Source organism: Coregonus lavaretus (genome assembly GCF_964263955.1).
Source record: "Coregonus lavaretus genome assembly, chromosome: 13".
NCBI classification, from domain to species: domain Eukaryota; kingdom Metazoa; phylum Chordata; class Actinopteri; order Salmoniformes; family Salmonidae; genus Coregonus; species Coregonus lavaretus.
Genome location: NC_140000.1, coordinates 28,070,919 through 28,212,168, shown reverse-complemented (window position 1 = coordinate 28,212,168; position 141,250 = coordinate 28,070,919). Strand labels below are relative to the sequence as shown.

General features: G+C 44.4%; 4 protein-coding genes across 7 annotated transcripts; 1 reads left to right on the top strand and 3 right to left on the bottom strand.

The window, feature by feature from the left end:
* The first annotated feature begins 56,033 nt into the window (after positions 1 to 56,033).
* LOC311139395 (protein eva-1 homolog B-like) lies at positions 56,034 to 69,707 on the top strand. Its single transcript, XM_084174265.1, has 4 exons — positions 56,034 to 56,338; positions 65,643 to 65,794; positions 67,640 to 67,739; positions 67,985 to 69,707. Exons 3-4 carry the CDS (start codon positions 67,673 to 67,675, stop codon positions 68,413 to 68,415), a joined length of 498 nt encoding a protein of 165 aa, XP_084030391.1. The 5' UTR covers positions 56,034 to 56,338; positions 65,643 to 65,794; positions 67,640 to 67,672; the 3' UTR covers positions 68,416 to 69,707.
* Positions 69,708 to 74,209: 4,502 nt separating this feature from the next.
* LOC311140009 (uncharacterized protein) lies at positions 74,210 to 76,405 on the bottom strand (the record flags this gene model as incomplete). Its single annotated transcript, XM_084174983.1, has 2 exons — positions 74,210 to 74,544; positions 76,390 to 76,405. The coding sequence occupies 2 exons, from the start codon at positions 76,403 to 76,405 to the stop codon at positions 74,210 to 74,212; spliced, it is 351 nt and encodes a 116-aa protein (XP_084031109.1).
* A 634-nt stretch (positions 76,406 to 77,039) lies between these two features.
* LOC311139777 (CD2-associated protein-like) lies at positions 77,040 to 101,112 on the bottom strand. 2 transcript variants are annotated; one of them, XM_084174724.1, is made up of 17 exons: positions 101,007 to 101,112; positions 99,340 to 99,497; positions 99,008 to 99,065; positions 98,394 to 98,503; positions 97,814 to 97,904; positions 97,637 to 97,698; positions 97,479 to 97,521; positions 96,273 to 96,367; positions 95,079 to 95,180; positions 94,474 to 94,525; positions 88,068 to 88,118; positions 87,738 to 87,861; positions 86,462 to 86,627; positions 85,562 to 85,615; positions 80,676 to 80,866; positions 78,570 to 78,633; positions 77,040 to 78,256 (listed from the first exon to the last, which is right to left on the bottom strand). In XM_084174724.1, the coding sequence occupies exons 1-17, from the start codon at positions 101,008 to 101,010 to the stop codon at positions 78,218 to 78,220; spliced, it is 1,464 nt and encodes a 487-aa protein (XP_084030850.1). In that variant the 5' UTR covers positions 101,011 to 101,112; the 3' UTR covers positions 77,040 to 78,217. The 2 variants fall into 2 exon arrangements, with proteins under 2 accessions (XP_084030850.1, XP_084030851.1); XM_084174725.1 differs by lacking the exon at positions 85,562 to 85,615.
* Positions 101,113 to 102,682: 1,570 nt separating this feature from the next.
* LOC311140524 (thyroid hormone receptor-associated protein 3-like) lies at positions 102,683 to 132,847 on the bottom strand. 3 transcript variants are annotated; one of them, XM_084175608.1, is made up of 11 exons: positions 132,407 to 132,847; positions 123,305 to 123,456; positions 114,521 to 115,459; positions 113,034 to 113,774; positions 112,495 to 112,667; positions 111,822 to 111,933; positions 111,342 to 111,426; positions 105,747 to 105,928; positions 105,189 to 105,354; positions 104,751 to 104,903; positions 102,683 to 104,543 (listed from the first exon to the last, which is right to left on the bottom strand). In XM_084175608.1, exons 2-11 carry the CDS (start codon positions 123,424 to 123,426, stop codon positions 104,286 to 104,288), a joined length of 2,931 nt encoding a protein of 976 aa, XP_084031734.1. In that variant the 5' UTR covers positions 123,427 to 123,456; positions 132,407 to 132,847; the 3' UTR covers positions 102,683 to 104,285. The 3 variants fall into 3 exon arrangements, with proteins under 3 accessions (XP_084031734.1, XP_084031733.1, XP_084031735.1); XM_084175607.1 differs by lacking the exons at positions 123,305 to 123,456; positions 132,407 to 132,847 and adding an exon at positions 116,537 to 117,071; XM_084175609.1 differs by lacking the exons at positions 123,305 to 123,456; positions 132,407 to 132,847 and adding an exon at positions 116,537 to 117,079 and having other exon boundaries at positions 104,462 to 104,543; positions 104,747 to 104,903.
* Between the last annotated feature and the right edge of the window lie 8,403 nt (positions 132,848 to 141,250).

Below are 141,250 nucleotides of genomic sequence, written 5' to 3'. Positions count from 1 at the left end.
GGTTTGTAGGGCAGTAGGAAGACCCGACATAGGGAGAAGACGACAGGCCTTAGAGAACCGGTCCACAACGACCAGGATGGTGGTATTCCCCTGAGAGAGGGGAAGGTCTGTCACAAAATCCACCGAGAGGTGGGACCATGGTCGTTGTGGAACGGGCAGGGGTTGTAACTTACCCCTGGGCAGGTGTCTGGGCGCCTTACACTGGGCGCACACCGAGCAGGAGGAGACATAAACCCTCACATCCCTGGCTAACGTGGGCCACCAGTATTTAATGCTAAGACAATGCACTGTCCGGCCAATACCCGGATGTCCAGAGGAGGGTGACGTGTGAGCCCAGTAAATGAGTCGATCCCGAATCTCGAGCGGAACGTACTTCCGACCCACAGGACACTGTGGAGGGCTGGGGTCGGAACGCAACGCTCGCTCGATTTCAGCATCGACCTCCCACACCACCGGTGCCACAAGACAAGACTCCGGTAGTATGGGAGTAGGCTCAACGGACCTCTCCTCCGTGTCATACCGCCGGGACAGCGCATCTGCCTTACCATTCTGGGACCCAGGGATGTACGTGATTTTAAATACGAACCTGGCGAGAAACATACTCCATCGAGCCTGGCGAGGGTTCAGTCTCCTCGCTGCCCGGATGTACTCCAGGTTCCGATGGTCAGTCAAAATGAGGAAAGGGTGTTGAGCCCCCTCAAGCCAATGCCTCCACACCTTAAGGGCCTGAACTACAGCTAACAGCTCCCTGTCCCCGACGTCATAATTTCGCTCCGCCGGGCTGAGCTTTTTAGAGTAAAAAGCACAGGGGCGGAGTTTAGGTGGCGTGCCGGACCGTTGAGAGAGTACGGCCCCTATACCGGCCTCAGACGCGTCCACCTCGACCTGAAAGGGTAATGCGGGGTCCGGATGCGCCAGCACCGGAGCCGACGTAAACAGGTCCTTCAGTCTCCTAAAGGCCCTGTCCGCATCAGCTGACCACTGCAGGCGCGCCGGACCCCCTTTCAGAAGGGACGTGATGGGAGCTGCCACCTATCCAAAACCCCGGATAAACCTCCGGTAGTAATTCACAAAGCCCAAGAACTGCTGCACCTCTTTGACAGTGGTTGGGGTTTGCCAATTACGCACAGCTGACACACGATCCACCTCCATTCTCACCCCTGACGCGGACAACCGATAACCCAAAAAGGAGACCGACTCCTGGAAAAACAGACATTTCTCTGCCTTGACATATAGGTCGTGCTCCAACAGCCTCCTCAATACACGACGCACCAGGGCTATATGCTCGGCTCGGGTAGACGAGTACACTAGAATGTCATCAATGTACACGACCACCCCTTGCCCCTGCATATCCCGGAAAATCTCATCTACGAAGGTTTGGAAGACTGATGGAGCATTCATCAACCCATATGGCATGACGAGATACTCGAAATGACCTGACGTGGTACTAAACGCTGTTTTCCATTCGTCGCCCTCCCTAATGCGCACCAAGTTATACGCGCTCCTGAGATCCAGTTTTGTGAAAAACCGCGCTCCATGCAATGACTCCGTCATGGTCGCAATCAGAGGGAGTGGATAACTGTATTTCACAGTAATCTGATTGAGACCACGGTAATCGATGCACGGGCGCAACCCTCCATCTTTTTTCTTCACAAAAAAGAAGCTCGAGGAGGCGGGAGAAGTGGAGGGCCGTATGTATCCCTGTCTCAAAGATTCGGCTATGTAAGTTTCCATAGCTTTTCTCTCCTCTTGAGACAAAGGATACACGTGGCTCCGTGGGAGTGCTGCTCCTGCCTGGAGATCAATCGCACCATCCCCCTGTCTATGAGGAGGCAACTGCGTCGCCCTAGCTTTACTAAACACGAGAGCTAAATCCCCATATTCAGGCGGAATGTGCAGTGCGGGCACTTGGTTTGGACTTTCCACCGAAGTCGCCCCTACGGAAACACCCAGACATCGCCCCTCACACTGAGCAGACCACCCATTGAGAGCCCTCTGTTGCCACGAAATAGCAGGGTTATGGGTGCTTAACCAGGGAATTCCCAGCACCACCGGGTACGCAGGAGAGTCGATCAGATACAACTGTATAGTTTCCTCATGACCCCCCTGCGCACACATCCTAAGTGGCGCTGTGACTTCCCTATTCAACCCCGACCCCAACGGGCAGCTATCTAAAGCATGAACGGGAAAAGGCTTGTCAACAGGCAGGAGAGGGATCCCTAAATCTAAACAAAACTTCCGATCAACAAAATTCCCAGCTGCGCCTGAATCTACTAGCGCCTTATGCTGGGAATGAGGTGCAACCTGTGGAAAACAAACAGGTATACAAAAGTGCGCAACAGAGAGCTCTGGGTAAGTGGGGCGTCTACTCACCTGGGAAGGCTCCCCAGTGTGTGGCCTGTTGTCTCCTCCCCCGGGGAACCCTCCCCAGCACCTGGCCGCAGTGTGCCCTCCACGACCGCACTTGGTGCAGGGGACAGGCCCCCTCGGGCTCCTCCTCCTCCTTTCTCTAGCGCCAGCACCCCCGAGCTCCATAGGGCTCGGCTCGGAGGTGCAGGAGGGTGGAATGGACGGACCCCACTCGGGACGTCCACGGGTGGCCAGCAGGGTGTCCAGACGGATGGACATATCGACCAACTGGTCGAAGGTGAAATTGGTGTCCCTGCAGGCCAACTCACGTTGAACGTCCTCCCGTAGGCTACATCGAAAATGGTCGATGAGGGCCCGTTCATTCCACCCTGCGTCTGCCGCTAGAGTCCGGAACTCCAGCGCGAACGCCTGTGCGCTCCTCCTCCCCTGTCTCAGGTGGAATAGACGCCCACCCGCCGCTTTGCCCTCAGGTGGATGGTCGAACACGGCCTTGAAGCGACGGGAGAACTCGGCGTAGGAGATGGTGGTTGCGTCCATCCTCCTCCACTCGGCGTTGGCCCATTCCAACGCCTTGCCCGTGAGACAGGAGATGAGGACGGAAACGCTCTCGTGTCCCGAGGGCACCGGGTGTACAGTGGCCAGGTAGAGCTCCACCTGCAGGAGGAACCCCTGACACCCGGCAGCTGTTCCGTCATACGCCCTCGGGAGCGAGAGCCGAATCCCACGGGGTTCCGGACCTGGGACTGGTGGACCGGCCGATGGGGGTGGCAGGGTAGGTGGAGGTGTGGGTACCCCTCTGGACTCCCATCGGTGCAGGGTGTTGATGACGTCCTGTAGAGCGGTCCCCAGTTGTCTGATCTGGTCATCCTGGCCGCGGACATGCTCCTCCAGCGACTCAGGCGTGACTGTTGCTCCTGCTGATTCCATTATTAAAGGTGTGTGATTCTGTCAGGGGTGCTGAAGGTGGGTGTGGTGCAGGAATCAAGCGCAGGACGCAGAAGCTAAGTCCAAAAGACTTTAGTGAATTATTCACGTAGTACACGAGCACAATAAGCCCGGAGGCGAAATAAAGGCGCACACAGGCGTCAAACAAAAGGCGCACTAACATGTGCGAAAACCTCTCCAAACAACGGAGGGAAGTACGTAGCTCAGAACACCAAAACAGAAGAGCAATCACACACAACACCATACACACACAACGAGAACTAAATAGGACACTAATGAGGACTAACTAGACACAGGTGTACAACATCAAGACAAAACCAAACGAACATGAAACATAGATCGGTGGCAGCTAGTACTCCGGGGACGACGACCGCCGAAACCTGCCCGAACAAGGAGGAGGAGCAGCCTTGGCCGAAACCGTGACAAAACACGTCTACCTGGCACAGGCTAAAGCCAACGCTCAAAGTTGAACAATTTAAAATAGTATTTTAACCCAGATCGTCTCGTGTGAGGTGATTGTTTGTCTCCGTTGCTTTGGCAAGGCATGGGTCTATCCCTTTACACAGTTTACAATCTGCATTGGGGTATTCCTTTATACTGTCTATGTTCTAAACCTGCATCCTTATGATTTATGCAACCCTCATCTGATGCATTTGGTTGCCTTTGGTTAACATTTCACCTCTTCGTCTCTTTCCTGTGACAGACATGAGAAGCTCACAACAGAAAGAATTAGGAGCTTGTAATTATAGCTCACATCTGTGGGATAGTTCACAGAGTCATAGAGTTCCACAGGCGGTGAGTCTGTAAGTCTAGTTCTCTGTCTGTGTATACAGGACCGGGAAAGGCGAGTATGTGTTTTTATAAGGAGGATGATGGTTGTGAGGACTTGAAACCTGCTGGGGCTCCAGAAAGTCCAGGAAGTATATCATTGGAGCATGGACACATTAGTGAAGGGACCTCGTGGATTTGTCTGGCACCTGATTGGAAGATTTGGTCCCAAGGGAGTGCTCATTGAATGGGGTGGGGTATTGGCAGGGTGAAAGGGGAGGGGTGACAAAATGACTAGATGGCTAAATGTTTGTAAAGCATGAAGGCTCTGCTACAGTAGACTGCTGGTTAGTGAACTTCTTGTATTATCCCTGTGTGTGTGTGTGTGTGTGTGTGTGTGTGTGTGTGTGTGTGTGTGTGTGTGTGTGTGTGTGTGTGTGTGTGTGTGTGTGTGTGTGTGTGTGTGTGTGTGTGTGTGTGTGTGTGTGTGTGTGTGTGTGTGTGTGTGTGTGTGTGTGTGTGTGTGCATACGTGCCTTTGTGCATGTGTTTGTGTGTGTGTTATCCCAAGTCAAGAGAAATCTGTTTTGACTATTAGTCTCATATCACAAGGCCTTTTCCGATCCTTCAGGCTTCAGTCACACTAAATCAATGTCTTGCTTTCTTGTAGGCCCAAGACACAAATGTGACAATACAGGGCCATTTCCATTAGTTAGAAAGTGTCTCTTTGATTGGCCAAGTTTTTTGCTACATGAGGGGTTTTCTCTTCCTGAGGCCTTTAGCTTTTTCCTCATAAATAAGCCATTAGTCCTCATAAACAATTCGTTTTTCCGTAGTGAGAAATCCTTGACCAAAAGACACCCTGTTCCCAATGAGGTCTATCAGCGAGGAAATCCTCCTTTGATAAACAAGGACGTTTGCCCCCAGGTGAACGAAACTAACAGATTGCACAAGGTTTCACAGCCTTAAAGGCCCACTCTGATATTTACAGCCATTAAAAAAAAAATGTGTATGAATGATACCCATTGTTTGATATAGCCTTTAACAGGGTACTCGAAAAAACACAATTTTCTGGTGGTAATTCTTTTTTCACATCCTCCTTTTTCTTTCTTTGCCATAGACCAGGAATATCTGGGAATAACTGGGAATTCGAAACATGCTTTTACTTGGTTTCCTGTTGGCAGGAACGCTTGTTTACGTGTAAACAAAATTGCCGCCCAGAGCGCCACAAGGCACCCGCATGCCGTTCCTGTTTCTGTCTGAGTGGAGGCAGTAGAGTAGAGGGACTCAGACTTGGTGACTCATATACTGTGTAGAGCATCAACTGAGAGGAGGGGGCTTGGGGGATGACTTCGCCCGGAGCTGTATCCACTACTTCCACAATTTTTTTCCCTACAGATCTACACAACCTACTCCACATTTTCAAAGTGAAAGAAAGTTATAGAATATTTTCATAATTGGATAAGTCTCCAATGCCCCAGACGAATTGAGGCTGTACAACTCAATATTAGGAAGGTGTTCCTAGTGTTTGGTATTTCTCAAGCTCATTCAATTTGGTTGGGAATCATTGATGGACAGCATCACAGCAATATTCAAACCAATATTCAAACCTACTCAATACCTCTTGGAAAGCCATTTTGGTGTGTCTTTGGCATTAAAATGTCTGTAATTGTCTCACTGAAAAATAAAACTCTATCCCAGGGTTCGGTTTTCAGAAGACAGGTGGGTTTTTCTCTGACTTTTTACCTGGACTTTGTTTCTTTCATATTTATTTTGATCGTGACAAACTCCCCAGTCCCTGCCAATGACAAGCATACCCATAACAACCCATAAAATAGAGAGGGTTTCACTCTGTGTTGGGTTGTATTGGATTTGAGCCAGGTAAAAAGTATTCTGAAACCTAACCCTGGGATATGGTTTTATTTTTCTGCGGGACAATTACACACATTTTTATACAAAAAACACACCAACATAGCTTTCCAAGATGTGTTGAGTGTTCCTGAGTGGTCTAGTCTCAGTCCTGACTTAAATCTGCTTAACAAATCTGAGACTAGGTTAAAATATCGCTGTCCATCAATGATCCCCAACCAAATTTACTGATCCTGAGCAATTTTGACAAAAACTATGAATATATGTTGTCAGTGGCGATTTTAGCATGTAAACCTTGGTGGGGAAAACTCAAAAAAAAAGTAATAGACATGTCAGCAAAGCCACTACACAACACAAAACAATACAATACATTAATTGCACTATAACGGTGACAAACGGTGCCCACAAACTGTTAGGGCCTACATAAAGCTGTCCCAACAGCAGAGCTTTCTTTTCAGCACCATGGAGTGAATCCTTACCACTGCTACACCTGGCTATCAGCGGAGCCTTGTCTGGCAGCGAAACAATTAATTCAGCCTCGTTTACTGCCTTCAAAAAAAACATACCTGATATGGCTGACTTGCTTAAACAAATGTGGTTTCTATTGACAATTGAGATGTACAAACTATGGCATAAGGGGACGACAAGCGGATAAGAGGCAATCCGTAATTTGATTAAGACATTAATGAGCGAGCTAGGATGGACGTATACATCCCCCTTGGCATTTTTCCTATTTTGTTGCATTACAACCTGTAATTTAAATGGATTTTTATTTGGATTTCATGTAATGGACATACACAAAATAGTCCAAACTGGTGAAGTGAAATGAAAAAAAATTACTTGGTTCAAAAAATTCTAAACATAAATAACGGAAAGGTGGTACGTGCATATCTATTCACCCCCTTTGCTATGAAGCCCCTAAATAAGATCTGGTGCAACCAATTACCTTCAGAAGTCACATAATTAGTTCAATAAAGTCCACCTGTGTGCAATCAAAGTGTCAAATGATCTGTCACATGATCTCAGTATATATACACCTGTTCTGAAAGGCCCCAGAGTCAACAACACCACTAAGCAAGGGGCACCACCAAGCAAGCAGCATCATGAAGACCAAGGAGCTCTCCAAACAGGTCAGGGACAAAGTTGTGGAGAAGTACAGATCAGGGTTGGGTTATAAAAGAATATCAGAAACTTTGAACATCCCACGGAGCACCATTAAATCCATTATAAAAAAATGGAAAGAATATGGCACCACAACAAACCTGCCAAGAGAGGGCCGCCCACCAAAACTCACGGACCAGGCAAGGAGGGCATTAGTCAGAGAGGCAACAAAGAGACCAAAGATAACCCTGAAGGAACTGCAAAGCTCCACAGCGGAGATTGGAGTATTTGTCCAGTGGACCACTTTAAGCCGTACACTCCACAGAGCATACCAATTGAGAATCTGTGGTATGACTTAAAGATTGCTGTTCACCAGCGGAACCCATCCAACTTGAAGGAGCTGGAGCAGTTTTGCCTTGAAGAATGGGCATAAATCCCAGTGGCTAGATGTGCCAAGCTTATAGAGACATACCCCAAGAGACTTGCAGCTGTAATTGCTACAAAAGCTGGCTCTACAAGCTCAAGTTTTCTGTTTTTTTGTCTTATTTCTTGTTTGTTCCACAAAAAAATATATTTTGCATCTTCAAAGTGGTAGGCATGTTGTGTAAATCAAATGATACAAACCCCCCAAAAATCCATTTTAATTCCAGGTTGTAAGGCAACAAAATAGGAAAAATGCCAAGGGGGGTGAATAATTTCGCAAGCCACTGTAGTCAATATAACTATTTGTTCAGCACTTTTGAAATGTACAGCGACAGAATTCAGAACATGGGCCGTTCTTACAGTATTCTCCCTTTACACCAAGTCAGAACCGTAGGATAAATAAAAGTAGACAATGAAAGCTCTTGCAATATTAAATGATTACATTTCTCTAAAACAGGCTATAGGCTAAATGCACACCACCAAGTCAGAACAATAGGCTAAGTTATGAGGGGGAAAAGGACCAAATTATTAGGTTGAGGCACGTGCTACTAACAGATTAATACACAACAAACACTTAGTATTATTTTCTTAGCTACAATAGACATATCTCCCTGGCATATTACATCATTTATGCAGCAGCATTCAAAACATTTTTGGACTCACCTTGTTGTGTTGTGCTTACTTGAACCGGAAAGTGGCGCGGCGGTCCTTCTTGTGGGCATTGTCATTAAACTTTGTCATTAAAGTCTGTCATTCTCTGGATTTATGGTGCTTTCAAGACAACTGGCAACTGGGAAAAATCTATCTACAAAAGGTTGAATCATGACGTCAGTGATCTTCTGGTCAGAGCTCTAGAAAGAGGCCCGAGTTCCTGACTTGGAATTCCGAGTTGGATGACTGTTCAAAACATATTTTCCCAGTCGGAGCTCGTTTTTTTCAGAGTTCCCAGTTGTCTTGAACTCACTGAAGTCTGAGATTTTCCAGTTGTTTTGAACGTGGCAGAAATCATGCTGGATTGACAGCATGACCAATGTATTCAACCTTTTCTGGCCCATGGTGTTGAATGTTGATCCTTTTAAGCTTGGTAAACCCAGACTTAGACCACACACCCACTCCACTGAATAGCAGGCTAGTGATTGCTTTGCAACGCTTGCAGTTAGCCACTGATTCCCTCCAAAACACTAATTGTTGGATTTGCGATTTCCAACTTGTTGTGTAATGTTTATGTCAAATGGCCGATGAGCACCGTTACGTTTTATATATTATTTGTCTTCATATGACAAGGATTGAAAAGGATTTGTCAGTAGATTGTTGACTTGATTCATGATGATGACTGCTTGTCTCGCTTGCTAGCTAAGATTTTGAAAGTATGATGTTGACATGATCAGTCCAATCAAAGCTACGGTAGATATAACGTGATTTGACGTCTGTGGCCAATGACCTTGAGCCTTCTTGGATGGGCACTTCTAATGTAACTCTATGGCAGCACCCACAGGGCTTGAATTTTCGAGCTCTCCCCGTAGATTTTGCGATGACGTAGTGTCCCCATGAGTGACAGAACACTGAGCCAATCACCGCGCAACTAGAGAACATTACCAACCCCTACGCTCTGTATTTTCCGCTGGCTGCCCCACCACCACAGAAAGCACTGAGATAGGCTGAAACACCTGCATTTTGGAGCTGCCTTACGCAAGAAAGCAAAAAAGAGACCATGATTTTATGCTGCATTATTAAGTCAATTATTTAAAAAATTTACATTGTATTGTATTAATGCCAAAACAACATGCAAAACAGGCACCATTAAATGTTTTATATATATTTATTTTTTTCTTAACAGGTGGGGCTCAAACAGGTGCCCTGAATGACGGGTCGCCACTATATGTTGCCCTAAGAGTTGTGCAAAGTTGGTAGAATCTTAATGAAAATGATTCACAGCTGTAATGGCTGCCAAAGGTACTTCCACCAAGTATTAACTCAGGGTGGTGGTGACTTATCCAATTATGATATTTCAGTTTTATTATATTTTCTTAATTTGGAACATTTTCTATAACTTTCTTTCTCTTTGAAAATGTGGAGTAGGTTGTGTAGATCTGTAGGAAAAAATTAATCCAATCCCTTTTTAGATGTGATTTTAAGACAGCAAAATGTGAAAGAAAGTTCAAGGGGATGTAGACTTTTATAGGCACTGTTTACATGTCACTAATATTATTTAGCTAGTAGAATATAGACAAAGTCAATATATGGAGTTGATGTCCGCGCCCGAGGAGAAATTGAATTAGTATAATTATTTAATTGCCGTTTCATTCATCAAAATCTGTGACTTTAAGCTAGAGACTTCTGGGTTGTTGCATGGGTTGCGTCTCAATCCACTGCATCCTCCAGTGTCGACTATTCGGCTCTGCGGTGGACAACGGCAGACTTACAACGGAGTTTGTGAGACGAGGAGACATCCCGGAAACAGGTCTTCTCACGAAAACGTCTGTAAAGTCCGAACAGTTTGAGCTAGTAACTATTTTGATTCTATATTGCCAGGCTAATGATCTGTCATGTCCCTGTCTTGTGAAATTAAGTGAGTTGGTCAAGGCACCAGAGTTCAAAACACAGGTCAACACAGGCATGTGAGGCCTCGGCTCTCCCTCTCCCTGCCCCTCTCTCTCCCCCCCTCTCTCTCTCTTTCTCTCTCTCTCTCTCTCTCTCTCTCTCTCTCTCTCTCTCTCTCTCTCTCTCTCTCTCTCTCTCTCCCCATCTCTTTCTCTCTCTGTCTCCCTCTCTGCCTCTTTCTCTCTGATTTTCCCTTGTGAGTCAAACACAGTGTTCCTTAGCAGTGGTGTAAAGTACTTAAGTAAAAATACTTTAAAGTACTACTTAAGTAGTTTTTTGGGGTATCTGTACTTTACTTTACTATTTATATTTTTTGACTACTTTTACTTTTTCCTAAAGAAAAGAATGTACTTTTTACTCCATACATTTTCCCTGACACCCAAAAGTACTTGTTGCATTTTGAATGCTTAGCAGGACAGGAAAATAGTCCAATTCACGCACTTATCAAGAGAACATCCCTGGTCATCCCCTACTGCCTCTGATCTGGTCGGACTCACTAAACACAAATGCTTTGTTTGTAAATTATGTCTGTGTTGGAGTGTGCCCCTGGCTATTCGTTAAAAAAATCTAAATAAGAAAATTGTGCCATCTGGTTTGCTTAATGCAATTTGAAATGATTTCTACTTTTACTTTTGATACTTAAGTATATTTTTGCAATTACATTTACTTTTGATACTTTAGTATATTTAAAACCAAATACTTTTAGACTGTTACTCAAGTCATATTTTACTGGGTGACTTTCACTTTTACTTAAGTCATATTCTAAGAAGGTATCTTTACTTTTACTCAAGTATGACAACTGGGTACTTTTCCCACTCAAGAGTTTTGAGGGCGTCCATTTCTCAGCTGCAGTGTCAGTGCTATCTAGGAGACAAGGTCGAAGAGCTGTCGAGTAGGAGAGTTCAGGGAGGTGGTTTGAGGCGGAGGAGGTCGGACTGAAGCCAAAGGAGCAGAATGTTTTAGGTGGGGCGACTACAGACGGACTCTGTCATTATGACAGGTCAGTCGCCAGTGTGGGGTGGGGGGAGGGAGGTTAGGACAGTTAACTGGCTCCAGCTTGCAGGCCTGGTGCTTTATCAAACCCAAACCACCACGCTTGCAGTTTTTAGTGTTAACCTCAAACAATACATTTGGTATACAAGTATTAGTGGCCATGGTTATGCTTATACTGTATGTTCTGTAACTTTTTACATCTCATAAAAAAGATAATATGGTAGAACCTTTCGTATTGGTCAATTACAAGATAGCTGTGAAAAGACCACTCTTATGTGACACACATAAATATAAAATAGATATGTGTACTGGGTTCTATTCTATATCTATGGTGGTAAACAAGATGACACACAAGTCAAAAGGTCTTAGAATATAAAAGGGCCGTGTTTAATTGACACTGATGACGCCACCGCCCAGAGGCATCTCACAAGGCTTTTAATGGACGCTGATGACGTCACCTCCTTAGAGGCATCTCACAAGGCTTTTAATGGACGCTGACGATGTCACCACCCAGAGGCATCTCACAAGGCTTTTAATGGACGCTGACGATGTCACCACCCAGAGGCATCTCATAAGGCTTTTAATGGACACTGATGATGTCACCACCCAGAGGCATCTCATAAGGCTTTTAATGGACGCTGATGATGTCACCGCACAGAGGCATCTCACAAGGCTTAACGAGGAGGATGTACATCAGACAGAGTGACCACGTGTCACACACCCAAGAGACAACGACCTAATACTGTTTCATCTGTGTGTCTGTGACCAATATAACCATTATATCGATTACTGTTTTCAAAGGCTCTTGTGTAGAATGCTTGGCGCAAACAACAATTTGACTAACTTTGATGATCATTTATGGCTAAACTGACGACAACTGATTTCAATGGTCAATTGTGTTCAGTTCAATGTTCCAGTTGCAATGTTATCTCACATGTTTATCTAAATCATAGCTATGAACGTGTGTGTGGTGTGTGTGTGTGTGCGTGCATGGGTTTATGTGTCATACTGTATAGAGAGCATAAAGTAGTCCAGCTAAACAGGGTTGGAAGCTGTTTACTTACCAATGGTCCTGGTCATAGATTTCGGAATCTTTCACTGTTTCTCCTAAAAGACACAATCTGTGAATAGGCCTTGAGTTTACTATTGGCTGTAGGCTATAAGTAGTGCTGCTGCTGGACAATAGTGAAAGTTAATTGTTTACTCCCTCAGTATGGTTCACCAGGGGTGTATTCATTAGGGCATGTTTTAAAACGTTTTGCAACGGAAAACGAATAATAGCATTTCTTATTGGAAAATGGACAAATATGAGTTAAATATATAACGTTCCAAACTGTGCAGAGTGACTACTGGGCCAGACGAGAAGCAGATTGTGGAGAAAGATTGTGTTTAAAGACTTTGTAGTGAACAGTTGATGTTTAAGAAAAGTTTGGACACACCTACTCATTCTGTCACGGATCCCCCCGGTACTGCTGCTCATTCCGTTCACCAGTTCCTGAGGTCTACGTCACCGGCTTTCTAGGCGTCACTGACATGGATCATTACCACCAACCCCGGACTGTCTTATCTCATTACGCACACCGGGTTCACATTCCCCCTGATTAGTATGTGTATATATGTGCCCTCTGTTCCACATTGTCCTTGTCGATTGTTGTCCCATGTCCGTTGGTCTCGTGAGTACCATGTATTGTGCTCTTATTGTTTACGAGTCTCGTCCCGTGTATTGTGTATAGGTTACACATCGCAATTTTTTTGGGGGGTTACATCCCTTTGGTATATATATACTATATATACGTGTTTGTTTTGGGCTTCGTCCCCGTCGTTTTCCATAACGTACCTTGTGTTGGGTGGAGTAAATAAAACCCCTAATACGTATTCCTGTGCCTGTCTTCTAATCATTATACAACGTGACACATTCAAGGGTTTTTCTTTATTTTACTATTTTCTACATTGTAGAATAATAGTGAAGACATCAAAAATATGAAATAACACATATGGAATCATGTAGTAACCAAAAAAAAATCTAAATATATTTTATATTTGAGATTCTTCAAATAGCCACCCTTTGCCTTTAAAAAAAAAAAATTATTTAACCTTTATTTAACCAGGTAAACCAGTTGAGAACAAGTTCTCATTTACAACTGCGACCTGGCCAAGATAAAGCAAAGCAGTGCGATAAAAACAACAACACAGAGTTACATATGGGGTAAAACAAAACAAAGTCAAAAATACAACAGAAATACATATAATATACAGTGTGCAAATTTAGCAAGTTATGGAGGTAAGGCAATAAAATAGGCTATAGTGCAAAATAATTACAATTAGTATTAACACTGGAATGATAGATGTGCAAGAGATGATGTGCAAATAGAGATACTGGGGTACAAATGAGCAAAATAAATAACAATATAGGGATGAGGTAGTTGGGCGGGCTAATTTCAGATGGGCTGTGTACAGGTGCAGTGATCGGTAAGGTGCTCTGACAACTGATGCTTAAAGTTAGTGAGGGAGATAAGTGTCTCCAGCTTCAGAGATTTTTGCAATTTGTTCCAGTCATTGGCAGCAGAGAACTGGAAGGAATTGCGGCCAAAGGAGGTGTTGGCTTTGGGGATGACCAGTGAGATATACCCGCTGGAGCGCAGACTACGGGTGGGTGTTGCTATGGTGACCAATGAGCTAAGATAAGGCGGGGATTTGCCTAGCAGTGATTTATAGATGGCCTGGAGCCAGTGGGTTTGGCGACGAATATGTAGTGAGGACCAGCCAACAAGAGCGTACAGGTCACAGTGGTGGGTATTATATGGGGCTTTGGAGACAAAACGGATGGCACTGTGATAGACAACATCCAATTTGCTGAGTAGAGTGTTGGAGGCTATTTTGTAAATGACATCGCCGAAGTCAAGGATCGGTAGGATAGTCAGTTTTACGAGGGCATGTTTGGCAGCATGAGTGAAGGAGGCTTTGTTGCGAAATAGGAAACCGATTCTAGATTTAACTTTGGATTGGAGATTCTTAATGTGAGTCTGGAAGGAGAGTTTACAGTCTAACCAGACACCTAGATATTTGTAGTTGTCCACATACTCTAGGTCAGACCCGTCGAGAGTAGTGATTCTAGTCGGGTGGGCGGGTGCAAGCAGCGTTCGGTTGAAGAGCATGCATTTAGTTTTACTAGTGTTTAAGAGCAGTTGGAGGCTACTGAAGGAGTGTTGTATGGAATTGAAGCTCGTTTGGAGGTTTGTTAACACAGTGTCCAATGAAGGGCCAGATGTATACAAAATGGTGTCGTCTGCGTAGAGGTGGATCTGAGAGTCACCAGCAGCAAGAGCGACGTCATTGATATACACAGAGAAAAGAGTCGGCCCAAGAATTGAACCCTGTGGCACCCCCATAGAGACTGCCATAGGTCCAGACAACAGGCCCTCCGATTTGACACATTGAACTCTATCTGAGAAGTAGTTGGTGAACCAGGCGAGGCAGTCATTTGAGAAACCAAGGCTATTTAGTCTGCCAATAAGAATGCAGTGGTTGACAGAGTCGAAAGCCTTGGCCAGGTCAATGAAAACGGCTGCACAGTACTGTCTATTATCGATCGCGGTTATAATATCGTTTAGGACCTTGAGCGTGGCTGAAGTGCACCCATGACCAGCTCGGAAACCGGATTGCATAGCGGAGAAGGTACGGTGGGATTCGAAATGGTCGGTGATCTGTTTGTTGACTTGGCTTTCAAAAACTTTTGAAAGGCAGGGCAGGATGGATATGGGTCTGTAACAGTTTGGATCTAGAGTGTCACCCCCTTTGAAGAGGGGGATGACCGCGGCAGCTTTCCAATCTCTGGGGATCTCAGACGTTACGAAAGAGAGGTTGAACAGGCTAGTAATAGGGGTTGCGACAATTTCGGCGGCTAGTTTTAGAAAGAAAGGGTCCAGATTGTCTAGCCCAGATGATTTGTAGGGGTCCAGATTTTGCAGCTCTTTTAGAACATCAGCTGTCTGGATTTGTGTGAAGGAGAAGCGGGGGGGGCATGGGCAAGTTGCAGCGGAGGGTGCAGAGCTGGTGGCCGGGGTAGTGGTAGCCAGGTGGAAAGCATGGCCAGCCGTAGCAAAATGCTTGTTGAAATTCTCGATTATTGTAGATTTATCGGTGGTGATAGTGTTTCCTAGCCTCAGTGCAGTGGGCAGCTGGGAGGAAGTGCTCTTATTTTCCATGGACTTTACAGTGTCCCAAAACTTTTTGGAGTTAGTGCTACAGGATGCAAATTTCTGTTTGAAAAAGTTAGCCTTTGCTTTCCTAACTGCTTGTGTATATTGGTTCCTAACTTCCCTGAAAAGTTGCATATCGCGGGGGCTATTTGATGCTAATGCAGTACGCCACAGGATGTTTGCCTTGATGACAGCTTTTCACACTCTTGGCATTCTCTCAACCAGCTTCACCTGGAATGCTTTTCCAACAGTCTTGAAGGAGTTCCCACATATGCTGAGCACTTGTTGTCTGCTTTTCCTTCTCTCTGCCGTCCGACTCATCCCAAACCATCTCAATTAGATGAGGTCGGGTGATTGCCTTGATAAGTTCCTTTCCTGAGGATGGCTCACCCCTCATTTGAATTCCATGCTGTCACAGTCACTAGCCCATTTAAGCTTAACATCCTTATCATTTATCGCCCTCCAGGTTCCCTTGGAGAGTTCATCAATGAGCTTGACGCCTTGATAAGTTCCTTTCCTGAGGATGGCTCACCCCTCACAGTTCTGGGTGACTTTAACCTCCCTACGTCTACCTTTGACTCATTTCTCTCTGCCTCCTTCTTTCCACTCCTTTCCTCTTTTGACATCACCCTCTCACCGTCCCCCCCTGCTCACAAGGCAGGCAATACGCTTGACCTCATCTTTACTAGATGCTGTTCTTCTACTAATCTCACTGCAACTCCCCTCCATGTCTCCGACCACTACTTTGTATCCTTTTCTCTCTCGCTCTCCTCCAACACTACTCACTCTGCCCCTACTCAGATGGTAATGCGCCGTCGCAACCTTCGCTCTCTCTCTCCCAGTACTCTCTCCTCTTCCATCCTATCATCTCTTCCCTCTGCTCAATCCTTCTCCCTCCAATCTCCTGATTCTGCCTCCTCAACCCTCCTCTCCTCCCTTTCTGCATCCTTTGACTCTCTATGTCCCCTATCCTCCCGGCCGGCTCGGTCCTCCCCTCCTGCTCCGTGGCTTGACGACTCATTGCGAGCTCACAGAACAGGGCTCCGGGCAGCCTAGCGGAAATGGAGGAAAACTAGACTCCCTGCGGACCTGGCATCTTTTCACTCCCTCCTCTCTACATTTTCTTCATCTGTTTCTGCTGCTAAAGCCACTTTCTACCACTCTAAATTCCAAGCATCTGCCTCTAACCCTAGAGCCGACTCTTTTCTCTGTGTATAGCAATGATGTCGCTCTTGCTGTTGGTGATTCTCAGATCCACCTCTACGCAGACGACACCATTTTGTATACATCTTGCCCTTCATTGGACACGCTGTTAAACAAACCTCCAAACGAGCTTCAATGCCATACAACACTCCTTCCGTAGCCTCCAACTACTCTTAAACACAAGTAAAACTAAATGCATGCTCTTCAATCGAACGCTGCTGGCACCCGCCCACCCGACTAGAATCACTATTTTCGATGGGTCTGAGCTAGAGTATGTGGACAACTACAAATACCTAGGTGTCTGGTTAGACCGTAAACTCTCCTTCCAGACTCACATTAAGCATCTCCAATCCAACGTTAAATCTAGAATCGGCTTCCTATTTCGCAACAAAGCCTCCTTCACTCATGCTGCCAAACATGCCCTCGTAAAACTGACTATCCTACCGATCCTTGACTTCGACGATGTCATTTACAAAATAGCCTCCAACACTCTACTCAGCAAATTGGATGTAGTCTATCACAGTGCATCCGTTTTGTCACCAAAGCCCCATATACTACCCACCACTGTGACCTGTAAGCTCTTATTGGCTGGTCCTCACTACATATTCATTGTCAAACCCACTGGCTCCAGGCCATCTATAAATCACTGCTAGGCAAATCCCCGCCTTATCTTAGCTCATTGGTCACCATAGCAACACCCACCCGTAGTATGCGCTCCAGCAGGTATATCTCACTGGTCATCCCCAAAGCCAACACCTCCTTTGGCCGCCATTCCTTCCAGTTCTCTGCTGCCAATGACTGGAACGAACTGCAAAAATCTCTGAAGCTGGAGACTCTTATCTCCCTCACTAACTTTAAGCATCAGTTGTCAGAGCACCTTACCGATCACTGCACCTGTACACAGCCCATCTGAAGTCAGCCCACCCAACTACCTCATCCCCATATTGTTATTTATTTTGCTCATTTGCACCCCAGTATCTCTATTTGCACATCATCTCTTGCACATCTATCATTCCAGTGTTAATACTATTTGTAATTATTTTGCACTATGGCCTATTTATTGCCTTACCTCAATAACTTGCTACATTTGCACACACTGTATATATATTTTCTTGACTTTATGTTTTGTTTTACCCCATATGTAACTCTGTGTTGTTGTTTTTATCGCACTGCTTTGCTTTATCTTGGCCAGGTCACAGTTGTAAATGAGAACTTGTTCTCAACTGGCTTACCTGGTTAAATGAAAGTGAAATAAAAGAAAAAATGAAGGCCTGATTCACACAGTCTCCTCTGAACAGTTGATGTTGAGATGTGTCTGTGAAGCATTTATTTGGGCTACAATTTCTGGGGCTGGTAACTCTAATGAACTTATCCTCTGCAGCAGAGGTAACTCTGGGTCTTCCATTCCTGTGGCGGTCCTCATGAGAGCCAGTTTCATCATAGTGCTTGATGGTTTTTGCGACTGCACTTGAAGAAACTTTAAAAGTTATTGAAATGTTCCGTATTGACTGACCTTCATGTCTTAAAGTAATGATGAACTGTCGTTTTTCTTTGCTTATTTGAGCTGTTCTTGCCATAATATATACTTATTATTTTACCAAATAGGGCTACCTTCTGTATACCCCCCTACCTTGTCACAACACAACTGACTGGCTCAATGACATTAATGAAATTCCACAAATTAACTTTTAAGAAGGCACACCTTTTAATTGAAATGCATTTTTATTTTTTTTATTTTATTTTATTTTTATTTTTTTATTTCACCTTTATTTAACCAGGTAAGCCAGTTGAGAACAGGTTCTCATTTACAACTGCGACCTGGCCAAGATAAAGCAAAGTAGTGCAATAAAAAACAACACAGAGTTACATATGGGGTAAAAACACATAAAGTCAGAAATACAACAGAAAATATATATACAGTGTGTGCAAATGTAGCAAGTTATGGAGGTAAGGCAATAAATAGGCTATAGTGCAGAATAATTACAATAGTATTAACACTGGAATGCTAGATGTGCAAGAGATTATGTGCAAATAGAGATACTGGGGTGCAAAAGAGCAAAATAAATAACAATATAGGGATGAGGTAGTTGGGTGGGCTAATTTCAGATGGGCTGTGTACAGGTGCAGTGATCGGTAAGGTGCTCTGACAACTGATGCTTAAAGTTATTGAGGGAGATAAGAGTCTCCAGCTTCAGAGATTTTTGCAATTCGTTCCAGTCATTGGCAGCAGAGAACTGGAAGGAATGGCGGCCAAAGGAGGTGTTGGCTTTGGGAATGACCAGTGAGATATACCTGCTGGAGCGCAGACTACGGGTGGGTGCTGCTATGGGGACCAATGAGCTAAGATAAGGCGGGGATTTGCCTAGCAGTGATTTATAGATGGCCTGGAGCCAGTGGGTTTGACGACGAACATGTAGTGAGGACCAGCCAACAAGAGCGTACAGGTCACAGTGGTGGGTAGTGTATGGGGCTTTGGAGACAAAACGGATGGCACTGTGATAGACTACATCCAATTTGCTGAGTAGAGTGTTGGAGGCTATTTTGTAAATGACATCGCCGAAGTCAAGGATCGGTAGGATAGTCAGTTTTACGAGGGCATGTTTGGCAGCATGAGTGAAGGAGGCTTTGTTGCGAAATAGGAAGCCGATTCTAGATTTAACTTTGGATTGGAGATTCTTTATGTGAGTCTGGAAGTTGACTTTACAGTCTAACCAGACACCTAGGTATTTGTAGTTGTCCACATACTCTAGGTCAGACCCGTCGAGAGTGGTGATTCTAGTCGGGTGGGCGGGTGCCAGCAGCGTTCGATTGAAAAGCATGCATTTAGTTTTACTAGTGTTTAAGAGCAGTTGGAGGCTACTGAAGGATTGTTGTATGGCATTGAAGCTCGTTTGGAGGTTTGTTAACACAGTGTCCAATGAAGGGCCAGATGTATACAAAATGGTGTCGTCTGCGTAGAGGTGGATCTGAGAGTCACCAGCAGCAAGAGCGACATCATTGATATACACGGAGAAAAGTGTCGGCCCAAGAATTGAACCCTGTGGCACCCCCATAGAGACTGCCATAGGTCCAGACAACAGGCCCTCCGATTTGACACACTGAACTCTATCTGAGAAGTAGTTGGTGAACCAGGCGAGGCAGTCATTTGAGAAACCAAGGCTATTTAGTCTGCCAATAAGAATTCCAGGTGACTACCTCATGAAGCTGGTTGAGAGAATGCCAAGAGTGTGCAAAGCTGGCATCAAGGCAAAGGGTGGCTATTTGAAGAATATCAAATATAAAATATGTTTTGATTTGTTTAAAAAATTTTTGGTTACTACATGATTACATATGTGTTATTTTATAGTTTTGATGTCTTCACTATTATTCTACAATGTAGAAAATAGTAAAAATAAAGAAAAACCCTTGAATAAGTAGGTGTGTCCAAACTTTTGACTGTATATATATGGTGCCATACCAGGGTTGACCGGCAGCATTTTAATTTACCAGACATTTGAGAAATGTACTGGACCCATGCATTGGGTGCTTAACCTGATTAGGGAGTCCATCCATGGTTCTCAGAATTACAGAAATCACATTTAGATTATGGTAATTCATCTTAACAGGACATGCAAGTGAGGATGCAACGAAATGCTTCCTTCTTACCGAATTCCGATGTGCACTTTGAAGATGTTAGAATAACTTTCCACATTTATTTTTCTTCAGCCAACAAGACTAGTATCAAACAGCAGAATCACTAGCCTACATCAATCTACTATCCCCCATAGTATAAAAATGTTGACCTATTCTAATGGTCAGCTTGTCGAGAAAGAAAGAGGCTATTCCAAACAGACAATGGGACAGTTGTGGGACGATAGATCGCAATTCATACAACCAGTGGACCTAGACTACATAAAAAAAAGTTTAAAAGCAATGAGTCAGATGCAACAGACCAGAACGCATAGTTTAAAATGTTGATAAACTATTATTTCTTCACATTATAAGCGTAGCAATGCGCACAAGGCCGTAGACTATGCGTGAATGTTCGTTTCATAATACAATTAGCAGAAAACACCATTGTCAAAGTGACAGATGAAAATATCCGTTTGAAATTTAGAGAGGGGAAATCTAAAGATGCAACAACTATGGGTTGCTAATATGACCAGGACTGTGCTTTGGCTACTGGACAATGAAAGAAAGATGAAAAACAATAAAACATGAGCGAAATAGGCTACTGGCTTCAATGGCATAGGGAAGTTTATAAAATAATTGCCTCCACGGATATGGTCGGACTTTGTCTAGGCTACTTTGAAGCAAGGCCTAAAACATTCTTCCTCAAGTTCAACTGTCAGAGTCAGTGTCAAAGGCGTCAGTGAAATGCGGTGGGCGAGGTCAAACGCAGGACACAGAGCTGATCAGAAAACGTACTTTACTAGAAAGTAATCTGAGAATACACAATCTCCACACAGGGAGGAAATAACCCGCACACTAACGACTGCTGATAACAAATACAATCACACACAACACACAGTGTAAGACAGAGGGTTAAATAGGGAAGACAATACTACATAATGGGAAACAGGTGTAACCAATCAAGACAGAACAAGTCGAACATAGAAACATAGATCGGTAGCAGCTAGTACTCCGGTGACGACGAACGCCGAAGCCTGCCCGAGCAAGGAGGAGGGGCAGCCTCGGCTGAATCCATGACAGTACCCCCCCCTTGACGTGCGGCTCCAGCCGTGCGCCGACCCCGGCCTCAGGGACAGCCAGGAGGACGCGGAGCAGGGCGGGTCGGATGACTCTGGTGGAAATCCCTCAACATGGAGGGATCTAGGATGTCCCTCCTAGGGACCCAGCACCGTTCCTCCGGACCGTACCCCTCCCACTCCACGAGATACTGCAGGCCCCCCACCCGACTCCTCGAATCCAAGATGGAACGGACCGAGAATGCCGGAGCCCCCTCGATGTCCAGTGGGGGCGGAGGAACCTCTCGTACCTCAGACTCCTGGAGTGGACCAGCTACTACCGGCCTGAATAGAGACACATGGAACAAGGGGTTAATACGGTAATTAATAGGAAGTTGTAACCTATAACAAACCTCGTTCAATCTCCTCAGGACTTTAAATGGCCCCACAAACCGCCGACCCAGCTTCCGGCAGGGTAGGCGAAGGGGCAGGTTTCAGGTCGCGAGCCAGACCCGATCCCCCGGTGCATACACAGGAGCCTCACTGCGGTGGCGATCGGCGCTCGCCTTTTGTCGCCTGATAGCCCGCTGCAGGTGTACATGCGCAGCGTTCCAGGTCTCTTCCGAGCGCTGAAACCACTCGTCCACCGCAGGAGCTTCGATCTGGCTCTGATGCCAAGGTGCCAGGACCGGCTGATAACCTAACACACACTGAAAAGGCTTAAGGTTAGTAGAGGAGTGGCGAAGTGAGTTTTGGGCTATCTCTGCCCAGGGGATATAACCCGACCACTCCCCCTGCTGGTCCTGGCAATAGGACCTCAGAAACCTACCCACATCCTGGTTAACTCTCTCCACCTGCCCATCACTCTCGGGGTGATAACCTGAGGTAAGGCTAATCGAGACCCCCAGACGTTCCATGAACGCCCTCCAGACTCTAGAGGTGAACTGTGGACCCCGATCTGACACTATATCCTCAGGTACCCTGTAGTGCCGGAAGACATGTGTAAACAGGGTGTCAGCAGTTTGAAGGGCTGTAGGGAGACCTGGCATAGAAATGAGACGGCAGGCCTTCGAAAACCGATCCACAACGACCAAGATCGTGGTGTTCCCCTGTGAGGGGGGAAGGTCTGTGACAAAGTCCACCGATAGATGAGACCACGGCCGTTGTGGAACGGGTAGGGGTTGTAATTTCCCTCTGGGCAGGTGTCTAGGTGCCTTACACTGGGCGCACACCGAGAAGGAGGAAACATAAACCCTCACGTCCTTGGCTAAAGTGGGCCACCAGTACTTCCCACTAAGACAGTGCACTGTCCGACCGATACCAGGATGACCAGAGGAGGGTGATGTGTGAGCCCAATAGATCAATCGATCACGAACCTCGAGCGGCACGTACATCCGATCCTCCGGACACTGGGAGGGAGTAGGCTCGGTACGTAACGCTCGCTCGATGTCCGCATCAACCTCCCACACCACCGGTGCCACCAGACACGACGCCGGGAGTATGGGAGGTGGCTCAATGGACCTCTCCTCTGTGTCATACAGTCGGGACAGGGCGTCTGCCTTAGCGTTCTGCGAACCTGGTCTGTAAGTGAGCGTAAACACAAATTGAGTGAAAAACATAGCCCATCTTGCCTGACGAGGGTTCAACCTCCTCACCGCCCGGATGTACTCCAGGTTACGATGGTCAGTCAAAATGAGAAAAGGGTGTTTAGCCCCCTCAAGCCAATGCCTCCACACCTTCAGGGCTTGAACCACAGCTAACAGCTCCCGGTCCCCCACATCATAATTGCGCTCCGCCGGACTGAGCTTCTTAGAAAAGAAAGCACAGGGGCGGAGTTTTGGTGGCGTACCCGAGCGCATCCACCTGAACTTGGAATGCCAAGGAAGGATCCGGATGAGCCAGCACTGGAGCCGAAGTAAACAGGTCCTTCAGATGCCTAAAAGCCCTGTCCGCCTCAGCCGGCCCTCCCTTTAGCAAGGAGGTAATGGGAGCCGCTACCTGCCCAAAGCCCCGGAAACCGCTGCACCTCCTTCACCGTGGTTGGAGTCTGCCAATTACGCACGGCCAAAACGCGGTCAATCTCCATCTCCACACCTGTCGCAGACAAGCGGTGTCCCAGGAAGGAGATGGACTCTTGGAAGAACAGACATTTCTCCGCCTTCACATACAGGTCATACTCCAACAGTCTACCAAGCACCCGACGAACCAGGGACACATGCTCGGCTCGTGTAGCGGAGTATATTAGAATGTCATCGATATACACCACTACACCCTGTCCATGCAGGTCCCGGAAAATCTCATCAACAAACGATTGGAAGACTGAAGGAGCATTCATCAGACCGTATGACATGACGAGGTACTCATAGTGCCCCGAGATGGTACTAAATGCTGTCTTCCACTCATCTCCCTCCCGAATACGCACCAGGTTGTACGCGCTCCTGAGATCCAATTTAGTGAAGAAGCGCGCCCCGTGCAATGACTCCGTCATACTAGCAATCAGAGGTAGTGGATAGCTATATTTTATTGTGATCTGATTTAGACCACGTTAGTCAATGCACGGGCGTAAACCACCATCATTCTTCTTCACAAAAAAGAAACTCGATGACGCAGGGGAAGTGGACGGCCGTATGAATCCCTGTCTCAGAGATTCGGTGACATATGTCTCCATAGCCGCCGTCTCCTCCTGTGACAGAGGATACACGTGACTCCGGGGAAGCGCAGCGCCTACCTGGAGGTTTATCGCACAATCCCCCTGTCGATGGGGTGGTAATTGAGTCGCCTTCTTTTTACAGAAGGCGAGAGCCAAATCGGCATATTCAGGCGGAATGTGCAAGGTGGGAACCTGGTTCGGACTCTCCACCGTAGTTGCCCCTACGGAAACACCTACCCACCTCCCCAAGCACTGATCAGATCATCCCTTGAGAGCTCTCTGTTGCCATGAAATAGTGGGGTCATGAGAAGCTAACCAGGGAAGCCCCAACACCACGGGAAACGCAGGAGAATCAATCAGATACAAACTAATCATTTCCTCATGACCCTCCTGCGTCTTCATCCTGAGAGGCGCTGTGACTTCCCTAATCAACCCTGACCCTAAAGGGCGGCTATCTAGGGCATGGATAGGGAAGGGCACATCGACTGGCACAATAGGAATCCCTAATTTATGGGTAATCTGACGATCAATAAAGTTCCTGCTGCGCCTGAATCTACTAGCGCCTTATGCTGGGACTGAGGAGAAAACTCGGGAAACACAACATTCATACACATATGCGCATCAGGGAGCTCTGGGTGAGTTGGGTGCCTACTCACCTGAAACGGCTCATCAGTGCGCTGCCTATTGCCTCGACTCCTAGGAGGCCCTCCCCAGCACTGACCAGCAGTGTGTCCTCTGCGGCCACAGTTGGTGCAGGGGACGGCCCCTCTACTGGTCTCCCTCATAGCAGCACCTCCGAGCTCCATAGGGGTAGGGTCGAAGGTGCTGGGGGATGGAATGGACGGCCCCGGATCCGGACGTCCGCGGGTAGCCAACAGGTTATCTAGTCGAATAGACATGTCCACCAGTTGATCCAGGCTTAGGTTGGTGTCCCTGCAGGTCAATTCCCGACGAACATCCTCCCTCAAGCTACATCGGTAGTGGTCGATGAGGGCCCTCTCATTCCATCCCGCGTTGGCAGCCAGAGTCCGAAAGTCCAGTGCGAATTCCTGCGCGCTCCTCTTCCCCTGTCTGAGGTGGAATAGACGCTCACCCGCCGCTTTCCCCTCTGGTGGATGATCGAATACCGCCCTAAAGCGGCGGGTGAACTCCACATAGCTGACAGTTGCGGCGTCTATCCCCCCCTCACTCAGTGTTGGCCCACTCCAGCGCTTTACCGGACAGACAGGAGATGAGGGCGGACACGCTCTCGAATCCCGAGGGGGCCGGGTGGATGGTTGCCAGGTAGAGTTCTACCTGGAGCAGAAAAACGATTAGTTACCGGAGTGTAACTCCAGTTCTATGAGTGGAGCGGAGCCCCATAGGGGAGCTCTGCTCCTAGTGGTTTACCCTCTGCCCTAAGGCAGCAACAGCCTGAGACAAAATTATGCACACACCTGCAGCCAATAGGAGTACAGGTGTCCCTATAAGAGGGGATGCCTCCCCTCAATCAGCCTCCCAAGATATTTTTCTTCAGCGAGACTAGAGAGGGTCGGCAGGGCCTTAAGTACTATGGGGCTCCGCTCCACTCATAGAACTGGAGTTACACTCCGGTAACTAATCGTTCTATATCGTGGAGCTCCGCCCCATAGGGGAGCTCTGCTCCTAGTGGTTTAAGGCGGAGCGTAGCGCTCCAAAATGTACTCCCTGCCGAGCCTAACACTTCCCATCGAAACGAGAAGGTCAGGCCTAGCAATGGCTGCAACCAAGTCCCGCAGTACTGCAACTAAAAACCCCTACGGGCGTCACAATATACCGCGTCATCGGTTAAAGACCCGCCCCACCTAGTCCAATGGCAATGCCAATGACTAGTGGGCAGATCACCAGAATAGAAGCCATACTAATCTGTACTAGCAGATAGATGTGCCTCAATATCCTGTGAAAACACTACCGACCACTAATGGAATGACACCAAGTGTCACTCTACATTGTGAACGCGGTAGACCGCCTCACTCACTCAATGGAATCCCAGAGATTAGTGGGCAGGAACAAAACATGGGTCATACTAAACTGAACAAGCAGATAGATGACCTCACATTCTGTCAATCAACGCATGCCTCTACTGTACTGAACCTGTCAGTCAGGATTCATGCCACAAAATATGTTTTCTTATCCAAAGCGGACCTGATGGAAACCTTGTCCATAGTCCTGCTTTTTCTCTCTCTTCCTAGCTCAAGATCTCCCTTCAGCTATGCTGAGTACAGACCGAGCCAAAGAGTTAGAAAACATATCTATCAAAAAACACGTCTTCCTAACCAAAGCGGACCTGATGGAAACCTGTGTCCACAGTCCTGCTTCTCCTCTCTTTCTTGCTCAAGATCTCCCTTCAGCCACGCTGAGTACAGATCGAGCCAGAGAGTTAGAAGACATATCTAAGAGATAGAAACGGATAAATGGAGACGGCGTCGACCAGGATGCTGCTCTACAGATATCCTCTACCCCTGTTCCTCTGAAAAGGGCAGTAGAAGCCGCTACTCCACAAGTGGAGTGAGCTCTGATACCCTGAGGCAAATGCCGCCCCGCTGCCTCATAAGCTGTCTCAATGCCTTCACAAAGCCAGTGAGACAACCGCTGTTTTGAAAGTGGTCTACCTAGTGCAGCCGCACCGTGACACACAAACAACTGAGGCGATGACCTAATCGCCACTGTGCGCTCGACGTAACACGCCAAAGCGCGTACCGGGCACAGGCGATGGAGCTTTTCCTCACTCCTCTCTCTATGAGGAGGAGGAGAAAAAGCCCACAGCTCCACGGTCTGTGACATATATGAACTCTTAATAACCTTCGGCACAAATGCCGGGTTAGGACGTAACACTGCTCTGCTCAGGTCACCATTGATGGCCAGGCAGTCAGGTCTCGTCGAAAGAGCACACAAATCACTAACCCGCTTAGCTGTAGTCAAAGCGAGCAACAGTGCTGTCTTAATAGACAGCATCTTGAGGGGTATTTGATTCAATGGCTCGAACGGCGACTTACATAGCGCTTCGAGTACCAAAGCCAAATCCCACTGAGGAAGCGTGACGTGTTGGCCTAAGTCGCCGCGTTCCTAATAGGAAGCGTTTCACTAGAGGGTGGCTAAAGACATTGTCTCTGCCAAACCCCTCATGACAAGCTGAAATCGCTGCTGCAAACACCCTAATAGTGGCAGGCGATTTTTGCTTATCAAAGATGAGCTGTAGAAAAGAGAGAATACTCTCCACCTGACAGCTCATGGGGTCTACACCTTGTGTGACACACCATCGTGAAAACACGTTCCATCTACTGGCATACATCTTAGAAGTGGAACTGGCACGTGAACCCTGTATGGTCCTGATCACTGCATCAGATAACCCACGGCGCTCTAGCCTGTCCCTCTCAGCAGCCAGGCCTTCAGTGGTTGGCCGATTATGGGCAATTTCCCTATCGTGCCTCCCGCCTGAGACAACGCGTCCCGTCGATGTGGAATTGGCCAAGGTGGCGCAATCAACATCTGACTCATCTCCGCAAACCAAGGAGCCCCCGGGCGATCGGGCGCTATCAGTATCACTGACAGCCCCCCTGACCTCACCCTGGCTAGCAGTGGGAGAATGCAGGACAGCGGAGGGAATGCATACAGGAGAACTCTCGGCCACGGTTGGTGCGCAAAGGCGTCCCTTCCCAGTGGCGGTTCGTCCTGTTCCCTCAGAGAGAACCACAGAGGACATTGCGCGTTCACGCGTGACGCGAATAGGTCCACCTCGGCTCTCCCGAATTGTTCCCAAATCTGGAGAACAATGTCCGGATGCAGACACCACTCGTCGTCTCGAGGACCCCCTCTTGACATGAGGTCTGCTCCTACGTTCAAGTAGCCCGGAATGTGTGCTGCTCTCAATGAGCGAAGGTGCTCGTGAGCCCACAGCCACAATTCCTCTGCCGCCCGATGGAGAGCAGGAGACCTGACTCCTCCCTGGCAATTTATGTGAGCTACTGTGGTCCGGTTGTCTGACCAGACCAGCACATCGCGACCCCGAAGGGTAGACGCGAAGTGGGTCAGAACCAGTCGAACCGTTTCCAACTCCAAGAGGTTGATATGACGACCTGATTGAGGCCACACACCTCCTATCGCTTGGGTCTGACATGTCCCTCCCCATCCCGTCAGGGACGCATCCGTGAATCCTGGGATGTGAGAGGACACCTTTCCTATCGGGACTCCGTGCGTGAGAACGCGCGGGTTTCTCCAATAGTTCAGATCTGCACTGAGCGAGAGTGGAACCACCACCAACCGATGACGTTGACGCAATGGGTCTAGTCTTAGTTGGGCGAACCATCGCTGCATCCTGCGCATATGCAGGAGTCCCAGCGGAACCACAGAGTGGGCTGACGACATGAGACCCAAAAGTGACATGATCGACAGCGCCGTCACCGTGTGATTCGGACGACACTTCCTCAGGGCTAGCAACAAGGCTACCCTTCGGGGTCCGAAATTCGAGCCCTCATCCTCACAGTGTCTAGCTGTATCCCCAGGTAGACAATCTGATGAGTGGGCCAGGGCGCGCTCTTTTTCCAATTCACAGCAAACCCCAGACTTGTGAGATGCATCACTGTCTGTGTTGTGTGAGTGATCGCCAGCTCTGCTGACGGGGCGAGAACCAGTAGGTCGTCCAGGTAGGCTAGTAGCCGTATTCCCTGACGACGCAACGGTTCCAATGCCGCCTCCACACACTTGGAAAATGTGCGAGGTGCCAGGGCGTACCCAAATGGCATCCTCGTGTATTCGTACGCCACCCCTTGAAAGGCGAACCGCAGAAACTTCCTGTGACGCGGCTGAACCGGCACATGAAAGTACGCGTCCTTCAGGTCTATGCTCGTACAAAAGTCCCCTCTCTGGACACATTCCAGCAGACGTTTTGTCGTTAGCATTCGGAAGGGCCGTTTGGTTATGCTCTCGTTGAGAATGCGTAAGTCCAAAATCGGCTCACTCCCCCCGTCTTTTTGGGCACTAGGAAATAAGGCGAATATAGCCCTTTGTTCCTTTGCTCCCGGGGAACTCCTGTCACCGCCTCCTTCGCCAAAAGTTCCGTAATCTCTGTCATCAGAGCGGCCACTTTGTCTGGCGTTTTCATCACCGTCTCCACCACTCCCCTGAACGGGGTTGGGGTCCGGTGGAATTGGAGAGCACAACCCTTCTGCAACATCTGTTCTAGCCAGCGTGAGAGGGTGCAGCTTCTTCGCCACTGCCAGCAATGCAGAGAAAGCGGCTGAGCACGAAGCTGTGGTGCATCCAGTAGGAAGGACCTGTATTCCTCTATGGCCCTTACCGCCACTGTTCCCCAACATTGAAGTGGTGGAACAGCCCAAGGTTGGCCTCCCGTGAAAGGGAGAGGAACCATCAATGCCTTCTGAGAGAGAAGGAGGAGCAGGGACGTCGGTTAAACTCGTAACCGTCGTATTCCTGCCCTCCTTGAACGCATCGCGGGTCTGAATTGCGCTGACCGAGGTCACAGCCTGCGGCAGGGCCCCATCCCCAGCGAGCGATTGCGTCATCTTAGGTGACTGCAATTCGCTATCAGAGCCCTTCACTACAGTACTCCTAGAAGTCTGTAGTATGAGGTCTCTATGAGGTAATACAAGGCGGCGCCTTGATACCTTCTTAACTTTCACCTTCTGTGTGCGTTCAACTCTGCACCCCTGGTGGGTTGATTCACACTCAGTGTGGTGAGTACTAGCTCGTTCTGTCAAGGGAGCTGATACTTTGGTTATACCCATAACCCTAGTAATCCGGCCCTCCGTGAACGTAGCATGGGTCTGAATCGCATTAACTGAGACCTTGGTCTGCGATAATGCGCCGTCCCCAGATAGCTGCTGTGTTACAATGCCTGGGGGCGCCGATACTCTGGACACCTTCGTGACCGCGGTAATCGGGCCCTCCGTGAACGCAGCATGGGTCTGGCTCGTACTAGCAGAGACCTTAGTCTGTGCTAGTGCGCCATCCCCAAATAGCGGCTGCGTCCTCATGTCAGAATCTGACCGGGACTGCTGCCTTCTATGTAAAGCACTTCTTATACGTGAAGTGTGATGTGACGACCTGATTGAGGTCTTACGGATACCTACTCTAAGTGCCTGTTCAGCAACGCACCCTCGGTGGGCTGAACGGCTCTTAGAGTGGTAAGGAAGAGAGGGTGAGATTTGAACGCTCTCAGACGTATTATGGAAAAGAGGCTCTTTTTTGACAAAGTCAGGTGGAGCCAACTCTTTATTAAATACATCAACAAAGGCATTTACATCAACACCCATCCCTTCAACCGAATGGTGGGGGGGAACAGTGGGCACGTTCGACACCATCGATGCGTCCTCCATCCTCTCCCCCGCGTCCCGTCACGTACGCCTCCTCTTGCCTCCCTTGGAGGGCCAGGTCGGCATCCTCGTCACCTCCCTCGCCGGCTGTAGTGGGGCTACCGTAGCTGCTGGAAGGGCGGGGCCCGTTCCCTTGCTGCTCGTGGCCGCCGGATGACGCCGATTACGCCGCCTCGCCGTAGACCCCGGTCTACTTAGAGGGGCGGAGGTAGATGGCCTTTGGGATGGAGGGGGGCCGAGTCGTCCTGCCAACGGCAGGTGCTTGGCCAGCTGCTTCTTATCCTCCTCCAGCTTGGAAAAACGCTCCGTCGCCTCTTTGACTGCGACCCCAAAGAGGCCGTCGTCAGAGAGGGGGGCGTTCAAGAGAGACGTCCTGTCTGCCTCTTTCATGGATGTCAAGGACAACCAGAGGTGTCGTTCCCCGACCACCGAAGTGGCCATGGACCTCCCCGCGCAGACTGCGGACGCCTGTGTCAGGTGGAGTATGGCGCCAGAAATTCTGGACGCCTCATCCACCTCCTCCGGTGCCAGCTCTGTCTTGCCCGTGGTTAAACGGGACAGAGAGGCCGCCAAGAGGGCAATGTTGTTAGCTGCTGCTACAGCTTGGGCTCCCAACCCAAAGGACTTCTCTAACAGCGACGCTGTGAGTCGGTCCTTCTGGGATGGCAACGTGGCCTTCTTGGAAGAGGGCCAAGGGCTCGAACCCGGTACGAGATACGCCGCCATGGCGCTCTCTAACCTGGGGATTCCCTGACCCTGAAACCTTCCTTCCACTCTCGTGAATGGGAGATATGCTTTAACTGGCGAACGCGCCGCTAAAGGTGCCTCCCACGAGCCCTCAACGTACCTAGCCAAAGAAGGCATGGCAGGAGCCACTGGCTCTGCCGCCTTCCTTGGCCTGGAATAAGGACCGCCCTCCATCATATCAACCTCCGGTGCGGAGGGAAGAGGGGGCAGCCTTATCACCAGCCGTTGAGCAGCTCTCTCAATGAGACCCGGAAAATCCGATCTCAGAGAGGCTGCAGCAAAAGAGAGAGCTTCTGATCTCTCAGAGCTCGTATCCCCTTCGCTATAGGGACTACAAGCCCTCTCGCTCTCCAAAGGAAAGGGGGGCTTGAAAATATGAGGGATGGGGTCCGACTGTTCCATAGGAATGCCAGACCCCTCCTCAAAGTCCCTATCTTCCCCCGAGTCTGCGCCGTCGGACGACGCCTCTGAAGCAGAGGCTAGTATCGACAGCACGTCCTCAAGGGGGATGTCCTCCCTGAAAAACGCCCAACGCTGCTTCCTCTCCTTTAAAGAAAGGAGGGCGCAGGAGGCGCAATTCGGGGGACTGCAGACGCCTTCCTTGGCATGCTGGGATCCCAAACACACGAAACACAGGCCGTGGTGGTCACCGGCCGCCATGGAAGTGCATCTGCACTGAGCTCTGAAAAGAGCTTTTGGGGGTGGAAAATCTCCCGGTGTGCTCATTTAGACGACGTTGATGACTGGAATATCAACGGCGTTTTCGTCCTGAGTCTTGTGCTTCGTCTCTTCTTGGCTCTTCAGTCTAGTCATCCAGTCGCTGAAGAAAAAGGGAGGCTGATTGAGGGGAGGCATCCCCTCTTATAGGGACACCTGTACTCCTATTGGCTGCAGGTGTGTGCATAATTTTGTCTCAGGCTGTTGCTGCCTTAGGGCAGAGGGTAAACCACTAGGAACAGAGCTCCCCTATGGGGCGGAGCTCCACGATATAGAACCTGACACCTGGCAGCTGTGCCGTCATAAGCCCTCGGGAGCGAGAGCCGAATCCCACTGGACCCCGGAGGTGAAACAATGGGTATCGATGTAGGTGGTGGTGTCATCGGAGGAGGTATAGGAAGACCTCCCATCGCTCCATTGTGTTAACCACACGTTCCATGGCGGTGCCGAGAGCCTGGATCATGGCCGCTTGTTGTTGTACGCGTTCCTCCATCGATCCGGCTGGCACCGCTGCTCCTGCTGACTCCATGTAGGGTGTGTGATTCTGTCAAAGGCATCAGTGAAATGCGGTGGGCGAAGTCAAACGCAGGACACAGAGCTGATCAGAAAACGTACTTTACTAGAAAGTAATCTGAGAATACACAATCTCCACACAGGGAGGAAATAACCCGCACACTAACGACTGCCGATAACAAATACAATCACACACAACACACAGTGTAAGACAGAGGGTTAAATAGGGAAGACAATACTACATAATGGGAAACAGGTGTAACCAATCAAGACAGAACAAGTCGAACATAGAAACATAGATCGGTAGCAGCTAGTACTCTGGTGACGACGAACGCCGAAGCCTGCCCGAGCAAGGAGGAGGGGCAGCCTCGGCTGAATCCGTGACAGTCAGTTGGAGTGCTAGTGTGCACTGCCTTCATATCATAGGCATTCAGTATAATAGGCTAATAGCCACACCCACTAAACCTTCACAAAAGTTTTTCAACTTTATTAAGGTAATGTCAAAGTAAGTCAAGCCATTGTTTATAGGGAAAATACGAGCAGGATATTATATCACAGCAACCAGAACATTAGAGTTGGAACTTCATTTGGCCAAAGAAAATGGCTCAACATTTGCGAACTGGTTTAAACCTTCACAAAAGTTTTGAACAGGCAATTACCAAGAAAGACTAGTGCCCACCATTACCAGCAATAGGTTAATGATATTTATTTTACAACAGGCCTACTTAAAACCTTTCCTAAACTAAATGCAGGACACACAATTCAAAAGACAGATTCAAACATAATTTAGCCAACAAAAATGTCTCAACAGAATGAAACAAAACACGTTTTGCATAGGCTATTTAAATAACTGGTTTAGATTAATAAATAGGCCTACAATAATAACAATGATATACAATAATAATAATAATGATAAAACAAATGATTATAAATACGAATAAAAAATTATGAATAAAGTTCCAAAATTGCATCCTACCTGAATAGTGAATTGCACAGTAGCCTGCATTTGGCCATTTGTGTGGTATTAAGAAATATTATGCTAATGTATTCTATCATGTAAATGACATAGAATGCATGAAATGTGTTTATAAAAGGACAATCTTTTACACACCCTGCTAAAAGAAATCCCCATGAGTGGAAATCCTCAAAATTAGTCTGCTCAACTGGATGCTACGCAAATGTTTTTTGTATTTTTTTATTTCACCTTTATTTAACCAGTTGAGAACAAGTTCTCATTCACAACTGCAACCTGGCCAAGATAAAGCAAAGCAGTGTGATAAAAACAACAACAACACAGAGTTACATATGGGATAAACAAAATGTACAGTCAAAAACACAATAGAAAATCTATATACAGTGTGTGCAAATGTAGTAAGTTATGGAGGTAGGGCTATAAATAGGCCATAGTGCAAAATAATGACAATTTAGTATTAACACTGGAGTGATAGATGTGCAGAAGATGATGTGTAGCTCAGTTGGTAGAACATGGTGCTTGCAACGCCAGGGTTGTGGGTTCGATTCCCACGGGGGGCCAGTATGAAACATTTATGCACTCACTAACTGTAAGTCGCTCTGGATAAGACCGCCTGCTAAATGACTAAAATGAAAATGTGCAAATAGAGATACTGGGGTGCAAATTAAATAACATTATGAGGTAGTTGGGTGGGCTAATTACAGATGGGCTGTGTACAGGTGCAGTGATCGGTAAGCTGCTCTGACAACTGATGCTTAAAGTTAGTGAGGGAGATAAGAGTCTCCAGCTTCAGAGATTTTTACAGTTCCTTCCAGTCATTGGCAGCAGAGAACTGGAAGGAATGGCGGCCAAAGGAGGTGTTGGCTTTGGGGATGACCAGTGAGATATACCTGCTGGAGCGCATACTACGGGTGGGTGTTGCTATGGTGACCAATGAGCTAAGATAAGGCGGGGATTTGCCTAGCAGTGATTTATAGATGACCTGGAGCCAGTGGGTTTGGCGACGAATATGTAGTGAGGGCCAGCCAACGAGAGCGTACAGGTCACAATGGTGGGTAGTATATGGGGCTTTGGTGACAAAACGGATGGCACTGTGATAGACTACATCCAATTTGCTGAGTAGAGTGTTGGAGGCTATTTTGTAAATGACATCGCCGAAGTCAAGGATCGGTAGGATAGTCAGTTTTACGAGGGCATGTTTGGCAGCATGAGTGAAGGAGGCTTTGTTGCGAAATAGGAAGCCGATTCTAGATTTAACTTTGGATTGGAGATGCTTAATGTGAGTCTGGAAGGAGAGTTTACGGTCTAACCAGACACCTAGGTATTTGTAGTTGTCCACATATTCTAAGTCAGACCCGCCGAGAGTAGTGATTCTAGTCGGGCGGGCGGGTGCAAGCAGCGTTCGATTGAAGAGCATGCATTTAGTTTTACTAGCGTTTAAGAGCAGTTGGAGGCTACGGAAGGACTGTTTTATGGCATTGAAGCTCGTTTGGAGGTTTGTTAACACAGTGTCAAATGAAGGGCCAGATGTATACAAAATGGTGTCGTCTGCGTAGAGGTGGATCTGAGAGTCACCAGCAGCAAGAGCGACATCATTGATATACACAGAGAATAGAGTCGGCCCGAGAATTGAACCCTGTGGCACCCCCATAGAGACTGCCAGAGGTCCAGACAACAGGCCCTCCAATTTGACACATTGAACTCTATCTGAGAAGTAGTTGGTGAACCAGGCGAGGCAGTCATTTGAGAAACCAAGGCTATTTAGTCTGCCAATAATAATGCGGTGATTGACAGAGTCGAAAGACTTGGCCAGGTCGATGAAGACGGCTGCACAGTATTGTCTTTTATCGATCGCAGTTATAATATTGTTTAGGACCTTGAGTGTGGCTGAGGTGCACCCATGACCAGCTCGGAAACCAGATTGCATAGCGGAGAAGGTACGGTGGGATTCGAAATGGTCGGTGATCTGTTTGTTAACTTGGCTTTCAAATACTTTCGAAAGGCAGGGCAGGATGGATATAGGTCTGTAACAGTTTGGATCTAGAGTGTCACCCCCTTTGAAGAGGGGGATGACCGCGGCAGCTTTCCAATCTCTGGGGATCTCAGACGATACGAAAGAGAAGTTGAACAGGCTAGTAATAGGGGTTGCGACAATTTCGTTGGCTAATTTTAGAAAGAAAGGGTCCAGATTGTCTAGCCCAGCTGATTTGTAGGGGTCCAGATTTTGCAGCTCTTTCAGAACATCAGCTGTCTGAATTTGGGTGAAGGAGAAGCGGGGGGGGGGCATGGGCAAGTTACAGCGGAGGGTGCAGAGCTGGTGGCCGGGGTAGGCGTAGCCAGGTGGAAAGCATGGCCAGCCGTAGCAAAATGCTTGTTGAAATTCTCGATTATCTTAGATTTATCGGTGGTGACAGTGTTTCCTAGCCTCAGTGCAGTGGGCAGCTGGGAGGAGGTGCTCTTATTCTCCATGGACTTTACAGTGTCCCAAAACGTTTTGGAATTAGTGCTACAGGATGCAAATTTCTGTTTGAAAAAGCTAGCCTCTGCTTTCCTAACTGATTGTGTATATTGGTTCCTGACTTCCCTGAAAAGTTGCAAATCGCGGAGGCTGTTCGATGCTAATGCAGTACGCCACAGGATGTTTTTGTGCTGGTCAAGGGCAGTCAAGTCTAGGGTGAACCAGGGGCTATATCTGTGATTATAGATGCATGCAATGCGTTACTAAATATAGTTTTTTTTTTTTATCCTCCTGTCCAGTACCCCTAACTCATAGCTATGCACTCTTCCCACAGCTATGCAAAGGACTCCACGTGTTATGTCAACATTAGCATCTCCTTTCGATTTTTGGGCCAAAAAGTTACGAACTAATATAGCTCTGGCTGGTAGGTTCAGAATAAGGTAACGTGGTTAACTCAGGCTTTTCCAGAAAATGGTTGGAAACAGGCAGTATGTGTAACTAAAGTTAAGTCAAGCTCAAGTAAAACTGAAAGTTACACAATGCTGCACAGAAGTGTTTCATATCCCCCCTCTCTCAAGCACAAAATCTATAGGGGTAAAAGGTATACATTCAGTGAAAATGAATGGTTCAGCTACTCCAAAATTCCAAAGCTTGGAAGACTTGGAAGGCTGAATGCCAACATGTATACCTTACTTTTAAGCGCTGCCAACTGCCATTTTATAACAATGTTAAGTGTTCAAACTTGGTTCTGAACTTTCTATCCCTGTTCGTGTCCCGACCTACAGTAACTCAGTAACTGGTTGTTTAACTCCGTTCAGGAGGTGGGTTCTAGAATGGTTTTAATCAACAACCGTGTTACCGAACGGCCCATGACAGGCATAGCTAGTAACATCACGGTCATTCAGCATACAACGTTAAACATATCCCCCTTCACTTTATTAACATTTGAAACAGAGTTTATTTTCAACACATTCAAAAGTGTTCTTTTGACACCAGTTCAGTGAGTTAATTAAAAACAACACAGAAACATATAAAATGACAAGGGAGTTATTTAAAAACGACATGGAAAAGTGTGGAATGGCATTTCATTTAATTTTAACTCTAAAAAAATCAACACCATGACCAGAATGGTTTTAACTCTTGCGATTTTACTGTGAATCCTTCACTGTTTCAATCTGTTTTCTTCCGTTTGGTAGCTAATGAACATGACCCAGTATCCCTCCCTGGAATTCCGCTCCCTCCATTCTGCAGGCGTAATAATTAGTGTTTGATGCCAGTCCCCATTAAATACTGATAATGGCACATACAGGGGTCCAAAGGGGCCAATCTGCACCCACTGCCTCTAGGCTGACTGGGGAAGTAGTCCCGTCACACTATTTCCTCACAACACACACACGCACACTGAACTATTTTTGTATGCAAATCTAGATCTTTGGAACATTACATTTTGACTATATCTCTCCACAAACGAAAACTAGTTATGACTGAGATGTGTCCAGTCTCTTGAGTTCATTCTGTAGAAAATAAATAGAACATATGCATTACTATGCATTACGGCTGCTTTAGGTACCATTTCAGCCCACAAAGAAGAGTGGATGTCATTAGCCTACAAAGCTCTCAAATATTTTTCCTTGGGCAAGCTAATTGTTGACACCGACCGCTGTATGTGTCCTGCCAGCAATCCACTCATTTGTCCTTGAACAGTTAATACCAACTCATCTGACGTTAGCGCATCATCTAGACAAGCTGAACCCCAGGAATGTAAGGAGTGCTTCCAACGTGCCTGCTGCAACCTTGCAGGAGCTTACAGCCCTGGGGGCTTGGCACAGGGCTGTCAAGGAGCGAGATGGGAGGGAGGGAGAGGGAGGAGGGAGGGAGGAGAGAGGGGGGAGGGAGGGATGGGAAGAGGTTGTGAGTAAGAGGTAGATGGAAGTCAAAATGCCTGGCTGCCAGGGTGTTGAACTGTTTATGTAATCCCCCCCTACCCCCTCTCCTTCCCCTCTACCCTCTCTCCTCCAGACCTGTGCCTGGCTTGCGCCAGTTCAAACTCTGTCACCCCCTCCTGAGGAGATGGGAACACAAACCTTCCCCTCCACCCTCTCTCCCACAGACCTGTGCCTGGCTTGCACCAGTTAAAACTCTGTCACCCCCTCCTGAGGAGAGGGGAACACAGGGGCCTTATATTCAGCCCTCGGCCCTGGGGCTGCATGACGCGACCGCTGCCCACCACCGTGCAGAGGCCGCCCTCCCCAGTCTTCCCTGAGCCATTTTCTGTACCAGCCTACACAGCCTTTCCTGCCTAATAGACCTTTCGTTCAGTCCTGATGCTCAGCTTCTCATCCTTCCTTCCACGCTGCATGGGTGTGCCAGAACCTTCACAGTTCACGCCCATTTCTCCATAGCTACAGTCCCTCCACGGAAACATATAGGACTGTAAAACCCCAATGGCTGGGTAACACCACAGTGTCCCTGATATTCCACTATATGGTCAGTTAACAAGGCGTTAAAACTGGCTGTAAAAGAGGAATTCAGGCTTCTGTGAGGCTTCTCACTTAGGAGTAGAAGAAGTGGAAAGGAGTACGGAGCTGGCTGTCATCACAACTCCAGAATCACGAGGTAAGCAATGGCTCGGCAGGGAGTGGAGAGGTAGAGAGTGGATTCTGTGTGTGTGTGTGTGTGTGTGTAGGTGTGCGCATGTTCTGTGTGGGTTCTGCGTGTGTTTGTTTGTGTGCGTGTTAGCCGGCGTGCATGCGTGTGTGTATAGTAGTTGAAGTAGGGGGAAGTGGAGCCCCCTGATCACAAAACAAGCTCCACATACGGAACGTGGAGCCACTGCCATGGAATCCCATGTGTGTCATAAAGTCGCTCCTGGCAGATGCCTCCAGTTGGTTTTATGAGGGGCCTTTGGGGCCAAAAGACAAAGACGTGTTTTTATGTACTGGGTGGAGGGTGTGGGTGTGGGCTCTACCTACAGGAAAAGCTAGGTAGATTTGTCAAGGGAGCTGTCTTTAGCTAATGAATGGTTGTGAGGTGCCAAGGCATTTTGTTGTATCTTGGCATGCTATTTTCATCTCTGACAGTCCATGTAAATGGGAAAAGGAACGTGCTTTTTCCTTTCTCCTCCCTCCCTCCATTCCTTCCATCTTGCTCACTTTTTAAGATGTCTCTAATTTCAGTGTCAGTCGAGGTAAGCAATCACAGCTCGAGCCGAGGCTGAGCAACATGTGTTTGGATTTTGAAAATGTTTCTGATTTAAAATAAAGTATGATAATTCTCTTTGAGAGCTCTCCCATGATATTCATTTCCAGCTAACTGCATTTCTACAGATGACTATTACAGTGGTGTGAGGTGTGTTTAACTGTCTCACTTTTGTCTGGGTTTTTCAATGGCCATTGAAGCTTGACTGATTCAATTATCATAGTCAATTATCAGATTAGTGGCTGTGTTGAAAAATCGTGGCGTTGTTTGTTACAGTCTATGTTCCTCATCTTGAAGATAGCTACTAGCTAGCATAACAGCTAACCATGTCAACCTACGGCCCTGTTCTGTTCACAGTTAAAGTGTAACAAGTACTTTAAGCCTTACATGTGGGATAAGGGTAATTTTGCTATGCATATGTAGTCTACAGTATTTATGTATGTATAAGGTTGGCTCCAGTGTTTGCCAGGCATTTTCTGTCTTTGTGTGCATGTGTCTGTAAAGCAGCCCAGCCCTGCCTTTCATCACCAGTGTTTCCCAGTACCATTCACACATCCACTGTTAGGTTGGGTGGGGGACTCAGGTGCAGAGACGGACACACGGACAAAGAGGGTGCATTAGGGTGTAGTTTATTCAGCGTGTTTTGGCAGAGAGAAGCAGTTCAGGGTGGAGTAGCTTCAGGCCGGGGTAGGAGCTGAGTGGGGTGGAGAGCCAGTAGTCCTGAGAGCTGGATGACGAGGATATCAGACAACAGAGGAGCAGGTTGCGGCGTGGGAATGGCAGGCAGGCAGGCAGCAGGAACAGACGGGATCTGGTCGAAGGAGAGACAGGTTACAAACGTGGCAGAAACAACTATAATACTGAGAGAGTACACCTAAACTGAGATTTGCTGTACGGAGCCAAGTTACCACAGGTGGTGTAGGAACGAACTGGCGCTGGAGAGGTGTCCAGCCCGGGTAGATAACTGCTGGTTGATTGGTGACAATGAGCCGCAGCTGGAGGTAACTGAGCATGAGAGAGAATGGCCACGCCCCCTGACCTAGATCCTCTGACTGGGCTGCACAGCAGGGGGAGACAGACACAGACAACACACACAGGGGAAAAAAGGAAAAGGGAAACAAGCGGGGGCAGGACCAACAGTGCCGGATCGTAACAGTACCCCCCCCTCAACGGGCACCACCCGGCGACCCACCCGGCTTGTCAGGGTGGTCCCTATGGAAATCAGCCACCAGCTGTGGATCCAGTATAAATCGTCGGGGAATCCAGGACCTCTCCTCGGGACCGTATCCCTCCCAGTCCACCAGGTACTGAAGCCCTCTACCACGCCTCCGGACGTCCAGCAGTCTCCGCACCGTGTAGGCTGGATGGTCGTCAATAATACGCGGTGGCGGAGGGGGATCCACAGGCGGACACAAAGGGCTGGAGGAGACCAGCTTCAGCTGGGACACGTGAAATGTAGGATGGACTCTCATGGCCTGGGGAAGCTTCAACCGAACAGCCGAAGGGTTGATGATGGAATCGATCTCGAAAGGACCCAAATACCGGGGCGACAGCTTACGGGAGTCAGTGCGCAGGGGGATGTTGCTGGAGGAGAGCCAGACTCGCTGACCAGGCTGGAACTGGGGAGCGACTACCCTGTGCCTGTCCGCCACTCTCTTGTTACGCTCTGCTGTCCGTAGAAGGGCCTCACGGGTGTCCACCCACACCTTGCGGCAGCGACGAAGGTTATCCTGAACTGACGGGACGGCTAACTCCCTTTCCTGAGACGGGAACAATGGCGGTTGGTACCCCAAAGCCGCCTCAAATGGTGAGAGGCCGGTGGCAGATGAGGTGAGGGAATTGTGGGCATATTCGACCCACGGGAGATGTTTGGCCCAGGTGGACGGGTTCTGGGATGTCACACAGCGTAGAGCAGCCTCCAGGTCCTGATTGGTCCTCTCAGTCTGGCCATTGGACTGGGGATGGAAACCTGATGAGAGACTGACAGAGGCACCCAGAGCAGAACAAAACTCCTTCCATACCCGAGAAATGAACTGTGGGCCTCTATCGGACACTATGTCCACAGGTATTCCATGGGGACGGAATACATGTAGGACAAAAAGGTCGGCTGTCTCACTGGCAGACGGTAATTTTGGTAATGCAACAAAATGGGCAGATTTAGAGAATCTGTCCACGATGGTGAGTATGGTGTCATTACCCTCAGACATAGGAAGTCCAGTGACGAAGTCCAAGCCCACGTGAGACCAAGGACGACTCGGGACTGGGAGAGGCCGCAGCAGGCCCGAAGGAGCCCGGTGGGAAGCCTTATTTTGGGCACAGATGGAACAGGCCGCCACGTATTCCCGGACGTCAGTCTCGACGGATGGCCACCAAAAGTGCCTCTTCAGTAGTGACAGTGTACGGTTCATACCAGGGTGGCAGGAGAAGCGCGAGGTGTGGATCCAGTTGAGCACTTGCGGCCGCACGGCTGCGGGAACATAGAGAAGGTCGGGGGGGCCATCGGCCGGTCCAGGTTCCGACTCTTGTGCCGATCGGACGAGGGACTCGATTTCCCAGTGAACAGCCGCCACCAAACAGGAAGCGGGCAGAACAGGTTCAGGATTGCTGGAGTCTTCATTGTCTGTAAACTGGCGAGAGAGAGCATCAGGCTTGACATTACGTGTGCCAGGACGATATGTTAAAATAAACTTGAACCTGCTGAAGAACAGAGCCCATCTGGCCTGACGGGAGTTTAGCCTCTTGGATGACTGGATGTAGGCCAGGTTCTTGTGGTCTGTCCAGACTATGAAGGGTTGTTCTGCTCCGTCTAGCCAGTGCCTCCACTCCTCCAACGCCAACTTGACAGCAAGCAACTCCCGGTTACCCACGTCGTAGTTCTTCTCAGCAGGGGTCAATCTCCTGGAGAAAAAGGCCACAGGATGGAGCTTCTGGTCCGTGGGGGAACGTTGTGACAGGACAGCCCCCACCCCCGAATCAGAGGCGTCCACTTCCACAATAAACTGCAAACTAGTGTCTGGATGAATAAGAACAGGTGAGGTGGAGAACAGTTCCTTCAATGTACTCACGGCTGACTCGGCCTCAGGCGTCCACAGGAATGGCACCTTTGGGGAGGTGAGCTTGGTCAGGGGGGCAACCACTCAGCTGAAACCCCTGATGAAGCGGCGGTAGAAGTTGGCGAAGCCCAGGAAGCGTTGTAGCTGCTTCCGAGACGTGGGTGTGGGCCACTCCGCAACCGCTCTGATCTTGTCAGGGTCTGGTGACACTTGTCCCCGCTCGATAATAAAGCCCAAAAAGGGGACGGACTGCCGGTGGAACTCACATTTTTCTGCTTTCACATACAGTTTATTTTCCATGAGGCGTTGGAGAACCAGACGGACGTGGGAGACGTGTTCATCCTGTGACTTAGAGAATATTAGAATGTCATCCAAATAGACAAACACAAAACGGTGTAGAAAATCCCTCAACACATCGTTAACCATGGCCTGAAACACTGCTGGGGCGTTAGTGAGACCAAATGGCATGACTAGGTATTCAAAGTGTCCGAGTGGGGTATTGAACCCAGTCTTCCATTCGTCTCCCTGCCTGATCCTAACGAGGTGGTAAGCGTTACGCAGGTCGAGTTTGGTAAACACGGTGGCACCATGAAGGGGTTCAAATGCTGAGTTGATGAGAGGCAGGGGGTACGTATTTCTGACTGTGATGTTATTTAGTCCTCTGTAGTCAATGCAGGGGCGTAATGTTTTGTCCTTCTTCTCAACAAAAAAGAACCCAGCACCAACAGCGGAAGATGAGGGACGAATGATGCCAGAGGTTAGGGAGTCGCCTATGTAGGTTTCCATAGCTTCTCTCTCAGGACGGGACAGATTGAAAAGCCGACTGGACGGCAAAGGGGCTCCAGGCAGTAACTCAATAGCGCAATCGTATGGCCTATGAGGTGGTAGTGAAAGTGCTTTGGATTTACTGAATACCTCGGCCAGGTCCAGGTACTCTTCAGGGACTGAAGAGAGGTCTGAGGGTTTGACAGGGGAAACAGGGGAACCTACCGAGGGCGGAATAGCCGACCCAAGGCAAGCAGAATGGCAGTGAGTGCTCCAACTGTGTATCTTGTGGTTTTGCCAGTCAATATGGGGGTTGTGAAGGCTAAGCCAAGGGAAACCGAGGATAAGAGGGGAGGCCGAGGAGGAGACTACTTTAAACTGGATGGTTTCTTTGTGATTGCCGGACAGCATGAGAGAAACGGGGACAGTTTGGTGGGTGATGTTGGCAAACTGATGGCCGTCTATAGCGGTTACTGTTATAGGCTTAGGCAGGGGCTTAACAGGGATCTCCGCCTGAGTGACCAGGTTAACGTCAAGGAAACTATCCTCAGCACCAGAGTCAATGAGAGCAGCTAATGGGAGAGACAGATTCCTGAACTGGACTGTAGCTGGGATAACTAGACGGGGTGCTGTGGGCATTGAGTCAGGTGTAGCACTCGCAAGTACGCCCACCTTTACTTGCGAGCTTGGTCTTTTGGGCGAACCGGACAGTTAACCAGGAAATGAGTGCGGTCCCCACAGTAAATGCACTCACCAGCCCGCATGCGCCGTTCCTTTTCGGCAGGGGACAGACGAGCCCGGCCCAGCTGCATGGGCTCGTCTAGTTCCGTGGAGGGATCCGCTGAGGTGTGTGGGCGGTGTCCGAGTGGTGGTGTTGCTCGGGTTGCAGAAAGCGAGGGGGCCCCGCCTGCGGTGCGGACCCGACCGCCCCTCTCCTGTCTCCTCTCCCGTAGCCTGTTGTCTATTCGTGTAGCAAGGGAAACGAGAGAATGAAGGTTAGCAGGCTCATCACGAACAGCTAGTTCATCCTTGATCGTGTCACTCAAACCGTTAACAAACGCTCCCTGAAGAGCTTCGTCATTCCACTTGGAATCGGCTGCCAAGGTCCAAAAATCAATGGCGTATTCAGCCACGCTACCCGTGCCCTGTCGTAGCTTCAACAGTCTCTTTGTGGCGGTCCCGGCATGGTCCGGGTGATCAAACACAATTTCCAATTGAGAGGAAAAATCGTCAAACGACAGGCTGGCAATCTGCTGAGTAGAACAAGCCGCTTCTGCCCAAATCAAAGCTTTGCCCCTCAGTAACCCCAGAGCGTAATGTACCTTTGAGGATTCCGTGGAGAAGGACAGGGGCTTCTGTTGGAACACCAAGCGGCACTGAAGCAGGAAACCACGGCATTTGTTCAGGTCCCCGGTGAAAGGTTCGGGTGAGGTTGTAGGGGGTTCCCGAAGGGCAGGAGCGGAAGCCGAGCCTGGAGCCACTGTAGGAGGAACAGGTGGAGGAGAAACAGAGGGAGGAAGGGTAGTGAGTGTTACCAGGTTAGCTACCTGAGAGGTGAGATGAGATACTTGATCCAACAGCTGCTGGTTGTTATCCAATAGAGTCCGGATGAGTTGGTCGTGTTGTCCCAATAACATTCCCTGTGAATGGAGGGCGCGTTGTACGCCATCACCCGTTGTTTCATGTGGCATCTCTGCTGAGTCCATGTTTGGGCCAGTTCGTTCTGTTAGGTTGGGTGGGGGACTCAGGTGCAGAGACGGACACACGGACAAAGAGGGTGCATTAGGGTGTAGTTTATTCAGCGTGTTTTGGCAGAGAGAAGCAGTTCAGGGTGGAGTAGCTTCAGGCCGGGGTAGGAGCTGAGTGGGGTGGAGAGCCAGTAGTCCTGAGAGCTGGATGACGAGGATATCAGACAACAGAGGAGCAGGTTGCGGCGTGGGAATGGCAGGCAGGCAGGCAGCAGGAACAGACGGGATCTGGTCGAAGGAGAGACAGGTTACAAACGTGGCAGAAACAACTATAATACTGAGAGAGTACACCTAAACTGAGATTTGCTGTACGGAGCCAAGTTACCACAGGTGGTGTAGGAACGAACTGGCGCTGGAGAGGTGTCCAGCCCGGGTAGATAACTGCTGGTTGATTGGTGACAATGAGCCGCAGCTGGAGGTAACTGAGCATGAGAGAGAATGGCCACGCCCCCTGACCTAGATCCTCTGACTGGGCTGCACAGCAGGGGGAGACAGACACAGACAACACACACAGGGGAAAAAAGGAAAAGGGAAACAAGCGGGGGCAGGACCAACAGTGCCGGATCGTAACATCCACCCACACAATACAAAGCATCAACAAAGGAGTTTAATGGAAATCTTTTGGATGGAGTGGGCAAACCCTTATTCCCTTGTCTCAAACACTGTTCTATGAGGATTAATCTGAGCTAGAGGCTACACTTTCATAGTCTTTGTTCTTCCAAAACCTGCTTACCATTTATAGTCAACCTGGACTCAGGGGTAGACGTAACATAGTAAACTTAAAAATATTTCACATTTCATATGGTATTCATTTGTGGATGTCCATCCATTTTGTATGATATGTTACGAATTACAATTAATATGATATGTTACAAATTGCTACCCTAGGTGGCTAGGTGGCTCAGGCAGAAGAGTGAGTTATAAATTGGACCTCTATCCATGTCTTGAGGACGTCGGGAAATGCCTTCAAAACCAGACACTAGGGGCAACAGCAAGGGAGAACGACTGCCCCCTCTCATTGACGCCCCGGAAGTTCAAGGCCGACCGCAGTACTCCAGGCAGTTGAAGCTCGCATCTGTTACAAGACCATGGTGCTTGCCTATGGAGCTGTGAGGGGAACGGCACCTCCGTACCTTCAGGCTCTGATCAGTCCCTACACCCAAACGAGGGCATTGCGTTCATCCACCTCTGGCCTGCTGGCTCCCCTTCCTCTGCGGAAGCATAGTTCCCGCTCAGCCCAGTCAAAACTGTTCGCTGCTCTGGCACCCCAATGGTGGAACAAGCTCCCTCACGACGCCAGGACAGCGGAGTCACTCACCACCTTCCGGAGACATTTGAAACCCCACCTCTTTAAGGAATACCTGGGATAGGATAAAGTAATCCTTCTACCCCCCCCTAAAAAAAAACAACATTGTAAAGTGGTTGTACTACTGGCTATAAGGTGAATGCACCAATTTGTAAGTCGCTCTGGATAAGAGCGTCTGCTAAATGACGTAAATGTAAATGTAATTAGCAGAAAACAGGATCCCCCATTTTACTCAATGAAAAAATAGACATCTTCGTGGTCAATCTTCATGGAAAACATAAATAAGATCGAAGGCAATCGTGGTACCAATAATGTATGTCCTTGAACCGATTATTTTTAAATCGCACACAGAAGAGGTTATAAGGATTATTTAGTTGCTAATGGCACCCTGCAGTACCTTGGTCAGCCTTCAATTTGAGTTACTTAAAGAGGTGGGGCAACACTGACCTAGCCTGTAACGTCATTCCTGGAGTAGCTAAAACTGCGCATGTTATGTCTCCATGAGACACCATCTTAACTGACTTAATTTGGCTTCACATTGGAATGAATGGTGTCACATGATCGATGGCTTTGTCCATTCATATATACAGTCATTGGGCAACAGTGAACGCTATTACCATCAAGTAGGCTTGAATTTTGTTAGGGTGTTGTGGACAGGGGTGGCAGATGGGTGTAATCCCATGACTCTCTATCAGAAGGTTGTGTGTTTGATCCCAGTGGTGGATCTTTGTTTTTTTGTTTGAACCCTATTCCAAACCTTAATGCTTACCTTAACCATTCTGAATGAGTGCCTAAACCTATGTTTTAACCCTATCCAAAACCTTAACCCTAAAAGGAGAAGTTTACCCAAAATACAGAAACTCCCAAGTGATTCCATACATTGAAACTAGTTCAGTTGAGTTTGCCCTCTCCCCCTCTCTCTCCCTGGAGTGCTGTACTGAAACAGCAGCAAAAACGGGACACGTGACATTGCTGGATGCTGGCCTCGCTCTGATCCATTGCCTGTGAATTCATGATTCAGATATCCATGAAGTGTGGACAAATTCATTTTTTTTTAAAGCGTGTGGCCGAATTAGCTATTTTTGTCAAAAGTACTATCGGTTCAGAAAATGGGTACTTTTCCACCCCCCAAAAAAAAGGAGAGCCGCACACTCTAGGAGCTCAGATGCAATAATTTAATAACCTAATAACCAACGTTTCGACAGACAAGCTGTCTTCATCATTTATACCCTGATGAAGACAGCTTGTCTGTCAAAACGTTTCTTTCGCCTTCATACTTTTCCACCTAAAACATTATTTTATATCACAATTTTATGTAGCCATCTGCCACAGCAGCAGAGATGAGTAACAACTGCACATGTACGCGCCCATGGGGGAGAGACCCTGCTATGTGAAACATCAAGATGCCCTTATATGGAGCTTGTTGTCACAGATTCTTCCTAGGTTCCTGCCTTTCTAGGGAGTTTTCCCTAGCCACCGTTTGATTGATTGATTCAAGTTTTTGGGAGGGGAGAAGGAGCTGGTACGAAAGTTGATAGAGTTAGGCATATCGCAGGTAAAGTTAGTTACACAAAGTGGAAACAGAGATGGCAGCAAGTGCAAGCTGTTGTTCGGTCCCTGGCTGCACTTTATACAGAAAATCAAGGGAAGAAGGCACCAAATTTCACTGTTTTCCGATAAGATATGTACAGTGGGGAGAACAAGTATTTGATACACTGCAGATTTTGCAGGTTTTCCTACTTACAAAGCATGTAGAGGTCTGTAATTTTTATCATAGGTACACTTCAACTGTGAGAGACAGAATCTAAAACAAAAATCCAGAAAATCAAATTGTATGATTTTTAAGTAATTAATTTGCATTTTATTGCATGACATAAGTATTTGATCACCTACCAACCATTAAGAATTCCGGCTCTCACAGACCTGTTAGTTTTTCTTTAAGAAGCCCTCCTGTTCTCCACTCATTACCTGTATTAACTGCACCTGTTTGAACTCGTTACCTGTATAAAATACACCTGTCCACACACTCAATCAAACAGACTCCAACCTCTCCACAATGGCCAAGACCAGAGAGCTGTGTAAGGACATCAGGGATACAATTGTAGACCTGCACAAGGCTGGGATGGGCTACAGGAAAATAGGCAAGCAGCTTGGTGAGAAGACAACAACTGTTGGCGCAATTATTAGAAAATGGAAGAAGTTCAAGATGACGGTCAATCACCCTCGGTCTGGGGCTCCATGCAAGATCTCATCTTGTGGGGCATCAATGATCATGAGGAAGGTGAGGGATCAGCCCAGAACTACACGGCAGGACCTGGTCAATGACCTGAAGAGAGCTGGGACCACAGTCTCAAAGAAAACCATTAGTAACACACTATGCCGTCATGGATTAAAATCCTGCAGCGCACGCAAGGTCCCCCTGCTCAAGCCAGCGCATGTCCAGGCCGTCTGAAGTTTGCCAATGACCATCTGGATGATCCAGAGGAGGAATGGGAGAAGGTCATGTGGTCTGATGAGACAAAAATAGAGCTTTTTGGTCTAAACTCCACTCGCCGTGTTTGGAGGAAGAAGAAGGATGAGTACAACCCCAAGAACACCATCCCAACCGTGAAGCATGGAGGTGGAAACATCATTCTTTGGGGATGCTTTTCTGCAAAGGGGACAGGACGACTGCACCGTATTGAGGGGAGGATGGATGGGGCCATGTATCGCGAGATCTTGGCCAACAACCTCCTTCCCTCAGTAAGAGCATTGAAGATGTGTTGTGGCTGGGTCTTCCAGCATGACAATGACCCAAAACCCACAGCCAGGGCAACTAAGGAGTGGCTCCGTATGAAGCATCTCAAGGTCCTGGAGTGGCCTAGCCAGTCTCCAGACCTGAACCCAATAGACAATCTTTGGAGGGAGCTGAAAGTCTGTATTGCCAGCGACAGCCCCGAAACCTGAAGGATCTGGAGAAGGTCTGTATGGAGGAGTGGGCCAAAATCCCTGCTGCAGTGTGTGCAAACCTGGTCAAGACCTACAGGAAACGTATGATCTCTGTAATTGCAAACAAAGGTTTCTGTACCAAATATTAAGTTCTGCTTTTCTGATGTATCAAATACTTATGTCATGCAATAAAATGCAAATTAATTACTTAAAAATCATACAATGTGATTTTCTGGATTTTTGTTTTAGATTCCGTCTCTCACAGTTGAAGTGTACCTATGATAAAAAGTACAGACCTCTACATGCTTTGTAAGTAGGAAAACCTGCAAAATCGGCAGTGTATCAAACACTTGTTCTCCCCACTGTAAATACCCCTGCAGCCAACCTTGCATCGCTGAGTGTGTGTAGCAAGCACTTCAGCGACAATGCATATGATTGAGATATGTAATCTGAAATTATGGAGAAAGAAAACTGAAGGATACTATAAGATACAACCATTGCTACTGTATTTCCATGGACTGGATCTGGCGCAGTGCCAAAATACAAAGACGCTTTTGAGAAGAGAACGCGACAAAGCAAGCTTGCACAGGTATGTAGCCAGCCTGATTATTGAAGTTCGAGGTGTTCTTATTGTGTTATTACCATTGCACCATATCATATAGACATATAGGCCTAGGTGTTCTACAGGTTAGCATAAGTGCCCTATGTATTTATGACGGGGTTGGGGGGGTTGAGAGACAGTAGACATTGTGTCACCTTACATTGCAGAATAGAGTATCCTAAAACCATTGTGATAAATAAATATAGGCTATATAGTGTTTTGGGCTAATGTGAAAACATAAACCCACTAACGGTCCCGCTCATAGAGATTTATGATAAGCAATCATTCAATAAAGTACATTTAGCTACTTATTCACTAAATAACTCTCAATTTTGCCAGCTGGAACAGGGTTGCGTCACCAATTCATTTTTGGAATACAGATTTTTTTCCAGGACACCAGAGTTTATGTGGGCAGCAAAATCCCCATGGTCGCAAAAGCAAACGTACCTCTCGTCATCATCATTACGTTCCTCTATTTCTGTAGGAATTGTCGTTATGTATTCAAATTCTCTGCAGCACAAACATTCCTAATTCGCGGCATTGGAGCACAATTGCCACAACTGCACCACCAGTCTGTGTTGATCCTGGGGATGGGTTGGGGCTTTGGTCCAGCTACTGCTGTGCTTCGGTGGCTAGAGCGGCAGCGTGCATCTGAAGCTCAATTTGCCTCAATTCTTCATCCAAATACTCAGACTCATATAAATACGGTTCAACAACATCATCGGTGCCCCACCAGTAGTGAGTATTTCGTTGTCAGACATACAGTATTTGTAGGTTGTGGTTTACTTTGTATAACTAATGTGTAACACTGTCTTCACTTCTCCGCCCCAAAAAGCGTGCATCTGTGAATAAGGGCATAACGTGCAGTTTCTACGTGGCAGAGAGCGCACATGCGCAATTGTTACCCATCTCCACTGCTGTGGCAGTCAGCTACATACAATAATGAAGTAAAAGAATCACAAATGTTAGTACTAAAAGTGATAGTACTTCTGAAAAAAAATTGCTAATTCGGCCGTACACTTTCAATAAAACAACACATTTGTCTGCATCATAGATTCACTGGCAACGGAGCAGAGCGAGGCCTGCATCAAGCAATGTTTTTGCAGCTGTTTCAGTACAGCACTACAGGCAGAGAGAGGGGGAGAGGGCAAACTCCACTGAATCACTTGGGAGTTTCTGGATTTTTGGTACATTTCTCCTTTAACCTTCTAAATTTGACTTTAGAGCATCTTCGAAATTTGACGTTTGGAGAAACAGAGCGAAACTGAGCAGGAGGAGTCAGCTCTTAGAAATGTGACATTTGGAGAAACGTGAATATAGTCTAATTCTGGAGTGAGACCGTGAGAGCTTGTTGGGCTAACCTTAGCTAGGTTTGCTAACTACCGCTTTCAAAGAGTGCAGTATATAGTCAGAACATCTGCTGTCTCAGCCACTACCTGTCACCAAAGGAGTACCCCAAGGTTCGATCCTAGGCCCCACGCTCTTCTCAATTTACATCAACAACATAGCTCAGGCAGTAGGAAGCTCTCTCATCCATTTATATGCAGATTATACAGTCTTATACTCAGCTGGCCCCTCCCCGGATTTTGAGTTAAACGCTCTACAACAAAGCTTTCTTAGTGTCCAACAAGCTTTCTCTGCCCTTAACCTTGTTCTGAACACCTCCAAAACAAAGGTCATGTGGTTTGGTAAGAAGAATGCCCCTCTCCCCTCCGGTGTGATTACTACCTCTGAGGGTTTAGAGCTTGAGGTAGTCGCCTCATACAAGTACTTGGGAGTATGGCTAGACAGTACACTGTCCTTCTCTCAGCACATATTAAAGCTGCAGGCTAAGGTTAAATCTAGACTTGGTTTCCTCTATCGTAATCTCTCCTCTTTCACCCCAGCTGCCAAACTAACCCTGATTCAGATGACCATCCTACCCATGCTAGATTACGGAGACGTAATTTATAGATCGGCAGGTAAGGGTGCTCTCGAGCGGCTAGATGTTCTTTACCATTCGGCCATCTGATTTGCCACCAATACTCCTTATAGGACACATCACTGCACTCTATACTCCTCTGTAAACTGGTCATCTCTGTATACCTGTCGCAAGACCCACTGGTTGATGCTTATTTATAAAACACTCTTAGGCCTCACTCCCCCCTATCTGAGATACCTACTGCAGCGCTCATCCTCCACATACAACACCCATTCTACCAGTCACATTCTGTTAAAGGTCCCCAAAGCACACACATCCCTGAGTCGCTCCTCTATTCAGTTCGCTGCAGCTAGCGACTGGAACGAGCTGCAAAAAACACTCAAACTGGACAGTTTTATCTCGATCTCTTCATTAAAAGACTCAATCATGGACACTCTTACTGACAGTTGTGGCTGCTTGCGTGATGTATTGTTGTCTCTACCTTCTTGTCTTTGTGCTGTTGTCTGTGCCCAATAATGTTTGTACCATGTTTTGTGTGGCTACCATGTTGTGCTGCTGCGATGTTGTGTTGCTACCATGTTGTTGTCATGTGGTGTTGCTACCATGCTGTGTTGTCATGTGTTGCTGCTATGTTCTTGTCTTAGGTCTCTCTTTATGTAGTGTTGTGGTGTCTCTCTTGTCGTGATGTGTGTTTTGTCCTATATTTTTATTTTTAATCCCAGCCCCCATCCCCGCAGGAGGCCTTTTGTCTTTTGGTAAACTGTCCTTGTAAATAAGAATTTGTTCTTAACTGACTTGCCTAGTTAAATAAAGTTTAAATAAAATAAAAAATAAAAGGGTTAGGGTTAGGGTTAGGGGTTAAGGGTTAAGGTCAGGGTTAGGGGTTAAGATTAGGGTTAGGGTTAGGGGAAGGGTTAGCTAACATGCTAAGTAGTTGTAAAGTAGCTAAAAAGTAGTACGCTGTTGTAAAGTTGCTAATTAGCTAAAATGCTAAAGTTGTCCATGATGTGATTTGAACACAAAACTTTTTGGTTGCTAGACGTTCACGTTATACGCCCACCCATCCTCAACCAACCAACCAACCTCTCTCCTTTTGTTTTTGGGTTAAGTAACCTTCTGTCTTATGTAACCATACCAAACATATCATACTAATTTCAGTGTCACAGATTTACGGTTACTATGTTACGTCTAGTCTTTGAGGCCAGGCTGTTATAGTTTATCACCTCAAGTCACCCCAGCAGCTCACTCAATGAACAAGTGCTATCTTGTCTGAGATCTTCCCCTCCTCCTCCTCCTCCTTCCCTCACCTCTCATTTCATCGTCCATCGTTCATTTAATTCTCCCACCTGGTCTCCCCAGAGATAGAACATTCACATCCCTGAACAATGTCTCGCCCACTCCTTCTTCCCGTGACAAAAGCCTCTCATAATCTAGGGTGTACACTACCTTGACTCGCTGTGCCCCACTGTAAGGTATACTTAAGTAATTGCCTCATAAAGAGGATAGCATTGGGTTTGTCCCAAACTGGCCAAGATCAGACAGCCTGGAGGCTTCCAATGACTACCACCTCTCCACCCCTAACAGACGCACACACACACACACAGACACGCACACACACACACACACCCACAAACACACACACACACCAATACCACACACCACACACACCACACACACACCACACACACACACACACACACACACACACACACACACACACACACACACACACACACACATACCACACACACCCACCACTCACACCAAACACACACACCCCTCTCTCTCAGTGTTGGAGTGTAAATCAGTCCCACGGACAGGGGGACATCTGCCAGCCATGAGGAGATCATCCATGCAGGAATGTGATCAGGGATGGAGCTCCCTGACAACCCCAGCAAAAAACAATGAGATCCTAGAGCTCAATATAGGGGGGGGCTGGAGAGATGCCTTCCGCTGTCTCTCTTTCTTCTCCAATTTGTATTATTAGGGACAAGGGAAAAGCAAAAAGCTGGGAAGAGGCAGAAAGGGAGGATGTTTGAACTGGAGCGGCGATGAAATCCAATTGAACTGGATCCATCTCCAGAGCATCCAAAGAGCTTGTGTCCCTTCATGGGTTGTTAAGTTCTGCTCTCTACTGAGCGTGGGTTAATGAGTGAAATATGTGGACAGAAACCAAGGTTTCATGCCAAATGGCATCCTATTCCCTTTATAGTACACTACTTTTGACCAGGGCCCATAGTGAACTATATAGGGAATAGGGTGATATTTGGGACATATCCCAATATCACGTTTTCTTTCTCTTTCCACCTCAGCAGCAGGGTGTATCACAATAACAGCTTTGCGCCGACATTGACCCCATTGAGAAATAAGGAATCTCGATGACGCACTTTTTAATGCAGCTTTTCAATATTGATTTCACAGCACTTAGAGAAGTCTTCCCCTCCCTTGATTCCCATGGAGACCCAGTCCATGTTGATGGGAAATACTGTATCTCCATGCCCACCCACTCCTTATGGCTTTAATAAAATCTGGTCAAGGCTTTTCTTGGTGGCCCAGTGTATTTACTGCTCACTCTCTTCAGTTGGTTGGGGGTTCCCTCCCTGCTAGTAAGTCTGTGTTACAAAACAAGAAGATCGTGTGCTGTGAGTATGTAATGTAGGACTTACAGTGGGGAGAACAAGTATTTGATGCACTGCCGATTTTGCAGGTTTTCCTACTTACAAAGCATGTAGAGGTCTGTAATTTTTATCATAGGTACACTTCAACTGTGAGAGACGGATACTAAAACAAAAATCCAGAAAATCACATTGTATGATTTTTAAGTAATTCATTTGCATTTTATTGCATGACATAAGTATTTGATACATCAGAAAAGCAGAACTTAATATTTGGTACAGAAACCTTTGTTTGCAATTACAGAGATCATACGTTTCCTGTAGGTCTTGACCAGGTTTGCACACACTGCAGCAGGGATTTTGGCCCACTCCTCCATACAGACCTTCTCCAGATCTTTCAGGTTTCGGGGCTGTCGCTGGCAATACGGACTTTCAGCTCCCTCCAAAGATTTTCTATTGGGTTCAGGTCTGGAGACTGGCTAGGCCACTCCAGGACCTTGATATGCATCTTACGGAGCCACTCCTTAGTTGCCCTGGCTGTGTGTTTCGGGTCGTTGTCATGCTGGAAGACCCAGCCACGACCCATCTTCAATGCTCTTACTGAGGGAAGGAGGTTGTTGGCCAAGATCTCGCGATACATGGCCCCATCCATCCTCCCCTCAATACGGTGCAGTCGTCCTGTCCCCTTTGCAGAAAAGCATCCCCAAAGAATGATGTTTCCACCTCCATGCTTCACGGTTGGGATGGTGTTCTTGGGGTTGTACTCATCCTTCTTCTTCCTCCAAACACGGCGAGTGGAGTTTAGACCAAAAAGCTCTATTTTTGTCTCATCAGACCACATGACCTTCTCCCATTCCTCCTCTGGATCATCCAGATGGTCATTGGCAAACTTCAGATGGCCCTGGACATGTGCTGGCTTGAGCAGGGGGACCTTGCGTGCGCTGCAGGATTTTAATCCATGACGGCATAGTGTGTTACTAATGGTTTTCTTTGAGACTGTGGTCCCAGCTCTCTTCAGGTCATTGACCAGGTCCTGCCGTGTAGTTCTGGGCTGATCCCTCACCTTCCTCATGATCATTGATGCCCCACGAGGTGAGATCTTGCATGGAGCCCCAGACCGAGGGTGATTGACCGTCATCTTGAACTTCTTCAATTTTCTAATAATTGCGCCAACAGTTGTTGCCTTCTCACCAAGCTGCTTGCCTATTGTCCTGTAACCCATCCCAGCCTTGTGCAGGTCTACAATTTTATCCCTGATGTCCTTACACAGCTCTCTGGTCTTGGCCATTGTGGAGAGGTGGGAGTCTGTTTGATTGAGTGTGTGGACAGGTGTCTTTTATACAGGTAACGAGTTCAAACAGGTGCAGTTAATACAGGTATTGAGTGGAGAACAGGAGGGCTTCCTAAAGAAAAACTAACAGGTCTGTGAGAGCCAGAATTCTTACTGGTTGGTAGGTGATCAAATACTTATGTCATGCAATAAAATGCAAATTAATTACTTAAAAATCATACAATGTGATTTTCTGGATTTTTGTTTTAGATTCCGTCTCTCACAGTTGAAGTGTACCTATGATAAAAATTACAGACCTCTACATGCTTTGTAAGTAGAAAAACCTGCAAAATCGGCAGTGTATCAAATACTTGTTCTCCCTACTGTATGTCCATGTCATGCTGTCATGGCCAAGTGCTAAGCCTGAAAAGTAGGCTTTTTTAAAATACAAGTGATCAAAGGAGTATGGATACTTACATGGCTTTGTGGTTTTGTGTGATTATGTTATTCAGCAAGGATAGTTACTAGATAGATATCTCATATTATGCAGTCAAACCTCTTCAATCTTCATTTGGATTTTAAAATCATATTGATAGCCATATGTTTCTGAGTGTGGCTCACAACTGTTAGCAATTAGTTTTCAGCGAGGGAGTTGTCATATTATTCAGATTACATGTTTACCCCCCCAAACGTTCCACTTTTCCATTCATCTTTAAATCTAAAAGGCTTAAGCTGCAATACAGTATGTTTTGTTTCTTATCTGCAGTTATTATAAATGGATCCAAAGGTAAACAACAATCCATCATTGTCATGCCTTGTGTTTGTTTTTGTTCGTGTTTGCTGTCATGCTGTACTCGGTGTGGAAAATCATGCTTAATTTGTCTAGGGGTTGTGCTTTTCCTGCCCGTTTCCTTAACAGAGGGAATGAGGGGGAAGAACTCCCCTCCCACTACTCCCTTCCTCCCTCCCTCTTTCCTTCCTTCCTCCCTCCCTCCCTCCCTCCCTCCCTCTTTCCCAAACCCTGCTCATTTTGGGCAGTTCCCCCTTCCTCCTTATTTCTCTCTCTCTCTGAGAGGGATTGTATGACACCTTTTCTTGCTGCTGGCAGAGAGAGTGGAGACCGGGAGGGAGAGGGAAAGTCTGTTATTCAGAGAAAGTTGCCACCATTTCCCTATAGGCTTCTCTACACGCTCCAGGACTGGAGAACAGTAGTAGTCACACACAGGGAATCGGCAAGATTGACAAAGTCAGGATTGCTTGTTGTGTTGATTTTCCCAACCTGGAGGCGAGAAGTGGACTGTTTTAACTGAGGATAGCATTGAGCCTTACCTTATCTTGACAGGAATTAACTTTCCTAAGAGGACACCTTGACAGCACTACTTACTTGGTGAGTGTGACAACCCGTCTGTGTATGTACAATAACATATAAACCTCAACGAGGTATTTATATCACTGTATTTACAATTGAAAGGCTGTAACTTTTTGCGTTTCCCTTAAAGCCCATAATAGTCTATGCCCTGTCTAAGTCGAGGAGGGGGGGGGGGGTTTCTACTAAGCTATATGGAATTTTTTTAAGGTCTTACCAAGGATCATTTTGCTATTTGATTTTGAATTTTAAGAACCTTGCTATTTAAAAAATCCTGCTATTAGTCCATACAAATGCATTGAATAACAGATTCACTACATGGAACAACAGATAGTCCCCAAAAAATATCAAAAGGAAGTTTGTTCTGAAGTGTCTGTCCTATATCTGAGAGATTTAAGAAAGATCAGGAAACATTTGTATATATATATATATATATGTATTTAACCCCTTATTTTTGGCACTAAACAGTCTCTATATATACATACTTCCATTCATTTTTTTCAACTGGTATCATATTAGTGTGTAGCCCAAACTCTACAGACAGAAGTTGGCAGATCTGCTGTACCTACTTCAGACGAGTCCCAAGACGCTTGTGGGGGGTCGTAGAGCAAAACGGAGAACACCATCGTGTTCGTGAAAGTCTCATCTTTCCAAAGAGGGGTCATAATAGTTTGGGAAGACTGGTTTCGTGATGTCTCATGGTCTGACAAACACCGCTCTAGCTCTGTCACCTTTCACCGCAGATGTGGAAGTGCAACATAGGCGGATGCGGTGGATTGAGATGCATCCAATGCAAAACAAACTGATATCTCTAGCTTAAACTGTGATTTTTATGGGGATTTTTTATTATGCTAATTACATTTCCATGTGGGTGCGACCTGTGGTGTGTGTCTAGTTACAGTGGGGTTTCAATGAGTGCCTGCTGTTTCATGTTTTGAAGCCCTCTTGTGGTTGCACAAGTTTGGGAACACTTTAAAAACGCTTTTAAACTGTAATGATGACGAGGTTCCCATCCATTCAGTCAGTACACTCAGTAGAACACACAGCTATAGGTTCCAGCACTGTGTGTTGTACCTTGTTTTCTTCCTTCCGGGAAAAGTCTTTACGTGATTCAGGCTCATTCATAGGGGTTATACTGTTCTTGTTGGATTGTCTTCAAGAGAAGCAATGCTCACCCTTGAGCATCTCAACAAGTGTCTCAACAAGAGCTACAGTATGAAGTGTGTGTGGTTACAACATGTATCTGATGGATCAGTGCCAGAGAGCAGGGCTGATGCAGCAAGAGTCAATGAGCATTCCCTGGCTGGTCCGTTTTCCTATGCAGCTAGCTGCACAGTGGCTAACCTTGCGGTGATAAGTGACTTTTGCTTCAATAAATACAAACATGCTGCCGTGTTCTGTATTTTGATGAGGGCCTCATCAACAGCGTAATACGATCAGGGGGATCCGAGGTGAGAGCGTCATGCTTCACTAATGTGCAGGCCTCCGTTTCGTCAACATATAGGGGTCCTGTGTGTGTGCGTACGTGTGTGTTTGGGGGAAATAATGATTTTGTCTCACACACATACACATGCACACACCGTCTCCACTGGAGTGCTGTGGTCAGCTCCTCTTATCAGTAGGAGATAGCCATTCTCAGAGGTCCCCTCTAATTAGCATATCAGTGGGCAGGCTGTTTGCTGTGCCTCGCTTTGTCAATCTGATAAAGTGACATATAACAGGGGATAAGTGTGAATGCCTTTAACCCTCAAGCATGTTTGAGACAGTTGACTTGTATCTGACCTCTCCCAGCTATGTTCCCCACCATCCTCTTGTTCTCCTCAATCTCACTGCCCCATGTTTTATCACTGGGGTTTTTGCCTTATCTGTGGCTTCTAAGGAGTCACAGGTCAATCCTTGACTTGAAACGCTTGTCTGAACTCTAAACCAGTTGCCTGGCCCTCTGCTGCACAGGAGACAACAGAGTGCTTCAGAGTGCTTTCACAGACACACATAGCCCTGGATCAAGATGAGTGGTGTATTTTACGAGTGGTGTATTTGCTTGATTACCACTACCATCCTGTAATGGTGCCTTGGTATCCCCATTTAAGCCATTGCCTTGGTCTTGCCATTCTCGCCTAGCAGACACCGATAGAGTAACTCACATCCGACAACTTCTTAGGGTGAGTGAAACATTCCTCTCCCATTTGTGTTGGTATAATGGTTGGTTTGTTGTGTAACATGAGAGAGAGTTTGAGACATGCTAGCTAAATGAAGTGGGGCATACAGCATATTATATGTTGTAGACCACTAGCCATTAGATGTTGTAAAAGTGTTTTGAAAGAGACGCAAAAGCTATGAACTCCCTCATCTAATCTATTCAGATGTAAAGCCAACAAGACCGTATTCGATTCAGATTCGCCATTGACAAATAATAGGTTGAGGATGGATTTATCTCTGAAGCTGTGTTTAGCAAGACTCCTACTAAAACCACTGCTGTCTCATAAAGGCTCAATGCTTTCTAGTGAAGGCTTCTCCCTGGTCTCCTCAGACTTAGGGGGATGTTTGACATGCTAAATCCACTAGGGTTTGCCTAAGCCTCCCCTCTCTCTCTGTACCTCTCTCTCTGTACACACACATGTGAATGTCCAAGAACATAAAATAAGCCCTGGATTTAAGGTTGAATTTGTTTAAACTTTACATGGGAATCTGGGGGAAGAGAGAAGCTATATGGTGAAGAAGGAATAAAAAACAAGATGACAGGGTTAAGCACACAGAAACTGGTACAGTGACGTCTGTAAAGTATCTCTAGTATTAATTGATTACGCATTAAATAAGAGACACTGTACTCAGAAGCTTAATCTTATGATTAAATCATAGTTTAGGTCGGTTATCAAATATTTATGGACTACACCAAACAAGTCGTTTGTCAAGCTCAGAAAAAAACTGTACCCTGACGAACTAAAGAAGTCATACCATACAGACTAAAGATGACACCACGGGCCACTTTCCCAGAAGGCTAGGCTTAATTTATGTCCGGGAAACCAGCTCTATATGTTTGTAGACAGGACATGGTTAACTATGCCCAGCCACCCATGGAAAGGGTTAACACGTTTTGTGTCATAGGGTTATCACAAGTCCTGTGTAATGAATACAGTGTGTGGTTGTGGTCGGCTGGTGCAGGCTGGCCCAGATCGATCAGAGATCACAACTCTATTTTTGGAGCTTGAGGTTGGGGATCACCTGGGGGTTACTGTGCTTTGAGAAAGCACAGGGGTGATTGCGAGGGAGCAAAAATTAACACACATATGGGTGTATGCACAGACACACATACTCACGCTCTCTCTCTCACACACACACAAACTCATTAAGTTCCAATTCAGAGCATAAATGTCCTGGATAGAGATGGAGCACATATGATAAAGTCGATATGGAGATAGAGCATGTGTTTTCTCTTCTGGATTTCCATAGGAGAGCAGCACTCTGTCTCTGTCTACCATCAAACCCCTCAACCCCACATCTGGCCACTATTAACCCCCACCCCTATGAGCCCGTATCTCCATTACTCCCCATACCCCCACCAGCCCAATCCTCACGGGGGTAAAGAGATTGCTCTCTGGATAATTTCTTATGTCACTAAAATGCCTGCTTCGGTTTGTCACGGGATGCAGTTACATACGCACTGAAAAACATAGAGGCTTCTCTGCTGAACCAAGTTGGAGTGGAGGTGAATTTGGCACTCTACATTTAAATGAAATCATGGCCTCATGTAGAGAAGTATGACATAAAGAAACCAAAACAACTTCCTATTGAGTACCTGTCCTGTGAATTAGATCAGAATGTTTAATAATGCCTTGACTGAGAAGAAAGTTATGGTCCTTGAAAGCTACAGTGTTAAAAAGCTGTTGTTAATTGAGTCTAAAGTCAAATTCCTAAATGATTAACTAGCCACATAGTGACAGGGACCAACCTCAGAGGCAAGAGTTTTCACTCCTATTACCAAACAGAAGCCCTTTTCCCCAGATACTTGTACACTATAAACCACTCATAAAGTATCTAACCATGGTACTCCTCTCCACGTCTGAGAGATCACATTAACAGCCCCTGAGTAGGAATTTATCTAGGGAGTGTAGCCATAATTGAATAACAATGAGAAAATACATGAAAAAATACAGCTCCCACAAGGGAGCGAGCACGCCTGTTTCCTCACCATAATGACTCACTTTGAGCCACAGAGGGAAAGGGATATTTTCGATACCTAGAATTTCTGTGCGGCCGCAAAAGTTCCCTGGCACAATGGATGCTCTTTCTGTGGTTTGCCTGGCATAGGTCTTCAGTGAGTTGAAAAAGCCCAGATTTGAATTTAATTACATTTTGTTGTTTTTATACACAGATATAGCCTAGTCCAACAGCTCTGTCATGGGAGATCAGAGACATAGCTGGTGTCATTTTGAGTTTGAGTGTAAAATGAGGACAATTGTATAGCGTTCATCAACTTTGCCCCTGACAATATTCATTAAAAAGTTATTTGTTTCTTTGATTTCTGTTTCTGCTACTGAGAGAGAATATCTGTCTGGGATTAATGATCCATGGGATCAAATGGACCACTGAGGAGTAATTTATTCATTGTTTTGAGCACATGAAGGCAGAATACATACTGTATGCTGGAATTGAGAGGCCTGTAGAGTGCTTTGATTTATTTTGTTTCCATTTTTCTCAGAAAGCCATGATGTGAGATTCTGTAAGTAGCAGAAAAGCAGGTTAATGGCTATTCCCTAGATGCTCATAATCTGAAGTTGTATCACAGAGGTATCTACTGGATGGTTTTTTCCATACCTTTCCTATTTTAACAGCTTTCTGTCAAATAATTTACCATGTGGCCTCAATCATGCCAGTGTATGGTCTCCCAGGCTTTGTCTATACCTAAACCCACCAACCAAGGCAGGACGGCATCCAAGTCTAGAAAAGCCTGATGGAACTTCAAGCTCTAGCTCTCTCTGGGTTTTGACTAGATGGGATACAGCTTTTGTCATATTAATTTTTTTTGTAGCAGGTTAGGAGAACTTACACTGCAGGTTAGGAGAATTTACATAGCAGGTTAGGATAATTAGGTTAAGACTAAGAAAAGGGTTAGGGTTAGCTAAAATGCACAAAAAGAAAAAGACAGAAGCTGTATCCCTTCTAGTCATGATCCTCTCCCTGTGACAGACAGGCAAAGGTGCATGCGGTAACGTTCCAACCAATAAACACGGACACCTTTCCTAAGAGCTAGGGCTCTGTTCGCGCTGGTGCCTGCAAAAGCATTCAGAGGGTAGGCATCTGGTGAAGGCATTTTCTGTCCAGCGCGGCTGGTCTTTCTTGACGGCCGTGAAGGGTTGTAAGGGCATCTTCCTTTCTTGTTTTCTCTTGACATGGGATCTTGGGGATCAAGCTTTGCTAAGTGTTGGTGCTGTTTTCCATTGCACCGTGCCCTGGCCATGGACTCGTACTGTGGGGGGAATTATTTCAGTTCGAGCCCAGTCAGACATGTGTTTGCCATCAGGTTCAGTGACACTGAGCACCAGGTGGAGCTGACCCCAAAGATGGCTGCCAGCTGAGAGTATGGGGAGCTCCACTGAGCTGAGACTCAAACTTAGAAAATGATATTTTCCTTTTCTCCTCCGAACAGCGAGCAGGATTGCCACCTAGTGAAGATGGTTTCCAAACATTACCCTTGGATTAACTTTCTGGGGGTTTTAAGTGAACCATTTTAAACTGCCCACTGGGCACAAACTGGGAGAATCCCCAAAAAATGTTGGTATTTTTTCACCCAACTTTTAACCAAAATGCACTTACATGGCTCAAAGATTGTTTTGATTTCACTTTCAATTCACACTCGTTGACAACGCAATCAAATACAGTTGAAGTCAGAAGTTTACATACACCTTATCCAAATACATTTAAACTCAGTTTTTCACAATTCCTGACATTTAATCCTAGTAAAAAGTCCCTGTCTTAGGTCAGTTAGGATCCCCACTTTATTTTAAGAATGTGAAATGTCAGAATAATAGTAGAGAGAATGATTTATTTCAGCTTTTATTTCTTTCATCACATTCCCAGTGGGTCAGAAGTTTACATACACTCAAATTAGTATTTGGTAGCATTGCCTTTAAATTGTTTAACTTGGGTCAAATGTTTTGGGTAGCCTTCCACAAGCTTCCCACAATAAGTTGGGTGAATTTTGGCCCATTCCTCCTGACAGAGCTGGTGTAACTGAGTCAGGTTTGTAGGCCTCCTTGCTCGCACACGCGTTTTCAGTTCTGCCCACAAATGTTCTATAGGATTGAGGTCAGGGCTTTGTGGTGGCCACTCCATACCTTGACTTTGTTATCCTTAAGCCATTTTGCCACAACTTTGGAAGTATGCGTGGGGTCATTGTCCATTTGGAAGACCCATTTGCGACCAAGCTTTAACTTCCTGACTGATGTCTTGAGATGTTGCTTCAATATATCCACATAATTTTCCTTCCTCATGATGCCATCTATTTTGTGAAGTGCACCAGTCCCTCCTGCAGCAAAGCACCCCCACAGCATGATCAGATTTATAGCAAACCAAGTGGCGGGGCTGCCGTTTTGTTGTTTGTCAAATTTAAGGAGTGGGAGTTTAGGGTGTTTGTCTGGACTGGGTTCCGGACTGACAGTACAACCGGATGTATGGGGGAAAACTTGGTTGATAAGAACAAAAATATCACACAACGTAGCAGACAGGGTTTTCCTTCATTTGGTTCCTCTGTCCTCCCAACCAAAGCAAACATTTGTCAGTCAGAAATAGAGAATGACCTCTTCCCAGGCCTCACAACACCACATGTTGTTTACCTTGGCGTCAGTCTCAACACTATTTATACTTAGGCCTTACAGTTATTTGAGACTTGGATGAACTTTTCATTGTTTTTGTATCTTGACGTGGTGTCAAGATACACTTTTCTTACACTCTTAAGTACAAACTGATTGGCTTCAATGTGAAGTCATTGGTTGACTGATGATGCCCACCATGTGACTGAGGACACAGGAAGTGGATTGTGTGTTCAAATTGTTTGACCTGAGGATATGAGGTCAGTTAGGAATGAATGACAGGCATTATCTGGTCACATGTGAGGTGATGTAATCTATGAGTGAGGCCATCAAAGCTGAAGCCTTCTCACGCAACATTAGCTTGGAGTGTGACTCCATTTATTTCCAAAAAAAGGTTATAGTACCATAAAGGGTCTTTGGCATGTCTGTGTAGGAGAACCCTGTTTGGTTTCATGTAGAATTCTACAACCACTAAGAACCCTTTGAGAACCTTTTTTTCTTAGTGTGTTTGTGTCTACTTTTTTTGTAGTGGCATAATGATCCAATTAGCTTTTAAACTATTTAGAGGCTCTTGAAGGGACTAATATGCCAGAACATTTTCAGCACACATTCAAGGTCCCCAAAACTGCAGAAATACTGAAACATATGTGAAGAGTGTTTTTCTCTCCAGCAGTCAAGGGGCATTGCAACATCTGCTATGGAAAATAAAGTCACTTGGAGAACATGACTGAAGTTTGAGTCATGGGATAGTGCGTTGAGGGAGGTGGAGAGCACGTCTGTTAATACTTTCCTCCTCAGGGTAAAACAAAAACACAGCAAAACAACAGGCCCAGGTTAATTATTGTTTAGATTGGCTTTAAAGGGAAAGGGGGATACCTAGTCAGTTGCACAACTGAATGCATTCAACTGAAAGGTGTCTTCCGCATTTAACCCAACCCCTTTTGAATCAGAGAGGTGCGAGGGCTGCCTTAATCGACATCCACGTCATCCACGTCACCCACGTCATCGGCGCCCGGGGAAAACGAGTCTCTGGTTGTCTTTAACCACCCTTCTCAGATGCCTGAGTTCTGACGAATTTTGTTCTGGTGCATTCCACTGTGAGAAAAGAGCAGTTAGGCCCAGTTAGCAGTCCAATCGAACTGCAATCGACCTTGGCGAACTGGTGAAGTCACTCTGGCCTTACACTATATTACCCTTGAGACCAAAGCATAATATTGCATTGGAAAGCTCTTTAGACAGTATTCTATGCGGATACTGCCTGCTTTGCCTAGATGATGAATATTTTCCAATAGCAAAGCAAGGATTAGGCTTAGGTAGCCTGGTCCAAGATCTGTTTTGTTTGGCAATTACAACGACTGTAGTTGGCTATACATACAGCACAAACAGATCTGGGACCAGGCAATAGGAATGATGTGCTGGGGGAAAGATGACCTTGTCTGTTTAAACACAAGCTACAGTAATTAAAAAGGAAGGAAGTAAAACAGGAAGAGTGTGCGGATGGATCCCGTTTCTGTTGTCCAAAACAAAGGCTCACCGTTTCACTCCCGTGGGGACTGACTGACCATTTGACTCAGTGGCCTGGAGTGGAGAGATGCTGCCATGGCGACCACTGCCTGTGTCCCTGATAGCCCCGAACACTCTCTCGGCCCAGCATTAGTGTACATTGGGTCTGCCAAGAGTCAGCAAGATCTAAATCTGCACTGGAAAGCAAAGAGGCTCTGCTAAACCAACTCAAGCTGGCACTGGGCTTTTCCTCTCAACACAAAAAGGGTTTGTGAAAATTCACAGAACAGCATTTTTCACAGCCCTCTTTCCCCACCTGGCATTTAAAGAGCTGCTCATATTCTGTGAGATATACTGTGCCGGTCGGGTTTATAGACTAGGATTTCTACTTCTTGGAGACAACGTGCTCTGAGGATATCACAGTGGTTTGATGTGTCAGAGATGGGATGAGACTTAAGTTTCTATGTTAAACTGTTCCAGGAAAACATCAGCCCGTGACTTTATCAGAGATATTTTATATACTTTTATTTATCCCTTGTAAGCAGCTTTGACTACTTCAAACATATCAGTGCTTAGGAGTACACAAAAACCTGGAGAGAATTCACTCTTTGTCATGTTTGATTAGAAACACCATTGACAAATCCACAAAAAAAAAGTGTCTGTCTCCCTGCACATAATTTATTGTTATGTATTCTCCATACATCAACAAGTGCAGTGTTTCAGTGTTTAAGGTTTATAATATATTTTTCATCATTGTTGTACATGCCTTTCGGACATATGTGTATGTAAACTGTATTTATACAGTATGCACTGTATACTTATGTGTTTGCGTATCCAAATATTAACTTTTGTATTACTGAAAGCTAAGCCTGTATCTTGTCTGCTGCCGGATTGTGTATCCCTCGGCAACAGCACAGGGCCTGTCATTGTTTGCATTGCAAACGCCTCAGTGAGTTTGGATCTGATGTAGGCTGACGGCTGTGTGAGTGTCTGTGTGTTTGCTCTTGTCTCAGGGCGGCCAAATGAACTGTTCGGCCTGAGGAGCAAAGGGCACGGGTATAGATCCAGAGAGAGAGAGAGAGCGAGAGGCTCAATCATTCAGCAACCCTCTCTACTTCCACCATGAGCTGGGACTGAAGAGTTACCTCTACAGCTTCATTTTATGGTAAGATTTATGATACAATACAAAGTGTACATCTGTCTGTACTTCTTATTGCCTATCTTTATATCTTAGAGCAAGAGAAAGAGTATTGTGCTTTTTTAAAAGAGTCAGGCATGTGCTATGAACAGCTACAATACATATGGTTGACCCATGTTTTTGTTGCATTTTTGTATCCTTTTAAAATGCTGCATTAACAAATGAGTGTGAAAACAACAGCACAATATCATCGGGATTTACATTAGCGTAGAATCCATAGATTCTGAAGAGATCACCCAACAATAGCGGAGCGGACGAGAAAAGGGCAGTCAGCAGGAAAGGGCTATGACAAGAGAGGGGGTTGCACAGGAAATGCAGGAGAGACGCAGCAGGAACCACATGACCCTGTGGATAGAGTGTTCCCTATGGGTGAATCCACCCAGCCTTTCACTCAGATTGGAAACAGGTTCTCTCTCTCTCTCTCTCTCTCTCTCTCTCTCTCTCTCTCTCTCTCTCTCTCGCTCTCTCTCTCTCGAAAGTGCAGGGGTAGCATAGGGGCTCGCCTTTATAGCCTAGCCTATGTAATTGACAGAAAATAAAAACAGACCACATAGGAGAAGAAGCAAGACCAGGCGTAGTACTTTTGTTGGATGGTGAGGCGTGGCACCGCAAGGTTCTCTCTGAGGGGATTTTTTAGACTTCCTGCGGAGTCTGAGGCGAGGGAGTAATGACCGGGCCAGCGAGGGCCTGCAGGAACACAATGGAGCCAAACAGAGCAACAGGAAACGCTGAGGAAAAGACTCAGACAACCAGAAAGCGTCACCAGGGATGAGCCAGAATTGGTTCTCCAGTGGTCTAACTTAAACCAATCAAATGACTTGCCTAAACTTAATCATTCACATTTGGTTCTGCTTTCCAGGCAGAGCTGCCTTCAGAACAAGATCAAAAAAGGAAAACTCTAATCTGTTCCCAGTGACTCTGTTTCAGTCAGGGGCAGTAAAAGTGTGACCACAATAGATAGTTAAACAACAACACAGGTCCTCCGGGTCTTCACCCATTTGTTTCAGTCAGGGAAATTGAAAGGGTGAACAAACCAGGTACTGTAAAAACAACACAAAGGGCCTCGCCCACATTGATCCGGGAGGCTCGTTGGAGGAAGTGCTGTTCATTGGCTTCTGAGGAGAGAGTTGACCCCTGGCCCCTCACTGTAGAGGCCTGTCACGGCTCACAGGCAGGACCATGTGCCAAATGTGTCATGATCCCAGTTTGCGCTGTTGGTATTTGAGGACGAAACAGTGGAGCTTTTGTTTGCCACAGCTGGACCAGGAGGCCTTGTCCGCACCCACCCAAAGACATATGTGACCGACCGTCTCGATTCGGTCTTATGTAGCAAGATTTGAAATTGTGTTTTTTTACATTGGATAAAAGTAGAGACTCAGAGCTAGAAAATTGTATATCATATAATACAGTTGAGGAACAATGAGAAAGTAATTCTGCTTTGAAAGTTGATAAACTTGTAACCCCACTTTTGAGAAAATGTCCCTTGAATGTTATTATGGAGAATTACTGTGGTCAGTGCGTTTGGCGCAATAGCAAAAGACAAAACATCTAGTGTGGCACAAGAGGCACTCGTAAAACAAGTGTTTCGGCGGGGTGCATGAGGGTAACATGTGGGTAGCTGTGGGGTGCATGAGGGTAGCATGTGTCTTTTGGCCAAATATCTTGTTGTGTCAGTTTGTTTGAGGGTGTGTGGGAGTTTCTGTGATACACGGTGGGAATAACTGACATTCATGCATACATTCATGCATACAGGACTTTGTAGTTGAGATCAGAAGGAGTTCTGATGCAGTGTGTTGTTGTTATTTGTTCTAGGTGTAAGAAAGGGCTACTGGACATATCATCAGCATGGACGCCAAGAGGAAAGAGATGGACCTCCTAAGCAACAGCATAGCTGCCTACGCACACATCAAAGGTCAGTCAATCAATCACTTTAACATCAGTAGTTGTCACATTGCTTTTAAAGTACCATACCAGTGATGATGATAATAGCACATCTTATCATATTCTGTAGTTTCATAAATGAATCAATTAACCAAAATGGCCAATGTGCCAGTCATAACAATACTGATTTAGGCTACTAGCACAATTACTTTTTGACCTATTGTGGTGTTTTGTTATACTAGGTGAATTTACCAATTATCTTTTTCTGTCCTGTAGAGAACCCGGAGAGCTTTGGGCTGTACTTTGTGATCGGGGTGTGTTTCGGCCTGGTCCTCACCCTCTGCCTCCTGGTCATCCGGATCTCCTGCAAGCCCCGCACCAACATCCCGGCCTCCACGCTCGAGAAGAAACACTTAAAGGACTTCAGTGAGGACGAATGTGATGAAGATAGCGAGGATGAGGAAGAGGAAGGCGACATCGAAGCACCCGCCCCCCTGCCCACCACGGAGATTCCAATTGGCAACCACCACAACCACAGCCAATCGGACGGGACACTGAGCGTTAACGTGTTCACTTCGGCCGAGGAGCTGGAGCGGGCACAGCGATTGGAGGAGAGGGAGCGAATCATACGGGAGATCTGGAGGAATGGGCAGCCTGATATCCTGGGTTCAGGAACAGGCACTCTAGGTCGGGTGCACTACTACTAACGCCCAGTACTACGGGACCACTGAATGGACATACTATATAGAACTATGGTGCTATGGAATCAGGGGGTACACTGTGGTCCACACCCGCCAAAGACAGACTTAGAATCAGACCACTGGGTGGGTCAGTGCCCCTGAGGGAGACCTTACAATTCCCATGAGGGGTGTTACTCGTGCTGTTGAATACAGGCAGGTCACAAGTGGTGTGCTACTTCGTTCTGGGGTGTATTCAGTGATGTGAAACGTTCTGAACGTTGCAGATAGAAATAGAATGAATACAGCTGACACAATTCCTTATTCTACCTGACAGACAATCATATCTGTTCTACATGATAGGTTTCTATCTGAACGTTCTGTAACGTGAGATCCTTCTGAACAGGCCCCCGAAGTGTAAGGCTTGACTCTAACACTATGTGATAGTGGTGTTCTGTGTGAATTGATTTCCCCCATGAACATTTGTCACCTACTATCACTGCCATAATGGCATTACACCACAAGGCACCTTTGAGACCAGTTCTGCTGCTGTGTGGTCTAGGCATGTGAATGGGAACATTTATCATAATTGGAGTCTACAGTGTAGAGAAGTGCCTGAATAAAGTATTGCCCTTAGAAAAGCACTAAGGGAGCAAGGAAGGACTAACACAGCTATTGACAAATAGCCAGAGATACTGTAGGGAGTAGGGAGTAGGGACCAAGTATTTTGCAATGAGAGGTCACTTCCTTTTGTTTGCTATGGGGACATGTTTCCCTCAACACTGGTGAGTTTACAGCAGGACAGCTCCGTGAACTGTTTGTCATTATATCAGGAAAGGATCCTCAATGCTTTAGAGTGGTCTTAGAAACCTCTGTGAGGAAATAGCTTTGCCTAAGTAAATAGAAATAGATTCAGTGGGACCATTTTTCACCTGATGTCAAGTCATTTTGGAATTGGACTGCTCAGTCTGTTCAGTTTAAGGACACAGTTTTCAGACTTTTTTTTTACACTAAGGGAAATTAAAGAATTAAAGTGTTAAACTCAAAAGGCCTTGTGGTTGTTTCTGTTACACATAATGTATTTTAGACAAACAATGCTCTTTCTTAAAATGTCACTGGGCTATATATTTTAAATATACAGTACAATATAAAGATTGTCTAGGGCTGAAATTTAACAACTGAAAAACCTCAGTTGAGCCATTTAATTACAATGGATTGTAAGGTCACTCATTGTTTATTGTTATTCATAATCAATTGCTCCCACGTGTGCCTTGAAATGCTAAATAGATATGATTTTTATAATAAAATATCTTGAAATCTCAGATTTGTTTGCTAAATGTTTTGGCAAAACCCAGTCGTCTATCTAAACGAAATAAAGTCTTATTTTATTGTCTGAAATAAAACACAGGACAAAAGGTTATTTGATTGCCAACAGAATCATGTTGAACGTTGATGAATAACACAATTTGCATATGTATCTTGGGTATGATCATTATCCAGTTTGGTGCTCTTGGGCTTTAGCTGTACATGTTATTAACCAAATAAAGACCTGGCCCTCCAACAAAGACCTACAAGAACAGGAAAACATATAATTATCAGTGTACCAACTGGGCACAGACATCAATTCAACGTCTATTCCACATTGGTCCAACGTAATTTCATTGAAATGATGTTGAACCAAATCAATAATTTATATAGATTATAGCATTGTTGGGTTTACAACTTGCAAGAAAGGCATTTCACTGTACTTGTGCGTGTGACATTAAAACTTGAAACAACATTGATTCAACCAGTGTGTGCCCGGTAGGTCTTATATCCATTCGACTTTTTGGCCAACCTAGCAGCCAGAAGCCTTAGTTCTAGAATCTGACTGTGCTGGACACCCATGTATAGAGAGGCCAGGCCAATGTTGCGGGGAGGAAGGCATTACTTGGAGAGGAAACCAGCCAAGAACTTCTGTAACATGTCTTAAACTTCCTCAAAGTACACAATGTGTTGGAAAAGCAGACAGGGTAGCAGGTTTACCTTGGTAAGGTTTTCTCTGTTGAGGTCAGGGCTAAACCCTTATGTGGTCCAGGCCGTAGCTACATATGAGGACACGGAGGTCCGGAATTAGCTTTAAAAAATAATAATAATTGGGAACTCTGTCGGGGTCTCAACTTACTGTTGGGAGTTATAGTAGCACACAAATGGTGCAATTTCGAAACTTCGTTGTGCATTAGCAGTTTTCCTCTTGTTATATGTCACTCACTGACAGTCACTCAATTAGCCCATATCAGTTAACATTTTTTAGACTGGTAAATTAGTATAGTTAGTCTAGCCAGCCATCTAAACTTGAAGTAATCATGGTCAAATTACCGACCGGGCACGTGCCCAGGTGCCCTGACCTCCAGGGGGCCCCCATTGATTTTGTTAGTCACTCTCACTCAGATATCAAATTAAGGGATGGATTCAATCAGTATCGCAGAAAATCTGAGTTAAAATGTTAAGGTAATTTCCGACTGAGCTGACCGATTGAGCTCTCCACAACCGCGGGAAAATTACCTTTAATTGTCAATTGCGCTATGAAGCGGATCTTCAGCGCTACGGATTGAATAGAGCCCTGACATGGCATAAGTAATTAGTCTGGCTGACACCTAACTCAAAGTCCTCCTGACTTCAGAGTCTGGAAAGGCTCTTTTGATGTTGTCAGCACGAGTTGTCGATAATGAAGGGGGCTGTGCTTTTTTACTGATTGGTAGACCTCTGTGTCTTTCTCACTCAAACACCTAAATGGACAGCCACTGAGGGGTACCCCTTCCAATACAACTGTTGGATTTTCAAATCCAAACAATATGAGGTCTCAACCACCCAGGGAAATAAAGAAATCTGAAAAAACCAATCAAAACTCAGCCAGAAATAAGGACAACTGTCCAGACCAGTGTCAGCTCTCCCTCGCTGACCACGTAAGTCATGGCAAAATGTGTAGAGTTGCAGGAAATTAGCTTTAAAACTGCAAAAATGTCTCCCCACCCCACAGATCTCACTAAAACTCAGACCCTGGCTACAGCCCTGGGAAGGGGCTGCAGAGATTTTGGAGAGAGATGTTTTCTATCTTCCCTTGTTGAGAGGACAAGATTCTAAAGACAGGTAGGCCTAAATTAAATTTAAAATAGTTAAACTGCTTAGCCTAAATCGAATTTGAATTAGGTCTGTCTTCAATACACTTTCCATTAAAAATTGCAATGCATTTTTATTAAGCTATTATGTCAATGATTATGATGATGATTATAAAGCCATAAAAACACTTCTAGATGATAACACAGACCTGGAGTGGGAGGTCTCAAATGTCCATTCGGGCATGCTGATTGGTTGAAAGGCCTTTTTTACAATGATGATGATGAAGTTGATGATGATGGTGATGATGATGATGATGGTGGTGGAGGTGGGGATAATTAGGATTAGGGATTAAGAATGTGATGGTGATGTCGTGATGATGGTTAGGACTATGCATTGCACTATAAAAAAATATATTATTATTTTCACCTCCTTCAATTACGTGGTGGGCTATTCCTCAGCGTTGCGGTCGCACCCCTGTGATCACCACTTCTGCCGTGAGTGCATGGATTAGATCATAGACGATGGCTTCCGCGACATCGAGGGGCTTGGCTTAAGTCCCAGTCCACAGTGTAAATCAGTTACACTAAATGTGTAATCGTGACTGCATATTTGAGCATTTTTCTTAGTTTTTGTAACCTTTTCTATTACAATGCAATTTTTTTATCATTTTTGGATAGCTTAATGTGTAGTAGGCCTAGGGGTCACAGTCAATGAAATTAATATATCTTAATACAGTGGGGGAAAAAAGTATTTAGTCAGCCACCAATTGTGCAAGTTCTCCCACTTAAAAAGATGAGAGAGGCCTGTAATTTTCATCACAGGTACACGTCAACTATGACAGACAAATTGAGGAAAAAAAATCCAGAAAATCACATTGTAGGATTTTTAATGAATTTATTTGCAAATTATGGTGGAAAATAAGTATTTGGTCACCTACAAACAAGCAAGATTTCTGGCTCTCACAGACCTGTAACTTCTTCTTTAAGAGGCTCCTCTGTCCTCCACTCGTTACCTGTATTAATGGCACTTGTTTGGACTTGTTATCAGTATAAAAGACACCTGTCCACAACCTCAAACAGTCACACTCTGAACTCAGCTATGGCCAAGACCAAAGAGCTGTCAAAGGACACCAGAAACAAAATTGTAGACCTGCACCAGGCTGGGAAGACTGAATCTGCAATAGGTAAGCAGCTTGGTTTGAAGAAATCTGATAATCTCCCTCAATCTGGGGCTCCACGCAAGATCTCACCCCATGGGGTCAAAATGATCACAAGAACGGTGAGCAAAAATCCCAGAACCACACGGGGGGACCTAGTGAATGACCTGCAGAGAGCTGGGACCAAAGTAACAAAGCCTACCATCAGTAACACACTACGCCGCCAGGGACTCAAATCCTGCAGTGCCAGACGTGTCCCCCTGCTTAAGCCAGTACATGTCCAGGCCCGTCTGAAGTTTGCTAGAGTGCATTTGGATGATCCAGAAGAGGATTGGGAGAATGTCATATGGTCAGATGAAACCAAAATAGAACTTTTTGGTAAAAACTCAACTCGTCGTGTTTGGAGGACAAAGAATGCTGAGTTGCATCCAAAGAACACCATACCTACTGTGAAGCATGGGGGTGGAAACATCATGCTTTGGGGCTGTTTTTCTACAAAGGGACCAGGACGACTGATCCGTGTAAAGGAAAGAATGAATGGGGCCATGTATCGTGAGATTTTGAGTGAAAACCTCCTTCCATCAGCAAGGGCATTGAAGATGAAACGTGGCTGGGTCTTTCAGCATGACAATGATCCCAAACACACCGCCCGGGCAACGAAGGAGCGGCTTCGTAAGAAGCATTTCAAGGTCCTGGAGTGGCCTAGCCAGTCTCCAGATCTCAACCCCATAGAAAATCTTTGGAGGGAGTTGAAAGTCTGTGTTGCCCAGCGACAGCCCCAAAACATCACTGCTCTAGAGGAGATCTGCATGGAGGAATGGGCCAAAATACCAGCAACAGTGTGTGAAAACCTTGTGAAGACTTACAGAAAACGTTTGACCTGTGTCATTGCCAACAAAGGGTATATAACAAAGTATTGAGAAACTTTTGTTATTGACCAAATACTTATCTTCCACCATAATTTGCAAATAAATTCATAAAAAATCCTACAATGTGATTTTCTGGATTTTTTTCTCATTTTGTCTGTCATAGTTGACGTGTACCTATGATGAAAATTACAGGCCTCTCTCATCTTTTTAAGTGGGAGAACTTGCACAATTGGTGGCTGACTAAATACTTTTTTCCCCCACTGTATAACAATTAATCTAAACTCCATCCAATACAAACAACTACTTCAGAATATTGACAAATAGGGCTTAAGCTATATGATGGACTGGCCCAAAGGTCAGTATATCAAAAACAAATACTGCTTGAACTTCAATAAGCACTTCCCATCAAATTCCGCCCAGAAATTCATCTAATTTCAACCTCATAACTTGACCTTTGATCTTACATGACAGTACACAGTGCATTCATTTCATCTGCAATGTGCCCACGTGAACCATCTATATAGAGAAAACAATCACAGACAAAATGGCAACCTTTCAACACCTTTACTGGTGAAATTTCTGCATCATTTCAAGACGATGTCAAGAGAAGGAGTTAGATGGACATGACACAGGTGAAACAGAGAGATGGGAAATGTTTTTTCCCGTCTATGGCCTGAGCTGAACCAAAAGTGAACCCAAACTAGGGGGATGTTATGTTAGCTTTACTGGGGGGGGGGGGGGGAGCCTTGGTCTGGTCAACCACGGTTTGGAAGAGCTGCTCCATCTGGTCCTGGAAGTCATCAGCCAGAGGCTTCAACTGGGCCTGCATCTTGTCGACCAGGTCCATTAACTGGGCCTGCAGGTTGTCAGCCAGAGGACTGAACTGGGCCTGGATGTTGTCAGTCATGGGGTGGACGTGGACCTGCTTCTCGATTTCACTGACAAAGGGCTTCATCTGTTCCTGGATCTTCTCAGCATGCTCCTGGATCTTGTCGGTCAGAGGCATGATCTGAGCCTTACCCTCCTCCATGTAACCTGTATGGGGAGAGTGACACGCTTAGTGAGCCGTTTTCCAAAAGCTGTAGGCCCATGGATCAAGCTAGCTTTATAGCAGACTCTATGGTACTGATGTGAAAACTGACATGTTGATATCCCTGTCGAGTACAATGCTATGAATAAATAAAATGAAAAGTAATATAATTTGAATGAGTAATCTATTTAGAACGACTTGATATCTTAGTGTGGCTGATACCAGTAAACTGAAATTCCAATTCAAGGGTTGTGGGTTCGATTCCCACGGGGGGCCAGTATGAAAATGTATGCACTCACTAACTGTAAGTCGCTCTTGATAAGAGTGTCTGCTAAATGACTCAAATGTAAAATGTAAATAATTGAAAAAGGGCATCTATTGTCAATGAGTTCTCAATGAATAGCTTTATTGTTTTCTCCATCAATGTCCCTAACGTTGTAGCAACGTTAAATGTTTGTTGGGTTTGACTCATACCAATTAAACAACTGAAGAATAACACATGAAAATAATCAATGAATGAGACAAAGAGGACTTCCAAAAAGTTAATATGAGGAAACTCCAATTAGGATGGACCACACAGAGAACCACAACACTGTGTGGGAAAAGTTTCTGACTCGCCCACCAAGAGGATCTGAACATTGTAGAAGGGGTAAGACTGTAATTTGTGGTTCAGTGACTGATTTGGGAAAACACCACTTCAAAAATAATTACTGCTACAGCAGCACACACGCTCTATTCCTCCCCAATGTCATATTGTTCACTGAACCGCAGACAATTCTATAGACTAGCATAATGGGCAAATTTGCAATTGAGAATCAAATCAAAATGACACAAACCATTCATCTCTAGAGTTCCATTTTTCCTTGGAAAAACAAACCATGGCCCTGTTTGAAGACTTTAGAAATGCATCCTTCCTTCCTCGTTTCCTGGAGGTAAGCACGAATCTATCTATAAGTGATTGGATAAGTGGAAGCAAGGTTACCACCCTATTAGTTTTACCAATGCAACCAAGTCAGATCTGTGATTACTTCAGGGAAGATAGGAAGGAATGATTGATACAGGCATTCAAAAAGGGCCATTGTCTTTTGAATGATATGACAGTCACCAGTGATAACTGTACTGTTTGTGACTTGTGGCTCCTTATCTACGCAATGACACATTTAAAAAAGGGCTTTGTTGTCATTTTCTGGAGGTTAACCAGCTGATCTATGTAGCTCATGCCCTCTCCTCATCCCTCATTTCCTCTCCACAGAAAAGAGGAAAACTGTTCTCTTTCTGTCCGTTTCAGCCCCTTTTTTATAAAGGCTAATTTTAGTTTACCTTTGACCCTCCTCCATATCGTATTTCTGGCTCCATGCCTCCTGATGATACCATTGCTCTTCTCTCAAATCCCTCCTCTTTTACAGTAACTCTTTCCCTCTAAAAAAGATTGTTCTGGACGAATGAAAAGGCTGTCTATTTTCTCTTTGGATGATTCTGGAGTAAAAGTTGCAAAATTGATGTGTTTAATGGAAATGCCTGTGCTGTAACAGTTATGAATGATGACCTATCAAATATGTTTTATGAAAAATCTAATCTGAAGTACAATTTTCAGTTGTCTTTGCAGGTCCATAAGGATGTATCACTTTCAATAGGCCTTATGTGAAAGAAATACTGCCGTACCAACAAACCCTATTTATTTACTTTAGTTTATTTCATGTTACACTAGCAGTTTTAGCCTGAGAGGAAATATGCACCCCATCACCCGTATTCATTGCCGTTTTTAAAAATAGTTTGTTCCCATGACAGTTTCAGAAGCCCACGCTCTCTAATGTGTTCCAGATGCTCTCCAGATGTGCTTTCCAGCTCACAGACTTCCCGGACCATGCTAGAAGCATGTCGCCAATGCTGAGACGGGGGAAACAGATCTATAGGGCTCACTCAAGAGAAGCCAAAGGCCTAAAATGGTAACAACAAATACTGATCATCAAATCTCATCAAATATCCAACAGTAAATCTCTCCTTGTTTTTCTTCCTTCATCCTCTATTTTTGTTCATTGTGATAAGTCTTGTTTTCAGTTTCAGTATGCTATAAGTTATTGTTCTGGTGTGACTGACGCAACCACTTTTATCCAGCTGCAAAAGTATAATACTGACATGCTTCACTGGCTGATCACTTAATTTCAGTGTGTTTGTATTTTCAAGGTTTTAATTAGTTTCACTTCACCCTGTGTATGACTAAGTTAACATTTAGACCACAAGTGTGACCCCCTAGCACCTATTCTAAAAGACACATCCAAAAATGAGAAAAGGGTACATTTATACAGAATTAACTAATATAGTTATGTTTTTGTGGACTGAAAGCCATTTACAATGCAGCACTGAATTCACAACAGTAGTACAAAAGCGCCTCCCAATGGATACATGCAGCATTGCAGAATAGTTGCAAAATATTGCTTGCCAAGTCACTGGAAGCCTGTATTTCCATAAAACATGGCACAAAGGAAACACAAAATAGTATTTTGGACAGGTAATATTTTATATTTAAAAAAGACACAAAATAGTTACTCTTATATACAATGGCAGTTTGCACAAAAGATACAAGTAGTTTGTTCAGTTGACTCATGTTCCGCAAACACTATGCTTCAAAATATTCCCAAACATGCTCATAAAAATAAGAAATATGCTTTTACAGGAAAATAAGCACTGAGAAACATGGCCCACATTCAATTGTGTTGTTCTGTCAATGAAATATACAACATCATCACTATAAAACGTATTTTCTATCCAAAGACAGGGATTCAATGCAAGGCATGTTAAAGCACGGCACACTATAACAGACTTTTAAAGGTGATTTAGGCTTGGTCCAACGTGTGCAGTGTTTACCATGTAAACGTTGGGGAAAAGTCCTTTGTGCACTGCGCTATAACCCACGTTGAATTGAATCCCGGCTACAAAGTACTTTGGTCGATATATACAAAGCATTTTGGTCGATTCACTTGGTCCCTTGCCAATCAAGTCCAGAATGCCCTCAAACAAAATGGCTGACTACAATCTAGGGCTGGATTCAATCGTTATCGCGAAAGTACCGCAGATGTTAAAATGTAAAGGTATACTTCGGGATTTTGGCAATGAATCCCTTTATCTATTTCCCCAGAGTCAGATGAACTCAAGGTTAGAGGTAGTGTTGGGAGCCAATGCTAACTAGAGTTAGGGCAATGACTGGAAGTCTATGGTATCTACTAGCATGCTAGCAGTTACCATAGACTTCCAGTCATTGCACGAACGCTAGTTAGAAATTGCACTAACGCTAGTTAGCAAATTCCTTCAAACTGCACGCAGAGACATAAATGGTATCCATGGGTTCATCTGACTCTGGGGAAGTAGATAAAATACTTAATTGCCAAAATCCCAAAGTATCCCTTTAAAGGTAAGCCGGCTTATGCAGCATTTACTGTGAATGCAAACATTGCCTTTAAATTTTAAATTGAGCTATAAAGTGGATCTTCCACGATACTTCAGAGATATGGATTGATTCCAGCCCCTAATGTGGCCTCAGCTGGTATGTCTGCAGAGGAAGCAGACATGTATCCTTTCAATCCCCTCTTGCACTCCAATGTCAACATTTTAATTTCATTTCAAGTTTGTGTTCAAGGGAATGACATAGCAGAACCTTGCTTAGACCGGTCATGGTGTCAGTTAGGATGAATGTTTAGTCCTAAGACCATGTACCTCCTCCTGCATAGGGGAAACATTGTGTTAATATTCCGTTAAATCAAAAGCTTGTATTATGCTCCAAACATTGTATTGTATTGTATTGTATGTTCCATTGTAACAGGACATGTTAACCTCTCACTACTACAATAACACGGGAGGTTAGAATGTCTTGGGGGTATGATATTTGTGCAATATTTCTGCTGACAGTCTGCACTTTAACCTCATAGTCATGGTATCATTTCAAATTCAAAGTGCTGGAGTACAGAGCCAAAACAACAAAAAAATGGGTCACTGTCCCAATACTTTTGGAGCTCACTGTAAATATTCCACATACCTGCAGCTCCCCACGTTTGTTTCTCTCGTCTCTCAGTTCCTCTTTCAGTTCCTGTATGTCTCGTCTAGAAGGAAAGAACAGAAAATGTCAAAGAAGATCAAAGAGGAGTCAGAAAATGAAGGAATGGTTTACATTTTTGGCAGGAGAGATGTATCCTGGTTTACCCATACTGAATTGTTTCAACAATGGTGAGCCCAGCATTCAAACCAGACTAGGAGAGATCTGACTGGAAGTGTGCAGAGACTTTTTCCTATCTTTCCAGTTTTGCATTTTGCCTCCAGCACCTTCACTAATCATTTTTGGGTGTGCGGTAGATTATGCCTATTATCAAAATACACTGCTCAAAAAAATAAAGGGAACACTTAAACAACACATCCTAGATCTGAATTAATGAAATAATCTTATTAAATACATTTTTTTTTTACATAGTTGAATGTGCTGACAACAAAATCACACAAAAATTATCAATGGAAATAATAATAATAAGCCATTTAGCAGACGCTTTTATCCAAAGCGACTTACAGTCATGCGTGCATACATTTTTGTGTATGGGTGGTCCCGGGGATCGAACCCACTACCTTGGCGTTACAAGCGCCGTGCTCTACCAGCTGAGCTACAGAGGACCAACCCATGGAGGACTGGATTTGGAGTCACCCTCAAAATTAAAGTGGAAAACCACACTACAGGCTGATCCAACTTTGATGTAATGTCCTTAAAACAAGTCAAAATGAGGCTCAGTAGTGTGTGTGGCCTCCACGTGCCTGTATGACCTCCCTACAACGCCTGGGCATGCTCCTGATGAGGTGGCGGATGGTCTCCTGAGGGATCTCCTCCCAGACCTGGACTAAAGCATCCGCCAACTCCTGGACAGTCTGTGGTGCAACGTGGCGTTGGTGGATGGAGCGAGACATGATGTCCCAGATGTGCTCAATTGGATTCAGGTCTGGGGAACGGGCGGTCCATAGCATCAATGCCTTCCTCTTGCAGGAACTGCTGAAACACTCCAGCCACATGAGGTCTAGCATTGTCTTGCATTAGGAGGAACCCAGGGCCAACCGCACCAGCATATGGTCTCACAAGGGGTCTGAGGATCTCATCTCGGTACCTAATGGCAGTCAGGCTACCTCTGGCGAGCACATGGAGGGCTGTGCGGCCCCCCAAAGAAATGCCACCCCACACCATGACTGACCCACCGCCAAACCGGTCATGCTGGAGGATGTTGCAGGCAGCAGAACGTTCTCCACAGCGTCTCCAGACTCTGTCACGTCTGTCACATGTGCTCAGTGTGAACCTACTTTCATCTGTGAAGAGCACAGGGCGCCAGTGGCGAATTTGCCAATCTTGGTGTTCTCTGGCAAATGCCAAACGTCCTGCACGGTGTTGGGCTGTAAGCACAACCCCCACCTGTGGACGTCGGGCCCTCATACCACCCTCATGGAGTCTGTTTCTGACCGTTTGAGCAGACACATGCACATTTGTGGCCTGCTGGAGGTCATTTTGCAGGGCTCTGGCAGTGCTCCTCCTGCTCCTCCTTGCACAAAGGCGGAGGTAGCGGTCCTGCTGCTGGGTTGTTGCCCTCCTACGGCCTCCTCCACGTCTCCTGATGTACTGGCCTGTCTCCTGGTAGCGCCTCCATGCTCTGGACACTACGCTGACAGACACAGCAAACCTTCTTGCCACAGCTCGCATTGATGTGCCATCTTGGATGAGCTGCACTACCTGAGCCACTTGTGTGGGTTGTAGACTCCGTCTCATGCTACCACTAGAGTGAAAGCACCGCCAGCATTCAAAAGTGACCAAAACATCAGCCAGGAAGCATAGGAACTGAGAAGTGGTCTGTGGTCACCACCTGCAAAACCAGTCCTTTTATTGGGGGTGTCTTGCTAATTGCCTATAATTTCCACCTGTTGTCTATTCCATTTGCACAACAACATGTGAAATGTATTGTCAATCAGTGTTGCTTCCTAAGTGGACAGTTTGATTTCACAGAAGTGTGATTGACTTGGAGTTACATTGTGTTGTTTAAGTGTTCCCTTAATTTTTTTGAGCAGTGTAGTTGAAAATAGCTTGGTTGAACATCTGGACAAACAGGTTAATACTACTTACTCATGTCTGTTTTGCAGCAGCTCCAGAGCCATCTTCAGCTCCCTGACCTCAGCGTGTAAGCTGTCCAGACAAGGCTTCTCCTCCTGGGCTTCCTTGGCCTCCACTACAGCCTTGGGAAGCGCTAGCCTGGAGGGTACCAGATTCTTGGGAGGATGCTCAGGCTTGGATGGAGGTGAATGACTTTCTGCAACCTGCAATGTTTAGGCAAGGTATCTCTCAGTTTGATCGTCAAGGATTGACAGGTCCAGGATTCAAGCACTTTGAATTAAATCTATTCAATCTCAGCTTATTTAAAGTCAGTTGTTACTTTGTGGCTAATTGATACTTTGAGAGAGATACATTGACGCTATGTTAATTTTGTGTTCTCTATACTTGCCAACAAGGCCTAACATGACAATAGTGTCACACCCTGATTTGTTTCACCTGTCTTGTGCTTGTCTCCACCCCCCACCAGGTGTCTCCCATTTTCCTCATTATCCCCTGTGTATGTAGGCTTTGTTTGGGCTTTGTCGAGTAAAGCTTAAACTATGTATTTAGATTGTAGGTAGTTATCGTGGGTTGTTGTATGTAATTATTGTAGGTTAGTATTGTATTCGGCTGAGCCCGGTGAAGCACGAAGCTAGCTAGCTAACCCACTACCTGGACTAGCTGGCGGGTAGCTACTGGCAACTATTAGCAATGGTATAGTTGTTTCACGCCTGAGAGTGCCTGTAATTACGCCAGCTGGCTGCCTACAATAATTACATACAATAATGCCTACCATTCAGCTGTTTTCTAACCTCATTGTCTGAACCGTTAACGTTAGGTAGTCAGTGGCTACTGTGCTTGAAATTTAGCTAGCTTGTTGCTACCTGGATAGCTACTAGTAAACAATAGCTGGAACGACCTAGCGAACAGACGCGAACTGGCTGAGTCAATTCAGTGGCTAGCTTTGCACTTGGCTAGCTAACAGTAGCTGCTAGGGGTAAGTCATAACCTACATTTGTGTTTTGTTTTTACATATTGGTAGCCAGAGTCGTTCAAGGAATTCGGGACATGGGTGACTAGTTAACGTTAGCTTGGCTCTCTCTGTGTGTTCGTGCCGTGAAAGGAGGGGTTTCTTCTTTGTCTGAAAGCAATGGCTAGCTAGTATGCTAACTATTCTAGCTAACTAACTGGCTGAATAAGTTGACGACGGACTCGCTCAAGCTGTCGGGACTAACCCACAATGTTAGACACGGACACGAACGATCTGCTTGGCGTGTTGACACACTGGCGGTTTGTTGTGGCCGTGTATTGGTGCTAAACCGTGTTGTTGGAGTCCGGCATGCTAGCTGGCTGTGGCGTCTTATGACTAGGTGCCCTGGACGATTTTCACGGAAGAATACTGTACCAAGTTAGCTAGCTGAATAAAATAAGTTAGTGTATTCCTAGAAAACATTGAACCGCTGTAGTTTACAACAATTATAGTTTCTGAGGTGGAAGTTGGGGGGGTTATATTTGGGTGTTGTGGTGAGGGAGGCCCCGCTCTCTCCTTTCCCAGATGTTTAGCTCATTTCATTCTGATCTCCTTTGCATTATTGTAGCCATTTTCTGCAGCCTGTCAACTATGCCTCTGTCTATCCCTGTTCTCTCCTCTCCGCACAGGCTATACAAACGCCTCACACCGCGTGGCTGCTGCCTCTCTAACCTGGTGGTCCCTGCACGCACCACCCACGTGGAGTTCCAGGTCTCAGGCAGCCTCTGGAACTGCCGTTCTGCTGCCAACAAGGCAGAGTTCATCTCAGCCTGTGCTACCCTCCAGTCCCTCGACTTCTTGGCGCTGACGGAAACATGGATTACCACTGAAAACACTGCTACTCCTACTGCTCTCTCCTCGTCTGACCATGTGTTCTCGCATACCCCGAGAGCATCTGGTCAGCGGGGTGGTGGCACAGGAATCCTCATCTCTCCCATGTAGACATTCTCTATTTTTCCCCTGACCCATCTGTCTATCTCCTCATTTGAATTCCATGCTGTCACAGTCACTAGCCCATTTAAGCTTAATATCCTTGTCATTTATCGCCCTCCAGGTTCCCTTGGAGAGTTCATCAATGAGCTTGACGCCTTGATAAGTTCCTTTCCTGAGGATGGCTCACCCCTCACAGTTCTGGGGGACTTCAACCTCCCTACGTCTACCTTTGACTCATTTCTCTCTGCCTCCTTCTTTCCACTCCTCTCCTCTTTTGACCTCACCGTCCCCCCCTACTCACAAGGCAGGCAATACGCTTGACCTCATCTTTACTAGATGCTGTTCCTCTACTAATCTCACTGCAACTCCCCTCCATGTCTCTGACCACTACTTTGTATCCTTTTCTCTCGCGCTCTCCTCCAACACTACTCACTCTGCCCATACTCAGATGGTAATGCACCGTCGCAACCTTCGCTCTCTCTCTCCCGCTACTCTCTCCTCTTCCATCCTATCATCTCTTCCCTCTGCTCAATCCAGAACAGGGCTCCGGGCAGCCGAGCGGAAATGGAGGAAAACTAGACTCCCTGCGGACCTGGCATCTTTTCACTCCCTCCTCTCTACATTTTCTTCATCTGTTTCTGCTGCTAAGGCCACTTTCTACCACTCTAAATTCCAAGCATCTGCCTCTAACCCTAGGAAGCTCTTTGCCACCTTCTCCTCCCTGCTGAATCCCCCCCCCCCCCATTTTGAAAAGAAGGTTGACGACATCCGATCCTCGTTTGTTAAGTCAAATGACACTGCTGGTCCTGCTCACACTGCCCTACCCTATGCTTTGACTTCTTTCTCCCCTCTCTCTCCAGATAAAATCTTGCGACTTGTGACGGCCGGCCGCCCAACAACCTGCCCGCTTGACCCTATCCCCTCCTCTCTTCTCCAGACCATCTCCGGTGACCTTCTCCCTTACCTCAACTCGCTCATCAACTCATCCTTGACCGCTGGCTATGTCCTTTCTGTCTTCAAGAGAGCGAGAGTTGCACCCCTTCTCAAAAAACCAACACTCGATCCCTCTGATGTCAACAACTACAGACCAGTATCCCTTCTTTCTTTTCTCTCCAAAACTATTGAGCGTGCCGTCTTTAGCCAACTCTCTTGCTATCTCTCTCAGAATGACCTTCTTGATCCAAACCAGTCAGGTTTCAAGACTGGTCATTCAACTGAGACTGCTCTTCTCTGTGTCACGGAGGCTCTCCGCACTGCTAATGCTAACTCTCTCTCCTCTGCTCTTGTCCTTCTAGACCTGTCTGCTGCCTTTGATACTGTGAACCATCAGATCCTCCTCTCCACCCTCTCCGAGCTGGGCATCTCTGGCGCGGCTCACTCTTGGATTGCGTCCTACCTGACCGGTCGCTCCTACCAAGTGGCGTGGCGAGAAGCTGTCTCCGCACCACGTGCTCTCACCACTGGTGTCCCCCAGGGCTCAGTTCTAGGCCCTCTCCTATTCTCGCTATACACCAAGTCACTTGGCTCTGTCATATCCTCACATGGCCTCTCCTATCATTGCTACGCAGACGACACACAACTAATCTTCTCCTTTCCCCCTTCTGATAACCAGGTGGCGAATCGCATCTCTGCATGTCTGGCAGATATATCAATATGGATGACGGATCACCACCTCAAGCTGAACCTTGGCAAGACGGAGCTGCTCTTCCTCCCGGGGAAGGACTGCCCGTTCCATGATCTCGCCATCACGGTTGACAACTCTGTTGTGTCCTCCTCCCAGAGTGCGAAGAGCCTTGGCGTGACCCTGGACAACACCCTGTCGCTCTCCGCTAACATTAAGGCGGTGACCCGATCCTGTAGGTTCATGCTCTACAACATTTGGAGAGTACGACCCTGCCTTACACAGGAAGCGGCACAGGTCCTAATCCAGGCACTTGTCATCTCCCGTCTGGATTACTGCAACTCGCTGTTGGCTGGGCGCCCTGCCTGTGCCATTAAACCCCTACAACTCATCCAGAATGCCGCAGCCCGTCTGGTGTTCAACCTTCCCAAGTTCTCTCACGTCACCCCGCTCCTCCGCACACTCCACCGGCTTCCAGTTGAAGCTCGCATCTGCTACAAGACCATGGTGCTTGCCTACGGAGCTGTGAGGGGAATGGCACCTCCGTACCTTCAGGCTCTGATCAGTCCCTACACCCAAACGAGGGCATTGCGTTCATCCACCTCTGGCCTGCTGGCTCCCCTACCTCTGCGGAAGCACAGTTCCCGCTCAGCCCAGTCAAAACTGTTCGCTGCTTTGGCACCCCAATGGTGGAACAAGCTCCCTCACGACGCCAGGACAGCGGAGTCACTCACCACCTTCCGGAGACATTTGAAACCCCACCTCTTTAAGGAATACCTGGGATAGGATAAAGTAATCCTTCTACCCCCCCCCCCCCCCCCCCCAAAAAAAACTAACATTGTAAAGTGGTTATCCCACTGGCTATAAGGTGAATGCACCAATTTGTAAGTCGCTCTGGATAAGAGCGTCTGCTAAATTACGTAAATGTAATGTAAATGTATTTATACATGCATTTTCTGTTGCCAGTTCGTCTTGTCTTACCAGCGTGTCTTCCCATTTTCCAGTCGCTCTAGTTTCTGTTTTTCTAGTCCTCCCGGTTCTGACCATTCTGCCTGCCCTGACCCCGAGCCTGCCTGCTGTTCTGTCCCTGATTGACACTGCCATGTTTTACTGACCATTCTGCCTGCCCTGAGCCTGCCTGCCGTCCTGTACCTGTCGGACTCTGATCTGGTTACGAACCTCTGCCTGTCCTCGACCTGCCCTTTGCCTGCTCCCCGTGTTATAATAAATTATCTGAGAACTGAACCATCCGCCTCCTGTGTCTGCATCTGGGTCATATCCTGAGTCATAATAGATAGTGTTCATATATATGGAATCAAAGTCAATTTTGCAAACCTTCAGCAGTTTAGGCGATTTTTCTGCTTCTGTCTGGTCCCTGCCACTCAGAGCCTAGGGTTAGAACAACAACCATGACCTTAATGACGATTCCTCTAAGAGTCATTCCTCACATCACGGCCTCACTAACCCTTCATGGCATGTAACTTGTCAAGCCACTTATGAACATGCCATCTCTCTCTCTGGGCGGGTGAGTTAAGACTTAGTGGGCCAGATGGGCCACGTCATACAAACTAATAGTCTTCAGGGAAACTCTGGAGGAATGTCATCTAACAAGAGCCACTATTCTCCACTGATATGCCCCTATGACAGTGATTCCTCTAAGCAGATATGTTCTTGTGGCGTGACATTAGAAAATTACATCAGACTAACCAGAGAGTGTATCATCAGCTCTATGTTAACCTGGGGTTGTGGGTTCATAATGTCACTGCATGATGAGTGTTGGGCCACACTGCACCCCTGTGGTTTCGGAGGGAATGTGGAGTACAGTGTGCACCTCTGGGCAGATATGGACTGGTGGCGTCATGACAATAGACAAATCAGGGATTGTATCATCATCGCTATGATAACCTAGGGGATGTGGGTCTACTGTCATGTGATGTGTCATGTGATTAAGCCACATTGTGGTTAATTACATGATTAACCCTGTGGTTTCAGAGGAAACATAACTATGTGTGGTGGTCATGTTAGGACACACATACGACAACAACACCAACTCAAAGTGACTCTGACAACTTCCATGGATGTGTGACTCTGTCAATCAAATACAATTGTATTGGTCGCATACACATATTTAGCAAATGTTATAGTGGGTGTAGCGAAATGCTTCTGGTCCTAATATGTGCATTCTGTACCATAATAATATTCATAATAATACAGTATGGTATATTGTCACCATACCTGTGGACTGGTGACGAGGGCTGATGGTGGTCGTCTCTGTGGGGGTTTGGCTCTGTTGGCTGTGGGGTGACTCAGTTTCTCAGGGGACACCTCCACTCCGTCAAACTGGTCCGAGTTGCTCTCTTCTGTACATTTTGGTGAAAGGGGAGGGAGATCGCCATTGGCTCTAATGGGAAAAAAATAGGTAGGCATTTGTTTCCAGAGAAATTAAACATTCATTCTTTCAGGCCAACACTTGATTCATAAGGTTAACTTGACCCAAATTGCTGTGTTGTAGAGAGAGAAAAGTGAAAGATATGCTTCATTTTCTACGGTTGAGATTTTCAGTTGATTAAAATGGATGTGGTTCAGTGTGGAAAAAGTGGTATCCTGTTTCCTCTTGCAGGCACTTAGTGGCAGGTACTGATGCAATGCATATTGAAACCTCAGTGAGTTTATGTTTAGCCAAGCATTAAGACTTCTCCTTTCAACGTCCACTCCCTCACTAGAACAAAAGGACACCATAGCTTTTAATAAAATTTACAAACTTGTTTGACCTTTGCAAGTATAAAGATTTAATATCAAGTGAATTTTACAAATAAGCAATATGCTTTTAGCCAAGGCCACACTGTCATTGCATTGCCTCCAACATGTGACAGTTTACTCGGAAAGAAAAGTCCGGATTACTTTTTCTTCGTCAGTTGCCCCTTGGTAAAGATGGCCTTTTTGTTTTCCCAGTTGCGTGTGTGTGTGTGTGTGTGTGTGTGTGTGTTTGTGTGTGTTTGTGTGTGTGTGTGTGTGCATGTGTGTTCAGGAAACAGGAAATGGCTGCTCTCGTCTGTTTAGGCCCACACTGACTCATCCCAGAGTTTCCAGTGCACCGATCAAGGTTTGGGAATCTTGGCATTCAGCATTAAGACATGAAGACTATGTGCTATAGTAACCTAGGCACCAACCAAAACTCTCCTCCACACTCTCCTTCCTTGCCAGTTTAAAGAGAAGAAATAGTTCCTGTCTTGACAGAGACCTTTAGCTTTTCTTATTAGTGGCTTTTGCAATTATATAACTACCAAGGCTTCCGAGTGCCCTATTTGTCCATTCTGATCAGTAACAATGCTTCATGAAGCAATCCTTCATTTACAAGTCTCACTATTAACGTTCATACTTTATACTATGGAGTGATATTAGTGTCAACATTGGATTAAGATTGCATTCATGTTGGAACTACTATACCTCCATACTCTACCTAAATGTTTGATGTTGACTGAGAAAAAATTGATATTCTAGAATCACTCACTTGCCACAACCAAACTTGTGAGGCTTGTCCTTCACTGGAGGTGGTAGTACAGGTCTACTTGGAGCAGGGAGCTTGACTTTGGTTGGGGGGTTGCTTCTCAGGTCTTTACTCTCTGGTTTCTCATCTGTACGCACATGTGCACATTTAAGCATTGCTAGTAAGCAAACTGTACTCATTCGTACTTATTAACAACACACACCTTGGTACAATTGTAAAGCATCATCTCCTCTGTATTTTTAAGTATAATGCAATACAACATTTGGTTATATGAGACTACCGATACAGTAAAACTGTACTTTGACTGAACGGTATCAACATACTGTCTCTTACCTTTTGCTTTTGCAGGGCTGCTCATCTCCATCGCTGAACCCTCTGCCTTGACTAGAAAATAATTAGAGCACAAAATACACACCATATTATACACGGCCACAGGTATCTATCTTTCTACTGGTGTATTGTTCTCTTCACTATGATAATGGTGAGGGTACAACAGCATCAAGACCCAGAACTCCAGGGTTAATAATTCTCAGCACATTTTGTTTTAGCATAATTTCATTAAAATGCAAATTAATATTCATGTAGCGCAGAAATGTTGTTAATTTTCTTCCATTTGAGTTTGATTAAATTCCAACCAGTATAGTGGCATGGGAAGCCAAGATTCTGTATGTCATAGGAGCAGGATAGGTCAAAGCTGTGTCCAATGGAATCCTACAGAATCCAACATACTGTAGTTACTGTACCAAGGGTCTCCCTTGAGAAGGCCTTGGCTTGGGGTGGAAATAATGTATTTATCACAAAGGAGAGCCCTCAAGTGTGAACAGCTATGTATAATAAACTTATGGGAGTGTCTTTCGACAAAGCACAATGTTCTGCCTCTCAATTACCATTAAGAGTTAACCGAGCAATTATAGTGTTTATTAAAAACAAGAAATTATCAACTAGAGTGCAGTTAAGGGAACTGACCACAATACAGCCAAGTCAATAAAAACATGGATCTGCATTATAGCTTTTAGCACATCTCTCAAGATACAGAGGAAGAACATGATGAGTGTCATGCTGACACGTAAGACAATAAACCACCAAAAAGACTGGTGATGATGAATTCCACAGACTAAGAGTACCAATAGTGAATTAATGAGAATAGAGCCTACCTTCTCAGTTCAAAACACATGTAAAACTCCCTGAACAAGCCTTTCCACCAATGTGAAGCACAAGAGTTGTTGCAGAGTTGCTGCTTGGGCAGCTTCTGAAAAGCCACTGTGACAGACAGAGCTCTCTACGGTCCCCCACCCCCTGGCTTCCTCCAAGGCATCTCAGCCAGGTCATGTGACCTACTGTATTACAGCTCCCTCTCCATCATGGTCTATGACTTCCTGTGACGTAGTTGCAACCCCCCAGTGACAGTAGATGCCAATGGAGTAGTTCAAGGGATTCAAGTGCAGAGGCTTGGCTCTGGCTGAGATTGTTTTGAGTTGGGATGATATTATCTCCAAATGACTGTTAGGCCTCTTAATGTTTGAACTCAAACTCAAACACCAAGATATGAAAGTTTGTTATTTCTCAGCGAGAGCGAGTGCCTCAAAATGTCAATGGGGTCATGTAGCAATAACAAACCTTCTTTGAGTATTTGTGCACTGATTTTATCATTCAAATAAATTATGTGATTGAAATATTGCATCTTAATGTTGTGTACCCTTCGTATTCAATTAGAAAGGCTTTATTATTTAAAGCTGAGAAGAAACATCCGGCCTAACAGCTAACTAACAGTTAGTGTCTTAAACATAAGTTGTACCATCAGCAGAAGTGTGTGTTTGAGACAAGATCTGGTGCCTTTAGATAAAACCTGCCAGCGAACCACATCCTGCTATGTGTGGCTCTAACAGTCTCAAGATCAAACTCCCACATCCTCGTTACTGTTTCAGGCAAAACATCTGTTACATGCCGTCTATCCCTCCCCACTGGGCACAAACTGGTTGAATCAACGTTGTTTCAATGTAATTTGTCAGCGTATTGTGACATGGAATCTACATTGGATTTAAAAAAAGTCATCCTCATAAACTGTTGTTTTGAGGGTGAAATTACAACCACAGGATTATGTCATCACCAAATTTCAACATGGACAAACCTTTGTAAAATATGTTGAATTTGTATCTTTAAAACAATGTCAGATCTTCAACATAATATCCACTATCAGAAGAAAAAAACAATAGGCTAGGCAGCACCTCCTACTGGAGAACTTATCTACAGCTGCCCTTTGGTCTCCCATCCAGGGTCTTAACCACGCCCTGCTTAGCTATGTGATTCATCGCTGACTATTACCAATGTGCTATTGTGAGAACGATCGTTGAGTGTTCTCCACTTAGAAACTAAATAGATTCACTGTTGCAATCAAAGTATTTCCAAAGGCTAGGTTTAACAGAACAAATTAAATGTGACCATACTTTATCACTCATATATCATCAATGATGCTATTTAGGCCTATAGCATTTGCAAAGTCATCAACAGCTATTGTTGTTTACAATAGGCCTAGGGTTTCAAGCTTTGGTTTATTTCAAATGTAATGATATTTAGTGATATTGAATTGTGTTTGGTTGTCAGTGCAACCAAATGTTAACATTTGAAGGAGATTCTTGGCTTGGATTGTTCCATCTGTGCGACTGACTCAGTTTGACTTTAATTCCAGTTTGTCTGATATGTTGGATTCACGTCTCCATCTCAACCAAAAATCTAAGTTAATGTATAGGACAAAATAAAATCAAACTTTATTTAGTGCATTTAAAGTTTGATTTGATTTGATTTAGTCCTATTTTTTTATTGAGATGTTTGGTTGAGTTAGAGACGTGAATATAACATAAATTATTAATTTGTAGACAAACTGGAATTAAAGTCAGAAGTCAGTGGCACAGATGGAACTATCCAGGAGTTGACAACCAAACACAATTCAATATCATTTTTGAAATACAATAAATTAACTTGTCGACAATGGCCACAATTGTTCCTGTACCCAAGAAAGCAAAGGTAACTGAACTAAACGGCTATCGCCCCGTAGCACTCACCTCTGTCATCATGAAGTGCTTTGAGAGATTAGTCAAGGATCATATCACGTCTACCTTACCTGCCACCCTAGACCCACTTCAATTTGTTTACCGCCCCAACAGATCCACAGACGATGCAATCGCCATCACTCTGCACACTACCCTATCCCATCTGGACAAGAGGAATACCTATGTAAGAATGCTGTTCATTGACTATAGCTCAGCATTCAACACCATAGTACCATCCAAGCTCATCATTAAGCTTGAGGCCCTGGGTCTGAACCCTGCCCTGTGCAACTGGGTCCTGGACTTCCTGATGAGCCGCCCCCAGGTGGTGAATGTAGGAAACAACACCTCCACTTCGCTGACCCACAAGGGTGCGTGCTCAGCCCACTCCTGTACTCTCTGTTCACCCATGACTGCGTGGCCAAGCACGCCTCCAACTCAGACGACACAAGAGTAGTAGGCTTGATTACCAACAATGACGAGACAGTCTACAGGGAGGAGGTGAGGGCTCTGGGGGTGTGGTGCCAGGAAAATAACCTCTCACTCAACGTCAACAAAACAAAGGAGATGATCTTGGACTTCAGGAAACAGCAGAGGGTGCACACCCCTATCCACATCGACGGGACTGCAGTGAAGAAGATGGAAAGCTTCAAGTTCCTTGGTGTACACATCACTGACAAACTGAAATGGACCACCCACACAGACAGTGTGGTGAAGAAGGCGCAACAGAGCCTCTTCAACCTCAGGAGGCTGAAGAAATTTGGCTTGGCACCTAAAACCCTCACAAACTTTTACAGATGCACAATTGAGAGCATCCTGTTGGGCTGTATCACCGCCTGGTACTGCAACTGCACTTCCCGCAACCGCAAGGCTCTCCAGAGGGTGGTGCAGTCTGCACAACGCATTACCGGGGGCAAACTACCCGTCCTCCAGGACACCTACAGCACCCGATGTCATAGGAAGGCCAAAAAGATCATAAAGGACATCAACCACCCGAGCCACTGCCTGTTCACTCCGCTATCATCCAGAAGGCGAGGTCAGTACAGGTGCATCAAAGCTGGGACCGAGAGACTGAAAAACAGCTTCTATCTCAAGGCCATCAGACTGTTAAACAGCCATCACTTGCACATTGGAGGTTGCTGCCTATAGACATAGACTAGAAATCACTGGCCACTTTAAGAAATGGAACACTAGCCACTTTAATAATGTTTACATATCTTGCATTACTCATCTCATATGTATATACTGTATTCTATACTATTCTACTGTATCTTAGTCCATGCTGCTCTGACATCGCTCGTCCATATATGTACAGTTGAAGTCGGAAGTTTACATACACTTAGGTTGGAATCATTAAATCTTGTTTTTCAACCACTCCACAAATGTCTTGTTAACAAACTATAGTTTTGGTAAGTCGGTTAGGACATCTACTTTGTGCATGACACAAATAATTTTTCCAACAATTGTTTACAGACAGATTATTTAACGTAGAATTCACTGTGTCACAGCTCCAGTGGGTCAGAAGTTTACATACACTAAGTTGACTGTGCCTTTAAACAGCTTGGAAAATTCCAGAAAATTATGTCATGGCTTTAGAAGCTTCTGATAGGCTAATTGACATCATTTGAGTCAATTGGAGGTGTACCTGTGGATGTATTTCAAGGCCTACCTTCAAACTCAGTGCCTCTTTGCTTGACATCATGGGAAAATCAAAAGAAATCAGCCAAGACCTCAGAAAAAAAATGGTGGACCTCCACAAGTCTGGTTCATCCTTTGGAGCAATTTCCAAATGCCTGAAGCTACCACGTTCATCTGTACAAACAATAGTACGCAAGTATAAACACCATGGGTCCACACAGCCATCATACCGCTCAGGAAGGAGACGCATTCTGTCTCCTAGAGGTGAATGTACTTTGGTGCGAAAAGTACAAATAAATCCCAGAACAACAGCAAAGGACCTTGTGAAGATGCTGGAGGAAACAGGTACAAAAGTATCTATATCCACAGTAAAACAAGTCCTATATTGACATAACCTGAAAGGCCGCTCAGCAAGGAAGAAGCCACTGCTCCAAAACGCCATAAAAAAGCCAGACTACGGTTTGCAACTGCACATGGGGACAAAGATCGTACTTTTTGGAGAAATGTCCTCTTGTCTGATTAAACAAAAATAGAACTGTTTGGCCATAATGACCATTGTTATGTTTGGAGGAAAAAGGGGGTGCTAGCAAGCCGAAGAACACCATCCCAACCGTGAAGCACGGGGGTGGCAGCATCACGCTGTGGGGGTGCTTTGCTGCAGGAGGGACTGGTGCACTTCACAAAATAGATGGCATCATGAGGAAGGAAAATCATGTGGATATATTGAAGCAACATCTCAAGACATCAGTCAGGAAGTTAAAGCTTGGTCGCAAATGGGTCTTCCAAATGGAGAATGTCCCCAAGCATACTTCCAATGTTGTGGCAAAATGGCTTCAGGACAACAAAGTCAAGGTATTGGAGTGGCCATCACAAAGCCCTGACCTCAATCCTATAGAAAATGTGTGGGCAGAACTGAAAAAGTGTGTGCAAGCAAGGAGGCCTACAAACCTGACTCAGTTGCACCAGCTCTGTCAGGAGGAATGGGCCAAAATTCACCCAACTTATTGTGGGAAGCTTGTGGAAGGCTACCCGAAACGTTTGACACAAGTTAAACAATTTAAAGGCAATGCTACCAAATACTAATTGAGTGTATGTAAACTTCTGACCCACTGGGAATGTGATGAAAGAAATAAAAGGTGAAATAAATAATTCTCTCTACTATTATTCTGACATTTCACATTCTTAAAATAATGTATTGATCCTAACAGACCTAAGACAGGGAATTTTTACTAGGATTAAATGTCAGGAATTGTGAAAAACTGAGTTTAAATGTATTTGACTAAGGTGTATGTAAACCTTGAAAAAAAGTGAAATAATCTGTCTGTAAACAATTGTTGGAAAAATTACTTGTGTCATGCACAAAGTAGATGTCCTAACCGACTTGCCAAAATTTATAGTTTGTTAACAAGAAATTTGTGGAGTGGTTGAAAAACGAGTTTTAATGACTCCAACCTACAGTAAGTGTATGTAAACTTCCGACTTCAACTGTATGTTAATGTTTGTTGTCCATCTACAAGAAAAGTATCTGTAAAATGCAAAGACCTAGATTTTGAAATATTCAGGAAGCCATTTGGACCACACAAAATCTCATATTCAGCTGCTAAAACAACAACCTCACACACCCTAAAATATGAACACTGTGCCAGACTAAACAAACACCACAGCAGATGAAAACAGTAGCAGCCATAGCCATTTCCTTGTGTGAGAAACCTCTTATTCAGCCCTCATTAGCATCTCTAAATCCCAAAACAATCTGTGCTGTCATATTGGTGTTCATATTGGTGTGTCACAGATTGTTGTCACCATAGAATTAGGAATTAGAGTACTAATACACTAATACTAATTCTATAATTAGAATAGTAATTTAATAGGATGTCTATGGGTGTCACAGTATATTTTGTTGCACCAGTTATTCTGTTAAACCTCATAACCTCCATCGTCAGAATCTAAATCACAATACAACCTGTACTGTCATATTGGTGTCATGGACTAACTGGTGTAACAGTATATCCTGCTGCACTGGTCTCTCTGTTAAAACAGGAAGTTGCTGTCTTTACCTGCGTGTCTGTCCGTGCCACGGCGCTCCGGTAGTTGACTGGTGCTCCCAGACTGGAGGAAAAGGAACGGAAAACACATCAGGTTGGCTCGGTCTCTCTTTACTGCCTTTTAGCAACACACACATCTAAAACTAACACCCACCCACTGATTAGGGCACCCACTGATGGGAGCGGCCATTCGTATTGTCTTTGTATTGTCTTGTATTGTTGTTGTTTTCTTTTTTTTAAAGAAATATAAAATGAATAAAATTAAACTAACACACTCTTTCCACAGAAGGACATTTTAGTCAGTGACTCCTATACTGCGTCTTTTGAAGAGATCTTTGAGTCAGAGACCTTTATAAGTTAGTTATTTAAGAAATACTTTTATTTTTATTTTTATGTCAGCCAACTGTAGATAAAGGGCTTTCATTTCTTGACCTGTTGCGGTCTAATAAATAGCAAATGTTTATTACTGGTTGATGTATCGTTGGTGTCATAGTTGCTTAGGTCAATGTAATATAATGGCTAAACCCCCCTGGAATGTGTGAGGGGAAATTCCCATTCACAGGGCTACACTGAGACTATTCCTGGGAACGTTTCCCTCATTCCCTGCTCCAACTCACTTGGAGAGTGTCCGTCGTCGGTATCACCATGATGAAGTTGTCGGGGAAAAAACCTCTGCGTCCATTCAGCTCTCCCTCCCACCAGCCCTCGTCCTCCGTTTCCTTCAGAAGAAGAGATTGTGCAAAGAGCAACTCAAAGAACTACACATAGTTCAAAAAACTGTCTGGGAGCTTAACAGAGGGTCAGGGGAAGCATGGTCATTGCCAACTGTGGACACTATTATTTGATCTTCAAAGTTATCATAAACCTCTCTTTTCCACTTATAATTTGGCAGTGATGGAAAAAGTACTCAATTGTCATACTTGAGTAAAAGTAAATAGAAATTACTCAAGTAACCCAGTAAAATACTACTTGAGTAAAAGTCTAAAAGTATCTGGTTTTAAATATACTTAAGTACAGTGGTGGAAAAAGTAGTAAATTGTCATATTTGAGTAAAAGTAAAAAGTAAAAGTAAATGCTAGACATCAAATTCCTTATTTTAAGCAAACCAGATGGCACGATTCTCTTGTTGTTGTTTTTACAGCTAGGGGCAAATTCCAACACTCAGACATAATTTACAAACAAAGTATTTGTGTTTAGTGAGTCTGCCAGATCAGAGGCAGTAGGTATGAAAACACATTATATTGATGGGTGCGTGAATTGGACCACATTGTTGTCCTACCTAAGCATTCGAAATGTAATGAGTACTTTTGGGTGTCAGGGAAAATGCATGGTAGTAAAAAGTACATATTTTCTTTAGGAATGTAGTGGAGTAAAAGTAAAAGTTGTCAAAAATATAAAGTAAAGTAAAGTACAGATATCCCAAAAAACTGCTTAAGTAGTACTTCAAAGTATTTTTACTTAATGTAGTTACTTTACACCACTGTAAGTTGGAATATAATTTATACCATCAGATTTTTGGATGGTTTCAATACTTATGTAATTGTGCATGCTGTGTTATCTAGTGTATTGTGGCACATATTTTCACGGAATTGCTCACAAGTCACATAACAGGTTTGTCTGGTTGAAGAGGAAAAAAAATATTCCAATACAGAAATGCTATCTCATAGTGAGGGATGAAATTGTATAACCCGTTTTATTCTAGTCCAAAGATGGAGCAGAATATTCTTGATTTTGGCCCCAAAAGGCATAAAGTCATGAAGGTATACTGTATTGGGGAACATGGATGACAACATTAGGATAAAGACCCAAACCTTGGTGATGACTGTAACAATGTGTCCCTTTTTTAGATTCAACTCATCCTCAGTCAAGGCTGCGTAGTCGAACATGACTTGACAGCATTCTTTCACTGAGTAGACATAAAAGAGAGGGGAACGTTTTAAAGAGAACCTAGGCAATGCATGGCTGGAATTTTAGATTATGTTGTAACAGACGCTGACAGTAATTTATCACGATACCTCATCATAACTGACCAATCGACAAGGAAGAATATCAGTCCATACATTCTTATATTTTTATGAGAAGGGTGTGAACTGTGAAGCATTGAGATTAACCTGTGTGAACCATTGATCTCTTTCCACATTAAACTGTGGCATCAAGCCAGGGTTACTGTCAGAGTTTCTGTGGGCCCACACCCACATAGCCTGTTGGGTAAACTGCAGGAATTACTTACTGTCACATGCCAATGACGTGGCTGTCTGTTCTTTGTGGACATTCGCCTAAGTCGCAGTTTGGTCCAAAATTAGAACGCTTGTCACACGCAGAACAAAAAGGTCTCACTGTTGTTGTAGTACATCAGAACATAGTCTATATTCAGTGGAGACATTGCTTTGCAGTTTCATTCAATGTATCAAAAAGTCTCTCCCACAAGGATAATTAATTTGTTGAGGGGTACAAGGATGGACCTTATCTTATCCTTTAATTAAAAAAAACGTTTTTCCCCTTTTTCTCACCAATTGGTAGTTACAGTCTTGTCCCATCGCTGCAACTCCCATACGGAATCGGGAGAGGCGAAGGTCGAGAGCCATGCGTCCTCCGAAACACGACCTTGCCAAGCCGCACTGCTTCTTGACACACTGCTCGTTTAACCTGGAAGCCAGCCGCACCAATGTGTCAGAGGAAACACCATACAACTGGCAACCGTGTCAGCGTGCATGCACCCGGCCCGCCACAGGAGTCGCTAGAGCGCGGTGGGACAAGGACATCCCGGCCGGCCAAACCCTCCCCTAACCCGGACGACGCTGGGCCAATTGTCGCCTCATGCGTCTCCCAGTCGCGGCCAACTGCGACACAGCCCGGGATCGAACCTAGATCTGTAGTGACGCCTCAAGCACCACAGTACCTTAGACTGCTGCGCCACTCGGGAGGCCCTTATTGTACAATTTAAAATGTATTTCAAAATGCATTCCACTCATTTATACAACCTACATAAAGTAGGAATAAGAACTATAGAAACTTACAATTTTTTGTTTTGTTCCGCACACTCGTCCTCTGTAGCTTTGTCTTAACAAAAACACAAATGTTTTAAATTAATCAATGGCATATCACACATACTGTATGTTTTCAGGAGAAAATAATCCCATATTTATTGTATTTTGATTTATCTTGCATTCCATACCTCTTTACTGAACATTGTATCTGAGAGTTTGGGTCTGGTTTTGCTCTCGTTATGCTTGACATCTGAATAAAGATATATTGATTTTAGTACATTAAAGTCTAAAAGTCCACTCTCAGAACATGTACAGTAACTCTGCTGTGCAAAAAAAAGGCCATGTGAAAAATGTGCCAATCCCACCTTTTGGAGAGACAAATATCTCTTTGGTGAAGTTTGACGGAAACGCTCCCACTTTACCACTTTTCATTCCCATCCACCACCCATCTTCAATCTGTCAGGTGTTAAAAGAGAGAAGTAAAAGATGGGTCAGATATATAAGAATAGCACAGTGTAACAGAGCATGTTTCACCAATCAACCACATGCATAGGAATTCTCAAAACAGGTTTGGTCAGCATAATGATATTTTAGTATCATATCTAGCTAGGCAAACAAGATAAATGATTTGTGGTTGTTCCCTCATGCTCATGAATTTGCCATTAGAGATATGATACAAAGAAAGTAAATATGATATGACACTCCAATTATGAAGTAAAAACATAAACATATCCTTCTAAATAGAGCAGCTAATGTTCTATCCAACAACCTACAACTAATTTACACTGATACTCTATAGCAGTGGTCTCAAACTAATTTGGGTCTAGGGCTGCGTTAAATTGTCTCGTGGGATATTTGTTTGAGAATCCTTCTCTAGTATGTTTGCAAGTGTTTTCCATCTATTGATAATCTAGAGTGTCAGTAATGATAAAAGCAGCACTTTACCTCTCTGAGGATCTCAATGGTCTCCCCGACAACCAGCTCCAGCTCGTCCTCATTCAAGGGACTGTAGGCAAAGGCCACCTCACACTTCCTTGTATGTTTAATCATCCTTGCTGCATGAACAAAGCATTGTACCAGCCACTTAATTAGTCAAAACTGCTCTTATTATTGTAAAATAATAGTTAAAACTAATGATGAATAGAAATTCAGTAGAGAAATTCAGAGCATGAGTAGAAGAATTCAAGCTTCTTCGTGTTGTAACTAATTGAACCCCTGAAAGGGACTGTGCTATAACAGGACTGTGTGGTTTTTATCTGTTCCTTGTACATTATAATTAAGCTTGGTGCTAGTTGGCGAGGCTGTATATCAACACAAGGCCTTTAATTACATGACTAAAATGTAAATGTAATGTTTCAGCCTGTCTTGCTGACAAGTGTGTGTATCTCGATGAGCACAAACCCAAACACTTCCATATTTTAGTACAAAACAGGTTTCACGTTTGACAGACTGGGAAACATATCTGGATACAGTTTTTGTTACGGTTCAAGTTATGGGCAACACAACAGGCAGAGTGTTATGGTAGTGGAGGTTTAAAGACATTGGAGAATGACACATACATTTCCGTAGGCTTCTTGGTTCCCGCTTGCTGTCACCTATCAAATAAACTGGCACCTCCTGTGTGGGAAATAAAAGATACAAACACATACAAGGAAAAAGCTAATGAGTCAAGTATTATACAATGGATTACACATGAAACATGCACAAACAATAGGCTGATCAGAGTTGGGGTCAAATCAATTTAAAATCAAGTAAACTGAAATAATGGAATTTCAGTTCCTTGACAGAATATAATTTAATTGGACTTCCTTCGTTGACTGAATTGAGATGGTATTAATCCTTATCCATGGACTGAAGGCATGAAGGCAAACTCTTGATGGACATATTGTACCTTGACAAAGTTAGCGGGGAAGATGCCCCTCTTGCCCCTCAGTTCCCCCTCCAGCCAGCCCTCCTCGCTGGCCTTGGTGACGCTCTTCACCACGTCTCCCACCTGCACCGTCATCTCATCTCCCATCATGCCCTCAAAGTCTATCAGCACCAGCACCTCTGAGACACGCAAATGAGGGAGGAGGGTGAAGATGGTGTTGCAAGTTTGATTCTCTATTCAAACAGATCTAACAATATTGCTTGAGGAACTGCAGTTATTTCGAGTAAATTAACAAAGATTGTGGCCCAACATCCAGAAGGTTAACACCATAGTCTGGTACCTCAAAGACATGGGGAGGGGAAGAGAGATAACGTGGACCCTTTTCACACTATTGTGATGATCCAAACTGTACTGTGCTGGCATGGATATTGTTTTTCACATTGTTCTCTCTAGCATGGTTTTGGCAACTATGGTGGGTATATAACCAGCTTGTTTGACTCAGCTTGGCTGCATAGTGTGAGAAGGCTAATGGTATTGCAAGTTTGGCTTTCTTTTTTCTAAAATATCAAAAGATATTGACTGAGTAACTGCAGTTATTTGGACTCATTAGACAGGTAATGTGCCCCAACATCTAGAAAGGCAATGCTTGTTTCAACAGGCTATATGGTATGTATCATGCAAGGCTGGAGGAGAGTAGTATAGTTGCAATGGGCAACAATGTGACATCAAGATTATTGTGTTTGGAACATACAGTAAATCATAGGCAAATAAAGCTATTGTTATGTTGTTTAAAGATTTCAGCTTTACTTTTTCTGAATAAACACCAAGGCCTTCGTAAACCAAACCAGTCTCCTGTAGCATATTTGTGTTTGAAAAACATGTATGTAAACCAAGGTTACAGTACAGTACTGGGGCAGCAAAATGGATTCCAAAAATTACAGTTTGGAATTTGCCCTGGCATAGTGAAAAGGTTTCTGTTCAAGTAGTTTTTAGGCAAGGAATATAAATTAAAAAATGATGTACCGCACACACCCACAGCCTACAACCTGCAAGTAAGAAAATAATGAAAAATGTACCTTATCAACTGCTAGTACTAGTGCTAACCTGCTTACCTGGCTTTAGGCATGTATGTCAATGTTAGCTATGAAGAAACCCTCCAACACCAAATACTCTGCAAAAGTATAGTGGAGACCCAGAGACCTACTACCCCTTTGCTCTCTGAATAAAAAAGAAGCAAGATCATTATCTCTGTTGTCTGTTTTCTGACAAAGAGGGTGTATAAACTACAAACATGAACAGGCCTACATATCTGGTATACCAAAATCACCTCCAATCCCAACTATTATTTGGGATTACATTTACATTTTAGTCATTTAGCAGACGCTCTTATCCAGAGCGACTTACAGGAGCAATTAGGGTAAAGTGCCTTGCTTAAGGGCACATCGACAGATTTTTCACCTAGTCGGCTTGGGGATTAGAACCAGCAACCTTTCGGTTACTGGCACAACGCTCTTACCCACTAAGCTACCTGCCGCCCCAAAATGACAAATTACAAAATGACCATGTTTTCTACACTATAGTTCTTGTCAATTTCCCTGAATATAACTGATTCAATGACAGACATTGTAAACATTCCCCAAACCCTTGTAGACACTGCTGAATAGACAACACAGTTACAATGCACTTACCCATGACTTTTTAGAAAGCTTTACTCTCTCTTCTAGTCTTTAAGGTAATTCCTCTCCAGAGGACAGACAGATACCTCATGCTACAGAAGGAGAACTGAAAGAAAGTGAGTATTGCCCAAGAAGCAAAGCTATATATGGCTAGCCAGGGCCCTCCTTCCCTCTAGTCAAACATTAACATCTACTTCGGCTAGTCATGACAGGAGGACGAGTCATATAGAGCAAGCGAGAGAGTAAGAGAAGGAGAGAGAGAGAACAGGTGGGACAGGTTTCTAATTGAAAAAGAGAGACGATAGGCAAGGGTGAAAAAGTACATGACCACATATTTTCAGCTGTAAAGTAACTGTCACACATTGTATGGGAAAGAAACAATGTGACGTAATTGTGTGTGTGTGTGTATGTGTGTGTGTGTGTACCCCCTCCAGGCAGTCTCCAAGACACATTTTCAATACCTTGAGAGAGTAATGTGATGTATTTATTCTTTGCTGCAGCAATGTCCTTTTCATGAACGCCATTGCAGAGTTGTTCAGGTTTAGTCAAGTATACTCGTTAAATCTCCAATGTAAGCTATTCTATGAATGGACAGCTATCATTATGTGAAAATTCTCACTCTCTATTGCTAATAGTGTTTTACTTAATTGAATGGTTTCCTGTTAAACATGTTTACAAATGTAGGATCTTAATTTGACCTATATTGTCACAGCAAGAATCATGCAGCAACAGGATTTAAATATTTAGTCCATAATGTTGATTGAGTGGTGGTTAGGCTATTATCTGGCCTAAAGTAGGCTACATGAACGTGCAATACTGTTAAAGAAGTCCTACAGCGATTTTTGAACTTTTACTGTTGAAGAGCGATATCCCAAGCATAAATACAGTCAAATACACAGACTAAAGAGTAAAAAAAAAAATGTTTACACAACTGCCAACTTCAAGGAGTAGGGCATTCAAGGAGTTGGTTTGATGGGAATCTGTGATGTCATCAGCCTCCCCTTTGCCTGAGGAACAATAGAGGAGCAATAGAGAACAAAAGAGGAAAGGGCCACCCCCTCCACTTGTGCTATGTCATGACATACCTGGACCACCTATTGAGATTTACATTTACATTTCAGTCATTTTAGCAGACGCTCTTATCCAGAGCGACTTACAGTTAGTGAGTGCATAATTTTTTTTTTTTTCATACTGGCCCCCCCGTGGGAAACGAACCCACAACCCTGGCGTTGCAAGCACCATGCTCTACCAACTGAGCTACACGGGGTCGAGATGTGACTTTTGTTAAATAAATCAGGTGTTAAATGTAAATGTAAATGTTAAATGACGTGAAAAGGAAACTGGAGTGCCAACCATGTGTTAGAGTGGGGTTTCAGTGAATGTATGTAAATCATGAAGCTCATCTGCATTTCCTGCAGTGCAGGAAAATTCTCAGCAACAAAAGAGCGATCAAATTAAGATCCTACATCTGTAAATCAAAGCTTTCACCAGTTCTCTTCCCTATACACAGAATACAGTACTGAAAGTCAGTATAACGATTTACAAATGTCTGCTCTTTTGTGTCTAGTGCATGTACTGTATGGCCTATGCTGACCTTTCCAGTCCAGTATAGACAGGTGTCAATAATGTAAACGTTAGATTTTCAACTCCTTATTGAATAAAGATACATAAAATAAGCAACACAGAAGTAAATTTAACAGATGTTAAATTAACCAGAAGTTCTTTTTAATTTACATCTGAAAAACATTGGCTACAGGAACCATTAAAAAAAGTAATTGCCCCCAACCACATAAAATGTAACATGAGTGTCAACCACAACATATATCATGTACATTATAGAGCAGTGCAACCCACAGCAAGACATACATATCCAAATAGTGCAACAGCCTACTTTTTCTTACAAACATTTTTTTACAAACTATATTTTCTTGAACAGCACAAATAATTTCAGATCAAATTCAAATACCTTATAACTTATTTTATTTTATATTCAACCAAAGTTGACTGTGTTGCACCCCACACATACTACTCAGCAATCAAAACTTAAAAAAGACATTACACAAGGGGGGAAGTCCCCATTCAATTAAGAAAACCTATCGCATCAAAGCATGAGTGTGTCCCATGAGCTAATCAATGCCATGATATAATCAATCACCATTCTTTCTTAACATACAAAGGAAGCATTAGTTGCTACAAATAATTACAAATTGTGTCGCCTAATCAAAAGTTAAACGAATGACTTTGCAAAGGTATATTCTGAGGCACAGACTTCCAATGGTGAGTAGTACACACACCCAACCCAAGACCAAGTTAACAGTTCTGAAAAGTACAAGATAAAAAAATCCAATATAGGATTCTCAACAAACTAGACAAGATAACAAACATCCAGGTAGCCCATTGTGACTTTGCAGACAGGGTATGCCATTTTAGTTAACAGTCTCTGTTTGCCCTTCTGGGGGACTGTGAGCATCTTGTGTCACTCCACAGTGCATGTCTGTAGAATATAACCTTTGACCCTTTATGATTTGGTCCCATTGTCAGAGGGGTCATTTGCAGGATGCTGGACTAGCAGTTGAATCAACTACGTAGGTTACGTAGTTGAATCCTAAAACTTGCTAAAGTCAACAGTATACTGCATTTTCTCCGGTTGATGGCTAAACTAGTCTAAAAATATATCTCCAGTATAATAGTGTACGATTTATCACTACGGTATAATAAATATAAAAATGTTTCTCTTCTAGTATAGTATTAATCTGTTTGGCCTCAAAAGTCATTTAATTAGATAAATATGTGTCTGACATATTTTAACAAGTCTAAGGCACAAAAATATCCTCCTGTCATGCTCTGCAAAAAGGTGTGACTTTCTTGCATCAGACTTTCTCGCAAAAAAAAAAAAATAAGAAGTGATATGCAATGTTGCAGCAGCCCTGTACTAAGAGGCATAACACCCCACAATGCACTGTTCATAGTGCTGACCTATCAAGCGCAGAGGTTGGTTACGTATATTTCCTATTCCAACACAGCAGTTCACTGTCTAACAGTGTTTCTACAATAAGCAGATAAAACACAAGTTAGCTATACCCTGACAAAAGTATAACATAATGTTGCGTAAAGTATTGTGTCAAAGAGAGTCCCCAGAAATAAAACCATACAGCGTTCTCCATTTAATAGCACTGATTGATTCCTAATGTGTGTATTTGTGCACTGGCAAAACACTCCCATGTCCAGCCATTGTGATGGATAAAGGCTGAGAGCAGGGTATTTTCTTATTGGACAAGTCCAGGTAGTTTCTTATTGGACAGTGTCTTCAGACTTCTCCTGGTCTTTGTGGTCCTGCTCTGTATCCTCCTCCTGGGGCTCGCCCTCCTCCTCCCCCCCGTTGACCTGAAACTTGTCATGTGTCCACTTTGGGCTGCTGTTGTTGTTGTTGGGTGGGCCAACGGTGGCCTTCCGGATAATGAAACGGCCCCTGCTGCCACGCAGGAAGTTTCCCCGTCCTCCACGTCCTCGGTTGTCCACCCACTTCCTCTCGCCCTCCCTGTCATCATGCTGAAGGAGAAAGGGAAAGACAGGAAAAGAGAGAAAGAGTTCATATCTTGAAGTGAGCAAGTTCACTTGGTAGCAAGTTCAAAGGAGTTGTGAATTTGGTGAATTCACCGATTTTATTTGAGGAATAAATTAATTTGAGGATGGAATATTATATATAGGCAAGAGGAAACAAAGATATAATTTATAATGGCATGGGTACAAACCTACCAAGTAGTATTTTCGGCTCTTGGGTGTGTACTCTGGGTCCCAGTCCTCATTCTTGGGGTGAACTGGTATGTCCATGTTAGGGGGATTACCATTGGTGGTATTGTTTCCCTGGTAATTTCCCCTGTTCCAGCCCCTTCCTCTTATTCTAAATTGCTGCAATATGAGTCAGACACAGAGAACCCAGATCATAAAGACAAGAAGACAATTGCAGAAATTTAAATAACTACCCATTTGTTTGATTTCCGGTAAAAAACTTTCCAAGTGCAAAGCCAAAGAAGAAGACAAACGTGCCATCATTTGACATATTTTTATATTTTAAATGTTTTGTTTCAGGTTAGTTGTGGTTGTACTTTGTCTTGTTATCTTGATGATTCTATTCTTTATCAAACCCTTTACTTTCCAAAATTAATATGAGTGCACGTCCATGAGTAGACTTACAAAACCTCCGCGTCCTCGTCCCCTCTCCATGGGGCCACCATAGTCCCCCCGAGGCCCCAGCCTGGCCTTGTTAAAGCCTTCGTGGGGGTAGTCTCCTCCCCTGTGAGATTCGGCAGATGAAGAGGAAGAGGAGGAGCGAGAGCGAGATCGCTTCTTCTTGTTTTTCCTGGAGGAAGAGGTTAAGGGACCAAAACCCCTTTAAAAGTCAGTTTATTGTTATTGACATTTGGCTCCATTGCTTGTCTTGTAAGACCCTGGCTAGTTGTAGATATGTTCATGACTTGTAAAGTAAATGTAGTAAATGGAATTTAGTAAAGTAAAGTCATTGTGATGCTTGTGATAGAGCAGTGGTTCTCAAACCTCTCCTCAGAGACCCTCAGACCTTTCACGATTTTGTTGTAGCTCTGAACTAGCTCACCTGATTCACCTAGTCAAAGGCTTGATGATTAGATGACAAGGTGTACTAGCTATGGAATAAATCAAATACATGGAATGGCTGGGGGCCCCGAGGAGAGGTTTGAGAACCACTGCTATAGAGTGTCAGTTGGTTGAACATACTTGGACTTCTTGTGGTGCTTGGAGGATTTCTCAGCAGACCTCTCCCTGCTAGCTTCTGGGGAGTCTCCTGAATCTCTCCCCCCATCCTGTTTATAATCTCTCTCCCGGGTGGAATATTTTTTACGGCGCTCAATATCCAGACGAAGGTCCATTGAGTCACCCTTAATGTTTTTACCTTCGTCCTGTACAGGTAAAAAGAAAAAGAACACAAGGACATGGACATGCTATGGGTTAGCATGGAGAGGTGCTGTCAGTCTGCAGTCAGTCTTGTTTGTACACTACATGTAAGGGGCCGGGAGAACTGTTCCAAGACCATAAATAACCGACAAACTCTGGGAACTGCCAGTTTAACGGCTGCTGTGTTACATTTGACCGGCATAAGTGAAAACAGACCATTCTGGAACTACACTGAACAAAAATATAAAACGCAAAGTGTTGGTCCCATGTTTCATGAGCTGAAATAAAATATCCCAGAAATCTTGCATACGCACAAAAAACGTATTTCTCAAAAATGTTGTGCACACATTTGTTTACATTCATGTTAGTGAGCATTTCTCCTTTGCCAAGATAATCCATCCACCTGACAGGTGTGGCATATCAAGAAGCTGATTAAACAGCATGATAATTACACAAGTGCACCTTGTGCTGGGGACAATAAAAGCGTCTGATAAATGGCATATTATATATATTATTATATTATAAAACGTGCAGTTTTGTCACACAACACAATCCCACAAATGACTCAAGTTTTGAGGGAGCGTGCAATTGGCAGGCTGACTGCAGGAATGTCCAGCAGAGCTATTGCCAGATAATTTAAGGTTAATTTCTCTACCATGTATGTTTTAGAGAATTTGGCAGTACATCCAACCAGCCTCACATTCGCAGACCACGTGTAACCACACCAGCGCAGGATTTCCACATCCGGCTTCTTCACCTGCGGGATCGTCTGAGACAGCTGATGAAACTATGGGTTTGCACAACCAAATCATTTCTGCACAAACTGTCAGAAACCATCTCAGGTATGCTTATCTGCGTGCTCGTCGTCCTCACCAGGGTCATGACCTGACTGTAGTTTGGCGTCGTAAACAGACTTCAGTGGGCAAATGCTCACCTTCGATGGCCACTGGCACGCTGGAGAATTGTGCTCTTCACAGATGAATCCCGGGTTTCAACTGTACCGGACAGATGGCAGAAGGCATGTATGGCATCATGTGGATGAGTGGTTTGCTGATGTCAACGTTGTGAACAGAGTGCCCCATGGTGTCGGTGGGGTTATGGTATGGATACCGTAACGAGATCCTGAGGCCCATTGTTGTGCCATTCATCCGCCGCCATCACCTCATGTTTCAGCATGATAATGCACTGCCCCATGTCGCAAGCATCTGTACACAATTTCTGGAAGCTGAAAATGTCCCAGTTCTTCACTGGCCTGCATACTCACCAGACAAGTCACCCATTGAGCATGTTTGGGATGCTCTGGATCAACGTCTACGACAGCATGTCGTACAATATCCGCCAATATCCAGCAACTTCGCGGAGTTGGACAACATTCCACCGGCCACAATCAACAGCCTGATCAACTCTATGCGAAGAAGATGTGTCGCGCTGCATGAGGAAAATGGTGGTCACACCAGATACTGACTGGTTTCCTGATCCACGTCCCTACAGTGCCTTGCAAAAGTATTCATCCCCCTTGCCGTTTTTCCTATTTTGTTGCATTACAATCTGTAATTTAAATTGATTTTTTATTTGGATTTCATGTAATGGACATACACAAAATAGTCAAAACTGGTGAAGTGAAATAAAAAAAATTACTTGTTTCAAAACATTATTTTAAAAAAATAACGGAAATGTGGTGCGTGCATATGTATTCACCCCCTTTGCTATGAAATCCATAAATAAGATCTTTGTAACCAATTACCTTCAGAAGTCACATAATTAGTTAAATAAAGTCCACCTGTGTGCAATCTAAGTGTCACATGATCTGTCACATGATCACCTGTTCTGAAAGGTCCCAGAGTCTGCAACACCACTATGCAAGGGGCACCACCAAGCAAGCGGAACCATGAAGACCAAGGAGCTCTCCAAACAGGTCAGGGACAAAGTTGTGGAGAAAAAATATCTGAAACTTTGAACATCCCACGGAGCACCATTAAATCCATTATTAAAAAATGGAAAGAATATGGCACCACAACAAACCTGCCAAGAGAGGGCCGCCCACCAAAACTCACGGACCAGGCAAGGAGGGCATTAATCAGAGAGGCAACAAAGAGACCAAAGATAATAATAATAATAATAAGCCATTTAGCAGACGCTTTTATCCAAAGCGACTTACAGTCATGCGTGCATACATTTTTTTGTGTATGGGTGGTCCCGGGGATCGAACCCACTACCTTGGCGTTACAAGCGCCATGCTCTACCAGCTGAGCTACAGAGGACCACGAAGATAACCCTGAAGGAGCTGCAAACCTCCACAGCGGAGATTGGAGTATCTGTCCATAGGACCACTATAAGCTGTACACGCCACAGAGCTGGGCTTTACGGAAGAGTGGCCAGAAAAAAGCCATTGCTTAAAGAAAAAAATAAGCAAACACGTTTGGTGTTCGCCAAAAGGCATGTGGGAGACTCCCCAAGTATATGGAAGAAAGTACTCTGGTCAGATGAGACAAAAATTGAGCTTTTTGGCCATCAAGGAAAACGCTATGTCTGGCGCAAACCCAACACCTCACACTACCCTGAGAACACCATACCCACAGTGAAGAATGGTGGTGGCAGCATCATGCTGTGGGAATGTTTTTCATCGGCAGGGACTGGGAAACTGGTCAGAAAGGAATGATGGATGGCGCTAAATACAGGGAAATTCTTGAGGGAAACCTGTTTCAGTCTTCCAGAGATTTGAGACTGGGGACGGAGGTTCACCTTCCAGCAGGACAATGACCCTAAGCATACTGCTAAAGCAACACTCAAGTGGTTTAAGGGGAAACATTTAAATGTCTTGCAATGGCCTAGTCAAAGTCCAGACCTCAATCCAATTAAGAATCTGTGGTATGACTTAAAGATTGCTGTACACCAGCGGAACCCATCCAACTTGAAGGAGCTGGAGCAGTTTTGCCTTGAAGAATGGGCAAAAATCCCAGTGGCTAGATGTGTCAAGCTTATAGAGACATACCCCAAGCGACTTGCAGCTGTAATTGCTGCAAAAGTATTGACTTTGGGGGGGGGGTGAATAGTTATGCACGCTCAAGTTTTCTGTTTTTATGTCTTATTTCTTGTTTGTTTCACAAGAAAAAATATTTTGCATCTTCAAAGTGGTAGGCATGTTGTGTAAATCAAATGATACAAACCCCCCAAAATCTAGTTTAATTCAAGGTTGTAAGGCAACAAAATAGGAAAAATGTACACTACATGACCAAAAGTATGTGGACACCTGCTTGTCGAACACCTCATTCCAAAATCATGGGTATTAATATGGAGTTGGTCCCCCCTTTGCTGCCATAACAGCCTCCACTCTTCTGGGAAGGCTTTCCACTAGATGTTGGAACATTGTTGCGGGGACTTGCTTCCATTCAGCCACAAGAGCATTAGTGAGGTCAGGCACTGATGTTGGGTGATTAGGCCTGGCTCTTAGTCGGCGTTCCAATTCATCGCAAAGGTGTTCGATGGGGTTGAGGTCAGGGCTCTGTGCAGGCCAGTCAAGTTCTTCCACACTAATCTCGGCAAACTATTTCTGTATGGACCTCGCTTTGTTTACGGGGGCATTGTCATGCTGAAACAGTAAAGGGCCTTCCCAAACTGTTGCCACAAACTTCGGAAGCACAGAATTGTCTAGAATGTCATTGTATGCACTAGAACTAAGGGGCCTAGTCCGAACCATGAAAAACAGCCCCATACCATTATTCCTCCTCCACCAAACTTTACAGTTGGCACATGGTATTGGGGCAGGTAGCGTTCTCCTGGCATCTGCCAAACCCAGATTAGTCCATTGGACTGCTAGATGGTGAAGCGTGATTCATCACTCCAGAGAATGCGTTTCCCTGCTCCAGAGTCCAATGGCGGCAAGCTTTACACCACTCCAGCTAACGCTTGATATTGCGCATGGTTATCTTAAGCTTGTGTGCGGTTGCTCGGCCATGGAAACCCATTTCATGAAGCTCCCGACAAACAGTTATTGTGCTAACATTGCTTCCAAAGGCAGTTTGGAACTCGGTAGTGAGTGTTGCAACCGCGGACAGACGATTTTTACACGCTACGCACTTCAGCACTCAGCGGTCCTGTTCTGTGAGCTTGTGTGGCATACCACTTCACAGCTGAGCCGTTGTTGCTCCTAGACGTTTCCACTTCACAATAACAGCACTTACAGTTGACCGGGGCAGCTCTAGCAGGGCAGAAATTTGACGAACTGCCATTTTGGAAAGGTGGCATCCTATGACAGTGCCACATTGAAAGTCACTGAGCTCTTCAGTAAGGCCATTCTACTGCCAATGTTTGTCTATGTTGATTGCATGGCTGTGTGCTCGATTTTATACACCTGTCAGTAATGGGTGTGGCTGAAATATCAGAATCCACTAATTTGAAGGGGTGTCCACATACTTTTGTATATATAATGTATCTGTGACCAACAGATGCATATCTGTATTCCCAGTCATGTGAAATCCATAGACTAGGGCCTAATTCATTTATTTTAACTGACTGATTTCCTTATAAATAAAATAAAATAAAATTGTATTGGTCACATACACGTGTTTAGCAGATGTTATTGTGGGTGTAGCGAAATGCTTGTGTTTCTAGCTCCAACAGTGCAGTAATATCTAACAATTTCACAACATATACCCAATACACACAAATCTAAGTAAAGCAATGGATTTAAGAATATATAAATATATGGACGAGCAATGTCAGCAATGAACTGTAACTCAGTAAAATCTTCGAAATTGTTGCACGTTGCGTGTATATATTTGATCAGTGTACTTTCCCAGGTCTGCACAATACAATGTTGAACCTCTGCGACACAACCGGACATAATGAGGTTACAAACTCTTAAAGGCTGAGTTCATTCACTTTCACGCTGTTTCATTCCCCTAAAATGTTTCAGTTTTGAAACGAGTTCAATTTAGTCATACCACAAAATGGTCTCAGTCAGATATCATCAAATTACCAAAGTTATAAGTAGGCCTATAGACTGTATAAGCACTCCAAAAGTACAACAGGCTTTGCTTTTGACTATATTTTGCCTTATTTGTTGAAGAATAATACTTACTATGACATTTGTTTAGAGTCCTTTGAATGGCTTGGACACAGGAGCAATTGGCCGTTTCCATTTCTGACCCCTCATTTTTTTCGACTCAATGGCCTCAGGCAGGCTTGTACCCACAGTATAACCAAATCATCATACGTGGAGGGGGAGTATATAACACACAACAAACTGAATGTGCCTCGTTTTGCATTTGCTTTGCTTTTAGACGTTATGCATCTCCCTTCAAAGAAAAGCACAGGCTTAGATGGAGAACGCAGTCTAAAAGTGGATGGCTGGCTCACTCGCTCGCTGTTGTTTTGTCAGTTTTCCAAAATACTTCATATTTCAAAATGTTCAGTCACCTTGTAACTGCCATCCCCGGAGTTTTTCATTCCCTCAAACAGGTGAGAGTGTTTCTTAAAAGCACTGGGAGAAACATCAATTCTCCTGCAAGAGAGAAATACACAAGGTCTAACTTTGCCACAGCTCATAATCAAGGGATTACTCTAAAACATTTTAGGTCAGTGCTGTTCAGATGAGGACTGAAATGACTGCAATGAATTACTCTTAGTTTCAAGTCTGTGCTGCTCAGGTGAGGACTGAAATGACTGCAAAGAATTATTCTTAGTTTCAGTGATGATCAGATGAGGACTGAAATGAATAGTCTACGTGCAATGGACAGACCCAAATAACTCCAGGATATCACATAGCAAACAAAGACCACCATTGAACGTGCACTGAATGACAAAAGGTGTGAATAATACCTGTGCAAGCTTTGATAAAACTAGAGGTGATGCCACAGCACACTGAAGGTGAGAGGGTCACTCAGAAGGCGACTCTACCTGTGTATCTCTGGGCTCTTTCTTGGCTTCATCATTTCCTTTTCCGCAGCTCTTCTTTGGTACATGGCAAATCGCTCATTTAGAGTAATTCCGTTGGATGGAAAGTGCTGTGCTGTAATCAACAGGAACCAGAACTTGTGTTACACAACAGATATGACCGTACATTTTGTGCCAATGCACTTTCCCATTCCTTTAAATTCATAAGTTACGTACAGTATTAGCTTGACCATAAAAACAATATTTTCAGCTACTCCATCAAAGGTTATCTATATTTCAATGTGATTTCATTAGCCCCATATGGTCATAAAAGGTATAATAACCATGCAAATGTTTTCATAGCAATGAAAACCATTTTTGGAAAACTTATTGAAATCAAATAAAATTACATACCATTTGTGCCTGAAAAATTAATTTTTCGATGTACAGAAATATTTTTCCATAATCATTCCCACACAGGATTGCAATGCATGGCAGGGCTAGCTAGGAATACTGGCCAAGCTATTTCACAAGCACTTGGCAACCCTTTTCAGTTTGACCTATCAAATGATACACTGTATAGGCTATATAAACCTTTTGATATTGCAATTGCACCTTAACTTACACCTGTGTTAAAGCACAGCTAGCAGAGAGACTGGTCAGTTGTAAAGGATCAGAGGTGAGCGAGGTCAGTCACCTTTTATGTAGTGGACGATGGTGACAATGTGCTGTGAAAACAGCTCTAAGGGACTCCTTTGTAACTCTGTGGCCTGAATGTGCTGGAAGATAGAGTGAAACTCCTGCTCCTTTTTAGTAGGATGCACAAGATCCCGTGATAACCTTCGCTCACCAACCATAACACCAGAGGATCTGGGGAAGAGACAAAACAACAACATTTCATTTGATGTTTCACCTTTGCCCTTTTGGCGAGAATAAACAGAGAACAAAGAGAATGGGATCTTTCTCATGAGGCTTCTATAAACATCACCTGAAAGATTGAATCAGGAGGGGTAATTTCATTATCTCAATTGTCTTAATACACATCTTTATTCATTTTCACAAAGCTCAGGGTTTCATAGAACTATGACTCAAATAGGCTATAAAACATGGTCCAGGCCTGAGCCAAAGAGTCTCATGATTCATGGCTTCCTGTTAATGGAGAGTGAAACCTATCCAAGTCGATAAGGCATCAGAATCTCTATGTGAATCTATATGATGATTGTGCATACTGTTTACCTTGCTACGTCATCTCTGAAGGAATCCATTCTGACACTGAACTCCGCTCCTCTTTTCCCAGAGGCCCTTGGGGGAGAGTCCTCCCCCTTGACCATGAACATCTCTCGGTCAGAGTTCCTCCGTGGTGGGGGTGTGGGGGACGGGCTGGAGGCAGCTTTCTCCTTCCTCCTGCCATTGCTGACGTTCTCCGGGGAGAAGCCTCTGAGCATGCCCGCTATGGCCTCTCTCTTGGCCAGTGCTGCAGCTATGGCGGCCGCCTTCTCCTGCTTCCGGCTGCGGTAAATCTCCTCTGCCATGGCGTCAAGATCGTCATCTTTGGCAGCCACCTGCAAGTAGGCCAGGTCTTCCCACTTGCCAAAGCGCTCCTCGAATAGCTTGCGGGCCGAGAGGGTGACTTTGCTCTTGAGCTTGGGCGACTCGTCGTCCTCCCGGTCACGGTCTTTGCGGAGCACCTTGGGACGGGGCTTGGGTATCATCTCCTCGTCCTCTTCCTCACCATCGCAGGAAAAGAAAGGGGTGGCTTTCAAGAAGCTGTTCAACGACACATTTCCCTCATCGTCAAAGTCTTCCCTGTACTTGTACTTCTCCTTCTCCCCTTTGTCGGGCTCTCTGTCAAAGATGCCCCCAGAGGACTTCATGCCATTCCCTTTCTCCCGCTCCACATCCCCACCATTGGTTTCCATCTCTCTGCCATTCTCCCACCCGGACTGCTTTTTCTTATGATTGTGCACTTCCAAGAACCTAGACAATGGCGAAGAGAGAAAGATAAACAACTGTGTTTAACTGCATCTTGGACAACTGTTCAGGTGAGTGCCTGCAACTTTATTACACAAACAATGTGAAAGAAATAAGGATGTTTGTCAATGGTGTAGGTAAAAATCCCATTAATTGTGGATGACTTAGTGTAATGGATGATACAGTTATAAACACAGAAGCTGACAGCCAGCAAAAGATATCCCTTCTTCAAAGGCCCAAGCCATAAGGGATTTGTCATGGTTAGTGCAGCGTTGACTGGTCAAGAAAACACACACATCTCAAAACTCCCAAGGGTCCGTAATGCCTTCTCAACTTACAAACTCCTGTTTCAGCATGCTATGACTACCACCACTTCCCCAAGGGCTTAGGGCCAAGGAAAAATACTAGGGACAAAGTATTATATGTGGTGCATGACGCATTGTGAAAGATCCATGAATTCTAAATACAAATAAAATACTCTCAGAGGAAGACTCCTAGACTCATACAGAATTAATATTGGCACATTACAACATGCACTAACCTCACTAAATGAAAGGAAAGGTATTTCCTAGCCTTGAAAAGGGTATTTTACCGAAATGTTGACAATAATCGTGTGCTACAATGTGAACTTTGGGGCAGTAAATTCCTGCACCACAAATGAGAAAAACATGCTAGTGTGAGTATGTTAACCTTTCACTTCTAAAGATATTTCATAAGTTGCAAAGAGAAAAGGAGAAAAATATTTGTCTTACCTTTTGAACATAGCTGCTTTATCGCCTGCCAGGTTGTCCTCTTTAGAGAAGACGCCAAAGCCAGAGAACACAGGTGTGGGGCTTTTCTGAGAAGGGCTTTTGGTGGAAGGCGAGCTGCCCACCGTCTGTGTCTGCCATGAGGGGGCACCATTGGAATCGGGGCCATTAGCATTAGTGCTGTTAGGAGAGGGACTAGCCTGGGTCGTCGCTGGTGCGCCCTGACCAATGATAACAGCTGAGCGCACCTGAGGACTTGACCTCTTGGGGCTGGTGCTTTTGCTGTGATCCGTCATGCCCTGCCAGTTAGCCTTGGGCTTGTCCCCACCGGCGCCCCCATCAGGCCCTGCAGACCCTCCTGTGATCTCCACGGGCTCGCCATCTCCTCCTCCTCCTCCTCCTCCTCCTCCTCCTCTCTTCTGGACCTCCTTGGAGGCAGAACGCTCCTCCTTGACATCCTTAGAGTTCTGCGTGGCCGACCCGGAGCCTGACCTGCGTGTGGGAGAGGAGGAATGTGAGGAAGAGGAGTGGCGGGAGCGCCGGGATCGGGGCGAGGAAGAGCGGTCCGAGTACTTGGAGTGGCTGTGGGAACGAGGGCTACCAGAGCGCTTTTTAGGGGTACGGGATCGTCCCTGTCTCGGGCTGTGGGGGTGGGGGTGTTGCTGCTGCTGTTGTTGCTGCTGCTGTTGGGGGTGCTGCCTGTAGTTCTGCCAGTTATTGGGACGGTAGTTGTTATTGTAGCCGCCTCCCCCACCCCTCTGGAAGCGCCCCCGTGGGAAGTAGCCACGCCCTCGGCCTCTAAAGTAGTAGGGCCTCCGGAAGCCTCGGTGGTAGCCCCGGAACTCGCGGTTATTATTCTGGTACTCCCTTGGGTAGTTCCGCTCTCGATTATTGTGGGATGGAGAATGAGATCTGGAGCGCGAGCGAGTGCGGGACCTAGAGCTTTGAAAGTGGGAGAAAGAGACAAGGGAGAAGAGAGACAGCAATAAAAGGGAGGGAAGACAAAAAGAAAGATGACTGATTACACCTTCCGTTGTATAAATCTCATTAGCAAAAAAGTGCTTTGAGGAAAAAGGCGTACAATGCTGTTTTTCTCAAGACTATAAACAACCTTATAGCATGAGCAATTCATTTGTTGGTGTTGCTTATGAAAGTGATGTTGTCAAATGTTGTTTTCAAGTCCACATTTCCATAAGCAATGTATTGGGTCTACAGCTGAAAAAATAATAAAGAGCTTGCTGGTTACAGGAAAAAAATAAAATAATTGACAGACACTCATGTACCTAGCAGTTGTGTTTCTGTAAAGTATATCATAATCCCATATACAGGTAATGACATGCATCTGTGTGCATCTGACATATATTAACGGAGGTAGCAAACCACATCTTAACAATTAACTGCTGGGAAGTGGGAATACATGGGTGCACAATGGAGCAGTGGAGAAAAACTGACTTCTCGACACATCTAGAGACATGGCTGTGAGGTCTACCCAATCCACATGGTGGCTCCATAGCACCATGGACACTAAAGCATAACAGAGGTAGCCTTCGGTACCACTAGATACGTTTCTCCAGATTCTAAACAATCTATCGCCTCTGTAAGTATTACGATTTAGTCGATCCATATGGTCAATCTTAGCTACAGTAAAGAAAACAATCTCACTTAAAGAGGATACATCTCTGAGACTACTCATATATCAGCACAATCCAACAATAAATAGCCTGGTAAATAGTCTGAATCCTTTGATAATAACATATGAGTTAAAAGTCATTAAAATCTCAAACTGCTCAGCAGCTTTGCACTGCAGTCAATATCCCTTTGCAGGCAAAGATGGATAACTTGCACAAATAAAAATGAGAAATCCAAACTACAGTCAGCACTACAGAAAAATACCTCAAATTACATCACTTAGACTAAAAGCACACAAAATCCATACAGAAAAGCACCATTGACAGAACAATCTAGTACTCCTAAGTAAGACCCATCTCCAAACATTTGAAGTAAATAACAAGCACTCACCCAGTGTGTTTTTTCATTGGAATAAAGAGTGAGCAGAGAAAGTAGTTCACCGAGCAGCATTGCACACTCACATTGAGAGCAAGACACTCTGCATCTCTTATGCTGAGCACTAGTGGAAAGAGGGTCACATGGGCCATATGGGAAAAATGTCTACTCTAATCCTTCAAAGCAAAAGGAGGGGGCACGGCTTGCCAATTACCCTGGCTGGCCAGCCTGTCCAGAAACATTGGCTAAAAGGAGCAATTCAGTTCGCCAGCTACTATATACAGGGATTTAGGACAGCTAAAATCACAGTTTTTATGAATTGAATGGCCTAATATTACATAATACGGCATTTTCAAACTAAACAATGTAGGCATCTTTGCATTGGATAAAATGTCACTTGAAATGCTAAAGATTTGTGGGTACATGCAGTACTTTTGATGAAGGAACATTTTATGGAATGCTTACATCTAAAATAAGTCATGTTTGTGCGTGTGTGCCATCTTGTATTGCGAGAAGGTAACATTTCACACACTGTAAACAGTGACAGGCCAATCCAGGTCCAGCATTGACTTTCAGGTTCAAGCCATCTCTTTTCAGAACTCACAGAACTCAAAACCATGGCATAATAGTACCATGCCATGCAGTGCCACTCCCCGGAAAAGAGCTGCCATGCATTCCATTTTAATAGACTCCACAAAACCATTCTGCCAGCAGCAAAAGTGGCCAGTGGCGTCACACTCAAACGAGTTTCCCTTGCAAATGAACAACATTGCAGCCGACTGACAGATGACCCAGACCACTGGCGAGGAATTTCCATTTAGGGCTACACAACAACATAGTAAAAGCACTAGGTAGATGTTTAGCATCTAGCCTATTAAGGAATGCAATTATCGTAGTAAGGGAAAGAGAAAGGGGATACATAGTCAGTTGTACAACTAAATGCATTCAACCGAAATGTGTCTTCTGCATTTAACCCAACCCCTCTGAATCAGAGAAGTGCAGGTAATGCAAATAATTCTGAAATGTTTTTGGTGCAAGTCAAAGGTCTGTGTAGTAGTGGCAGAGTTCATTACAATAGCCAAGTACCAAGTCTCACTGAGGCAAGTGTGCCATCACAGCACCAGAGCTCTTTCCCACACACATCAATTTCCTTTGTATAAAGTGCACCAGACCCTGAGTAAGGCCCGTAACCAATAGAAAGCTGTTGTGGCTCTGCAGTTAATATGAGCACCAACTCACCATAAAGCACAGGAAACGCATGGGTTTTGAGGCAGGAAATAAAAACGTAAGTGTATGCTTCAGCACCACTGCAACACCTTCCAAGCCCACTCAAATATTACGCCATTAACGTCTGCAGAAAGAATGGGGTGTCAGCTATGACATGACACCTTGAGTTTGAAAAAATCTCTTTTGGTTATTGAACTACAGTAAGTGAAGTGGATTTACACCCAGTAACATAATTGCGGTAATGGAATTTAATCATGGGCCTCTGATCTGTACTACACATAAATACATAATTATGGATATGAATGTCATTCTCTTTATGGTGATGTATCCTAAATAGGTACACAAAGGTTGAAATATGCAATATCCTCCTTTGCATATTTGGGTATTATTCTACACACTGGCTATTATTTTAATGAGCTCTGCCACCAAACAAGACCACATTTGGTTGGTCCGGACCGGACCAAATCTGAACCAATCATAGACGTCTATGTTTCACAAGTTTGGACATCAAAGTACAGCACAGTAGAGCTCAGTAGAGTATAGTAGAGTACAGCACAGCACAGCACAAAATAGTAGAATTCAGTGCTGTACAGTACAGCAGAGTATAGTAAAGTAGAGTAGAATTCAGTACAGTACAGTAGAATTCAATACAGTACAGTAGAGTAGAATTCAGTTCAGTACACTATTCAGAACTGTACAGTTCAGTACAATACACTATAGTGTACTCAACTCTAGTGTGGTCTACTGTGTACTGTACTGAACTCTACTCTACTCTATTCTAGAGTACTGAACTATACACTGCTTTTATTTTCTGTACTGTACTCTACTGGGCTCTACTGTACACTAATGCACTATACTGAGCTATACTCAACTTTTCTTTATTGTACTGTACTCTACTGTGCTCTACTGTACTGTAATGTACTGTGCTGTCCAAATTTGTGAAACATAGATATCTATAATTGGTTCAGAATTGGTCCGGTTTGGACCAAATCTGAACTAATCATGGACGTCTATGTTTGGGCCAAATGAAGGCCGGTCCACAGTGGACGTTGAAATCAAGGCTAGGGGGGACTGACCAAATGTCAACTAACTTTCAACGTCCATGGACGTCCGGTGTCGGTCTGTGCTCAGTGGTTGAGGATGCTGCTGGTTACAGTAAATGGAAAGAGAGGGGGCTCATGGGTAGGTGTCAGTAAGAGCTGGGAGAGGTGACATTCATTGGAGGGAGAGAAGGAGAGAGAGAGGGAGGGGTTATCCAGACTCTTCACACTCTTGCTTTGACCACCAGACGACAGAAAGAGAAAGGAAACAGTTATCAGCTGAACATGACCATATGCCAGTGGAAGGGAGGACAGTAGCAGGTGACCCAACTGTGGTTTGTGACTACTATGATTTCAAATTTTAGCCAATTAAATAGCAGAAATTCAATTTCTGTTATCGATTTGGTAGCAGAATTATGAGTTTTATTCACTTAATAATTCATAAACAAAATTTAGATTAGTAAAAACACTATAACTAATTGATAGGTCTACATGTACTTGTTACTTCTGTGAACTTTCATTATCCTCTCTCCTCATGAGGGACAGAAATTAGAAAATATCTTAAAGATATGTGGGATTTTGGTAACAGAATTTCAAGGCACAAAGGAATGTTTCTTAAACTTACAGAAGGCAGAAAAAATGTTAAGTGTTGATATTATTTGGCTGGGGTCTTAACTTCAACATTATTGTGTTTGTAATGGATTTCTAATACCTTTTACGACTTTTTCTGGTAGATGTTTTTTTCCATCTGTTTGACAAGAAATCAAAGCCTTTGCTTATTCCACATTTTTAGGATGGGAAATGGTTTAAAAATGTATATATGCCTTAATTGGACCGAATATGGTCCCGCTTTAAATGAGGTGCAGCTTATAAAGCCTTCATAAACACTACATAAATGTGTTACAAATCTATAACTGTATGTCATGCTTTATAAAGGGTTCATAAATGTGGCATAACTGTGTGACATAACCACCAATGTAAATCTGACATAACCCACTATGTCAAATATGACATAAACCTGTGCTTTATAATAGGTGGCATAAGCACCGCTAAAGGCCTAATAAATCACATTAAATTGAGGCTTCACACAGAATGTATAACCCTGTCATGCATCTTGGTAGAGAATTGCAATGCCAGGATGGTGGTTTCAATTCCCGGGGACACCAATACATAAAAATGTATTCACGCATAACTAAGTCGCTTTGATTAAAAGTGTCTGCTAAATTTGATATATTATATTATTCTAAAACATTTCTAGGATGGCCCAACTTCTTTCCCTTCCCTATATTGGACCTGACCTCAACTTTCCCCAAAATGCAGTCATGCACATCAAAAAACGTTAGTGAGGCCTTTTAAAATATTTTTTTGCCTAATTCCATTTTCTCAGTTGAGTTTTCCCAGGTTTCGGATTTCCCCAATATTTTCAGGTTATCCCTCAGTTTTTTCACACTTTTTTAATAGAAAAACAACATTTGATTTTCTGTGTTCACAACAATGCTCATACCACATCAGGGGATGAGCTTTGAGGTCTGTGAAAAATCTAAGAAACTATTTTTTAGTGTAGTTGCCCTTTAATTCGGCGCTCATGCCCTGCACTGTTGTTTGGTTAGAGGGTTTTCTGTAGTGCAGTAATCGCACATGTGATGATTATGTATTCCATATACAGTGATTTGCATTCTGACCACCAATGGAATGGGTGGAGTAAAAGGCTAGCAACACTCCGTATTATTCAGAGCACAATGAAATGACACCATATATACATTCTATAGACCCTACTGAGTACTCCCTACAATACGTTTACTGTGGTGCCCATATGTATTCCATATACAATGATTCGCATTGGGGGCATTTATATGACCTTGGAACATGTTTTAAAACCCAAATGTAATGCATATGTCACTTAAATATGAACAAATATTGTTAATGTTTAGACAATTATTTTTCATATATTATTTAATAAATGCAGGTTGTTGACACTTTTATACAATTATGTGGGGTACTTTTATTTTGAAACTTTTCAAAATTCAGTGACCCGGAAGTACTTTTTTTGTGTTGCTGAAAAGACGCTGATCAAAGTTGGCCTTAGTGGGAGTGACTTTTAAAAATTCAGTGACCCGGAAGGACTTTTGTTGTGTTGCTGACAAGACGCTGATCATGTGATGAGTTCGCAAATCAAATGCCCAATTGTGGTGCCAACCGGACAGCAAAAAAACAAGCAAGCTAACCTTTATTTTTTGTAATTTAAAGTAGTTTGTAGTAGTTAAGTGTTGAGTTAGATTACATACTGTAGCTACCTCAGTCGTTATTTCAAATAATTTTGGTGACTTTACAGCAATTGCTAGCTAGCCAAAATGTTGCTACCAGGCTCAGCTTAATAAAAATCCTCTTAGATACATCCACGTCTCATAGTCACGTGCGATTTGTAAATGAAAGAGGAATATAATAATACGAATCAAATTGAATTTCCCATCTCCCCATTTAGAGTTTCTGGTGCTGGATAGAAATGCCCTTATCCAGATGGTGTGACAAAGGCATTTCCTAACAGACCTGCTAACTTTTTGTTATTGTTACTTTTAAAGTTGGAACCAACATGCAGTACCTCCAGCAGGCAGAGAGGCAAGAACCATTTGTCCGCCATCTCAGGGACAAGCTACACTATTCACAGTTCTGTGTAATGTTCAATGTAATTACATTGCTGAAATTTTTTTTACTTAATGTAGTTGTATTGTTTAGAACATATACAAATAAGGGCCTCCAGAGTGGCGTAGCGGTCTAAGGCACTGCATCGCAGTGCTTGAGGCGTCACTACAGCCCCGGGTTCGATCTAAGGCTGTGGGAGACCCATGGGTTTGGCCGGCCGGGATTTCCTTGTCCCATCACGCTCTAGCGACTCCTTGTGGCCGGCCGGGCGCCTGCAAGCTGACTTCGTTCGCCAGTTGTACAGTGTTTCCTCCGACACATTGGTGCGGCTGGCTTTCGGGTTAAGCGAGCAGTGTGTCAAGAAGCAGTGCGGCTTGGCAGGGTCGTATTTAGGAGGACGCATGGCTCTCGACCTTCGCCTCTCCCGAGTTGCAGCGATGTAACTACCAATTGGGGAAAAAAAGGGGGTAAAAGTACAAAATAAAAAAGATATACAAATAAAAGGACATGTATGGTTTAAACATGTCTTTAATGTTTATTTGTTTTAGCTGTTAGTGATAATTCCCTAAGTGTTAATACATTTGTAAATTACAAAAAGGTGTCTAAATTAAGTAAAGCGTCATGTGATATAGTCTTTATGGATGTGTTATGAATGACCGAAGATGTCTCACGTAAAACTAAGTATTACAGGACACTACATAAAGTGTCAATAAATAGGTTATTAACGTTCTACTGATTTATGAAGGTTCTCTCATGGTCCACAGGTTACTGGGTTGATGGACCTGTAAAGCTTTTGTGTGTGTCGGAGCCAAGATGATTTGGAGTAGTCCAACCTGAGACCACCGCACCAGGTATTCCTCATCTGTTCCCATGCTGGAGACCAGGGCTTGATTACAACCTGTTACAATGGTGCCAACATTTTGTCATCGTCACTAGTTAACACAGTAAAAAAGTCATAATTATGGCTAAACCCTGCCCACTTCCACAATTTATCCTCTTAAAATTTGATTTTAAACCTAACCCTAACTAATAAAGGCCAAGTCTGATGCGTTGGTCCTCCAGACCTTCCGCACTTTTGGGCGGAAGTGTCTGCGAATGAGATTAGGTGTAATGTGACTAACATGACTTTACTTCAGAGAGTAATCCAATCCTTCGACCCAACATGTCATCCTTTATAAAGCACATGGTTATGTCATATTTGATATTGCCGATTATGTCACACAGTTACACCACATTTATGAACCCTTTATAAAGCATGATATACGGTTATAGATACTTTGTAACACATTTATGACTCAGCTTTCATTTGACACCCTATTTGACATGCTCCTATGAACCTCACATGTTGGTGATAACAAATGAAACATGTCATGAATTGAGGCTCAAACATAGCATACATAGTCCACGCATAACTGTTGGAGGTCAGCAACCAATCAGGAGCATTTCAAACCTTGGCTAATCGACATAGCAACAACCTTTGTTGGGTCAAAAGCATTTCTTACAATCTATGTGTAGCATATCTGTCAAGACGCTGTCAGCAACTCTTATCTTGTTTCGATTTGTCAGTAAGAAGGAAATAATCTTTCTCAGAAAACGTGTTACCTCGCCTCTTGTTTTTGTTTCAAAATCTTCTTCAGGCTCTCTACCCATGTAATGAACTTTTATGGATTTTATAGACAAAAAAAAGACTTCATAAGTCCTTATAAGGTGGAATATGTTGCCTCATCCCTCTTAACCTGTTTATAGACAATTTATAGACAAAATAATATTAATTCATAACAATGTCCTAGTTTCCTCCCATGGGAGGAATTGAGGTGGTCCGTAATATGTAGGTAAGTAAGTTAGCTAAGTTACAGTAAGTTACATTGTTAGCCACCTGTAGCGATGTTTCCTGGATCTGGATCGTGAGCTGCTTCTGGAGCGGGAGACAGAGCGAGATCTGGACCTGGACCGAGAGTGGGACCGAGACTTGGAGGCTGACTTCGTTGCCTTGGACATCACTGCAGGCAACCTCTTTGAGACAACAGCCTGTCAGACAAACAGAGGGGAATCAGTGAGCATCAGCATCTATTCAATTTCAACATTTCACCCACATTTTCAATAGGCCCACATAGGCAACATTGAATAAGTAGAACAAGGCACATTTGAATAAGCTAAAGTGCTGGTCATAGGATTAATAACAATGATTATTATTATTATTATTATTATTTATTTTTTTTCATCTGAACCCAATTGCGTACAAAAACATTGATATTCTTCAATGAGGCCTACTACATAGGAGATGCCCACAATTTAATACAACTTAACAAGATAAAGGATTCTTCACAACATATTTGAAGATTTAGAGCAAAATGGCTGTCAAATAGTAAAAGTGGGCAAATCTGTAAATCACTGTGACCGAAGTGTCAGGTGGCAAACTACAACCAGATGACTAGGCCGCTGAATGATTGTCTACAGTCACTGCAGAGATAGAGGGATTAAGATAAAGAGCTGTGACTCGAGAAAACCATGACAACAATACCTCCAAGAGATATAAAGCATTCAAGAGATGCCATACTTCAGAAAAGCTTTTGTGCAAAAATGTGCAGTGAAGCAGCTTTAAAAGAAGTGCAAAAAGGTTACCACCATACACTAACGATTGCTGCCAAAAACACTGTTGGAGAACAGTGTGGATACTGCAGGTGCAAGTAACATAACCAGTTTCATGTAGTCATTCATTTGCATTAAAGAATCTGTTTCATTCCAGTCATGGGACTGAACTGTTTTACGGAGTCATGTCTCTCTCCGGATATATTGTCCCCGTCCATTCAGCCAGCGGGGTTTTCCGTCCATCATGTGGACAGGAAGAAAGAACTCTCTGGGAAAAAGAAAGGGCGGAGGGGTTTGTTTCATGATTAAGAACTCATGGTGTGATTGTGGTAATGTACAAGAACTCAAGTCCTTTTGTTCTCCTGATCTGGAATTCCTCCCCATCAAATGCCGACCACATCGCTGTGTATATTCGACAGTACAGGGACAAATTGGAGTTGCAATTCAATGGTTTAGACACGAGACGTACTGTATGTGGAAGGGACTCCAGACAATCCCGGATTATAAATGGAAAGCTAGCCACGTCGCAGACACACGTCTCGCTCCCAGATAAGCTAAACACCTTCTAAGCCCGCTTCGAGGAAAACAACATCGATCCACCGACACGGGCCCCCTCCGCTCACGAGAACTGTGTGCTCTTGTTTTCCGTGGCCAACGTGATTAAGTAATTTAAGCGTGTTCACCCTTGCAAGGCTGCCAGCCCAGACGGCATCCCAAGCCGCGTACTCAGAGTATGTGCAGACCAGCTGGCTGGAGTGTTTACGGACATATTCAATCTCTCCATATCCCAGTCTGTTGTCCCCACTTGCTTCAAGATGTCCACCATTGTTCCCGTACCCAAGAAAGCGAAAGTAACTGAACTAAATGACTTTCGCTCCGTAGCACTCACTTCTGTCATCATGAAGTGCTTTTAGAGGATAGTTAAGGACCATATCACCTCCACCTTACCCGGCAACCTAGACCCACTACAATTCGCATACCATCCCAACAGATCCACGGACGACGGAACCGCCATTGCACTGCACACTGCCCTTTCCCACCTGGACAAGAGAAATACCTATGTAAGAATGCTGTTTATAGACTACAACTCAGCCTTCAACACTATGGTGCCCTCCAAGCTCATCACTAATCTCTGGGCCCTGGGTCTGAACCCCTCCCTGTGCAACTGGGACCTGGACTTTCTGACAGGCCAATCCCAAGTGGTGAAGTGTAGGCAACAACACCCCCGCCACGCTGATCCTCAACACGGGGGCCCACAGGGTTGTGTGCCCAGCCCCCTCCTGTACTCCCTGTTCACGCATGACTGCATGGCCATGCACGTCTCCATCTCAATTATCAAGTTTGCTGACGACACAACCCTCTGGAGAGCCCTGCGGTTGCAGACGGTGCAATTTCCGTACCAGTCAGTGATACAGCCTGACAGAATGCTCTCAATGGTGTATCTGTAGAAGTTCAACACCTCCGCAACGCTGATCCTCAACACATGGGCCCCACAGGGGTGCGTGCTCAGCCATGACTGCATGGCAATGAACATCTCCAACTAAATCATCACGTTTTCTGACAACACAACCCTCTTTAATAATGTTTACATACTGTTTTACCCACTTTCTATGTATATACTGTATTCATGGCTCATCCTAAATAACTACTGCTGTACACACCTTTTCTATTCATATACTGTCCATTCTGTCTATATACACAATTATATATACTGTTTATTAGGTACATCCATCTAGTACAGGGTTGGACCCCCCTTTGTCTCCAGAATAGCCTGAATTCGTCGTGGCATGGACACGTTGCTCAATTGGTATCAAGGGACCTAACGCATGCCAGGAAAAAAAAAAGAAGTGGGTAAGCGATCACCAACACTGGACAACTGAGGAGTGGAAAAACATTTCCTGGTCCGACGAATCCCGGTTCCTGTTGCATCATGCTGATGGCAGAGTCAGGATTTGGTGTAAGCAGCATGAGTCCATGGACCAATCCTGCCTGGTACAGGCTGTACTGGTGTGGGGAATGTTTTCCTGGCACACTTTAGGTCCCTTGATACCAATTGAGCAAAGAATATTTCCGACACCTTGTAGAATCAATGCCCTGAAGAATTCAGGCTGTTCTGGAGGCAAAGAAGTGTCCGATCCGGTACTAGATGGGCATACCTAATAACTCTGACACTGCTCGTTCTGATATTGATTTATTTTACTTTTTGGATTATGTGCGTATAGTTTTGTATTGCTAGGTATTATTATTGCACTGTTAGAGCTGCACTGTTGGAGGATTTCGCTGCACCTGCGATAACATCTGCAAATATGTGTACGCGACCAATAAACTTTGATTTGATTATTCAAAGTTACAAGACATTACTGGAGAGCTTTATAAGATTCACAGACTGAACAACTGGACTGGCAATAAAGAGAAGGTTACTCTGGCTAGCCTTGGATGTCAACAATGTGTGAAAAACTCTCTCCGAAATAAACTAATTGAAAGGATAACAGTCATATGGTGTCAGACCAGCAAGTGGATTGGCTTGTGAGAGTTGAGAAGATGATCTGATTATTGGGCCTAATGCAACTGCCAATCAGTGGCCGAAGAATGTCCATTCTAGAATATCACAATCAGTGCCTAACATCTTAACATTTTCCTTACCCCTGTGGAGGGTAAATACGATTCCTTAAGGGGATTTTGGCTATATTCTGAGAATTATTCATATGATCCAGCAGATTAGGTTTTTCAGTCTATGGACACTCTCCGTGGCATATGATCTTCGGTCTAAGTGAGCAGGGATCAAAATATTTATTTTTCATTTTGATAAGCATCTGAGGGGGGATGCCATGCAGAGGAAATTGCAGACTAAACATTGGGAGGACTTCAAAAACGGTGCACCGGCATCAAACAGCACATGGTGGTCCCAGAGTATATCCCTGCTACTACTTTGGTGAGTATTGAAATGGATCTCTCCTCCTGCTACTCCTCTATGGTGCTCCTTCCCTCGCTTTTCTTCATTGCAGACTGCGCTTGTTATTTTTGGCTTCCAGGGCTAATTTCCTGAAGGCACTGTAATATACTTTTTTGCTTACCGGGCACATTTCATGACCGGCATTCAGAACGTGCTCCCGTATCCACATTTGGAAAAATAAAGGGAACCTAAATCCTGGTCAACAGATGGTATGGCATATTATGAAATTGGACATTTTGCAAACTACTCTCTGCAGAAGACCTTTAAATCCTAGTCATACACAGTTGACTTAACAGCTGTAGCCTATAGCTGTATAGCTGTATAACTGCATATACTGTAATACCAAGAATCTGTTTAAAACTCATTAAACAAACAAGAAAAACATCTGTTTTGGGGGGTTTCCCAGGACCGGTTTCATATTTCTGAGAATAAACTTTTCTGAAAGCTCTCAAATGCCTGTCAAATGAAACTAAACAAGATGGGGGGCATAACTGTGCATTTATCCACTAGGTAACTAGAGTATAATCACTTCCTTCACTTAATTTTGTGTGACTGGTTTATCTTACTGGTAAAACCGTGTACCGTATTGCTGGGGCCAAAACTGGGCAAACTGGGCATTCACTAGGTAACTACTGTATCATGTTTCATCATCTTTAACTTAAATAGATGCTCCCCTGATTTGTGTGTGACTGGTTTATCTTACTGGTAAAATGGCAAGGATATGTGTAGGCCATTCCAAGTATAGTTAACTGTAACTTAATAAGTAATAAGTGTCGGTAAAGTGGGATGAATCATGGGTCCATTTCAGTCAGAGCACAGTGACCCACTTCCAACTGATAACCAGAGGCAGCTGCCTGTCTCCTCCTCACAGAGTGTGGTCCCCAGCCTAATCACTAGGATTTAAACATCTAAAAGGCTGTGACAAGCATCTACACTAATTATGTACCCTCTACTGACAGACACACAAACACACACACACGGGGCCCCTGGTGCAAAGAGTGACAGCTGCTCAAGCCCGGTCACCTGTTTCTTTTATTTAAGGGCAAAAGTTGTTGCGAACAATGGTTGGGCAACTCGATACAGCAGCGAGGGTATAAACAGACACACTCCGCTCAATCAACTACTCTATCATTAAGACCTGGATGCCTAAGAAGCAGCTGGAATCACATTTGGCATCTATATGGACCACTGAGACAACACTCCCCACAGCAACTGTCACTGATGTCGTCTTTGGTTACCAAAATGGACCAGAAATGTGTGCATCATTGTAAGGGTGTCAGAGTTTTCCCTCAAGACGTGGCTTTATAGAGGCGGTTCATGGATCGCCAAGCTGACTCTACTGCTGGAGTCAAGATTAGGGCTGTGGCGGTCACGAAATTCTGTCAGCCGGTGATTGTCAAGCAAATAACTGTTGGTCTCACGGTAATTGACCGTTAATTAACATAAACACATTTAGCATCTCCTGGCTTCCACACATATTCTACAAGCAATTTTAAAAATAATAATAAATCCATGTAATATAGCCTACACCTTCACAATAAATCTATGATTTATTTTAGACAGGTCTAAAGAAGAAAAGAACAGCATACTCTGAGTTGTCCTTATGTTAGGTCCTGATGTGGCTATGCCAAATGGCTGAGGGTTTCACTAGTTTATTTAGCAGACAAGATTTGCTTGTAATTCCGTGGCATTATTTTATATTATTTTATAGTATGAAGAATACAATTGAAGAAAGCTGAATAAAATATAAATATTTTCTCCAAACGATTTGAGGGAGTGCCCACATGCGACTATTCTGTGTTGAGCGGTTAACAAATAAATAGGTATTCCTATATGCTTAATTTAGAGTTATTCATGTAACTTTAGTTGTTCTACAAACGTTGGGCTATATGTTTAGATTGTTTATTCATTGTAAGGCTGCATGATGAGACTAATGATGATTTGAAAAAAGTTGCTTTGTTTTTTGCACAGGCTGTATACACTCCAAAAGTCTCTCATTCACAATTTGACAAGCACTTGATAATGCCTGGAATTTCACGGTGGCATCCCCTTTGTGGCAGTAATGCACCCTAAAAAATCCATGCCTTTTGCGACCTGGAGTACTGCGTTGTGCCCTTCTCCCTGAGTGTGCTGCGCAATACGAAGCGTCTCTCACTCACATGGCTCTCTGTCACGTGATCGGGTCTTTCTCACAGGCTACATACAAGTGAAGACAGACACATCGGGGACGCAAATGCGCGCGTCCTTATCCAATTCCTAGGTGCATATTGAAGAAATTGGAAGAACTGTCAACATTTACTTTTCGTCAGCCAGCAAGATGAGTAGGCCTAACGAACAGCAAAAGCACTAGCCTATGTCAATCTACTATCCCCCATAGTACAAAAGTCAACGTATTCTATTCTGTGCGAGAAATAAATATTTCAAACTGTCTGGGACAGTTGTGGGATGCGATAGATCCCAAATTAATACAACCACTAGCATCAACAAACCTTTTTTATGCAATGTGGCTGACGCAACAGATCAGAACGTTTAGCTTAAAATGTTGCTAAACTATTAGGCTATTTCTTCACATTATAAGCGCAGCAATGCACACATGGTATTAGGCTATAAGCGCGAATGTTCCATTAGCGGAAAACACCATTATCAAAAGTGACCGCAAATGCAATTATGCATGTAATGCTTTTATTATAAAGGCGCATTTTTTTAATGGTGAAAATGTTCTTCACCAAACTTGAAACTCACGCGTGCTTATATATGCCAGTTAGGCTCTACACCCCTTGTAAAGAGGATTAATGTCCTTAATTTTAAGAAGTTATTAGGCCACTTTAGTTGTGATACAAACCTTATTAAAACATATATGCCTATGGGCTAGGCTCCATGAGGTGTGCGACTATGATTTAAAAAAGGCACAAAAAAAGGCTTTGTTTCTTATGCTGGGCATCATTCACAAGTGATAATATATAATTCACAAGTGATAGGCTAATATTGTCACCCATCAGACTATTCTTGATTTCATCTTTAAATATACTAAATAATATATGTGTGACATTTGTTTCGATTTATAATGGACCATTATCATGCACCTGCATAGAAACAGGGGCAGCAGGAAAATATACATGTCATCTATACACTTAAATAGGGAATGGAGGACACTTTTCCCCGTGGTTTATTTTCATGCCAGCCAGGTAGGCTATACTCCTGTTGTAAATATAAGCAATGTGCTTAATATTAGGAAAGTTGAGAAATAAATATATTAGGCCTAGCCTATAGAAAGCTGATGGGATCCTCTTCTTTTTAATAGAGGCCATCACTCTGTTTTCTCCTGCAATTGCATAGCCTATAGAAATGTTGCGCAACATGAGCTCATGGGCTCTCATTAAGTGTTTGATTAGATTTTCGAATAGATTTGCATTGATGTCAGAGTGATTAGAGGGATAATAGAGTGCTGAGTACCAGGCAGTTAGCAAGTTTGGTAGGCTACTAATGACCAGCAGCAGCATCAGAGCTTGGAGAAGCCTAATTACTGTGACTAAATGGTCATGTGGAATTTGACTGCCTTCATGACTCGTGACCGCAGGTGTGGCGGTAATACGGTCACCACAACAGCCCTAAGTCAAGATACACTATGTAGCTTCCTTCCATACAGTTCCATGGACATCATAGGATAATTATTTTGTTTCTAAAAGCTGCCTTACTGCCAATTAGGCCCATTGTAACTTGATTTATGCCTATTTATAATGGCCCTCTCAGATAAGAAATCATTCAACCATGACTGCATCATTGTGATTTTCTGCAGCAAACTCACAACTGACCAAAGCCATCAAACCAACGTTGAATTGGACAACGCAACAATAATAATTGAACCCAAACAAAAAAACATCACTCAATAACAGAAAGGCTGAGAAAGTTATGTGGTTTATTTTCTCAGAGTGACGAAGGAAATACAGCGCCCCATAGCAGTGTGTCCTCACTAAAAGTTCAGTGTCAGTCTATGTGAGACAGTCCCTCTGTTGGGTGCAACAGCCACAGCGAGTTCCCATCAACTCCCACCAATTGAGTAGGCTCCATGTGCGGTACATATAATCACTCTTTGTTCCTACTTGAGATTTCTTAAAAACCTCCTCAGTCAGCACTATAATCAGTATGTTTATTTCTTGGACTGTTGTAAACAGGTGGAACGTTAATATGTAGCTATGTGAGCTTTTGATTTACACAACTCTTGTCCTGAAAATACATAGCAGACCATTACTGAGGCATCCTCAAATCGTGAGAACATGCTTCTCAACCTGCTGCTATCAAGTTGGAACTCAACAGCTAAAGGTCCTCTCTATTTTGGTCCGTTGTGAACAGCATGGCAAATGGCAAGCTATCGTTCCTTATTTCAGCATTGTGGTGAGATTATGCATTTGTTAGGTCTTGCCTATTGACAGACATTTTCATTCAAATGTAGGGTAAAGCTGTAGCTATCTGGAGTATTTGGTCAACTTTCAGTGGCAGCCATTCTACAGGGGCCAGAGTCATTACATTCACACACAAGTGAAGTTACCCCAGAGTTGGCAGTGTAAAAAACGCCATATCAAATTGTCGACTTCTCCTGTGAATGCCACCTTTTCTCATCACATTTTGCAACTGTCTGAAAATAAATGTCACGTAAGGTGTGAATCCTGTGAAGAGACAAGTGTAGATACAACACCCTGTAGATACAACACCCTGACACTGGAGAGTGCCAGTGACAGGGGTGTCCTCAAATGTATACCATACAGAGTTGAGGGCATCACCCATGCATTCACAGCATCAACTGTAGGCTAGTCAACAAGAGACCATACATACTGTAAAAGGCCGATTACTGTAAATCCCATTGCTTTACAATGATCCCAATGAACAGCAAATGGAAAAGTTATTCTTAGTAAATAAACAAAAGTGACAGTACAATACAGCTTATTTGTTATAAGGACCTGTGCCAGGATACCAGTGGGAATGTGGTTACACCTTTCTTATCTGTGTACATTTGAACAGATATTATCTGCGTTAAGAGAACAATAAGCCAGGATCTTAGAGCAAACTGCAACAGGATATGCTATGATGTAGTGATAATTTATGCAATGGGTGGCACAATCAATCCTGTCCCATTTTTTGCTCATAAATAATTATAAATTATAATTGGGGGGTGAACTATGAATGGGGTTTTCACTATGCAACTGACTCACTGGCTGACTTAACTGAAGCTCTAGCATTGCTGATCAATCAATTGACAACATGAAACGCATTCAAAGTGACATCGAGCTGTCGACTTTCTGTAGCTTGACAAATGGTAACTACACTGTATCAGAAATCATGCTTTGAGAATAACCTCACATGTGATACATTATACCATATACAGTAGCTGGTGGGGATAAAAGGACATACTAAAGCAGGGATAGACAGGCTATAGTTTACCTCCGATGTTTTTGGTTTTTTCACGCTCCTCTGGCGGGTCCGGGTCGTATAGCGTCTTGGGTGAAAGCCGGCAGAGGATCCGTTGCTGTCACTGTCAACCAAATTTTTCCGATGATAGGTTGCAATCCGAATAAACAGGCCAGTAGAGCTAACCTTGGCTACTGTGTGTCAAGCATCGTATTGACCGAAACATTTGCGGGAATGACGTTTATCAGGTCGTTAAACAAGCCTTTTATCAGGTCCGTTTTGTATTCATGTCACACTAAATAGCGAGAGCAGTTGTAATGTGACACTGCGCTGTGCGCTCACGAGGAATGAATTCAAAGTGGAGAAATTCTCCGAGAACGCATACAATACGACGCTATAGTACTGGCTACAGTAGAGCCTTCGTTCGCAGCGCAGCTCAGTGCACGCAGGTGAAATTTCCTTCCTGGTATCCCTCCGTCAAACATGTTTCAGAGTGTGCGCCTACTATGATTATCAATAAACATACACTGAACAAAAATATAAATGCAACATGTAAAGTGTTGGTCCCATTTTTCATGAAATGAAATAAAAGATACCAGAAATTTCCCATATGCAAAAAAAGCTTATTTCTCTCAAATATTAATATTGTGCACAACTTTGTTTACGTCCTTGTCAGGTGAGCATTTCTCCTTTGCCAAAATAATGCATCCATCTGACAGGTGTGGCATATCAAGAAGCTGATTAAACAGTATAATCATTACACAGGTGCACCTCGTGCTGGGGACAATAAAAGGCCACTCTAAAATGTGCAGTTTTGTCACACAACACAATGCCACAGATGTCTCAATTTTTTAGGGAGTGTGCAATTGGCATGCTGACTGAATGAATGTCCACCAGAGCTTTTGCCAGATAATTTAATGTTAATTGCTCTACCATAAGCCGCCTCCAACTTTGTTTTAGAGAATTTGGCAGTACATCCAACCAGCCTCACAACCGCAGACCATGTGTATGGCGTTGTGTGGGCGAGCGGTTTGCCGAAGTTAACGTTGTGAACAAAGTGCCCCATGGTGGCTGGTGGGGATATGGGTATGGGCAGGCATAAGCTACAGACAACGAACACATGCATTTTATTGAGGGCAATTTGAATGCACAGAGATACGTGATGAGATCCTGAGGCCCATTGTCGTGCCATTCATCTGCCGCCATTGCCTCATGTTTCAGCATGATAATGCACAGCCCCATGTTGCAAGGATCTGTACACAATTCCTGGAAGCTGAAAATGTCCCAGTTCTTCCATGGCCTGCATAGTCACCAGACATGTCACTCATTGAGCATGTTTGGGATGCTCTGGATCGACGTGTACAACAGCATGTTCCATTTCCCACCAATATCCATCAACTTCACACAGCCATTGAAAAGGAGTGGGACAACATTCCACAGGCCACAATCAACAGCCTGATCAACTATGCGAAGGAGATGTGTCACGCTGCCTCAGTTGACTGAGGCAAATGGTGGTCACACCAGATACTGACTGTTTTTCTGATCCATGCCCCTACCTTTTTTTGTAAGGTATCTGTGACCAACAGATGCATATCTGTATTCCCAGTCATGTGAAATCCATAGATTAGGGCCTAATGAATTTATTTCAGTTGACTGAGTTCCTTATATGAACTGTAAAATTCAGTAAAATCTTTGAAATTGCTACATGTTGCTTTTATATTTTTGTTCAGTATAGTTACACTTTAGCAAAATGTTTTCTACTTCATCAGCAGCTGCGTGTTACACTGTAACAAAGTCCACCACAATTGTTATTTGCAGTCACTACAGCGCTTCTGCAGAAATGTAATCATTTCAGGTCATGTGCGCTGCATATACAGTATAAGAAAGAATCCAAGGCAGGCGAGAGGTCTCATAGGCATGTTTCATAATTTGTTGCTATACTACAGCAAGTTATTCCTGTCCTGGCAGAAATTGGACAGGAGGAAACATCATTAGTCTTGATTAAGGTATACCAGAGTCATAAAGACTGAAATTATGCAGGTGGCATGAACCTTGCACAAATGCTTCAATATCTACCATAGGTGCTCACCATATTCATTTATCAACAGACCTGAGTCCTTGGACCAACTGGATGCACTGACAGTTAAGATGCTAGGGTTGCAGTGACATTGCCTTAAGCTTTGTATTTGCAAGGCAAATATTGGTACATATGTTAGGATGAATCAAGCTAACGCAGTCTGGAAAAACAGGGAACAAAACAACCCCTTAGGCAAAGTTCTGTTGCGCAGTATTGAGCCCATTCAAATCGCAATAACCACAACCCCAACTATGGACTTCGATTACTAGGGGATGAGACAACACAATGAATGCATCATACAAAGATACATAATTTATAGGTTATGGTTAGGGCAACAATATTTTTCTGACCATGTGATCTAATCCTGGGAAAGGAAAAACTCCTGGCCCTAGTAATGACAAAGACAGTAGCCAGATGAATTGAAGCCAAATGAAATAAATAGTCTTTACAGTAGACTATTAACGGTAAACATCCATAATTGTGAGACCTTTTCATCAATTGTTGGCTGTCACACTTCATTTTAATGTTTGCTTTTTATATTGACATAGACCAGATAGAATGTACATAGTGATAACGTTCCCATGCCATGTAGGCCTACAGCTCTCCAGTGGTAAGCCTACAAGTAACCCACAAGTAACCTACAAGTAACCCCTTGCATAGACACAGCTAGAAGACAATACCCAAACAGTAACTAGCCAGTGGTGGAATAAGTACCCAGTTGTCATACCTGAGCAAAAGTAAAGATTTACATTTACGTCATTTAGCAGACGCTCTTATCCAGAGCGACTTACAGTTAGTGCATACATATTTTTATTTTTTTTCATACTGACCCCCCGTGGGAATCGAACCCACAACCCTGGCGTTGCAAACGCCATGCTCTACCAACTGAGCTACATCCCTGCCGGCCATTCCCTCCCCTACCCTGGACCAATTGTGCGCCGCCCCATGGGTCTCCCGGTCGCAGCCGGCTACGACAGAGCCTGGATTCAAACCAGGATCTCTAGTGGCACAGCTAGCACTGCAATGCAGTGCCTTAGACCACTGCGCCACTCGGGAGAGTACCTTCATAAAGTAATTGCTCAAATATCCTTAAGTATGAAAAGTAAAAGTAAATGTTATATTAAGAAAACCAGACACCACAATGTTCCTGTTTTTTTAAATTTACTCCAACACAGACATAATTTACAAACAAAGCATTTGTGTTTATTGAGTCCACCAGATCAGAAGCCGTAGGGATGACCACATGTACTCTTGATAAGTGCGTGAATTGGGCCATTTTCCTGTCCTGCTAAATATTCAAACTGTAACGAGTACTTTTAGGTGTCAGGGAAATGTATGGGAGTAAAAAGTATACATTTTCTTCAGGAATACAGTGGAGTAAAAGTTAAAGTTGTCAAAAATATAAATAGTAAAGTACAGATACCCCCAAAACCACTTAAGTAGTACTTCAAATTATTTTTACTTAGTTACTTTACACCACTTTAATTAGCAAAGGGAAGTTAGACTTTTACACTCATAGCAAAAGCTTTGTGCTCAAGATGCAATACAGCCTATAACAGTGCCTGCTGGCAAATCACCTAAAGACACTTCTTGCTTTTGTTTTGCGTCCTGTTTTCTTCTCTGTAATACATTTTCTGCCAAGTGGAAAACTAATTGTGGGAAAACCACATTGAGAGAAAGAGAAAAAAAATCTGAGGACAAAATTAACCTCCTTGTGAAGCTTAGTGTAGCATTACTGCCATCTGTGGCATGTCATCATCAATATGTAAAGAGCAGGGCCTGTATTCATAAAGCCTCTCAGAGTAGTAGTGCAGATCTCATTACTGCCATCTGTGTACTCCTGAGTGGCGCAGTGGTCTAAGGCACTGCATCGCAGTGCAAACTGTGCCACTAGAGATCCTGGTTCGAATCCAGGCTCTGTTGCAGCCGGCCGCGACCGGGAGACTCATGGGCGGCGCACAATTGGCCCAGCGTCGTCCAGGGTAGGGGAGGGAATGGCCGGCAGGGATGTAGCTCAGTTGATAGAGCATGGCGTTTGCAACGCCAGGGTTGTGGGTTCGATTCCCACGGGGGGCCAGTATAAAAAAAAATAATTATTCACTAACTGTAAGTCGCTCTGGATAAGAGCGTCTGCTAAATGACTAAAATGTAAATGTAAAATCTCGGTCCAGATCCCCCGTCCATGTAATCTTACTCATTATGATTTTGAAGGCAAAACTCATCCTACATCAGCACTCCTACTCTGAGAGTCTTTGTGAATATGGGCCCTGGTCCCAAAATCAAATTATCCTCATGAAAGATAAAAGAATAGGCATTGGAAGGTTTAAACCTTTAAACAGCCTGCCACTTCTGCCAGATCCTTGGACAGCGATGATGAACGTATTTTGCATTGCAAAGACAAATTCCTCTAACCAAATGTGTGGCATGTATAGCACAAATCAATCTCAAAAACAAATAGTGCTATCTGAGAGCTTATTTGATTAATTTAAAACAGGAAGCCAAAAGCAAATGCCTACAGTACATTGTTTACCTCATGAGTAGATGTGAGAGTAGGCAAAGTAGAGGTCAGTGGGATAGGATAAAGTAATCCTTCTACCCCCCCCGCCTTTGTGGAAATGTGAAATTAATGTAGGAGAATATAACACATTAGATCTGATAAAAGAAATACAAACAAAAAAACATGTGTTTTCTATTTATATTTTTGTTCCATCATCTTTGAAATGCAAGAGAAAGGCCACAATATAATATTGTAGTTTAGGCGCAATTTAGATTGTGGCTACTAGATGGCAGCAGTGTGTGTGCAAAGTTTCAGATTGATCCAGTGAATCATTGCAATACTGGACTATTTTGTATCAAGTCTGCCCAAATGTGCCGAATAGGTCAACTGATAAATAACTATAGAGAACATACAAAAATGATATAGTAATACAAAATGTAAGTTTACACACTCCCAGGAATGTCATACATGATGGATCACTAACTTTCACACATCTAGATGGCCGGGCGGGGTGGGTGTGGAGCCAGAGACAGCAGGGGTTCAAACTGTAGAACCCAGTTCCTACATTTGAATATAAAAATCGATTTTATCAAACAAAACTATGCTACATTTTATCTCTGGGACCCTTAAGATGACAAATCAGAGCAAGATTGCTGAATGTAAGTACATTATTTACCTTCAGAGGTGAATGTATCAAACCAGTTGCCGTGATAAGATTTTTGTTGCTGTGCACTCTCCTCAAACAATAGCATGGTATTTTTTTCACTGTAATAGCTACTGTAAATTGGACAGTGCAGTTAGATTAAAAAGAATGTAATCTTTCTGCCCATATAAGACATGTCTATGTTCTGGATAGTTTGCTGTTACTTACAACAGTCATGCTAATCACATTAGCGCACGTTAGCTCAACCATCCCGTATACGGGACACCGATCCCGTAGAGGTTAAAGTGTCAAAGAGAGGTGTCTCACCATCAAGCAGGGGTTGTTATGCGGCATTTACTGTTCAAGAGTTCACATTGTAAGGGGTCACCAAAAGGCCTCACTATCCTACTCTTTATCCACAGGAATAATTTAGCCTCAATACTTTTATTGAAAACACTGTACCTCTGTCAGAATATATATATATATTATCCCCCCCAAAAATTTTTTTGGGGGGGTTTGTAGTGTAAAGATGTTAAACTGTCTTCAGGAACATCTTCCAAAAACGTTTAACACTTGAGTTTTACAAACATGAGTTTTGTGCACTCATATCTAAACAATTATCCTACATGATTTACTATCCAATTGACAGAATTAATTTGCATATATTCATAGCACAGTCTATGGTTCAGAGCAGCTGTGACACAAGTATTTTGCTAGTTCAACACATTTGAAGACATAAATAGAGAAACATTTGTCTTTATTGTGAATTAATTAATAGTTATCCGGTGATATATCGATTCCAAGGATATTTGGGTTCTCTTTGACTGAACAGCCCACACTTTACACATCTTTTTGGACAATCCCAAACACAGGCCACATTCCCTCCTCAACTGCTGTACAACTGTGTCTGTGTGTGTGTTCCCGCTCAGCCCAGTCAAAACTGTTCGCTGCTCTGGCACCCCAATGGTGGAACAAGCTCCCTCACGACGCCAGGACAGCGGAGTCACTCACCACCTTCCGGAGACATTTGAAACCCCACCTCTTTAAGGAATACCTGGGATAGGATAAAGTAATCCTTCTACCCCCCCCCCCCCCCCCCCCCCTTACCCCAACCCAAACCCCAACCCTCCAAAAAACAACAAAAAATAAAAAAATAAAAAAAATAAAAAAAAAAGAACAATTAACAAACGATTAAAAATAAAAATATATATAATGAAAAAATTTTAATGAAAAAATACAAAACTTTGTAAAGTGATGATCCCACTGGCTATAAGGTGAATGCACCTATTTGTAAGTCGCTCTGGATAAGAGCGTCTGCTAAATGACGTAAATGTAAATGTAACTAAAGAGTGGTTTTGCATGAACCCTTACAGTTGAATAGTTGCCCCCTGAGTCACGCCCCTCATGGACTTCCCCACCTACCCTATTAGCCCTGGACTGTGACCCAGAGAATTAGTATAACCCACGGGTGTACAGACAGCAGGGAGGTTTATTTTTGGGCGACCCCTCTGACACCACTTTCTCCATCTGTGCCTGGATAAAAGAGGTCTCACTCCCCCACATACTGCCCACCTGTTGGAAGCGTCTGCTCCCTAACTGACAGGTCAGGACACACAGGTCTTTACGATATCCAAACTAACTTCCATAAAACCACCCTCATCTACAAGGGGCCACAGACAGTGCAGCTTTCATAGTAAAGAATAACATAAGATACTGAAGCAGGAGATGCTTATGGACGACAATCACAGACTCAACCAACACCTAATGTGAACCTCAAGCAGAAAACAATCTAAACTCTACTGATTGAGACCAATGATTAACCAGTACCTTACTAGGGATCAAGGACACACTTTGAATAGAAAGTGATGTGTTTGGCAGGCTGTGTGATTTCCCAACATCGCCGTGTGGACACTAGTATCATAAATGGACATGCAGTCTGAACCAGAAATTTTTTCTCAGAAGCACTTCTGAACTTGACTATATTCCCGTGTCTCTGTGCCAGTGACTTTGCATGATATTGTTTTTAAAGCCTTTTGACCATCTGTTAATGGTTACCACAGCGTGGAGGGATCTACAGCTTAGCAATACAGTTGGCCATGTTTCGATTATTAAACTACAAAGCATTGTGATGACATGAAGGCATAATAGATTTAGATCTCATTGTATGTATTTAAACAATGTTCTCAAGATTCAGATCAATATCTCTGTAAAGCCCAAACTATTTAAGTGATGCATGGAGCAGTGATACATAGAGCACATAGTGCTACACACTTTCGCAGTTTCCTGCCCGGTAACGGCGGTGTTGGGAGACGGGGTTGGTTGGAGCCAAGACGCCATGCTATCATCAAATCCCAGGTCAACTCCAAAATCCAGCCTCTACTCACTTTCCTACTCCATGCTGACACAACCATGGCACCTGTTCTACCCTCTACAAAGCACTGCTATTCAATTACAGTCCTTTTTATGTCAGCCTCTTGCAACTACCCAGCTACCCCAGGAGCCCAGAAAGGTCAGCTTCAAAGGAGAGGCCTGTTAATTTAGATTGGATTTAAAGGATTCGAGTTGAGGACCCATAAAGGTCTACTTTTTCACCTGAGTACCGAGGCCATTAACATTTCTAACCAAGGTTAGAACGACTATACGGAGTTTATTGATTGTCCTGATTCACAAGGCGGGAAATCCACAGATTTGAATAAGAGAAAACAAACAAATGAAACACTAGCTCAATGTCCATTGCCCTTCACTGACTGTCACTACTATTCAGCCCCCAAACAGCATTTGATTATGGCTGTCTAATCTGTTGTTGAAGGATGGATTATTTTTGTGCCACAAGGCTAGAATTAGCAACTTCAAGAATATAAATGCCAGTGTGGAGGAAAGTACATTTCACCATTTCAGTTGTAAATTCATAAAGCTACAGACCGCCATCAGATGTGTTAACAAACTTTATTATTTCAGGATGGTAGTGTTAGTTAGATGTCATATTTGTTCATAATGAGTCCAGTATGCGATGCCTCTACCATCTGGCCAGTCCTATTGTAGTCCACAATCAGTCTGGACATCTCACACTTTACCAAGTCGGGCTCGATGTCTCGCTCAGTCTCTTCGTCCTCTTCTTTGAAAGACAGGCCGGGGCAGACCTGAGGTTGGGTTAAGAGGATGAAACCGTTTGTGGGGGGCAGCTGCCCATGACTTCAGACTGACTCCAGAGGGGGTGTCAACCAGCTGTTCAGAACCTCTTATCACCTTCTAGATGTTTCCACGGGCCTGAGGGCTCGGACCTCCTCAGACCACGTCGCTCTGTGTCAGCGCTCAAGGGAGATGAGGGTCGGAACCCAAGAAGGTGCCATCTGATCTAAGATTTTATCGACAGTGTCATTATAATCAACATTCCAATTTGATGAGCAGACAGATGACACGTAAAGTTGACACGCAAATTTACGATATTGTTAATTGATGCAGTTCTTTAATGTTCCATATCAAGAAATGTAGAACAGAAATTAAACCTGCACACTGGTACATGCTCCCAAAGTGTTAGTTTAATCGGAAAACATTTCGAACCCAACTGGGTCTTCGTCAGGACCAAACAAGCAATAGTCATAGCATTGTCTTGTTTCTAACCCTGCTTTAAAAAACAGCATAGACAAGCAGGCGACCAGC

What these genes read in the sequence shown, in the direction of transcription:
- LOC311139395 (XM_084174265.1), top strand. Translation starts at nt 67,673, where the DNA reads ATGGACGCCAAGAGGAAAGAGATGGACCTCCTAAGCAACAGCATAGCT. An exon ending in TGCCTACGCACACATCAAAG is followed by an intron (nt 67,740 to 67,984) that starts GTCAGTCAATCA and finishes TCTGTCCTGTAG; the next exon opens with AGAACCCGGAGAGCTTTGGG.
- LOC311139777 (XM_084174724.1), bottom strand. An exon ending in TCCCCGCTAACTTTGTCAAG is followed by an intron (nt 99,066 to 99,339) that starts GTACAATATGTC and finishes TTTCCCACACAG; the next exon opens with GAGGTGCCAGTTTATTTGAT. An exon ending in TTGTTACAGTCATCACCAAG is followed by an intron (nt 95,181 to 96,272) that starts GTTTGGGTCTTT and finishes CTTCTTCTGAAG; the next exon opens with GAAACGGAGGACGAGGGCTG.
- LOC311140524 (XM_084175607.1), bottom strand. Translation starts at nt 116,673, where the DNA reads ATGGCCCATGTGACCCTCTTTCCACTAGTGCTCAGCATAAGAGATGCA. An exon ending in TTCAGAGATGACGTAGCAAG is followed by an intron (nt 112,668 to 113,033) that starts GTAAACAGTATG and finishes TCTCTTCCCCAG; the next exon opens with ATCCTCTGGTGTTATGGTTG. An exon ending in GACGAGGACGCGGAGGTTTT is followed by an intron (nt 104,904 to 105,188) that starts GTAAGTCTACTC and finishes CTCATATTGCAG; the next exon opens with CAATTTAGAATAAGAGGAAG.